Source organism: Hydractinia symbiolongicarpus, chromosome 5 (assembly GCF_029227915.1).
Source record: "Hydractinia symbiolongicarpus strain clone_291-10 chromosome 5, HSymV2.1, whole genome shotgun sequence".
Taxonomy (NCBI): domain Eukaryota; kingdom Metazoa; phylum Cnidaria; class Hydrozoa; order Anthoathecata; family Hydractiniidae; genus Hydractinia; species Hydractinia symbiolongicarpus.
This window is the reverse complement of record NC_079879.1, coordinates 27,219,872-27,337,158: the sequence shown is the minus strand read 5'-3', so window position 1 is coordinate 27,337,158 and position 117,287 is coordinate 27,219,872. Positions and strand designations below refer to the sequence as shown.

The 117,287-nt window shown below is 33.7% G+C and overlaps 9 protein-coding genes across 9 annotated transcripts; 4 read left to right on the top strand and 5 right to left on the bottom strand.

Moving 5' to 3' along the window:
• Positions 1 to 25,083: 25,083 nt before the first annotated feature.
• LOC130645779 (uncharacterized) lies at positions 25,084 to 30,509 on the bottom strand. Its single transcript, XM_057451873.1, has 2 exons — positions 30,160 to 30,509; positions 25,084 to 27,964 (listed from the first exon to the last, which is right to left on the bottom strand). The coding sequence occupies exons 1-2, from the start codon at positions 30,169 to 30,171 to the stop codon at positions 26,438 to 26,440; spliced, it is 1,539 nt and encodes a 512-aa protein (XP_057307856.1). The 5' UTR covers positions 30,172 to 30,509; the 3' UTR covers positions 25,084 to 26,437.
• A 1,686-nt stretch (positions 30,510 to 32,195) lies between these two features.
• LOC130645767 (DNA-directed RNA polymerase II subunit RPB2) lies at positions 32,196 to 46,356 on the top strand. The gene is made up of 21 exons (XM_057451857.1): positions 32,196 to 32,356; positions 37,907 to 38,136; positions 39,378 to 39,490; positions 39,577 to 40,120; positions 40,781 to 40,977; positions 41,062 to 41,181; positions 41,264 to 41,594; positions 41,673 to 41,812; positions 41,892 to 42,003; positions 42,101 to 42,255; positions 42,358 to 42,556; positions 42,777 to 42,945; positions 43,044 to 43,140; positions 43,246 to 43,340; positions 43,634 to 43,884; positions 44,140 to 44,229; positions 45,030 to 45,137; positions 45,223 to 45,336; positions 45,411 to 45,571; positions 45,657 to 45,852; positions 46,094 to 46,356. Exons 1-21 carry the CDS (start codon positions 32,335 to 32,337, stop codon positions 46,193 to 46,195), a joined length of 3,546 nt encoding a protein of 1,181 aa, XP_057307840.1. The 5' UTR covers positions 32,196 to 32,334; the 3' UTR covers positions 46,196 to 46,356.
• Positions 46,357 to 47,671: 1,315 nt separating this feature from the next.
• Positions 47,672 to 61,360, bottom strand: LOC130645766 (uncharacterized). Its single transcript, XM_057451856.1, has 8 exons — positions 61,338 to 61,360; positions 60,532 to 60,580; positions 53,682 to 53,768; positions 50,200 to 53,498; positions 49,600 to 49,757; positions 49,047 to 49,122; positions 48,237 to 48,333; positions 47,672 to 47,984 (listed from the first exon to the last, which is right to left on the bottom strand). Exons 2-8 carry the CDS (start codon positions 60,547 to 60,549, stop codon positions 47,913 to 47,915), a joined length of 3,807 nt encoding a protein of 1,268 aa, XP_057307839.1. The 5' UTR covers positions 60,550 to 60,580; positions 61,338 to 61,360; the 3' UTR covers positions 47,672 to 47,912.
• A 114-nt stretch (positions 61,361 to 61,474) lies between these two features.
• LOC130645777 (probable small nuclear ribonucleoprotein G) lies at positions 61,475 to 67,336 on the top strand. Its single transcript, XM_057451872.1, has 4 exons — positions 61,475 to 61,628; positions 65,093 to 65,115; positions 66,362 to 66,486; positions 67,113 to 67,336. The coding sequence occupies exons 1-4, from the start codon at positions 61,597 to 61,599 to the stop codon at positions 67,161 to 67,163; spliced, it is 231 nt and encodes a 76-aa protein (XP_057307855.1). The 5' UTR covers positions 61,475 to 61,596; the 3' UTR covers positions 67,164 to 67,336.
• Positions 67,337 to 69,584: 2,248 nt separating this feature from the next.
• On the top strand, positions 69,585 to 72,879 carry LOC130645774 (urotensin-2 receptor-like). Its single transcript, XM_057451868.1, has 2 exons — positions 69,585 to 69,611; positions 71,016 to 72,879. Exons 1-2 carry the CDS (start codon positions 69,585 to 69,587, stop codon positions 72,000 to 72,002), a joined length of 1,014 nt encoding a protein of 337 aa, XP_057307851.1. The 3' UTR covers positions 72,003 to 72,879.
• LOC130645769 (ubiquitin thioesterase ZRANB1-like) lies at positions 72,863 to 78,316 on the bottom strand. The gene is made up of 6 exons (XM_057451863.1): positions 76,915 to 78,316; positions 76,538 to 76,609; positions 75,918 to 76,113; positions 75,310 to 75,554; positions 74,459 to 74,694; positions 72,863 to 73,657 (listed from the first exon to the last, which is right to left on the bottom strand). Exons 1-6 carry the CDS (start codon positions 78,041 to 78,043, stop codon positions 73,469 to 73,471), a joined length of 2,067 nt encoding a protein of 688 aa, XP_057307846.1. The 5' UTR covers positions 78,044 to 78,316; the 3' UTR covers positions 72,863 to 73,468.
• Positions 78,317 to 80,939: 2,623 nt separating this feature from the next.
• LOC130645770 (inositol polyphosphate-5-phosphatase A-like) lies at positions 80,940 to 93,596 on the top strand. Its single transcript, XM_057451864.1, has 16 exons — positions 80,940 to 81,161; positions 86,583 to 86,627; positions 87,454 to 87,554; positions 88,302 to 88,386; positions 88,536 to 88,602; positions 88,968 to 89,071; positions 89,152 to 89,210; positions 89,446 to 89,509; positions 90,061 to 90,116; positions 90,353 to 90,431; positions 90,681 to 90,776; positions 91,062 to 91,207; positions 91,279 to 91,332; positions 91,729 to 91,789; positions 91,897 to 91,956; positions 92,027 to 93,596. The coding sequence occupies exons 1-16, from the start codon at positions 81,078 to 81,080 to the stop codon at positions 92,060 to 92,062; spliced, it is 1,197 nt and encodes a 398-aa protein (XP_057307847.1). The 5' UTR covers positions 80,940 to 81,077; the 3' UTR covers positions 92,063 to 93,596.
• A 1,141-nt stretch (positions 93,597 to 94,737) lies between these two features.
• On the bottom strand, positions 94,738 to 98,508 carry LOC130646100 (ubiquinone/menaquinone biosynthesis C-methyltransferase UbiE-like). The gene is made up of 4 exons (XM_057452239.1): positions 98,450 to 98,508; positions 97,215 to 97,236; positions 95,880 to 96,020; positions 94,738 to 95,463 (listed from the first exon to the last, which is right to left on the bottom strand). Exons 1-4 carry the CDS (start codon positions 98,506 to 98,508, stop codon positions 94,738 to 94,740), a joined length of 948 nt encoding a protein of 315 aa, XP_057308222.1.
• A 5,154-nt stretch (positions 98,509 to 103,662) lies between these two features.
• Positions 103,663 to 106,050, bottom strand: LOC130645776 (transcription initiation factor TFIID subunit 11-like). Its single transcript, XM_057451871.1, has 4 exons — positions 105,654 to 106,050; positions 105,111 to 105,198; positions 104,721 to 104,820; positions 103,663 to 104,072 (listed from the first exon to the last, which is right to left on the bottom strand). Exons 1-4 carry the CDS (start codon positions 105,839 to 105,841, stop codon positions 103,945 to 103,947), a joined length of 504 nt encoding a protein of 167 aa, XP_057307854.1. The 5' UTR covers positions 105,842 to 106,050; the 3' UTR covers positions 103,663 to 103,944.
• Positions 106,051 to 117,287: the final 11,237 nt, after the last annotated feature.

Genomic DNA, 117,287 nt, shown 5'->3' with positions numbered 1-117,287 from the left:
CATGAAGATATGCTAGGACTGGTCCTAGAGGCGAGCCCATTGCTACACCATCTACCTGAATATAAGTTGGTTGTTAAAACTGAAATGTACATGTTTTGTACATGAGATTAATAGATGTTTCATTTCCTCTCGCTTGTTCCAACGGAAGGTTGGTGAATAAACTAGTGACGTCAAAAGGTACTAGTTTGTAATTATGAGGTATCTTTTCTCCTTTCAATGATAATATAAAATCTAAAGAGCTTTCAGTAGTATATGTTGACTTTGTCAGCGGTGTTAAAGATTTCGCGAGGTAGTTTGATGTGTTGTAAGTAGCAGATCCGATATTCGATATGATGGGTCGTGATGGTAAATCGTCAGCTACTGTAGAATTAGGTGGTATCTTGTGAACCTTGGCGGTACCATAAAACTGAGCAGGGCTGGAACCTTGTGGATACAACTTTTTGTATTCGTTTTCTGTGCTCTCTGAACTTGATTAATTTGTTTTCTTATTGACATTTGGTGTTATATACATAGTGGTTGTATTATAAGATGGAGCGTAAATATCTACGCAAATGTTTATCGTCGTCTTGTGTTTAATCCCCTTCTAAACTGCCTTATCCCAAAAGAGCCAAAGCTCTTTTGTTAAAATTATTCTTCTATTTGATTTTTAATATTAATTGTTAATCAACCGCATTTGATGTGGTACTTTAATATCAGATTTTTATTTCCTTAAAGGGCGGAAGAAATTTACATCTGTAAGGCTTTAACAAAAAAGTTAGGAAAGAATTGGCAAGTCAGGAGCAATCCATACACATAAAGTTGGCTAACATTTGCGAAATTGCCTTCACAAAATATTCAGGTGAGAATTCCCGATTTTAAAAGCAATCCATACATAACACATTCGGTTATGTTGGTAAATCGAGCCTCTGATAAGTAAGAGATACAGTTATTTCCGCAAATTAGACCTTTGATAATCATTCAGGAAAGAGCTCCTGTTTCTAGAAGCAATCCATACATCACAGATTCAGTTGTTTCGGTGGATTCATTGTTAAGCATTCACGAAAAAGCTTCTGTTTCTAGAAGCAATTCATACATCACAGATTCGGTTATTTCGGTAAATTGAGCCATTGGTAAACATTCAGAAAAAGGATCCTGTTTCTAAAAGGAATCCGTACATAATAGATTTGATTGTTTCGGTGAGCTAGGTCGTTGAAAAAAAATTTAGGAAAATGGTCCTGTTTCTAGAAGCAATCCATACATAGCAGGTTCCGTTGTTTTGGTGAATTGGGCCTTTCATAACACCGAAGTCGGCACTTGTCTATGGCATTATCAGTTAAGCCCTGCAGATTTCTCTCGTTTCGCTTAATTTTGGCCGGAAATGAATTGTGTCTAATGTATTATCACATATACGAACTCTACTTGTCTTGTTTCGATGAATTGAGGCCTGAATACTTTTGTATATAGCGATTATCTCTTGGTTGAACGAAACCTTTTTTTGTTTCACAACATTAAAACTTGTTAACATATACTGGAATGAACTTTAGGCAAACGTGTATCACATCGTCTTCGTTAAGGATTAATCTGTTATGCTTTCGAATATAGAAGAATCCGTTTTTTTTGTGAAACAATTGTTAATATATATTGAACGATTGTAGTTTGTAGTTGTAGTTTCTTGATGAAATGTGTTTGTGTATTTCATAGACTGAAGTTATGAATTATACTTTCAGGTTTATTGAATGGTTTTATGATGGTTCTCATAATGTATATAAATGTACTGACAGTAACTCAATTTTTCTTTGTAGTTTCCTCAAATAATTATTTTTTTCAAAAAATATGCTCATGCACTACGAAAGTCAAAACCATTAGCATCTGTGGCATCACAGAATGTTTCACAAGAAGATTACTACTTCTTTATATATTGCTTTTTGTTAATATAGAAAGTTTTTTATGTGATTACTTCAAAAAAAATATGATCAAGCTTGTGGCCATCCTTTTTAATATATTACATAGCATGCCTGGAATGATATTTTGAAACATTCACTTTCTGTTTGATAGCCCATTGTGATTGATTTCAATTTATTTCCACAAATGAATATATATAATACAGTGCCACGTATGAGGTGAGCTAGTTTTACGTATACTATACATCTTGTATTATTATAAGAAGCAAATAAGTACTTGTTAAAAAAATATATTCTACAAATAGTTGAAATAGTATACAGCTAATAGTTTTGATTGAAGTAGAATGAAATGAATGCGGGCTAAAAGACTTTGGAACAAACTCAATTTCTTTATTCCCTTTATAGTTCAGAAACATATTTTAATGACTTGACACAAGTTGATAATATAAATTGATTACAAACAATAGAACATGCTGCGTGGAGTGAGTGAGGAGGAGAAGAAGAAAACTGTTTTGAACATAAACGATGAAGATCCGTCTCGGAGATGGAGACCCGTCACGTCACATTAATTTTAATTGGGTTTTTATAGTTTTTTCGCGCACTTTCACATTGTCTTCTAATCTCCGTACGAATAGGACAAGCGTGTGGTAAAAGTGAGAATCGAAAATATCGTAGTTCTTGATTGAAATCTTAACGTAAAGAGTTTCTTCAAGCAGCAAAAAGGAAGCAAGTAGCTAGACATTTCTTTTTTGAGTATGCCGACTTCTTCTTCACATCTTTTCAACAGCTCTAATTCAATCAGAACAACTCTTTTAAATTTCATCGACAATCCTTTAAAAAATACGATGTAGTATATATTGGGAGATATTTTTGTGTAACAATATTTTCGTTGTTGCCACTATTTTTTGAGCCCTACAGTACCTCTATCCGAATGTTTTCACAATAAATGTAAAATCGTGATATACGAAGTGTCAAGAAATGTAACAAAATTCTACTTACCATCAATTCCGGTATTTTCCATCCATTGGGATGACACTTCATGAAGTCTACCCATAGTTGAGAACTGTTTTGTGATGGCGGCATTGTAGCCAATAAATCCAATGCTAATTGAATGTGTTCCTTCAAATATGAAAAAGTAGAAAATAAAGTATGATGACACAACATGTATCAACAAAAATGTATTGGAGTTTGTTTCACTATCCAAAATTCAAAACAACAGACAAAATGTTTTTGAATATCAAGCCAAAAAAATCTGTATATTTTGAGATAAAAATATAGTATGTTCCCTAATTCTAATAACCATATCCTAATACTGTATATATTTAGAAATAAAAACACATTGAGCAAAATATTTCAGCATCAAGCATTCGTTGTAAAATTTAAAAACTTTAAAAATTTTAAAATTTAAACCCTCTACTTCTATTTTATACATAAACAGTATTGGCTCTCAAGTTTTACTACCATACAATATAATTTTCAACATTTATAATTTTTATCAGAGTCTCCACAGATTTACATACTATGTAATTCAATTCTCCTTTTATTATCTGCCTTCTTTGTTTCTTGTTTGTCCTTATATGCATTGCTTCTGCCCATGAAATAAGGTGTCGTTGTCCTTTTCGCTAGCTGTTGTTATTTTTAAATTTTTCACGGAGCAACTTTCCCATTTTGCTAGATCTTTTTCAGAGAGAAGATATATTCAGATGATAGAATATATCTTACCTACTTTAATCATAGAAACTTTGCAAGATTGAATTGAATTGAAGAAGAATTTCGAAAAGTGAAATTAAATTTCGTGAGATAAATTTTCGCCATGGCACCATTATGCGATCGTTTCATGAAAAGTACATACACATTTTCAATGTGTTTATTGAAATTTCAACACGTTCTTGTTTCAATTATTCCTTTTGAAATTCACTATATTGGTCAGGAAGGAATCATTTTTAGCTCGAAATATAATTTTTCTGCACTTCACTCACAAGCTACCTAGATATACAACCACCTTCAATCTACATTCGCTCGGCGTTCATTTTTTTAAATAATGAAACAATATTCAGCAACCTTTCCCAACAAACTATCTGATGTTGATTAATTAAGTCTCAAATGATCCTCCATTATAGAAAACTTCATAGATTGTTATTAAACAATTGATATTTTATACTCTTAGCCTTTTACTTTGTGTTTAGTACTCTACTGTGAGTTCCTGTGTTATGATAGTTATCCTTTTTGAGCAATTTAGTTTGGTGCGGTTGTCTATACCATGGCAAACAACTCTGTTTGTGAGTGACCACGGTAAAATATACAGTATGAATTAATGGCCCCTTAACTCACCGCTGGAGGCAAAAAAGAAGGTGAGATAACTCTTGTACACGCCTAACTGGCTGGCCATCTCCAAAGGCTTTCAGTCTGTCTAGCCATAAATTTGGCCAGGAGACCCAGCGTTGTCCCTTCAAACCACCCTTATAATCATTTTTTCTTTCTCTAAAAGAAAGATTAAATAACTAGGCCAGCCATAAATTATAATATGAAATGTGGTGGAAGGTTGAGCTGGGTATCCTGGCTACAGCCTCTGCTGTCTAGTGTAAGTGGCGGCTTCTCAAGTTTGTAGATACCGATGATGGCGTAAATAAATAAATCTTAGTGTTATATTTCCTTGTCTAAAAACAGAGTAGAGGGTGGGGAACAAGGATGCAGTAGTCCGTAAACCGCGGAGCGCCCTGCAGTGCAGCGGATAGACGCAGAAGCGATGCGCTCCGTCCTGACATGGTCACCAGGTTTCTACATTATATGGAATCTTGGATCTCCTGAAAAAATCATCATTATATCCATTTTTTATACATATGGTCAATATATCAATATTTAGAAGCCCGTTCATTTTAGTGCATATGGACATAATATCCATTCTACATTATCGATATATTGTCCGTTTTTTATAGTGAGGATGTTGTAAAAACAAAGCCCTTAGAAGTCAAAAAAGTCATAACGAGGACATTTTTAAACCTTGTCAAAACCCAACCCAACAACTTTACTATTTAAATCTGACTGTTCAAATCTTCGTTGTCGAACCATTAACTTTTGATTAATCACGATAGAAAATTCGAAGAGCTTAAATTTCTGATTTGTTTCCATTTTAAAAAAGCTGCAAAAGATAAATAAGAATTTCATCCATATCGTTACTTATCGGTACTGGCATGGATAGAACTTGATGATGTGGTTACAAAAGATTGCGTAACAAAGCGTACGGCGGTTCTTATTATTAATGGCAATTAAAAATAATTAAAATACCCCGATATCAAATTGAACCTTCGATTTTTTTGTAGATTAATGGAGCTTATTCTGTTCACCGCAATTTTGCACACAAAGAGACGGAAAAAGGGTATAACTGTATGAATTTTAAATTTTGAATTGATTTGGATTATTGTTTGTTGCAGTATGAAACTAATTACTGCACACCATGTTGTTCTTCCATTTGAACTACCACCTTCAAAGATGGATTGGATTCGAACCAATAACTTTCATGGTTTTACAACAATAGACATTTGCTTGGAATTCACAAAATTCAATGTCACTTCAAATAAAAACACATCATAAAGCTTGTTGTTACAAAATTAATTGTGAGTTAAAAACCCTAGCTAAGTATCACAGGTTTATTGAAACTGTTGTCTCCTTGAATTAACAAACTTTAGACTTCGCCAAAGTTTTTATTAAAGTAAAGGGTGTAGCCAGCTATTTGAAAACTTTTGTTGCAGCCAACTGGTATTCGGCTATTTTTGCTTTTTAGGCAAATTTTTTAAAAAATTCACGTTAATTTAAATACAACCTAGACCCGGTGTAGCAGAAAATAAGTACTCCCTGAAAAAAAGTACTCCCGGAGTACTTATTTCCCGGAAATAAATACTCCCGGAGTACTTTTATCCTGGGAAAAAAGTACTCCCTCTAGGAAATAAGTACTCCCCCGATTAAAGCTACGGAGTACTTTTTTCCTAGGAAAAAAGCACTCCCAGAAGAAGACTCTCCATTGCATGTGTATGAAAAAATTCGAATGTTTATGTTATTCAAGCTTCTTAATTTTAATCAACATGTCGACGAATAAGCATGTGAAATTGCAAGATATTGAGAATTATATTAGAAATGGGCAGTACCCTGCTCATATAAAAAAAAGGAGACAAAAGTAACTTTAGGAAATCGAGTAAAAACTTTTCAATTGTTGATGGTCATCTGACGTTTAAAGGGACCAGAAGAGTTATTTTTGAAAATCAAAGAAAGAATGCCATCATTCACGACATACACGAGGGCATCAATGAAACTGTCGAGTCAGTGGCAATGAGTGGTCATAGAGGACGCGACTCGACCTACCAAAAAGTATCCGAGAGATTTTATTGGCATGGTATGGTCGATGATGTTAAAAACTATATTCGAAATTGTCAAAAATGCCAAAAACAATGGAAAATAGTCAAGAAGATCTCACCTGAACTTCAAAGTATCCATGTCGATTCAAATGTTATGCAACAAGTTGGGGTGGATATATGCAATATACCCGAAATGAATGGCTACAAACACTTGATTGTATTGATTGACTATTTTTCAAAATGGTCAGAAGCCAACCCTGTTCAAGACAAAACTGCCCCAACTGTAGCAAGATTTTTGTACGAAATGATCTGTCGTCATGGCTGTTTTAAGACACAAATTAACGACCAAGGGAGAGAATTTGTGAACCAAGTATCTGATGCCTTGCTTAAACTGACAGTGACACCTCAGCTTACCACCCTCAGGCCAATGGATTGTGCGAACGGCAGAATCGGACTATTAAAGATACGTTAATTAAAGTCTTGGAAGAAAATCCAGCAAAATGGGTAGATGTTATCGATGGTGTTCTTTTTGCACACCGCGCAAGTATTCACTTTTCGACAAAATTTTCGCCTTTCTTTTTACTGTATAATCGACACCCTACTTTACCCATTGACGTAAAGTACGACTTGATCAAGGAACCTGCAGAACTTGGCAAATGTGATGATCCTTTCGACTTTGAGTCATTCAAAGATATCCTAAATTCGAGCTTGAAGCTACGAGAAGTATCACACTGTATTGCAGGGGAAAACATCGAAAAGGCCCAGAAGAAGCAACAAAGAGATTACAATAGACGCCACAGTCAGCCTGAATCAACCATACCCATTGTCTCACAAGTACTCCTTCAAGATCTGAAACGACAAGATCGATATCTAACATCGATATCAAAAAGAGGCTTATGTGAACTCAGTAATGCAAAAGGGGTTACATTGAAAAAAAAGTATAATGTTTCCCTGGTAAAACCTTTTTATGCAAGTGAACCGCAAGAGTTTGAAGATACCAGTAAACCGCAAGAGTCTGGAGACGAAGGTGAACCGCAAGAGTCTGGAGACGAGGGTGAACCGCACGAAGGTGGACCGCAAGAGTCTGGAGACGAAGGTGAACCGCAAGAGTCTGGAGACGAAGGTGAACCGCAAGAGTCTGGAGACGAGGGTGAACCGCACGAAGGTGGACCGCAAGAGTCTGGAGACGAAGGTAAATCGTTCGGAGGTGAACCAGAAGCTGAAACAACCCACACCAATCTCAGTTCACGTAAAAAACAGAAAAATTATTTTGATCTTCTTCCCACTGAGATCGTCGTCTTGATTTTATAATATTCAATTAAACATGATTTTGGTGCTTTCAAATCCATTGCAAATACTTGTTCCAGTTTCGAACAATCATCCAACCAAGAAGAAGTAGCCTCTTGCCATCCGTCTACCTGGATTTTTACAGTGATTTTCTGGAAAAGCTACCATTCTATGGAAACAAAGTGAAAGTGAGTGTAATCAAACTTTCTCGACATTTTGGTTCAGGAAGTGGCACGATCGATGATGTCTGTAAAGCAATCTCACACAAAAATTGGAAATCGGCTTGGTTGATTCTTGAGAAGCAAAAGCACAGCTGGTTTCTAATTGATCGTGTCTTTTGGAGAAAATCGTTTCTCAAAACAAGCCAGTTATCCGAAACCGAATCAAACGAGTGGCTTCGTAACCGTCTCTATATCTTGAAACAAAAAGATAAGGATATCTTGATCTCTAAAGATAGTTGGTTGAACGACAACCTAATGGATGCGGCTCAAAAGCTGATTTGTCAAGAACTCGGAACCCCTCTGACGTTCCAGACAGTCCTGAATTCCCAAAAGAAAGATGTTGAGCCATATGAAGCCGTTAACCAAGAGCACATCCAACTACTTCATGATGGTCGCAATCACTGGATCCTCAGCTTTTGCTCTAATGGTCGCGTTCAAGTTTGCGACAGCTTGAATCAATTTCTAACGCGCTCCTCGAAAAAATCAATCAAATCCTTATACAAAAATTTCTTCACTGGAAAAGAGATTATTTCTTTCGTTGAAGTACAAAAGCAACCTGATGCCTATAATTGTGGCCTTTTCGCGATAGCGTTTGCAGCTGAACTTCTGGACGGAAAGTCACCCTCTGACGCTGTATTTGTTGTTGATAGAATGCGAGCACATTTGATATCATGTCTGGAAGAACAAAAACTGAGACCCTTCCCTAAGGTGTCCGAAATTTGATTTACTTTTGAATGACATTAGTTTTATCTTTGATAATTTTTTATATTTGTTGATTATTTTTCTTGATTGAATTTTTTCTTTTCTTCATTACCTTTTATAGTTTTATAGTTTTATAGTTTTATAGCTAGAGAGACTTTTATTTGGTTTTGGTTTATTGCAAGTCTTTGAGAACAGGAACTACACATTTTCGAATTGATTAACAAAACAAAAAATAATTTCTATTTCGTTTTTCTATTTTAAACGATAAGGCTAATCATATATAAATTACGGTACGTTTCATTCGCTAGATTTGTTGTATTATTTTATATGTTTTTTACTTACCTTAACTTACCATTTTTGATTGAAATGAAGGCTAAAATGCCAAAATTTACTTACGCTTTTAGATACCGAAAAACACCCCTTTTTGAGCTAAAGAGCAACAATTGAAAAAGAGTAAGATTTGATTGTAAATTTCCCTTTTTTATCTGACTTTAGTTTTGATTTTTTTCGCAACTTGTTTGATTTTTACACTGCGAAATTTTAACAATTATTATGCATTAAAGTAGTTTTTATTTCGTTTTTCTTTTATTCTTTATCTTTATTATGTTGAGTTTTTGTGATGTCGGATAACACTATTCATTCTTCACAGAAAACATTTTTCTCTTTTTTCATTCTTTCATTTCCCATAATGATTTTGCCATCAATTAAATACTTTCGTCACAAACAAGTTTATGGCAAAAAAAAAACAAGACGACTGAAAAGTCGAAAATTTCGCTAGAAATTAATAATGACGGCTTATATTCGATCAAAAGTTATCGCAAATTGTTCTCCCAGTACCAAAACTTCCCCAAATCGTGACGTCATCAAAAAAATTTCGAATTTTTTTTACATCACGTGTTCATAACAAGGATCCTTTGTGCAAAATTTCATGCGAATTGCTTCATCCGATCCAAAGTTATCGCGAATTGTTCTCCCAGTACCAAAAATTCCCCAAATCGCGACGTCATCAAAAAAATTTCAAAATATTTTTACATCACGTGATAGCTTTCATAACAATTCATAATTATTGTCAAAACTATACTTCAAGGCTCAGTTTACCCTCGTACTTAGGGATCGTTCACATATGACGGCAGCCTTCATAGGGGAGGGGGGTCTAAAAGTCTGACTTAAGAGGGGGAATCCATTTTCGCGGTCAAAAAATAAAATCAGAAAAATTGCATTTTGCGTGAGCTAATTTTCCTGGTTTTGACCTATTGGGGACGAGTTTCTTTTATTTTCCTAGGGGTTTGTGAAGAATTTTCAAGAACTTTTCGAAATAATATACTTCGCTGGTTCAAATCTTGGCAAAGAAAACCCGCAAATAAGCGAAAATTAATTCCCTCAATTTCTATTTCATGTCTTAAGCGTGCTTATTTCCTAGGAAATTTATACTCCCGGAAGTACTTATTTCCCGAAGGAGTCTTTATTTCCTAGGATAAGAGTACTCCCAGGAGTATCAATTTCCTGGAAAATATATACTTGGGAGTACCTTTTTCCCGGAAATAGATACTGGGGAGTACTTTTTTAGGGGAGTACTTATTTTCCGCGACACCGGGACGACGTTGTACTTATGAAACATAATACAAGTTAACCTGGGAAGAGGTCAGGGAAGGGCAACAAAAAGTTAGTATGTATCACCATGCTCGACAGCATGACTACATGTATTAATGTAACTGTTTCTCTTTTATTACTTGCAGAGTAATGAATTACCCAATGGGTTATAGCATATGCTTGCCATTTATAAAACAACGCCTCCATCCATGATCGTACGCATTTAATATTTTGCAACGTGAAATTCATCCTTGAACAAAATTTAAAATTTTAGGCCTACTAAATATCTTGAATTAACATTTAAGGTCGATTTTGATCACATGAAACGTGTACAACTGTTCTAAATTTTAACGAGCTTGTTCGAAAACGCATGCTGTACAAAAAAGCAAGGGGAAACTTCATTCTAGTCAATACACAAGCAAGCGAACTGAATTAAGTAATAGGGGAAGATGTCCTACTAGGGTAAATATTTAGGCAAGTAGACAGGCCCATCCATACCTACACTTACAATACTAAAAACAAAATTTAGGAAACTATTCCCGCAATAAATACGATATTGAATGTATTGTGAAGCTAAACAAGGAAAAGCTTATTCTGATTAAAAAACAATTAGACAAGTAGCGAAACCTATCAATTCATCATTAAAAAAGTATTTTGGGGAATAACCTTACGCAATATAAAGAAAGAACAGAATAAAAAAACGTCAAACGATCACTTTTTTCTATTCAAAAATCGAAAGGGCGAGTAGCACACGCGTGCGTATATCATTGCATGTGCATACATCAAAGATTTTGTTAAAGCTCTCTCGCACCAAATGAAATGTTCAATGTTCTAGTAAGCAAATAAAAAAACCTTTCTTCTACTCTGTAAACAGGCAAGGGAGCAAAAGATCCTGCAATACAACCTAACAAAGAGATCTGATAAAAACGACATCGCGAAAGGTGAAGTATTAAATCTCTTGGTCGGCCAATTCGAGACTTTATTTCACTCAGAAAACAGGCACGAGAGTGTGAGACCCATCCACACATCATTTAAAATGAGAATTTTGGAAGTTGCTTTTCACGCTGAATAAAAAGTTAGATATCCATCCATACACTACTAAAAAGGAGATTTAGATAATATCAGATGTCCTAACATGTGAATTCACAGGAAGACTTTATCCCACTCAGTAAGAAGCAGGAACGGGGGAGACTGATTCATACCACCATACAATATTAAAAGGATATTTTGCAAAACCTTCCTTCAGGCGGAAAAAACATACAGCATGTCGTAGCAGACCTGTGTATACAACATTAGTTCTCCTCAGTAAACAACCAAGAAAATGAGAGATCCATCCATACCTTATAAAAATAGAGATTCTATCGATATACATGCATCATTTAAAAAACGCATTTTTTTAATTTACCCTTCTCGCGAATTAAAATATTCAGCACGCCAACCTGGTAGAAAACTTTATGCTAGACACTAAAGAAGGAGTGATGTTTGATGCCCATCCATACACCACTAAGGAGATTTTGGAAAAAAGTCGCAAATACGCTTGTACGAAATAATAAATTAGATGTTCTAACAGCTCAATTCATGGAATACTTTATTTTTGAATTTCCGCGCCCGAAGGCGTAGGAAATTCTTTAAAACCGTCGTTTTTTCTTTTGGAGCATTTTTTGAGAAAAAATCGACCCTGGGATTTCACGTTCCTCTGATTTTTTGTTACCTAAATGTCATTTTAGGCCAAAATTGGTTCAAAAATTAAAACTACTTTATTTTCCACAAAATTTGGCACAGTTAACAAAAAAAGTATGCTGAACATGATGGTGACATCAAAATTTCAAATTTTTGGCCACCTTAAATGTCATTTTAGGCCAAAATTGGTCCAAAAATTAAAACTACTTTGTTTTCCACAAAATTTGGCACAGTTAACAAAAAAAGTATGCTGAACATGATGGTGGCTTCAAAATTTTGATTTTTTGCCACCTGAAATGTCATTTTAGGCCAAAATTGGCCCAAAAATTTAAACTACTTTATTTTCGACAAAATTTGGCCCAGTTAATAAAAAAGTATGCTGAACATGATGGTGGCATCAAAATTTCTTTTTTCTCAACTAAATGCCGTTTAAGACCATAAACGTTTCAATCGGAAGACTTTCAACCATGAATGATAGGCTATAATTTTTGTTCGCAGTTTCTTTCAAAGTGTGAGTATATTATAACACGTTTCGTTTTGTTTGCGTTTGTTGTAAGATGTAATGTCACTTGTCAATTAGCAGGTTGTCATCAAATATTTTGGTAGCGAGCGGAAATTCTTATAGCACCCAGGGCTTCTTGTTTATCTTAACACAGTAAGTTTGCTGAAATGTGGGACACCTATACATACATTTATCAAAGGAGAGATATTAAAACAAACAGTAGATTTGGATAACTATCCATACACAAATAAAAACGATATTTTAGAAAAATAATTGTGTGTCATGTTTTTTTTGCTGTTTATAGGAAGCAGTGTAATTTGATTTTGAACTTTTAATATTTTTAAAACTAAAACCTCATGACAACAATGATAAAAAAGTATATGGACTTTTTTTGTTCGTAGCTGTTAGAAAAACTAATATTGCTAATATTTATAGGACACATTTTAATAGCAGAGAATGTTTTATACTGTATAAATATTCATTATAAATAAATGAATGAATAAAAAATGAATAAATAAATAAATAAACTATTCGGAGGAATCTTTCACGTTTTACCGGCAATGTTAATTGTCTACATTTATAACGACGATATGGTTGCTACGAAGTTAAGTTATATTGCGCTGTACAAGGCCCGTTCTTAAAGCTCTCTAGCCATTGAACGCTACGACTTTCTCATAACCGGTTGAAAATAGCTATTAGTTAATAATAGGGTAAATAGAATTTGATTTAGCTAATATTGCGCGTATTTCGACTCCTAAAAAGAAATAGTACTGTAGCATTTTTTTTTGCAAAACAGGAAAATTTGTTGAGTTATTTCTAAAAGGTTTTTTAGTAACACTAATTGACCAAGGCAGTTCACAAGATAGCGTATAGCTCTGAATAAACCATTTCGGAGATTATGCGCCATTATGAATTTGCGGAACTCGGTGGTGCAAGTTGAACTTTGGACTTCACGTTTATTCAGTCATTTGCCTTGCGAAACTGCTGGCGGCAGGACAGTTTTGATTTTTGATATCTGTTTTAATTTTATGATATATATTTTGAAAAAAACTTTTATTAGGCACTTATTTGTACTTTTAATTTCTTTTTGTACAATAAAGGCAACTTAATATATCCTAAAAGCCTTTAAACTAGCTAGCTAGCTAGAGGTCTCCCAAAAATGCTTTTAGGACACTGTACTGTAGCTAGCTATAAGGCTGTAATTAGTAATTAATGCTTGGTTAAAGGTAACTTCATTTTATATTTAGATATTTAAAATTGTGTAGCTACTTTGTGCATTATAAACATATTGGCATTGGATTTTAAACTTGGATTATACTTTACTTTAGAGAGAAATTTTTGATTTTGGAAATACCTTAATGGATTTGGACTTGAACTATGTTTTTGGATTTGTAAAGAAATGTTTAGGTTGTAATATTTGTAAAGATCTAGAGAGTTATAATCCATTGTCAAAATACTTGTCAAAACTCTATAGTGTTATTTATTCCTAAAGTGAAACTTAAGCTCGCAAAATAATCTGGCTTCTTTTCTATAACGGATGTAAAAATTTTCACACTGCCCATAGAGATACGGTAACAGGTTCAGTCGCAGATTTTAGGAATAGAGTCATGAGTCATTTTAATTGCAAATAATTTTTATTATTTTGATATTTTTATAATTTTGTTTCTCGGTGTATGTTTGACCCTTGATTCGTCTACTTAAACACTCCTATCTTTGAGTCTTTCAAGAGTGGTATTAGAAAGAATACCTGTCTTTCTTCCCTGCTTTCGCTATTGCCCTATAATTTTTTTGTACGCTTCTCTTATTAAAAAATATCATAAAGGGAGAAATGAGTTTAGTTTACAGACTAAAGTGTTATTCAATTTTTTGTTTTTCTATGTTATTTGTTTCAGTCACAATGTATATTTTACATGATTTTTTGTTATATATACGTATGTCTTTGTCGGCTTCTTTATCAGAACACGCAATTATAGCAGTAACTTATTACTAAAGTGTAAATCTTTATGATAAATAAATAAATTACTCTGTGAAGCTTGTTTGAATTATTGGCATAATAAGTTCCATAGCAGAAAAAGCTATTAATTATTAATATGAGGGGTGGTAATAAATTGAAATGGGTCATAAAATTTTTCGAAATTTGGTGTTGCTTGTTCAATTTTTCAACACAAGTCAATAATAAAAAAAGGTAGGAAATTAGCTCACTGAAGAGAGAGGGGTATTTCAACTGGCAATATTACCTGTACATATAATGTGACCCTCCTGAAAGTCAATATACTGAATAAAAATTTGACTACTTATTTGAATAATTATGGTATCAAGTTAGCAATATCTCTACACTGTCTCAACTTAACAAGGATTGTCCAGATTTCAGACATTTCTAGCCTACTTAACTAAGTTTTCTTCGAGATATTAAAATTGAGTTTCTTATTTAATAATTTTCCAGTGCAAAACCGAATTAAAATCAACCAATAAACATAAAGCCAGCATGACCACATCTAACATTAAAGATTTCTCAATACTGATCACGTGAGCAAAAAACAATAGAATTTCTTGCCTTAAAGTATTCACAAATTTCTTTCATACAAGACAAAAAATATCTTCTGAGCAATTGTATTTCAATTGGCATAACTGGTATTTTATTTAATAAAGCATGTTAACATCAAAGATAAATGTATCATAAATGTAAAAAACAACTTTTTAAGACAAAGCATTCTTACTACTAAGTGAGCACACTATTCTTCTTGCTTTAAAAAATAAGATTAAAATAATTCGTTAACAAAATTCAATCTAGCTCAGGCTACAAAAAGTTAATTATATGCTTAACTCAGATATCTTTGAAAAGATGCCATACACTGCCTCTTTTTTCAACAATAAATGCAAATGCACTAGCTCTTTTGGAACATGTATTCAGTATGGAATTAGCTACCTTTCATGTTGATAGAAAATATATTTAAAAAAAGTATTCTGTTTAAATAAAAAATCAACTCTGGCCTACTTTTCACCACATCAGATTTTAAAAACTAACGTTTTTCTCAAAAAAATATTTTAATTTTTTTATAAAATTATTATTCAACAGATAACCGAAAAAAACATATCAATTTAAACTTTTTAATAGCAAATTTCCAGAGTTAATGTATACTATTAATAGCATGGCTTTATTACGTATTATGACGTTTAACAGTTAAAAATTTATTGTTGCCAGAAATTGTATCCTGGAAGAATCAATTTTTATATGAAAATTATACCAATAATCATAATTTTCCTCAAAAAGTTACTTTTTGGTCTTATAACAGCAGATCACTGAGAATTTACACAACTAAAAATCTTGTGGTAACATTTTTAAAATTAAAAATCTTGATTTTGTAAACATTATATGCACAAATTCTAAAAAATTATAAAAAAAAATTAAAAGTAATTGGAAATATCATCTTTTTTAAAACATCTATGGACACGCTGCGTACAAAAAAAGAATTGTATGGAGCAAAAGATCGAAATGGAACTGAAGTTTAAAAAAAATGTCTTTTAGTAAAAACACAATCGTTACGGAGAAAATATCACTTGCCGTAAAAATATAGTCTGCGGCCATGTGGAGGGGCGGATGGACATAGCAAACAAAATAGTAGATGATCGCAGTGAATACAACATGGTATGACATAGCCCTCCCTTTGTCATGTATTCCTGCAGTATATATTTGCTATAGGTTACTTCTAACGACAAAGCAATGTGTTTCGTTAATATATTAACACTTTTAAACCACTCCATAAGTGAATAATAAAAAATAAAAAATTGCATACGCAAATTAACAAATATAGGTTCATTCGTGTTGTTTTTTTCATGGAATTCCTGGTACAATGTGCATATGTTATACAGTGACAGTCTTATCTCTAGTTCTGATTCACTGGTGGGACTGTCAAGATTGAGGCCCTAGACGCCTCTTTAGTTTTGATCTTTAATAAATCCCAGTTAAATGAGATGTTCCAAGGGTACAATCTTAACGGCCCCATCACTGCTTCTCTGCTATCGTAATAACTCCAGTTTAAAATGGTGCCAGGAGTAATTCTTGTAAGTAGATGTTTTTTATCTTCTCTTTTTTTCTCATTTTCTGTGATCGCTTTTACTTTCGATTTTTTGTCGATTTATTATTTGTTACTTTTTCTGTTTAAAGTGTAAATGATACAGTTTCCCTGTAGTGTGTGTGGAAAACCAGTTAAAAACAACAGACATGCAATTTTAAGCAATTATTGTGATAAGTGGTCCCACTGTAATTGCAATGAAATCTATACTTTTGAATACCTATTTCATTAAACAAGGTCCAATGATCCTTGGCTATGCCTAAGTTATGTAAATCATGCCATGCCCTTTTTTTATTCCTCAGATACAAATGTTGTAAAAATATGGACAATGCTCCCACTTCCGTAATAACTAAAACAGGTAACGACTAGTCTCCGCAGAACCACCACAGAACAAGCAGCGAACCACCAGTCTCCGTAGAACAACCAGAGAACCAGCAGCGAACCGGCAGTACTATGACAGAACGAGTAGTCTTGGTTGAGAACCACCAGAAAATGTTGATGAGAAAAAACAATAGTTGACGGAATCATCAGAATAGCGATCGCTGTAAATGCTCCATGCCTTATAAAAAAAAAAAAAAAAAAAAAAAAAACTGCAAAATTTCGGTAGAATTTACTATCCCGCCCTTATTTCCGGGAATATTGAGAATAAATTAGTAGTATATGTCATTATGTTCATTATATCTTTTAGGTTTATATGTACGGCTTTATGCCATAATTAAGAATAAAGATCTATTCACATTCTGGTAGCAGAGGCTAGTTAAGAAGATGGCAACTGGAACAATCATGATGGCACAAAAGTATGGATTGCCCCAATTTTCTGAAGATGGGGATTTTATTGGAAGTAGTTACAGAACTTCCAAAGAAGAAACAAGGACCAGTTGTTTATTTGAGTTTAAATTCAGAAGTACGTCAGCCTTAACGAAAGAAGAATTGAATGAAGAAGATGGTTTAAATAAACTTGTTAATAAAATAAAAGAACTATATGGCATTACTGAAGATCAAGCAATGTTCAATGCTTACGAAAAATTTGAGACCTTTCACCGTTCCAAGACAATGTCGATTGGTGATTATGTAAATGAATTTGAACAGTTGAATCAAAAACTTAAGAGTTACATACGACTATGAAAAAACAGATAAAAGCTATTTATGATCAATGTGCTCAAAGTGAAAGTAGTAGAGACAGTAATGATATTGGTGTTGAGCAAGAAGTATTATATGGTCAAAAGTTTGACAGACGACGTTTTAACAATTGGAACACTCGTGGACGTGGCAGAGGTGGTAAATATTTCAGTGCTAAAAGAAGCCAGTACAACCCTAATGGTCCTGATGGACATCCATTGCAATGTCACCATTGCAAATCTATAATGCATTTCATGAATGACTGTCCTGATAAGAATAAAGGAAGCAAAGGGCAGGATAAAGTACATGTGCAGTTTTTCGCAAAGGGTGTGGAACAATGCTTTATGGAGCAAGTTGTGTCTGAGTCTTTGAATTGTGCTTTACTAAACTCAGGATGTTCATCGACAGTTTGTGGTAAAAATTGGCTTGACTGTTACATAGACACTATGCCAGAAGGGACAGCTTTAGCTGAAAGTAAGAGTAACAAGTCCTTTAAATTTGGGCCAGGTGGAAGCTTCCCCTCAGTTAAAAAAGTTAACATCCCTGTTAATATGGCTGGAATGCAAGCCCATATTCTTACTGATGTTGTCGATTGTGAATTACCATTATTGTTATAAAAAAAGAGTCTGAAAGCAGCTAATAGCCAACTTGATTTTGTTAATGATAAAGTCACTATGTTTGGAAGAGACATTCCTTTACAACACACGTCAAATGGCCATTACTGTATACCTCTTACACCTAAGCAAGTTGCTGTTAACAAAACATCTCCGGGTGTAAATGCCACCAGAGTTATATTCACAGTCAACGATCTCACTGTAAAATCACCTGAAGAAAAATGCAAAATAGCTACAAAGCTTCACAAACAGTTTGGACATCCCATAGACAGCAGCAAACTGAAAACTCTTCTCCAAGATGAAAATGTTGAAGATAAAGAGTTATTTCAGCAAATTGACAATGTTACAAACTCTTGTGACACATGCAGTAGATATATATGAAGGCTCGATCAAGGGCCAATTGTCTCACTACCAATGGCCTCAGATGTCAATGAATGCCTTGCCATGGACCTAAAATTCCTGACAGTTAATCATAAAAAGTTAACCATACTTCATATGATTGATGTGTTCTGTAGATACAGTGCATCAACAATTATCAAATCCAAGAATAAGGAAATTATCGTAGACACAATTCTCAAGCACTGGGTTGCTATTTTTGGCACACCAAACTCGATTTTTTCAGACAACGGAGGGGAGTTCAACAATGAGCTCTTAAAGGGGCACTCCAGTGAAAAAAAATATTTGTAAAAAATGTTATTTTAAGAAGACAATACATAAATATGTCAGAATAAACCTTTTACAATCGTTAAAAATCTTTATTTATACCTTAATGGGGTCTGTAAACATCTTCAATTTTAAATAAATTTGCAAGGTTGCGTAAAGTTGAGAGGACTAGGTCCGAATAAATAGGCATACGTCACATCGTGCAGACAGTCCGTGAGCTCAGCAGCACACCTTCTAAAAGTTTGTTTACTTAGTGTTTACATTGTTCGTTGATAAAACGTCTTGTAGTAATGACGAAGATTTTAACTTAGAAAACATAGAATAGGATAATTAGGATAAACATAGAATAAGATAATCTCTTCATGAAAAAGACTTTACAAAGCTACAGCCACACGACTTCGAACCTCTTGTGTCTCACAAGGGAGAAATTAATAATGATGCAAAGTGACGAGGTGACTTCTACTAACTCAAAACAACATTCTGAGCAAAATATTTTTTAAAGAAATAGAAAATATATTTAATTGGCTTTTTTTTAACATTCTTTTCATCACAAAAACTTTATCATTTGTTTCAGTAAAAAAACTTTCTTACTTTACAAGCCAATTTATTTTTATTTCACAATTCAGCAATATTTTTCATCCGCACGTGCTTTTTTGCACACAAATGCAAACAAATTTTATGTAACGTTGAAATTTTCACCATGATGGAGGACCATTCAAATGCGTGATCGAAAGATCGAATAATGTTCGGGTCGTGATAAGTTGGTAAAACATGAGTATTAATATTGTACAAATAAAAATCATTCTTATGATTATGGTAGGTCATAAATGCGTTGCAGAAGCTACTGACTTATAAGTAGTTGTTTTGACAAAGCTGTTTTAGAAACTGCATTATCAGCATCACATGCAGCCTTAAACATTACAAAGATTGAAGAAAATGAGTACATTTACCCCCTAAAAATATTTGGCAAACAAAGAATAGAAACTTGATCGCTACGAAAGATGTGTAACTACTTTCTGAGTACGTATATAGCAAAAAAGAAAAAAGTGATTTTTACTGGAGTTCCCCTTTAAAAGATGTAGCAGAACTGTTAAACACAAGAGTGTATACAACAGCAGCAGAAGCTCCATGGTCAAATGGTGTATGTGAGCATCATAATTTCATCCTGGAAAATATGATTATGAAAATTGTTGACAACACTAGTTGTTCTGTTGAAAATGCACTTACATGGGCCAATTGTGCCAAGAATGCGTTGCATAATAACTGTGGATTCAGTCTCAATCAGCTTGTATTTGGACGCAATCCAAATCTCCCATCTGTGCTTACAGCCAAGCCTCATGTTCTTCGAACAGTTACACCCAGTCAATTAATTGCGAATCATCTGAATGCCCTGCATGTTGCTCGCAAAGCATTCATTGAAAGTGAATCTTAAAACAGCACTCAGTCATCAAACACGGACATCTACCAGCAAAGATTTTTATAATGGTGAATTGGTATACTATAAGCGACGTGGAGAGAAAGAGTGGAGAGGACCTGGTGTAGTCCTTGGCATTGATAAACAGGTCCTTGTTAAACATGGAGGAACTTACGTTCGAGTGTCACTTGCAATCAGTGAAGGGACACCGTAGTTGTCAGGAAAGCACAAGTGGAAACCCTCAAGTGAAAAAACTACAACCAAAGAAGAAGATTGCTTTGATGAGATTTCAAACAGCGTAGCGAATGGGTTGCTTGAAAGCGTAAACGATTTTGATATCAACACATCGTCAGAAGTTGTACTTGATGACATTCCTAGTGATCATGCCGTAAATACAAATGATATCCCTGCTATTTCCCATGCTCAGGTTGAAACAACACATCAATCAAGTATTGAGCAAGAAGTTTCTAACACACCTCGCAATGAACAGTCATTGACAGTGACCCTTCCAAAAGTCAGGGAGAGGGTTAGGTTTATTGATCCTGATACTAATAAACTTGCTGAATTTATGGTTGTTAGTTGTGCTGGTAAAGTAGGAAAATCTGGAGTTGGAGCATATAAGAATTGGTTGAATGTCAAAGATGTTAAAACCAAAGCCATGAAATCAATTGACTTTGAAAACATTTTGGATTGGGAAAAGGTAAACACAGAGTCAGTATATAATGTAGAAACGTCATGTGATGTTAGTGAAGCTCAACATAAAGAATTAACTAAATGGCGTGATTACAATGTTTATGATGAAGTTGAAGACAAAGGGCAAGACATAACCACAACCCACTGGGCGATATCTGAGAAAAGTCATGATGGTAAAACAGAAATTAAAGCACGATTAGTGGCACAAGGTTTTGAGGAGGACACTATTGGTATACGAACAGACTCGCCAACTGTAAACAAGGAGAACTTTCGTCTTGTGTGTAATATTGGTGCAACCCATGGATGGAAAATTTTACAGTCTTGATATTAAAGCTGGGTTTCTTCAAGGTGCCAAGATTGATAGAGTCGTACATCTTCTTCCACCACCAGAAGCTAACACAGAAAAGTTGTGGAAACTAAAAACACCTGTTTATGGCTTGTGCGACGCTTCACGCGCTTGGTATGAGACATTATCTAACGAATTCGATAAAGTTGGAGCTACAAGAAGCATTTATGACAATGCATTATTTTTCTGGAGAAAAGAAACTCTCAAAGGTGTAATTTGCTGTCATGTTGACGATTGCTTCTTCGTTGGAAGTGATTTGTTTCATGACACTATCATTGCACATTTACGTAAGACATTCTCACTTAGTAAAGAGAATTCAAAGTCGTTTAACTTTTTGGGATTAGAAATTGAACAAGAGTGTGGTGCAGTAATTATTCATCAGCATAATTACATTAGTAACATTTCACCAATTAATTTGACCAATAGTACGTCTACAATTCCACTTACAAAATATGAGGCACGTCAAATTCAATGGGCAGCAAAACAAACTAGACCTGATGCTGCTTACGTTGCCTGTGATTTAAGCACTCGCATAAGACATGGAACAGTTGCTGATACTCGTAGAGCTAACAAGCAGCTGAAACATCTGCAGCAAACTGAAGTAAAGATTGTTATTTCAAACACTGGAGATGTTAAAGCATCATCGCTCATACTTTTCAGTGATGCATCACATGGAAATTTAATTAATGGCGGCTCACAAGGTGGATTTGTTCTGCTACTGCATGGTGAAAGCAAAATTCCGCCAATTATTTGATCTCACAAGTTAAAATGGGCTGTTAAAAGCGCCATGGGTGCGGAAACCATGGCTCTCTTAGAAGGTGCGGAACATGCTATGTTGATCAGATCCCTAATTAAAGAGATTTTTTCAGTTGATATACCAATTATCTGTATATCAGAAAATAAATCACTTGCGGAAGCAGTCAAAAATACCAACGTCATAGAAGATAAACGATTGTATATTGATATTTGTGCACTTCGTGAGATGGTCGAAAAAGGAGAAATGGGGGAACTCATTCTTACGAAATCAAGTGATCAGATTGCTGACTGTCTTACGAAAGGCACTGCTTCAGCTGAAAACCTGCTACGTATACTATCCGGTAGAGAACAGTTGAAATACCGTTAAGTTTTGGTTAATTAAAACAAATATAACAGTATGCCAAATGACACTTTAAAAGCATTCTTACATTGTGTTCCTGCGTCTTGCAGTTTCTTTTCTTGAACATACTTTATGATTTTGTTTTATTGAGAGAGAATGTAGTGGCAAGATTGTCATTATGTTCATTATATCTTTTAGGTTTAGATGTATGGCTTTATGCCATAATAAAGAATACAGATCTATTCACAGTATACACTATATTAGTGAAATATTATCCAAATTATACCGTTCTGGGATTAAAAAATCAAGACTCATTCTGTTTCCTTGCAATTTACTCTTCAACGCAATAAATAACAAACCAACATTTCAATCTTTTTCAGTAATTTCAATCAGGAATGCTAATGATTACCATGATAACAACAATAGCTAGAACATAGAACTCGGTAATACGACGACCATCTTTTTTTAACGAGCGTCTAAAATACATATGTTACCTCCAGCAAAACAACACTTTTCTTGCTGATTCAAATCGTGAATTTTTATGAAATGAATAACAAAAGATCGACTTTTTGTATTGTGATTATTTTTTTTACGTAGAATGAAGTTTATAACACTTTGAGAGTCATTTTTAAAATTCACCTGCACGAGGACCGTTAGTTTGTGTACGAGGGACACGAAATAGCCAGTGGAAAGTAGGGTCTTCGACTGTTATGTATTTAATTAGCTTCGTTGCGCTCACTTTGGCGTGGAAGTTTAATATTGGAACTATTTATTCATTGGTGGTTCTGTGATGATACTGCTGGTTCGCTGTTGGTTTTCTGGTCGTTCTACAGGGACTGCTGGTTCTGTGGAGACTGGTAGTTACCTGTTTTAGTTATTACATCCCACTTTAACTAATTTACAAACCTTTGTTCAACCGATTTGGAGAGGTGAACGCAAAATGCCCTTTCTCGAAACGAAAAAAAACAGGTCACGGTCCTGGACGCGAGATGAAGAGGGATTGCGAGGATGATGTTGAAGGAAGCAATGAGGCACTATGCATGTACTGTAAAAGGTCATCTATGCATTAACCAACGTGCTGGATCACTAGCCATGTGCAAGCAATGGAGTTGGTCAAATGCGTAGACAGCAAAAAAACTTATATTGATTGGCAAACTAAGTTACAAAGTGTTGTATGTAATCATTTCCTTGCAAAGATGCAGAAAAAAGACAACACATTATGTGTGACTTATTTGTGGTCATTCTTATAAGGGAGACATTGTGACCACTGCCACTGTTTTTACATTCAGGTCATACTCACCTATATCATCCATCAAAATACGCAAGGCTAAAAGAGCATTAAGCATAGGAGAAGAAGCAGGTCAAAGTTAACATACTAGCACTTCTTAATTATTTCCACGTCCCTTTTGGGCACAGGATGGGTAGGCGGAATAAAGGGAAAAAAGTGCGCAAAGCATCAACATTGCCATTACAGCAAAACCGAAAGAAGAATGGCAGCTGAAGTTGTGTCAGTAACAGTTGAGGGCAATATTTGTGTTCTTGTGGCCGAAATACAATCAGAGTTTCCTAATTGAGCCCTAAGGGGCCTTCCAAAATATTTTGGGGCCCTGTTAGCGGGATATTGGCGCTAAGGGAGGGAGGGGGGTTCAAGTTTAAAAAAAGAATCCGCGAACGATTGAGAAATTTCAAAAATTTGTTTGTGGCCTGAAAATTCTTCGTTCGCGAGCATAATGTCTCATGTCATCAATTCCGATAACTTTTATCTACAAAACACGCCCCTGAGCCTTCTAAGATTTATCCAAATGTATGTATTTCACGGACAGAAATCTGCTAAAAGAGGGGGGAGGGGGTCCAAATCTTAGCGGCGATATCCCGCTAACGGGGACCAAAAAATTTTTTGAAGGCCCCTAATTTTGTCTCTAGGGAATTGCACTGGATTGCTTTTAAATCCAACTTTATCAAAATTTAAGGTTACAGAATAATAATAATAATAATAATAATAATAATAATAAATATTTAAAGTGGCTAGCCCAGAAAATCACAAAAACCTATAGTTAGTGGATTGTTTCCACTGGGGGCCACTAGAACAAAAAAGAAACAAAAAATGATAAACCTTAGACTGCCTCAGCTCAATCAAACATAGTAACATTTATAATCTGTGAAAATTGAAAAGAAAAAGAATAAAAAACAAAAATTAAAAAATTAAAAAGTGATCTCCATTAGAATTTGCCAAATACATTAGAGATGGAAGTCTTAAACGAAAGCAGACTTCCATCACAGGTCACTTGGTCTGGAAGATTATTCCACACTTTTGCAGCTCTAAATGGGAAGGCTTTTTTGCCAAATTCCGTGTTGACCAAGGGAAGTGTGAACCTGTTTTTTGAAGCTCCTCTTGTTTGATGATTATGACAGTTTTTTGTCAAAAGGAATTTTGAGCGCATGTAATCAGGAGCAATGTGATTCATGGCTTTGAAAACTAATATGGCATGTTTTTGATGAGTAAATTATTCATTGAATATTCCCTCTCTTTCCCAAGAAAGGTACGGACACATTTTAATCGTTTTTCTAGTTTTCCCAATCTACCTTGGGTGGCACAAGCCCATGCCGAGGAGCAGTAGTTGAAATATGGCATGACAAGTGCATTAATTAAAAGGTTTTTTGTGTGAGGTGTTAAACAGGATGCAATGGTTCTAATTTTAGAATATTTAATTAGTATTTTTCTATTTATGTCATTAATGTGCTTCAGGGTGGCCACTCAAAATTAAAAAAAAATCCAAGAACTAATCAAGAACAATTCAAGAACAATTCAAGAACAAAATATTGGTTTTCAAGGACAAAAATAATTTTTAACAACTTCAACAAAAGCTAATATCTTGATCAATTCACTGACTTTATACATCAATATAGCATAATCTGTGATAATTTGAACAAAATAAAAGAGTGTAGACATGTAGAAACCTTGATAATAAAGTTGATATCGTTCCAGAAATCATTCTTTTAGGAGTACATAGCTACTTTGTGTACAAGTTTATAAATACTTATCAGAAAGCTAGAATTATATAGTAACAAAAGTGTAAAACTAAAAATAACAGAATATAAAAGTCACAAAAATAACAAAGTTCAATAAATAGTGTTCTTCTCTTCTTGTTTCTAAAATCTATTTATCCAGTATTATGGAAACGGTCCAAAGGATTCTATTTCTTGTGTTTTATAAAACTTTAATTCTCAATTAAAAATAGAACATATATTGTATTGTATAAGAAGATCTTCAAATTAGAAAATGAACCAGACAAAATGACGCTAATATGAAGCTAATAAATAATCCATATATCTTGAAATAAACTAATGTCAACAAACTACGAGTATTATAGAGGTTATTAGTTTTTGAGATCTTCCTCCAGTTTTTTAATAGCCTCATCTAAATCCACCATTGTCACTTTTTTCTCTGTAATGGCTTTTCTGAATGCATTTGCTTTCAGAAACATAGCAATGTCATGGCTAACCTCGCCCTCATCAAGACAGTTGTTCATATCTTTGTTCAATGATCGAATACATGTATCTACCTCCATTCGTTTGCGTTTCACACTATCAATCTCATATGCTATTATCTTTCTCTTGTTATTCGCTGCTTCATTTTCTTTTGATTTTTTTACTTCTTCAAGGGCAAATACATACCTAGAACGGGCTGTTTTACATGATGTAACCATTTTGGCAGTGATTTCAATATCATGCACATCTTTCTTGCAACACTTTAAGGCATCATATACCAACCGCTGAGCACATAGTGACTTGTTTTTAAGATTTTCGATAGTGACTTCTTTGTTGATGCTGAATCCTCTCTCGATCTGGCTTTGTCCATGTGAAATAGTGAAGACCATCACCATGACTTTCCATAAATCTTTGTATTTATCAGAACCGTTTAAATACTCGCGGTAAAAATGATCCAAACGATTATCAGAAAGGCTAAAGCCAAGAAACTTATCTTTATGAGTCTTAGCTGTGCGTGAGATGAACTCCTCCAACTGCAACTTGGCATTATCTGCTTCTTTTGAATTGATGTGATTTGTTGTGTAAAACTTGTCCACGACCTTTTCAAACTTAAGTAGACAGTTTTTACTTTCAATCATATTCTTTGGAACAAGACTAGACAAAGATCGAACAAAAAGGTGTTTCAATGGCGATCGTTCTTGTAGCTTTTCAATAATACCTTAAATAAGTGCAGCACATTCTCCTTTAAACTTCAACTTCTTTGTCAAACTGGCTTGAAGGGACGAAAGCAAGGTTTTGGTGGCAGTTGGTAACTTGACTAATTCCGGTGGTAAATGATTCTCTCGTTTCTGCAAATCAATTTTAATTAAAGAATAAGCTGAATCAGCTTCATCAATAACGGTTTTCCGAATGAAAATCTTCATTAACCGACGGATAATATTTTCTAATATTTCCAAAACAAATGGCATCATTGGATTATCCGTCTGGAATTGCTTCAGATACGAAGACATCATGCTGGCTACATCAACAAAGAATTGTAACTTTACTTGCATAAACATGTCAGTGTGGTGGGTGACCAAGGTGTCATACGAACTGTTTTTGCTTGGTTGTTTTGATTTGCATAAGGTTTGATAATGCTTTATGACATTCACAACATTTTCCCAAACTTCCTTTGCTCGGATGGCAACAGGTTCATCCTCAACCCAGCGTGTCTGGCAAAACATTATTGGAAAAACATCTGATTTGCTTAACTGAATATATAGATCTCTTCGAGCTGGGGAATCATTGAACAGCTTCCACATGGCCTTTAAAACCTTTTCCAATTTCCAGCCAGTTGCTTTTACGCCAGTCTGAAAGGCTCCGTGCACCACGTGTAATCCACACGAACCAACATCAATAATTTGGGGATATTCTTTCTCAGTACGATGCGATTTTAAATTTTCATAAACTTTCCAATTAGTGTTTGGTCCGTCCATGGAAAGCATGACCATTGATTTCTGGGGTAACGCATCAGTTGCTTGAAGAATCTCGTGCAAGATGTTATCTGCATTTGGGCGCCTGAAAAACCTTGAGGTTAGGTAACGTGTCTGGACTTCATAGAGATTTTCATTCCAGAAACGAATCTGAACGTCCATTTGTTCTTCCTGTTTATAATGATTCAAACTTTCGTCAAAAAGTGTGGAATAGGTTGGCGAATTTTTAATTTCTTGGAGCAAGATTTCCATGAAATATGGGGCTAATCCATGTACGATGTAGTACGCACATTTCGTTTTTGATAACTGGAATGACTTTGCTATGTCACTGTCAGGGAACATCACACAAAATAGCTGGTTCAAATTCAAGCAAGAACGAAATGAATGATGTGATGTTAGTACTTTCAGAGCCCAACGAATTTCAGCATGGGAAACTGCTAATGTACTCATCATTAAATCAATCTTGTTAGTGGCGGGGGAGGCGTCTTTGCTTGATGATGGCTTTGGAGGGTTACTTTTGAAGAACAGACCAGAAACTGGACTATAGTTTTTCACATTCACTTGATGCTTGTTGCCCTTAGAATGCGATGCTAAAGCACTTTTTCCCATTATAGTTATGTCTATCACTGTGTTACAAAGTCTACACAATGCTTTGTGTTTATCTGGTCCCCTTTTCAACCATATTTTAAACTGTTCATCGCTGAACCAACTTTCATTAAAAATACTTTTTCCATGCATTCTGGTACTTTTTTTACTAGACATTTTTTTACTATTCTAAAAAGATTTTTCATAGAATTGTAAAAACTCAAGAACATTCAAGAACCAAGGGTGGAAAACATACTATTTCAAGAACAATTCAAGACCAAATAAAATTCAAGAACATTCAAGAACATTCAAGGTTTTCAAGGACGAGTGGCCACCCTGTTTTCCCATTGCATTTTTTGATCAAATGTTACCCCAAGATATTTAACTTTTTCGCTCCTCTTCAAAGGAATACCCATATAGTTGATAGTTTTGTTCTCAACTTTTTTTAACTGGCTGTGGTTGCCGAAAAAGATTGTTTCAGTTTTGTCCGTATTAATAGTCATTTTGTTATTATTCAGCCAGAGGTCGACTTGCGAAAGTTCTAACTCGACCTGGGAGACAAGGGTATCCAAGTTTTTATGAGAAGAAATAATTATTGTATCATCCGCATATAGATGGTGGTAGTTTGAATTGATGACAGATTTTAAGTCATCAATATACAAAAGAAAGAGCAGGGGCCCCAACACAGATCCCTGCGGCACCCCAAAAGCGTCTTCATGAAGCAGATCTGATCCTGTGTCGTTTACAAGAGTCAGCTGCATTCGGTCCGTTAAGTAGGACTCGAACCAGTCAAAGGCAGCATCTCTGATGCCAAAACACCATAGTTTTTTTAACAAAATTTTATGATCAACAGTGTCAAAAGCTTTTTTAAGGTCAATGAGCACAGCACAAACAAAGTTATGTTGGTCGAGCTCAGTAAGAATAAAATCAGAGACATCGACTACTGCAGTTTCTGTGGAAAAGAGTTTTCGAAATCCGGACTGTCTGTCATTCAGGAAGTTGTGCTCAGAAATAAAATGAGACATTTGCTCATGCACTAACTTTTCAAAAATTTTCATAGGAATTGGCAAAATGGAGATAGGCCGATAATTAGTAGGATCTGTTTTATTGCCACTTTTAAAAATAGGCGAGACCCTTTTAGTCTTCCAACATTTAGGTACATAACCAGTAAATAAAGATTTGTTGAAAAGACTTGATAAATAAATACTTAAAACTGACGAACCTGCTTTTAGCAGTCGTGAACCAATTCCGTCCAAGCCTGTAGCTTTATTAAGTTTTAGTGATCTAATTATTTTTTCGACACTTTTGGTCTCAATACGAGCCCACCGAAAATCGTGTCCGCTAACAGGTGGATTAACATTAGTAGTGTCAGAAGAAAATTTAGAGGCTAGTTTGGCACCAACACTGACAAAAAATGAATTGAATGTGTTGGAAATTTCTTTTGGGTGAGAAGTTTCTGTACCATCGTTTTGGACTACTCGTTTTATCGAGGTAGTATTGCCTGACTTATCAGGAATCAGTTTTTTTAGGGTTTTCCAAAGTTGTTTTGGCCGTTTTTGAAAGTCCTGCAAAACGTCATTATAGTACTCGTTTTTGAGTCGATTTTTGAGACCTATTACCTGGTTCCTTTTTTGTTTGAAAGCTTCCCGGTCTATGATGGATTTTGTTTTTGATGCTTTCCGTTTCAAGAAGTCTCTTTCTTTGATGGCTATTATTAATTCATCAGTGACCCATGCCTCAACACGGCCAGAAAATCTATGTGTTTTGAAAGGGGCATGTTTGTCAGCCACTGTTTTAACATTTTTATTCAGTTTCTCACATGCTTTATCAAGGTCATCATAATTATTAAAATATGACCAGTCTAAATTCCTGAGGTCCTTCAGAAAAGCCTCTTCACTGAAGTTCTTGTAGCTACGAACCTTGCATGTTTTAGGTTCAAATTTTGGCCTTTTGAATTTTCTGATCACATAAACTAAATTGTGATCAGAAAATTCAAAAGGACTTAGCTTTACTCTTTCTCGCAGCCAAAGTTTTGTTTTAAAGGAACATTTTTTAAGCTTTTTTGTTGTAGTTGTCAGAGGGATTTTCTCCTCCTGGAGGTCAAAGTTATTGCACATGCTCCAAGGTCTGACAAATGGCTTTGTATTATACAGGGCAGGATCAAAACCAGTCAGTAGCCATTTTATTACCTGGATTCTATTCTCGTCTTAAAGCAATAATCAAATTTTGCACATGATAGAATACCAATGACAAATTTCCCTCCACAACTACTTAAATTAGAATATACAGTTCGAATTTCGAAGGAAAAAAAAACATTCGAAATTACATAAGAAACGAACCAACCAAATAAGGGTATTTGTTTCATTTATTTTAAACCGACTTACCCTTCCAAACATTCCAAGTCAGCGCATCGTCTGATTCAAATATCTTTTCGCATGTTACGCAGAAGCAAATTGTATATTCAGCAGTGGCTTTTACTTCTACTTTTTGCTCATGAGCAATCAGAGCTCTTGCAGTATTGAAGTTTGTACAAATTTTTTTGCATAGGGTCCTACTCGCATCTTTTAACTGGCCTTCGGGCTGTTTTGAGAGGTCCCCTGCTGGTTGTGATAGTTTGTTAATACTTCCTTGTATTTATTCAGTTCAATTTTTGTAAACTTTCATTCCCAGAAAAGATTATCTGTATCTGTATCTATATCTGTATCTGCAGCCAACGTTCCATGTGATATGTGAACCAGCCCACTATGGGAAGAAAAAATACCCAGAATGCTTTGCGCAACCGTCAAAGATCTATTACATGTATTACAGTATATTACTAAGTATTACAGTGTATTACCAAATACTACAAAATATTACAGTTAGATGTTACAAGTACTACAGTGTATTACCGAATACTACAAGGTATTACAGTGTATTACTGAATACTACAAGGTATTACAGTGTATTACTGAATACTACAAGGTATTACAGTGTATTACTGAATACTACAAAGTATTACAGTGTATTACTGAATACTACAAAGTATTACAGTGTATTACTGAATACTACAAGGTATTACAGTGTATTACTAAATACTACAAGGTATTACAGTATACTACCGAATATTACAAGGTATTACAGTGTACTACAAGGTATTACAGTGTATTACCGAATACTACAAGGTATTACAGTGTATTACTGAATACTACAAAGTATTACAGTGTATTACTGAATACTACAAGGTATTACAGTGTATTACTGTATAGTACACAATATTACAGTATATTACTAAGTACTACAGTGTATTACTGAATACTACAAGGTATTACAGTGTATTACCGAATACTACAAGGCATTACAGTATATTACCGAATACTACAAGGTATTACAGTGTATTACTGAATACTACAAGGTATTACAGTGTATTACTGAATACTACAAGGTATTACAGTGTATTACCGAATACTACAAGGTATTACAGTGTATTACTGAATACTACAAGGTATTACAGTGTATTACCGAATACTACAAGGTATTACAGTATATTACCGAATACTACAAAGTATTACAGTATATTACTGAATACTACAAGGCATTACAGTATATTACCGAATACTACAAGGTATTACAGTGTATTACTGAATACTACAAGGTATTACAGTGTATTACCGAATACTACAAGGTATTACAGTGTATTACTGAATACTACAAGGCATTACAGTATATTAACGAATACTACAAGGTATTACAGTATATTACCGAATACTACAAAGTATTACAGTATATTACTGAATACTACAAGGCATTACAGTATATTACCGAATACTACAAGGTATTACAGTGTATTACCGAATACTACAAGGCATTACAGTATATTACCGAATACTACAAGGTATTACAGTATATTACCGAATACTACAAAGTATTACAGTATATTACTGAATACTACAAGGCATTACAGTATATTACCGAATACTACAAGGTATTACAGTGTATTACTGAATACTACAAGGTATTACAGTGTATTACCGAATACTACAAGGTATTACAGTGTATTACTGAATACTACAAGGTATTACAGTATATTACCGAATACTACAAAGTATTACAGTATATTACTGAATACTACAAGGTATTACAGTGTATTTCTGAATATACTACAAAGTAATACAGTGTAAAATACGGGATATTACTATGTACTACACTGTATTACTGTATATTACAAAGATATTATGCTAGGCACTAGTATGTATACTAGGCAGTATTATGTGTTAACAACATTACGACGTTGATAAATTGCTTAACGTCGTGTGTCGGATGTCGTTGGAAGAATACGACAATGTCGGATACGACATATTCACAGACTAAATGGATCCTTCCATGAAGTGCTTCCCATTGAATAAAGGTATCCAGCCTGTGGAGAATGTTACTATTTCGATACCGGCAACATAAGCTTGGTATAAATGGCCTAGCTTTACTCGCATTGTCCACTCCACACGGCTCTGGAGAGAATCCCCCAAATCTGAACATTATCACCTCACTAACTTATCAAATCAAAGTTTGATTCCAGTTCTGAAAGAATGTACGACCCTATAGACGAAGGTAATATATCTGAGTGTATTCTATGCCAATTGAATTTTGGAAAACCATGCAAGCTGCTTTGCTTTTAGAAACGTTTGTTCACACGGGATTCCTTCTGATAGCAAGTCGGACTCTGTATAATGGGATTAGCTACTGACTCTTATTAGAATACAACTAAATCAGCGTTATATTGGCACATTAATTGGGCCTTGATCAGCTTATCTGTGTCTTGCTACAACTAAAATAAAAGACATCCCTTACTTTTCCAGCTACAAATCCATAGTGGACATTAGCATGAAGCATTAAAAAACAACACTAATCTATATTTTGGATGCTTACCATATGACTGTCTGCCTGTGTATGTGTAAAATAATAGGCGGCCCAGGGAAATTTGCTAACACAAAAGAGATATGCAACCATATCTCTGCATATCTCTTCTGGCCCATCTTCTAAAACGCATCCTGTTTGTAAAAGGGACAGCCCAACTCTTAACAGTGGTCCCATCTTTCAACAGTGTGACATGTTTGCCAACACTCTGTCTTAACTATCAATGCTTTGGCGTTAGTAGCAAATAAAATGATCAATTACATCAAGTCAAGTTCTAATTTTTACAAAAACATAAAAATGTTATAATTGATTTTTTAACTTTTTATCTTTAAGATTTAAATCATTTTTAAAATATAAATCGGAATGGCCTTAGTACTATTTTCAGTTGAGGAGGAAAACATGGATGTTTCATCATGCTTTTTCAGGAGAGGCACGCGCACGCCTTGGCACACGCCTAAATCGTTTTGGGCGTCCGATTAATGGCACGCCTGAAAAATAAATATTGAGTTTTGAAAATTAACCTGTGAAATCCATTTTATAGCGTGCGATGACAGCCCTCGAAATAATTTTTGGAGACTCGTCAGACAAAATTCCCGCCACATTTCCAGTTTGGTCGGACATGTCCGTAGCTCGTTTTGACTTTGTTGGACAATAAGGTCCAATAAATTTCCGTTTTGGTTGGACACTTTTAAATCTCAAAATTATTGAATAGTCCTGGTCAAGTCAGCCAACCTGAGCATCCTAGCTAATTCACCGACTCCTGACTTATATAATTAAAAGAACTACATAGAAATCTCTTTTGCCTGACCCTTCCTTCGTTGGTAACCAGGTCTTACACAAGAAATTCAGCCATGCGGTTCTTAACTAATGCAGAGGTGAACGCCGAAGGAGCATGGATAAAGCAAGTTTGCAAAGCTGCACTTACAGGCAGAACAGACATTTTATCATGGATTTAATTGTAGATAATTTCTTCATTTGACAAAACAATTGAAAACCATAGCAGGTCCGAATTTAATTGAGTTTTTTCTTTATGTCGTAAGTGTTATATTTATTCAAACAATTTTAAAAACAAAACCCAACCACATCATATTTTTGCTTATTTGCTTGTGATGACCTGAAAAATAAACAATAAATTTATGAAAATAACTGTATAGTCATGCATACTATTTCGGACATGTAGAAAAGGAAGCTAAGATTGAGAGAGTCGCTATACATAGATGCTCAATCATTGTTTTTGGGGTTCACGATTCAAAACGGCCTCCACTTTTCTACCGCAAAATGAATGCGTAACAAAGATCAACCTCAGAGCCGATATCGCACGCGTAACATCCTTTGCATGTGCGTTTTACATCGCACAAGTTACTTGATTTGCACGTGTGAATCATTGCACACCTACACAAATATTCCTGAAAAAGACTGTTTCATGGTCAACCTCTCACAAAAGAAACTTCAATTAAAAAAAAATTATAAGTAAATAGATTAGACTAAGACTCACCCAAAACTATACAATATTTTGAGTTGAATTTAGAAAACAAAGATTCTGTGAAAAATTCAGCCCCTATTTATGAAGAGGTGACTGCATGAACCACATGTTTCCCCCCAAGTCATAATGGCTAAACTGGGAAATACAGACCTGTAAAGAATCACATGGAATATGCCGACTGGGAGAATATATAAGATTTAAGTCAATAAGGGATCGTCTCCACGATCGTTTCAAATTTGATTGTTTCAATTCATATCATTTCTTTTTTGAAATGATCTCTATACGAATTTGAAACGATTAAAACCAACAGTAATTTGTATCGCATTCGTATCAACATTTATAAATTTGCTTTAAAATCGTTTCATTTCAGTTAGAATCGTTTCGCAATCGTATCGTAATCGCTTCATACAAATTCGTTTCAACCTCTGTTTTAAAATCATTTTAAACTTTTTTTTGCAAACGCTTCATTTCATTGCCTGTATATCGTTTCAAAATCGTTTGTAATTTATTTCATTGCAATTATCATGTGTACTATTTGTAGCCGATTTCTATAGAACCAGTTACTAAGTAAATTCTAAAGTTTTTAAATAATTACGCATAGTTTTAACTACGTAGCGCGCTGCAGGATAAGTCGCAATCTGATAACAAAATATGGCTTTTTTAGACTTGGTTTTTTTATAACGAAATAATAAAGTTTAAAAAATCTTTTTAAAAGGGGAAAGAGAAATCAAATATGTTTAGTAATAATCCAAAAAATTGTATATCGTATTAAAAAGAAGTCCAGAAGTTCTGTCTCCCCCACGACACAGCAGGCAATAAGTCAGCCCTGCCCTCGGTTTTGTGAGAAGAGATGTTCTGCGAATACTCTAACAATTGAGTCTCCTGTACAGTTTCGTTTCATGTTAAGCTGTGCCAGTGACAAGCATTTTCGAAGCATGCCACCGGCGACTTCTGTGATATACAACCTAATGATGCCCTAACCTAATGAATTCATCTTGAAACATAAAAAGCCAGTAACATTCGAAAAGAACAACAGGTGTTATTACGCAATGCAACGAATTCAATTTCTAAAAATAATTCATTTTTAAACGCGCATGTTTTTCATTCAAATTCCAAACTAAGTCATTTTTTTCTTTGATTTTTTTAACATATGAATACTCTTTCGTAAGAAACCTGAACAAGTTATTCAGAAAGCTAATGTAAATAATTAATTATTCATATTTGTCAGATTAAAAAAGTCTATAAATAACAAGAACATATTTTTCAAAACAATGGAATTTATGGTGGCAGTTAGAAACAATGCAAAGGTGCGTAAAATGATATCACGAAAAAACAATAAATAGTACGTAGATATAAAAGAAGTTTAAGCTTGTAAATGACGCCTTCTGTAGGATCGACACCTGCTTTAAAATAATTTTTAAGAATTGATTTGACGTTCTAACGGTATCATTCCGTTTGAATTACAACGGTTGCGTCACGTATTCGTTACAATATGTATTTAGCAATATCTTTCTGATATTACTAGGTTGCATCGCTTTTAACAGTAAAACGATTGACTATGGGACGTAATTGAACTGATTTTGGACTTTGACCTTATAAATGTGATAAATGAGACAATTGGACTCCAAGAAATAACGTTCTTCTTAATTTGACATGATCGCTGGAAGTCAGCAATTACACTGGCCGCTGTGGTAGCGCTTTACTTAAAGATTTAGATAAATAAGTCATTTTATACTGTGGGACCAATCCTAGCCGTTAGTACGCGCTGAAGAAATAGAGACAGTTTCAAAAATTACATTTTATTGACTTTCTAACGGTATCAGTCCGTTTGAGTTACAACTGTTGCGTCACATTTCGTACCAACATGTATTTAGCGATATGTTTCAGATTTTACTAGGTTGCATCGCTTTTAACAGTAAAACGATTGACTGTGGGACTTAAATGAAATGATTCTGGACTTTGACCTGATGAATGTGATGTGACAATAATTCAAATTCCTTTTCTAACTAAAAAATATGTTCAATCCGCGCCAGTGTTAAAATTTTGAATATAGGGATATTTTTTCAAAATAATTACTATGGCTAAACATTCAAAAAAAGGTTAAGGAATTTCTTAGCATGTACTAAGGAGAAAATAGAAAATAAACACCACAGTTTTTCATTTTGAAAATTTGTATAAAAACAAGCATTAATAGTTGTGATGGGTGGCTCATGTTCCGTAATGTAACAGTTTTTTTATTCCAGTTAGGTTGTCCAATCTTTCAACGCACTGTACTTATATCTCTTGAGTGTCTCGTTTACAAGACGGCTTGAATTGATAGTTGAGCCAGTGTTGAAAAATGAGACAGAACATACTACGATTTACTTGAAAAATCAGAAACAGGGTCGTTGGTCAGCACTTTACAGTGCTGGACTTTGATTTGTTAAGTATAATACTCTATGTTAAATATCTTTATTCAGGCAAAAAATGATATTTGCTATACTGTACCACTTCCTTGTCAAGAAATTTATTTTCTGGTTTATACCATCCAAAGAGTATATTTGATGAAATTATTTCAGTTAAGTCTGCAGGTACAGCGTTTAGCAGTTTTTCCTGACTGACAGTTGTACAATTCCACCATAGGTACAATTTCATCTATGACAATTTTGTCACCTGGAAATAAATTCTGTTTACACCACCATAAGGCCTTTAAAGTTACTATCAACGATGTATGCCTTTTTTATGGATCCATCTAAAATTAATGTTTGCATAAACAAGGCAAATTTTTGTGGACTCCTGTTTTTTTTTAATTTTTATTTTCCTGACAAGAATGGCAACTTTACTAGAAAGTTTCTTCCAGAACTGAAGTAATTGAATCTCAATTTGTCTAAAATACAAATATCTGATTAGTATTTTGGACAAATCTAAAGCTTTCAGTACAGAAAAAGTGCTGACACAATCAAAAATTTATTACTGCTATTTTATTTCTTTTATGAAATTCTTAAAATGCGCCATTTTTTTTTTCATTTGAAATAGCCCGACCAGCTTTACTTTTCTCTCCTACTTCTTTTTACTGATCATGGAAGAAAAAACAGTCTAGTATACCCTATATAAAAGGGTTCAAATTAGAAAAGGAAAGTCGGTTTGCAAAAATTTCGGCACTCTGTAACAAAGTAAACCACCATCTCGATGTGGCCTGGGAACACCTTAGATCAATTACCATTTTTCTATTGCCGTTCTTTAAAATGTGATCTAAAAAAGCATTTTATTGCCCCTTTTTGTTCTTAAACTTTTAAAACGCAATCTAAAAAAGCATTTCTATCGCCGTTCTTCGTTCTAAAACTTTTTAATTCGAAACCTGTAAAAACAATTTTTAAATTTTGCACATAAATTTTGATTATTTTAACCAATCAGAGCCACAAATCAATATTATGGATTTAAATTGAGCTTAACTTAAATTACCTGACAGTCCCCCTGTAGACCTTTTTTTCGTTTCTTTTCTTAGAGGGGTCCGAACCGTCAAGCTGAATAGATTTCAGATACCTGGGACTGAATAGGGTTTAAAAGTTGCAAAATTATTTTGGGATTTTAATCACATTGCTAAAACTAGGTGGTCTCACTTCAAATTGTAAAGTAATGTTATACTGTGTTTTGATTGAATCATTTGCACCAAATTTACACCTTTCTCTCAACTTCATCAGTGCGCTTTCAATGAAATATACATGCTGTAGTTTTGAAAGGTACTATAAAAAAATTAATTGCACCACTAAAATTTTTTTTAGAGGATCAATATGATGATCAGGAAGAAGATGATGAGATCACTTCTGACTTGTGGCAGGAGGCCTGCTGGACAGTTATTAGTTCATATTTTGAAGAAAAGGGTCTTGTGCGACAACAACTTGACTCTTTTGATGAGTTTATTCAGATGTCTGTACAAAGAATAGTAGAGGAGTCACCACCTATTGAATTGCAAGCAGAAGTTCAGTACACTGAAGCAGATATTGAGGAGCCGGTAAGAATACAGTATTTCACAGTTCTGTAATCATTTATTTCATAAAATGTTTATCTATAGAAAAAGCAGTTGTGTCATGATAGCTTATACAATATTGTGGTTAAATCATATATATACATCATTAAAAATCTCAATAATTCCACATAAAGATTGTGATTTATTCTTCAACATAATTTGCTGCATGTATAATAATTAAACCTCAGTTCTTTTTGCAGTACCAAAGTAATGTATGTGTTATATTCACAAGGAAATTATTATGAATATCCCAAGCCTATCAGTAAGAAAATAACACCTGAGCAATAAATTGCTCGTCCAAGGCTACAATAATTTAGACTGGGCGAGCAATCTGAATAAATAGAATAAGTTTATAAATGCAAATTTATCACAAAGTATTTTTTATCTATTTTTTTATTTTTTTGGTTATTTTTTACTGTAAATAATAAAAAAGATAACCTTGATTTCCATGTGAGATAAATTGATATTGCTCAGCCAGACAAACTTTTTGTGGAATTGAGGGATCAATTAAGGTAGTTTCTTATTTTTCAGAATTGGGCGAGTCTTTTTGCGTGAGCTATAGCAATTGCTCTCCCCCCTTGATAGCCATACAATTTTTTGATAATGTGCAGGTAAATTTACAAAAATATGCAGTAAACAGCAAATGGAGGAGATGCTGCTAAAAAGTTATGAGAAATTGTATATATGTCGCTATATTAAACATTTAATTATTGTCTTCACAATGTGTATGTAGCACGCAAAATATTTACCTGCTTATATTTATCTCTACTTATTATCATTTGTGATTACACTGTGAATTGGTATAATTGAAACATACAGTACATGCAAGAAATTAAAAAAAAAACAAAGTTAAAAATTTAAAGGTGGATTTCAAAACTAGGGGGGTAAATTTGCAGCAAATCCTACAAAACATTTCATGGTGTGAAACTCAAAAAGAAAACAGTGTAATATAATTAGCAAATACACATCTTCGAGCTAGGCTTAAAGAGGTGTGATATATTCAGAACACGAATGTGCATTATGTACATTTTGGTTTTTATATATATATTTTAATGGCATTGTTTTATAAAAACAAAACAAAACAAACTAATGAATAGGACATAAATAAATTTTAATAATAAGAAAATTGTGTTTCTTTCTAATTTCTAAAACATAGAAAAATTAACTAAACGCTAAGGTATTTCCATATTTAAAGGTTCCAATTTTTCTTTATGTTCAATGTTTAGACACGTTATCAACTTAAATTTGAACAGATTTATTTGTCAAAACCAACTCATTGGGAAAAAGATGGTGCACCAAAGCCTATGATGCCTAATGAAGCAAGACTTCGAAACTTAACGTTTGTGTTGCACTTTTTATTTTTATTTCAAATAATAATTTGGTTTTCTTCGTTTTATTTTCATGCTACCTACCTATTTCTTTTAGTTATTCATCACCACTTTATGTCGACGTTTCCAAAACAGTCACAAGAAGCGGACAAGAGCCAGAAACTGAAGAACATGGAAAAATATATATCGGAAAAATACCTATTATGTTGCGATCCACATATTGCGTCTTAAATGGATTGCTAGATCGTGACTTAACTGAATTGAATGAATGCCCACTTGACCCTGGTGGTTACTTTATTATCAATGGCTCTGAAAAAGTTTTAATTGCACAAGAAAAAATGGCAACAAATACTGTTTATGTATTTCAGAAAAAAGACTCAAAATACGCTTATACATGTGAAATACGTTCCTGTCTTGAACAGTCATCAAGACCAACAAGTACAATGTTTATTTCTATGTTAGCTAGAGGTGGTGGTGGTGCTAAAAAAGGAGCCATTGGTCAAAGAATTATAGCAACCATTCCTTATATACGTCAAGAAATACCCATCATGATTGTTTTCAGAGCCTTAGGTTTTGTGTCAGATCGTGACATTTTAGAACATATTATTTACGACTTTGATGATCAGGAGATGATGGAAATGGTAAGGAACATTTTTGTCTGACTTTAATGACAGTGTGTTGGACAGACATTCTAAATTTCCACTAGTAAGTCCAAACTGGGAGTTTCTTTTGTATAATAAAAAAAAGGATCTATTGTAAAGAAACATTTTTAAAGGCGTAATAAATTTCTTCAAAACTTTCAAAACATGTCTTAAAAGTCGTTAATATCATGAGGCTTCTAGCCCTATCATTCATAATTTAAAAGTTATGCCACTTAAATGACCTCCTTGTGAGTATTGAAAACGTATTTATTGAACAAACACTAGCAGGATTGCATATCTATATTATAATGCCCGTATATGTCTGTCTGTCTGTCTGTCACGCAAAATGATAGCTTAGCTGCGCAATAGCGAGAAGCACGCAATGCGGTATAAAAAAAGGACGGGCGAACCCGTGGATTTTCCACGGGCTAACGACTAGTTTATTAATAATTTTTGTACTTCTCTCTGTTGATAAGTTTGAAGGAACTTTATGTTGATAAGGATATGTTAAAGATGTTTGTTCAGAAATTAAAAAAGTATTTTTTGTCATGTTTATTTATTTAAAACATTAAATCCAGTACCATTATATTATGTGTATTTTTCTGAAATATCCTTCTAATTCATGGGAAAAAATTTAAATTATTTTAAATAACCTTGTAGGTCAAGCCTTCCTTGGATGAAGCTTTTGTTGTGCAAGAGCAAAATGTTGCTTTAAATTTTATTGGTACTCGTGGTGCTAAACCTGGTGTAACCAAAGAGAAGAGAATTAAATATGCAAGAGAGATTTTGCAGAAAGAGATGTTACCTCATGTTGGTACCAGTGATTTTTGTGAAACAAAGAAAGCTTATTTTCTGGGGTAAACTTTCAATATAAAATAATTGTTTGTATTTAAGTTAAACTTTTTCATATCCTGTTTCGATCTTAATGTTTGTCGTATTAGATATATGGTTCACAGAATTCTTCTGGCTGCTCTGGGGCGCCGTGAACTTGATGATCGTGATCACTATGGCAACAAACGTCTAGATCTTGCAGGGCCATTGCTGGCGTTTTTGTTTAGAGGGTGAGTAACGATTTATAGTTTTCTATGTACAGTATATATTTTTCTTACAGCTGGAGTCCATTATTATTAATTCTTGTTTTAGATTGTTTAAGAATCTCATGAAAGAAGTAAGGTTATATGCACAAAAATTCATCGACAAAGGAAAAGATTTCAAAATTGAACTTGCCATAAAAACTAAAACAATAACAGATGGTTTGCGTTATTCGTTAGCTACAGGTAATTGGGGTGACCAGAAGAAAGCGCATCAAGCAAGAGCAGGTGTATCACAAGTGTTGAACCGATTGACGTTCGCTTCTACGTTATCACATCTACGACGTTTAAATTCACCTATTGGAAGAGATGGCAAGTTGGCACGGCCAAGACAGCTTCATAACACTCATTGGGGAATGATCTGTCCTGCTGAGACACCTGAGGTATAGTGTATGAAAAATAAAACAGCATTTTACTTTTAACACTGCTAAAGATAATTTTTGACACTTTTCTGTATCTAGGGGCAAGCTGTTGGTCTTGTAAAGAATCTTGCATTAATGGCATACATTTCTGTCGGTTCCCAACCAAGTCCAATTTTAGAGTTTTTAGAAGAATGGGCTATGGAGAACTTGGAAGAAATTAGTCCATCTGCTATCAAAGAGTATGCAATTTGGTTTGTTATTCAGTGATGTTTTTTATTTTTTATGTCTGTGCTTAAGAAATTATCTTTTTTCATTTAGTTCAACGAAAATTTTTGTCAACGGTTGTTGGGTGGGCATACATCGAGATCCCGAGCAGTTGATATTAACATTGCGAAGGTTGAGAAGATTGATGGATATTATTGTATCAGAGGTGGATTATGTTATTGCTTCTTTGACATGGACACAAAATCATGATTTAACCATTATTTACTTTGCTTTTAATTTTTTTCTATTTTATACCTGAATAGGTCTCAATGGTCCGTGATATTCGTGACAAAGAAATTCGAATTTACACTGATGCTGGAAGAGTTTGTCGTCCACTTCTAATTGTGGAAAATCAAAAATTATTGCTCAAGAAAAGCCATATCGATCAATTAAAAGAGAGAGAATACAATGACTTCGGGTTTGTTTTTTGTGTTTGTTTTTGTGTTTGCTTTTTTGTAATGTAGCTGGCATTGAAACCTCTTTCCTGGATCATCATCAATGAAAAAAATGTTTATTTTAGTTGGCAAGATCTAGTAGGCAACGGTGTTGTTGAATATGTTGATGTAAATGAAGAGGAGACGTCGATGATTGCCATGAATCCTGAAGATTTAGAGGATCGAGAACAGTCGTATTGTTCCACCTACACGCATTGTGAGATTCACCCTGCTATGATTCTTGGAGTGTGTGCGTCTATTATCCCTTTTCCAGATCACAACCAGGTAGATTTCTGTTGTTTAGTTCAATTCTCCAGATTATGTCTTTAAGGAGATCAGATTGTGTTGTGTGTCAGAGGCAATGGAAACTTTTTGCTTTTTGCTACCATGTTTGCTATCTCTTTTCACATGAACCTTGTGTAACAGAACAATGTTGTTATTTGACTAATGGAGAATGATTTTGCCATACAGGTGTGCGGTAACTTTCTTTTCACTTCTTTTTTAGTCTCCTCGTAATACATATCAATCTGCTATGGGTAAGCAAGCCATGGGTGTGTACATCACCAACTTTCATGTACGTATGGATACTTTAGCACATGTGTTGTATTATCCACAGAAGCCACTGGTAACCACACGATCGATGGACTTCTTGAAATTTCGTGAATTGCCGGCAGGTATGTTTTTCTATACGATGTTCAATGTAAATGTACGATGTTGATGGATAACTTGATATTGTACAATATTTTTAATTGAACTTTTTATACTTTCTAAGGAATCAATTCAATCGTTGCTATCGCTTCGTATACTGGTTATAATCAGGAAGATTCTGTGTTGTTGAATGCTTCAGCGATAAACAGAGGCTTATATCGGTATGTTGCAAACAGGTTTTATATTTCTAAGTTGGATAGTAAGATTTTGTGCTTTGAATCAAGGAAATTCGAAAATCAAGAGAAAAAAATTTCTGTTTTTTCTAGGTCTGTGTTTTACCGGTCGTATCGTGATGAAGAGTCTAGGAAAGGGCTGGACCAAGAAGAAAGATTTGAAAGACCGCGTCGAGATGAATGCACAGGTTTGTCAGTATTTGAAAATTATATAACAATTTCTTCGCAACCGGCTTTTTATAAATCGGAACACATAAACGTAATGTATAGAATGGGTTTGAATACCCCTAGTTATTTGAACGTAAAACTATTTTGTGTTGTGAAGCTATACGAAGAAGTTCAGTAGATTGGTTTCTCACTAAAAAGAATTTTTATACACCGCATTACTATTTACATGTGTTTTATTTGAGCTTTGAAAAGGTTTTCTTTCAACATCTTCCGTGTAACTATTGCATGATTACCGTCCAACTTCTCTTTTTAGGTATGCGTAACGCTATATACGACAAACTGGATGAAGACGGATTGATTCCTCCTGGTTCTCGAGTAAGTGGTGACGACGTAATTATCGGTAAAACCGTCACTGTTCCTGACGACGATGACGAACTTGAGGGACAGACGCGTCACTACACGAAACGTGACTCAAGCACGTTCTTAAGAGCAAGTGAAACTGGTATTGTTGATCAGGTCATGTTGACTATCAACGAAGAAGGATATAAATTCTGCAAGATTAAGGTAAGACAAAAAATATGTTAATGTGTATGAGACACTAAAAGTTGCTTTTAGATAAAACGTAAGACACTTAAACTACTGGCACACTTGATATAATTTATTATTTTTAACGCTATGACAAGCAATAGCTAAGATTCAAAGCCGTTAGTAAAATCTTTTAGAAAACATTAAGCATTTTTTACGACAGCCACGGTAAAAGCTCTAATTTTTCCCAACACTTCAAAACTTTAGTTTAACTATACAATTTTCGTTCCGTAGGTACGTTCTGTACGGATCCCACAAATTGGTGATAAATTTGCCAGTCGTCATGGTCAGAAAGGTACATGCGGAATCACATATCGACAAGAGGTAGGTTTTTCTTCTGTACTCAGGGTGGAGATAGGGAAGTAAGACGTTTGTACTGATCTCATGTTGGATCAATTACAATTTACGTATAAGAATTTTTTTTTACTGTTTCTTTAATGTAAAATAAACCAGCCGTTTCGGCAGGAAGTTCTACTGTGTATTACTGATTTAAAATTCCTCTACGGAGGGAGTATTCCAATTGTGCAGAAAAAGTGATCACACGTTATTAATAATTAATTATTTTCAACTGGCACAGCAAAAGACGAAAGAAAAATATGAAGTAGAAAAATGGGTTCAATTTTGTAAACACCGCTTTTTTGAAAACTAGATGAAACTCAATAAAAACAACTATTTTTGATTTATTTCGGTTTTTAAAAAGAATTTTAGTCTGTTGAAACTCCTTGTAAGCAAATACAAATCTGGCTTCATAAATTTTCCGATCACAAAAAAAAAATTAACAAACGACCGTTGTAGCTCGGTGAAACTGGCGAAACCAACTGAACATATAATAATAATTCTATAATAATAATTCAAAATGATTTATTTGTAAATATAATAGGTTTTTATACCTTTTATATCGTTCAACCTTGGAGGAACAAGGTTCAACAGGGTAGTTTTCAAAGTCTGATGATTCACGTACCGCTACACTAGACTGCTACCCTTCCGTTCCTCACTAGTCTCGATAGTAAAAACGGCGACAAAAAAGAAGCCCATTTTAAAGTTCTGCCGGCTAAGGCCGTAGAACAAAAATATGGTTCAAAAATATTGTTATTTAGAAAAATAAGTTCTTTATTATTTTCTAGGACATGCCTTTCACATGCGAAGGGATTTCACCAGATATTGTTATTAATCCTCATGCCATCCCGTCTCGTATGACAATTGGTCATTTAATCGAATGCTTGCAAGGGAAGGTAGGATATATTGCAATGTTTTTTACTAACCGTTGCGCTATCAAACCGGAATTATCATTTTTTATGGCACAAGTTTGTTTTCTAGGTTTCTGCAAACAAAGGCGAAATTGGCGATGCCACGCCCTTCAATGACGCAGTGAATGTGCAGAAGGTTTCTAGTTTGTTACAAGAATATGGCTATCATTTAAGAGGGAATGAGGTAAATAAATATCGCTCTATAAAACCTTCCCAGTGCATCAACTTCTTTTTAATAATATTAAAAAAAAATTATAGGTTTTATTTAATGGATTTACTGGTCGTAAGTTAAACGCTCAAGTATTTCTTGGTCCCACATACTATCAACGCTTAAAACATATGGTCGACGATAAAATCCATTCACGTGCTCGAGGTCCCGTCCAGATTTTAACCAGACAACCTATGGAGGGCCGATCTAGGTGACTATTTTGACCTTTAAAAATTTTAACATTAGAAAATGGGGAATAAATAGTGTGTATGAACATTAACTGCTTTTCGTTTCAGGGACGGTGGTCTTCGATTTGGTGAAATGGAACGTGATTGCCAAATCTCTCATGGCGCAGCGCAATTTTTAAATGAGCGTTTATTCGAAGCGTCAGACGCGTACAGAGTTCATGTGTGCAACATCTGTGGTTTAATCGCGATCGCAAACCTCCGCAACAACACGTTCGAATGCCGTGGCTGTAAGAATAAAACACAGGTATAACTTTAGTCAGTTTCGCAATAATTTTACACGTGAAATTTAGTAGGTTTTGTACACTTGATTTTCCTGGTAAAACATTTTTGACGCCTTTATTTATGCATCTAAAAAAACAACTAAGCAATTTTTCTACAAATTCTGTCTAAAGTGTCAAGAGTAACGATAAATTACTGTAATGTGACTCGCGCTAGATTCGTGTGATGTTTACACCGTGTTCTTTACTTTGATTTGCTTTGTTTAGATTTCACAAATTCGCATACCTTACGCATGTAAATTACTTTTCCAAGAATTAATGTCAATGAGCATAGCGCCAAGATTAATGGTAGATGCTCCTAAAGTTTAGTTACGAAGAATAACTGGCATGATGGAGAGTGCTCTCCGCCGTTTATAAAAAAATCGCTCAACGAACCTCATAACAAAAGGACAACGAGGAATTGTTATAATATTTCTTAACCTTTTTAATTTGATTGCTAAAAAACAGAAACAAAAAGGTTGTAAATAGTGGACTAATTGTCTTCTGTGTCTGTTTTTGCTTTTTCCCACATCTTGCGAACATGAAGCGAGATTTGCACTGGAAATTTAACCCTATCCATGGTTGGACTTTTTGGAGCCCTTTCTCTAGGGTGTGTAAAATCAATCTGCTCTCGATATCTTATCACCCAGTTGACCTAAGCAAAGCATGCACTATGTTAAAACAGTCTTTTTAAAGTTGTTTTGTCACCAAACTGAAAACCTTGTTTTTATGGCTTGAAACAAAGGATTCAATGTGGCGGGTGTCCTGAGAGGTGATAACAGGATCAGCCTAAAATTCCGCCTAATTTTTTTCTCGTTTTACAATTTTTTTTATTTTGGTACATTAACAAAGTCTAGCAAAGTCAGCTATATAAAAAAAAACGTTCTACTCGTTTATAAACAACTATAACTTCAGTAAAATTGTAGTGGTGATTTTTTAGAGTAGTTTAATGAAACTAAACCAGAGAATCTCATCCCACAAAAAGCCCCAACAACTCTGAAAAATTTGCCATAATTTTTTATAAAATTCTGTTTCGGTATACCCTTAAAAGAATAGAACCAAAATTTCGGTTTACACGGGCTAATTTTCAACCTACAGCGACTTTTTTTAACTAGAGACCAGGTTGATTTTACGCGCCGGACACGCCTCTTCAAAACTTCTTTATTATGCAGTCTCAAACCTCTAAAAGTGGGTTATGCCATCATGTTCTCTACAAATTTCAATTTTACAATCTGGCAAATGTTTTTAGTTTTAGAATGCATAGAAACGCTTTATTTGTACAACATCAATTTGTTCTTCACTATCGGTAAAGTTAGTACGCTCACTCTGACTTATGTCCACAACAGTACACCAAAGCGACGATATGGCAAAAAATGACATTTCTTTATTTTTAAATATAAGCTGAGCATAATTGTTTCAAGGACCGACCAGATGCTAACAAGTGAGCGAAATCATCAAAGCAGTGTGATTCTGACCAATAAAAATAATCACGCAGCGATTTTTATCCGCATTTAAGCATACTGTTGTTTATCATCATAAAAGCAAAAGATCAATATGACAAATACATGCCATGTGTGGGCGCCTACTAGGATTATAAAAAAGAAAGCGTTACATAGATCAAGGAAAGTTAGCACCCTGTGAAGGAAAGAAGAGGTTGCACTCTAGAAAAACCCTGAACAATTCATGGCCCATATCAAACTCGTACTCAGGTTTTTTTTGCATATTCTGCTTACAAGCAATGCAGCATCTCCTGGATTTAGATCTTGGAAACGACACTGGGCTAATGCATAGAAGTCTCAAAAGAAGTAATGAGCGAAATAAATACTTAGTTCAATATTTACAAATATACAATTTAAAATTGCTAAAAACTTGCGCGACTATCTACAAAACTACTATGTCTACTCTAAAACAGAATCAGCATAACCATCTTACAATCCAGTGTTAGGCGAGTTAAAGCGTATTTTAAATTCACACGTGTTAATTTAGCAAACATTTCAAGTTGATCACTAACATGGATTTTGGAACAGTTCGCTTCACAGAACAATGTTTAATGTCTTTCAGCAAAATACACGCCGCTTCGTTTTGTTGGCCGATGATGTAGAAACAATTGACGATTATTCTAAAAAATAAACACACATTACTCTCTTATTATGAAAAAATGGTCATGAAATCATTGATACATTTAATTGAGCAAGTCCTATCGCGATTTAAAAAAAAATGCTGATTGAATTGGCTGATTCCGCCCCACCTGACGGTTTTTTTAATAACTTCTTATTGCTTTATTATATGGCTATGATATTTACTGAGTTTCAATATTTATCTATTAGACACTTTTCGTGGCCCCTTAAAAAAAGTTTGTCGGCCAACTTACCAAATCATACTGTTTCATTTTCAATCTGTTCTTACGAAGCATGGCATGATGTTCTTCTTCTTGTCGTTGAAAAAACGTTGGACGTTTTTCCATCATTCTAAAACAGAAAACAAGCTAACGTGTCTATGAAGTTAAATTGCCTTTCTTTGTTGTTAGGCTAGTTTCACAACCAACTTATTTACTTGGCAGCCTAACTTAAAAATTCACCAGGGTGGTGTTTTTAAATTTTGCTTTCGGTGAATATAAAAGTAGCGCTGAAAAAACATCCATTTTTAACAAAAAGGTTCAATAAAATACAAAAAATTGGTGTTCTTCACAAGGAACTTATCAAAAAGAAGATCAAATATGAACTTTTGACGTGAAAAGTTTTTTGGAAAAATTTATTAATGAATTTATTGATGGCCCCCTGTACCAACACAAAACGTAAAAGTCGAAATAAACCTCTCTATTGAGCGCTACATTTTTTCTTAATTTTTACGCCCGGAGGCGTATTTACAATAGGTGCTGAAGAGACGAGTTTTAACCTTTGTTTTATATACATTTAGGAGTCACCCTAGACGCTAAGCCTTTTACGAAACGTTACAACATTTACATTCATTAGTTAACATTAACAAGCTTGTCCTGGGATGTGTATATATTCATTAGTTAACATTAACAAGCTTGTCCTGGGATGTGTATATATTCATTAGTTAACATTAACAAGCTTGTCCTGGGATGTGTATATATTCATTAGTTAACATTAACAAGCTTGTCCTGGGATGTGTATATATTCACTAGTTATAAATGTTTGTGAAGTATAAGGACCCGTACATTTTCCGGCGCCATGCTGAATCAGATCGTTTTATGTTGCTCCGCTTTTGTTGTTGTGATTTCTGCCGATTGACTCCTAAAAGAACAAAGAAACCAATCTTAACAAAGAAAACACTACGATTTTCCTAATAACCAGACCTCAACATTAAGATGTAACAAAGTGTTGTAGGAAGCTGGGACGCTTAAACCTTGAAAATGAAACATAAAAATAATATCGTTTTCTCGCCCCTTTAAAACCAATTTATTGAATTTCAATGCGTTTTTAGGTTATGTAGAGTTGTTAAATTTCTGGGGTCGTAGTTTCCTAGTGGGTAGGGCGGGGGAGTACACGGACCTCTCAAAACCTTTTTCAATCGTTGTTAACATGGAAGACTTGCACAGAGGATGCGTTTTACACTATCTAACAGGTTAGAATTTCTGCCTGAACTTACAAAAAATAATAATAATAATAATAAAAATACGTGTCTTCGGCCACGATCTCAAAAACGTCAAGCTCCCAAAAACAAACATGCTTTCTATAACACTGAGCTCTATAATCGAAGAACATACGTACCACGTTCATTGTAGACGTCTCTACTCACTCGCATTTTTCTGCCATGTTTGATATCTAATCGTGCATCTTTAACATTCTGCACACGTTGTTTTGAACGATGGATAAAATTTTGTTTGTACACTTTAAAAGCGTCTTGCAAACTGAGGGTGTTTTCAGTCCTAATAAAATAAAAAGGTGAAAATCAATTAGAACTCTTGCAAATAAATGACAATTTTATCGTAACTAATATCGTAAAATACCGTAATCAAGCGCACCCGGTTATAAGCGCATCCATAGTTAAGCGCATCCATAGTTAAGCGCACCAAATCCTTATCAAAACTTTCTCGTTTTTTAGATATGCACGTTAAGATAAAGGACAAAGCCGAAAATAAGGAGAGATATTTTAGAGCATACAGAGCAATTTTACTTTATAATTTATAAACTTTATAAGAGCAATACACATCATTAAAAAAATTATTTAGTTATTCTTTCGTTTTTCCGCATTAAAGTCTTCTATAACCACTGACAAGCGCTGCGCTCGATTACGGCATTTTACGGTACTCTGAAGGTTTTGTTTCTGAACTCATGACATGTGTTTATTTAAACGACTCAAGTTCTTACCCATTACTTAAGATAGCATCTCTTTGTTTCACATCCGACGTGCTTTTGATGTATAACTTTGGAACTTCACTTAGAGGCAAAATATCTGAAACATCGGAACGCATCGATTGAAACCAGGCCGTGTAATTTACTTCGCCTTGTTTGTGTTTTTTTTTGCTTTGTTTGTAAGTCGCATCGCTTTCACCAGTATCACTTTGTCCAATAAAAGTCCTTTGTGCTGAATCACTTAACATAGATCTCACTGCGGATGATTTATCGGGCGATCGGATAATATAAGTATCTTTTCGTTGTAGTTTTCCACTTATTTTACCACCAGTATTTTCAATATTTTGATTATTTTCTTTGTCGACTTTAAACCAGGTGCTCCGCTTTGGTTTATGAAGCATATTCCTACTAGCACTTTTAGAAGTGTTTATTTCATATGTCTGCGACTTTTGTTTATAGTGACCAGAAAGCGAGAAGGACGGTGTTGTCTGTGTCCAGGTTTGAAGCATCAACGGCCTGTCAGCCTCCACATCAGACGTACATGGAGTCGGACAATTTGTACCAACTTCCCTTTTTTGACAATACGGACAAGCGCTAGGTCTTTTTCCATTTGAAATCCTCTTAACATTTTCTGTTGGAGGAATCCTCCTCCGTGGTTGCTTTCGATTATGCGGAATTTCAAATGGGGTGGAAGTTACGGACGAAGAAGAGTCACTTGTGATCGACTTACTGATTCTCGTCGATCTGTTTTTCTTTTGCTCGCTTAAAATTTGAGAAAACAACTCCAGCTTTTTTATAACGGGACTTTCTTCATCGCTTCCCCTTTTAAATGTTGAATTAAAATCCTCCCACAATCGGTTCAAGCTCTTTCCTGTCTTGTTGTTTTCCTCACTGGGTGTACGTTGGTTAGCTGTAGGGAATCCGCTTCGGTTTTCGTACACTGACGGTACTCTTATTTTTGAGGAATGTGATGAAATTGCTCTGTCTTGAGAATTTGAAGGTTTAACAGTTGAAGTTGGACGAATAGAAAGTGATTTTTTTTCACGTTTAGTGTTTGACCAGTTGTTATCAACAGGTGTTACAGCATTTGACGAAGAATCAGCGAAAAAGGTACTATCAGAAGCCAACAAGCCATCTGTATATTCCGTTGGAGTCGAACTGGGGTCGTCAGTTGATTTAGATTGGGCTAATAAGTTTTTGTGGGAGTCAGGCAATGGCTGCGATGTTCCATGCAATGGGTGCAATGTTTCACCCAATGGCTGCGATATTTTATGCAATGGCTGCGAAGTTCCATGCAATGAGCGCGATGTTACATGCAATGGCTGCGATGTTTCATGCGATGGTCGCGATGTTTCACAGACGTCAGTATTCGATTTATAATCATAAAGAACTCGATCAGCTATTTCTTTTATTCGAGAATCCGCAACGTATTTCAGACTGTTGTCCTCACTGCTGGTTAAATTGAGCATATTGCGTGATGTTCCAGAGGAGAGAACATTCGGCTCAGCTTCTACATAAGGCTGGTATTGTGAAGAATTTGACAGAGCCGATTCTGTTAGTTTCGAATCTTCCGACACATACACTAGCAACGGATCGCTAGTTGAACTGTTCGGTTTACATTTAAACGGTTTACCTGATAAGATTCTTTTTCTATTAGAGCTTCCTGGGCTTGTAGAATTTCTAATGTCGTAAATACCTCTACTCGGTTTCGAGGAAGGTTGGACATCGCCGGTAGGTGGACGATGTACAAATTGATCACGGTTGTTTTTCGTTAAGTGGCTTTCATTGTGTAGTCTAGGGGATTGTCTTTTATAATCTGGTGATAAAACCTCTTGAATGGGTTCCAAGTTATTTTGCCTGACTGTTGAGCTCGATGAAGTTTTACTTTTGGCAGTCTGGGATGTGCTACTTAAATTTGAGATATCTCGTAAAGGATCTGTTAATTCACTTAACGAAAGCTCCCCCTCGGAGTCTCTTTTTCCATAAGAAGATTTGGATACGCTACTGTCCAATTCAGAGATTAATTGAGACGAGTCTTTGTTTTGTTGTTTAAAGTTGATTGGCAGCTTGTTAAAATTTAAGCCGTCAATTGAAGCCGACGTAATGTCTTGCTCGATTAAAGCATTTTTGTTTCCCAAAGATTCCGAAACATCTTCATTGTGAGCTGGTAGATCTGCGTAACGGAGTTGACTCTCTCCCATTTGGCAAGATTCACTTCTAGAGGGCGTACCAGTCATAGTAAATGAAATTCCATCGTCTAAAGTCGACATATTAACATTATCACTTTCATAGGTTAGTTTTACATTCTTTAAATCTTTCAAGAATTGTTGTGTTTGTTTGTATGTAGAACCTAAAAGCTTCGTGACCGGCGTTTCGTGTTGGTTACGGCTTTTTGGCGAGACTTCTTTGTAGCTAGGCATGGTAAGCGACGAAGATAGAGAAGAAAAATTAACTTCTTCAGAATTAATATCGTGAGAAACAACTTGATGAGAATTCACATCATGAGAAGGTGAAGTTTGCTTCACTATATCATTCTCACTACTACTTAATTCTGAAGTTAAATTTTTTTGAAGGTTATCAAGTTTACCAACATTTCTATAAAGTTCTTTAGCATTACCATTTGAATAGTTTAATGAATTTTCAGATATATTTAAACTCGCTGTTTCCTTAGTGATATTAGCCGAGGCAGGCATGACACTGGAACTTAAAGGGGAGGTTATGGAACTACTTATGGAAGTCGTAAAATTGTTTAATCCCGTATCGTTTCTTGCAAAGCCTAAAGGTTCAGGCCTGCTTATGTCTTGTATGTTGTTGCTGTTTTGTAAGTTAATCCACTGAGAGTCTTTTTCGCGGGTAGAGTTCTGATTCGATAAAAACGATGACCAGTTAGCATTTTGTGCTCTTTGCAACAATGAGCTGGTGTTATTAGCTTCATTCGCTGATGGCAAATTTGATGATAACACTGAATGAGTTGAATTAATGCTAGAACTATGATGAGATTCTGAAATTTCTCCATCAATGCTTTCTTGAAGATTTAAACGTAATCCACTAAGACTAGTTTCTGAACTTTTTTCGTTATCTACACCAAGACCATGTTTATCGTTTTCCGTAGAGTTTTTATCTGTTATACTAGCAATAAGTAGGTTTGTATCTAGTTGGTTGGTGTCAAACATGGTAGCTTGAGATGCCATTGAAATAAAGGAGTTAGTAATGGAATTACTTATTAAAGGAACATTTCCTGAAGAACTGGCTTGTACATTTGAATCGTCACTTTGTTGAGTGGCAAATTCACCCTCCAAGGAGTACCAGTTATCCTAAAAAAATATGTAAAGTTTAAGCAAGTAATATAAATGCCATGACAAATTTGTTACCAGTCCCACTAAAAATCCTACTTTTAGTAACCATGTACATATCATTAATTTCCTTAAAATAAATCATATGATAAATATTCAGGCAAAATAAATTCACTGTTTCATGGACAAATAAAATTGACTAACATTTTGTACAGTACCAGCAACAGGTTGATCGTCTTTTACAGTTTCTGGTGGTTTCACAGTGGCTTTCATTCCCTCCAAAACAAACCACTACAATGTAAACAAAGATCATTAGTATTAATGACTAATGATGTTATTCAGATTATGTCATTAAAGGCAAGGGGTTCATCTGAATGTGGTGAAACAACTTATAACTATCCAGCTAATGCGTTTGATAAGTTTTATTTGAGCTGAGGGAAATTACATCCCACTTTTTTGTCCCAGACGCATTCTTTGAAAACACATACAGGAAGATTTCATTATTTCTATTACTAACTAAAATTTGCAGGGGAAAAGGAACAAACGATTAATCATAATTCTTGTCTTTATATTCTTCAGTCACTAATTGGATTAGAGTGCAACACAGGTTCTAGTACCTCCGTGTGACCAAGTGCACGAATGTACAAAGCCTAAACAGTCTTTTGTTCCCAAAGCCTCTCTTTACTGTTTGTTATGGCAAACAAGGTCATTCACCAAAATCAGAAACACACAAATCATTCTGACCATGTCCTTTGTTGAGTGTTTCACTATAGAACAGTACTCATCATCATCATCATCATCATCATCATCATTCTCGGCTTAACGTCCGTTTTCCATGCTAGCATGGGTTGGTCGGGGTATATTAATGACCCTCTTTCAATCTGATCTAGACTGTGTTAGATCTAAACTCAACTTCCTCTCTATCAAGTCTGTCCTTATAACCTCCTGCCAAGTCTTTCTCGGTCTGCCTCTGGGCTTTGCCCCAGGAACTATCAAGTCTCTACACTTTCTTGCCCAATTATCCTCCTCCATTCTTTCCAAGTGCCCCAGCCAATTCAATCTTCTTATCTGGATAACATCTTTAATTCTACAGAGACTTAGCCTGCTTCTTAGCTCATCTGAACTCTTTCTGTCTCTCAGACTGGCATTACACATCCACCTAACCATTCTCATATCATTCCTTTCTAAACGGTCAAGATCTTCCTCCTTCACTGCCCATGTCTCACTACCGTACAACATAACACTTCTTACACAGGCCTCATACAACCTACCTTTTACCTCAATTGAAAGGACTCTGCTAGTCAATAAAGGAAGTAACTCTCTAAACTTTTTCTAAGCAGAACCTATCCTGCAAGTAACACTTCTTCCAACACCCCCTTCACTGCCCAACATATCACCTAAGTAACAGAAGTTCTTAACTATCTCTAACGAGCCACTGTTGTACATCATTAAAGCTGGAAATACTTCATTCTCTATAATCTCACCTTTGCAACGCTTGCATACAAACTGTATGCCAGCTCTTAACCTTCCACTAATACTACTGCACTTCTTATGTACCCAATGCTTGCAAGTCTGACAAAAAATTGAGTTACTACCAACCCCTTTCCTGCAAACTCCACAAGGCCACTTTCCAACTACAAGGTCACACTTGGCTGCAATGCTACTTATCATGACTTTAGACTTTGCTGTGTTTACCTTCAGCCCTTTCTCTTCTAGTCCTTTCTTCCACTTCTCAAACTTTTCAACTAATTCTTCCATCGACTCTGCTATGAGAACCAAATCATCTGCATACAATAACTCCCATGGGCAACCTGTTCTGAACTCCATCGACAGCGCTTCTAAGACTAGAATAAACAACAAAGGACTAAGTACAGAACCCTGATGTACACCAAACATTTACACTAAATTCATCACTAAGTGAATCGTTAATCCTGACACGACTTCTAGCATTGCTGTACATAGACTGAACCATCGTAACTAGCCACTCATCCACACCTAATTTTCTCATAGCCCACCAAATAACTTTACGTGGCACTCTATCAAAAGCTTTCTCTAAATCTACAAAGGCAATATAGAGATTCTTTCTCTTTCCTAAATACTTTTCCTAAAGCTGTCTGAGTAAAAATATTGCATCTGTAGTGCCACGCCCTGGAACAAAACCAAATTGCATCTTATCTATATCAATTCTTTCTCTAAGTAACTTATCAATCACTCTTTCAATAACTTTCATTACTTGATCAACCACCTTCAAACCTCTATAGTTACCCCTTTCTAATGCATCACCCTTGCCCTTGAAACAATTCACTATTACACTTGACTGCCACTCACTCGGAATAGCACCATCCTTTATAATCTGGTTAGCAAGACTTGTAATAAGCTCAACTCCAATATATCCAGATGCTTTTACCATCTCTGCAACAATACCTGATACTCCTGCAGCCTTGCCAATCTTCATTTTCCTAATAGCCTCCACTACCCATTCTGTCTTGATCTGCATGGCTGGCCCTTCTACGACATCATCATGAGACAAATTATCCTCGTCCCAATCAAACTTAGTGTTAAGCAACCTCTGATAATGATTCTTCCAAGCTACCCTTTTCTCCTCCTCTGTGCTAGCCAAAACACCTTCATCATTACGTATACACTTCTCACCTACAATATCTTGATTAGTCTTCTTCATTTGCTTTGCTATCTTGAATACCTCATTGCGCTGGTCTTCCCTTCTTAACACATCTGCAAATCTGTTTCTCTCTGCTTCTGATTTTGCCTTATACACTGCTGTACGAGCCCGACGCTTAGCTTCTAAGTAAATATTTTTACTACCACCTGACTTCCACTCTTTCCAAAGTTTCCTCTTTTCCTTTATACACTGGTCAACCTCATTATTCCACCACCAGGTCTGTCTATGTCTAGCTGGTCCTTTCGTCCACCCACAGGTATCATCAGAAGCTTCTAAAAGACAATTCTTCAAAGTAGTCCAAGTACTTTCAACATTGTCACTATCACATTGACTATTGTAGGCTAACTGCTGAACTTTTGCACTAAATTGTCTTGCTACAATCTCTTCCTTCAGCTTCCAGACTTTTCGACGGGGCCTGTACTTTCCCTTGGCTTCTCTGACACTCTTCAAGATAATATCACAAACCAGCAACCTATGCTGGGAAACACACTCTTCCCCCGATATAACTTTCACGTCCTTCACCACTTTCTTGTCTGACTTTCTAACCAAAAAGTAATCTATCTGTGTCTTACAACCACCTGACTCATATGTTATCAGCCTACTCTGTCTCTTACTGAATGATGTGTTGCAAACCACCATGTCCGTTGCCATTCCAAACTCAAGCAATCTCTCCCCTTCCTTATTTCTGCTCCCAAATCCATAGCCTCCATGCACACCTCTATAACCTTCAGATGACTTCCCAACATGACCATTAAAGTCGCCGCCCACTCTGATAATTTAGACAGAAAAGAGCTTCTGTGTTGTGTGAAGGAAATAATGAAAATAGTTGCTAAATGATTTATTAGAATTAAAAAGCAGATTTTTATACAAATGAAGATTTTGAAAATACTGATCATTTTGTTTGTGCTCAAACAGAAGTTACCAGTGGAAGAAAAACTGGTGCGTTTTCCCTTGATCTGTGCGATGCACACAATCCAACATGCTGTCGTGATAATAACATCTTTGAGCATCATGAACACTGCAATCTATCACAATCTTGGTGAAAGTTGCATTGTAACCTCAAAAACCTTACAATTGTGACCTTCACAATCTTTATTACATTGCATATTTTATTAATTAAATAAACTGATTTTTTTTTTTAAATCAAGAGAAAAATGTTGTCTTTATTATTCATGGGTTTACTTGCGGTCTTATATATTAACATAAATTATTCTTGTACAATTATGTAGAGTTAGTTACACATATATAGTAAACAAAATTCCAACAACAGTGACAGGAACAATGTGTCAGGAAAAAAATTTCTGAGTAAATCACATATATATAAATAAAACATTTTTTAATGAAAAGGTCATCATAAAAAACTGATTTGAAAACAGAAGAAAGTTAATTTCAAACCATTTAAACGAAATCATAGAAAGGGAAAACATTGTTGTATATTGTTTAAAAGCTATCAAAATGATAACGTAGAAAGCAAACTCAACGCTTAATTGTCAAATAAGATTTAACAGAGTGAAAACACTTTAAAAAACACATTTTATTAAACACAAATTATGAATGCATAAAAGGGAGAGTCTATTTAAACTTTATAAGCACACCCATTTTACCAATACTACAAAGTATATCATAAAAAAAGTGTAAACATCAGCATATAAGAAATTTGAGACCCAGGACCCAATACCCTGACATCAATACCCAAGACCCAATACCCTGGCGCCGATACCCCATACCAGAGATCCATCTTTACCTCCACGAATTTTAACTTTCAATGTGGTAACAAGATTTTTAATTTTTATCAAATCTTAATGTGATGGTGGAATTTTAAAGATTTTGTTGTCTGAATTGAGATTAGGAATTGAATTTGTAACAGATTGAAGTAAAATAGTCAAATCAAGCTTGTACTGTATTTTATTATTAATAATACTTTACATTATAAAATGCACTTCTCGCTTTTAAAATTCGATCTGTTTGGACTACAATAAAACTAGGATAAAAAAATTGGTTCTGTCTGGACAAAAAACCAAGTTGAAATGATAATCTACGTTTTTAAATTTGTTTATAAAGTTTGTTTCTTTGTTTTAGAATCTTTGATTTTCTAGTTTTTGAAACCACAATCTTGGATCAGATGGAATACCAGTGAGTAATTTTCTTCCATAATTACATTATTTACATTTTGATGCATGTAATTTAGGAGATACAATATCTATCCTTTGTCTGCTGGTGCTTGTGGTGCTGGTGTATTATGGACAATGGTGTATTGTCACACCATTGTCCATTGTGTGCGTGACATAGCTGTGCCAGAGGCTGTTGTGGTGATGAAGCAAATAGCAGAGTGGTGGGTATAATTGATTGTGCAGATGCTGTCTGTGGAAGTTGGTTAAAGTGAACATTGTGCTTAGCCTCTCAAGGTATTTGGTGAAATATAGGTTGGGTTAATTAACAAGATTTTTTATGGTTTGTAGATCCTTTTCTTCTCTGTGTTGCCTTAACCTTTTTTCTGCCAGCATTTCTTTTTTGCAGAAGTCTACTATTTTTTTTATATTGGTTCCTTTTTGCTTGTAATTCTGTGATGCACACAATTCAGTGATGCACACAATATGCACTCATAACTGTGGCAGCGTAGTTTAGTAGTTATCACCTTTGTGTGGGAGACCGGCGTTGGGTTCCCCTTGGCGGCGATTCAATATGGGCAATTAAATATTACCATAGCTTTGGGTTAACCCAAGCCATGTAAGAAAAAATTGGGAGATTGAGCGCCGTTGGATGTTGCAGGGAGTTGTCTGGCAGATCGATGTCCCTAATTAAGTTTGCGTAGCTCAAAAAAAGCATTAAATACTCCAGGACTCCCCATCAAACGCCATGGCCCCTCCTGGAAATAATAGAGGGGGTATATCCCTGGATATTTGTGAGGCTAGCCACGTAAAATATGCACATCTATCTATCTGTATATCTATAACTGAAAGTCTTAAAACGAAAACAATGTTCAGAGCATGTTAGGATGTTTTTCAATTTGTTGACAAAACTGAAAAAATATTCTTAACTCATATTCTCAACTTAAAATATCACCAAATCCTTCCATGCTTACTCGTTAAAAAAACTCTAGCATCATTCAGATCATTATTTTCTTGCAGGATTTGGATTAAAACTGCCATTGCAGCCACATCTTTCTTTTTTACAAGTTCTTTTAAATTGTAAAAATTTATTTTTGTCGATAAAAATAACTGCTGATGGCCTATTTTTATTTTTGGAAGCCCTAATAAATAAGAAGGTATATACTTAGTTATTTGATCCACTTTTGACATATATTTAACAATTCCTTAATTATGTCAGTGTCATCATCAGTATGCTCCATAAATGTCTAAATTGTTTAGAAGTTTATCTCGGCAATTCAATGAGGGTATTAAATAACCGTATCACAATTAATCCTTAGGAGAAATGACATTTTGTTGTTTTTTTTGTCAGCAAAATTTACTAACTATTTAAAAAAGAAAATAAAAATCGGCGAAACGCACCTTGATTTTTCCATCGTACTCGTTTAACTTACTTGTTGAAATACAATACAACTTTATCAAAATTATACAACACATGTAAATTCTTCTTGCTATGCTTGCTCAAAATCAAGTCATATAGAAAGTGGGTTGATCTTTTGTTGTTTCGAACCCTTTCTTATTTATTTTGAATTCAAAATTTTTGATTGAGACCAGATTTTAACGATTTTAAGTAATGTTTCTAAGACCACAATGTAACATTTAAGATAGATCACAACAGATCCCGATGTTCATGATGCTAAAAATCTGATGAATGTAACAGCATTGCGAATCGTGTGAATTAAGCATGATACATGGTCCAAGATGTTAGGTGTCCTGATTCCTGTACTGCATCAAGTGTTATGTGGAATATGACATTTGCCTTGGTAGTGGTTGCTAGAAACCCTTATTTTGAAAGTGGCAAACTTACCTTTCTGGCAAACTTATATAACCTGTTGCTAGGTAGCTATATATATTAACTTTAGCGGCGCCGTAGATTAGTGGTTATAGCTCTCGTACTCTGTGCGGGAGACTGGGGTTCGATTCCTCTTGATGGCAATTAAACATGGGTGAGTGAATGTTACCATAGCCCTGGGTTAACCCAAGCCATGTGAGGGAAATTGGGAAGATGGCACACTGTGTGGGCCGTTGGATGTTGCCGAGAGTTGTCTAGTAGAGCATGGGCCCTAATTAGGTCCGCATAGCTCAAAATGAGCCTTAAATACTCTTGGACTCTCCATCTAAGCCATAACCCCTCCTGGAAATAATACACAGGGTATATCACTCAATATTTGTCAGGCTAGCCATGTAAAATATGCACATCTATCTATTTATCCAACTAAAAACAAACCTTATTATCATCATCCATGTTTTTGAAGATGATTTTCTTCGAAAGTTGGCTGAAAAGAAGAAAAAAACTTGTATACATATGTCAGATGTAGCTAGCTCACTATAGTCATAGAACACTTTCAATGAAACATATTATGATTTTGCATTGAGAACTCATTCTCATATTAAAATATAAACATTAGACCACCACAGATAGCTAGACAGAGGTCAAATCCATTTCAAAAAACAAATATGCACCTAAAATTAGTAAAAACATTTTTAAGAAATAAATATATCCAGCTAGCTATAGATAAAAAGTCTGTGTTGCTAAAAAAACTCTAGATATAAATTTCTCATTAATTGGGGATTTTACCCTTTATTCTTCTGGTTGACAAATGTAACATGACACACTGCTGTCACTTCTTCGTAAATAAAGTCTGATTTTTAGTTTTCTAGTTTAGCTTTAGTTTAATTTAGATACTAGATGCAAAGACAGCATTTTGTTTTGTCTTGTGTGGGGAGGAAAATAGTTTTTTTAGCCCTTGTAATTGGGAACTTGAGAACAAAACCAGTAAACAACCTTTCCGATTTTCGTAGTTATAGTACCCTGAATAAAAAAATAGAAATGAAAGTATATATATACTTACATATATTATAAATTGTAGAAAATTATCGTAAAATATAAAAACAACACTGAAATTCAAACAACGGCGCCATTTTTACTCTGGGTTATCTGGTGTAAAAAAATCATGAAAGCAAGGGATCTCACCAGCAACACAGAACTGAAAATTTACAAATTAAAACGAAAAAATAAATGAAATTCTTTACTCCTTAGAATAATTTCCCTTTATTTTTCTCAAACTCTCAATTTTTAAAATCTTAATAAAAGTATTGTCAAACAGGGATCTAGACTATTGTCTAAGTTTGAAAATAGACTCTGCGGTGAAGAGCGATTTTTCGGCCGATCTGTTAGTTGCCAGCTGTCTAAAAACGAAAGTAGATCGTAAACAGCTGCCGTTGGTCAAGTGTATTACTATCCTACTTTATCACAGTAATCATACTATTTATTTTTTAACCTTGTAAAGTTATGTCTAAAACTAATCCTCCTGAGCTAAAGAAGTAGGTTATTTTGTCCTTATTATTTTTTACTTTCTCTGACGATATCAAAAAATCTAGTCATTATTTTTTGTTATTTTTGTATGACGGTTAATATTGATTCCCTGAAAATAGTAAGTGCCTATCCATAATTAAATGGTCAAGATAATTTACCGAAGTAATTATCAGTTAGAGAGAAGGGATTTTACGCTGTTTTCTGTGCATTAAAAATGAGTTTCAAGCCATTCCAGCATGATTATATTTGTTTACTTTTCAGCGGTAAGCTTTTACATTTGCGGTAAGCTTTTACATTTGCGTGGCAGGAAAAAAAGATGCTTTCAGTGAAGAGAGGTCTTTTACTGCGGATTTCTTTTCACACAAACATTGTTGAGGTTAGAAACTATTATCGAGTTTCACACAAATGACAAAGCCAAAAGACCTTACACTGAAAATGCGCAACAGAATTCATTTATAGATGACTTGCCAATGTTTAGAAACGTTAAAAAGTTTGCGACAGACCAAAGTAATCAAAGAAATTCATCCAAAAAAACAAATATTTGCCTAAAATTAGTGAATTTTTTTAAGAAGAATTAGAAGTATATAGTTAAAATTTAATTCCTGTTTCTCTTCGGTCTTATGCTACCTGAAAAATCTTTTAATCTTTAATAATAGCCATTTTACCCTGTATAAGTCCTGCTTTTTTACCCACACAAAAGTGCGTATGTGCCTATTGTTCTTAAAAAGAAATCAAAAAACTATGTCACGCAGAAAATTGTCTTTTGACACAACTTTTAGGGGCAGCATCTATTAGCCACAAGAAACATTATTTATATGTTTCTTTCACAATTCAACCGACCCACACCACAAGCATCAATATATTGTATATAACTGAAAAACACCTTTGAGGATCTGAAAGTGATACAAAAGCATTAACAATTTAATCTACATCCTTGGCTAGCCTCTCGTTTGTGTTTTCTGCGTGCCCATGTTGTGTCCAGCCCGATAAATATGCAGAACAGGGGGTTCAATCATAAAAAAAATAGATTGTGGTAATATTTTTTTTTATTGTAACTAACCCTGTATGACACATAAAAATATATCCGAAAACAAAAATTCAGAATGAGATTATGAGATTAAACAGTTCTTAAATGGAAAAAATCCTTCAGCTTGAAAACCCACCCAGCCACAAACACCAATTAACAATTCTTGTGGTAACTTGAAGATAGATGCTGGCCCTAACATTTTAGCAGCTTTTAAAAAAGGGAGTGGGCAAAATATATTTTTCTAGACATTAAGTAAAAATGCAAATCTAGGATAGTTATTAAGAATGCTGCTGATACTGTTTTTGAGTTTTTGTGTCTAAGTCCATAAACCTTTGTTCCTAGAATATCAGGTTAACTTGATGGAAGACAACAATTTAAGAAATCAGCAACTCAATGGCCATACAGTGCTTTAAAAAACAGCTAGTCACTGACTGCCAAAATTTAACATTTACTGCCAGAATACAGATGCAAGCTGTCAATTGACTGACGACTATAATCGTATCTTTCATAAGCAAAAAGATGCTCTCGAAATTCATGCATTGAAAATAACAGATTGTTTATCTTATCAAGAATGTAGCTATATGGCAAAGAATAAAGTCAGTAACCACCAATAACTTTGAGTGATAACAAATAATATTTATATTGAGCTTCGACTGCATCATTTAAAGCAGTTTCCTATTACTTTGGGTAAATTAAATTGTGGAAAAACTGCAATTTCTATCCATTAACTATTTGTTTTGTTTTTAATAAATGTCTTTACAAGGTAATGTAGTTATTTATTAGAAATGTGTGATAAAAAGTCAGAATATCAAACAAACTTTGAAATAAACTATTTCATGTTCTTGATTTTGTTAGGGGTAAAATTCAGAAAAATTTAAAACTATTAGATATGGGATTTCATATATTCAATACATTTGTCCCATAAGTAGTTAGAAAGTTTAATTAAAGACTATGATCTTTAATTGCTATGATTTCGCTCTGTGTTTAACAATGGAGGAGGATAATTGGGTAAAAAATATAGAAACTTGATAGTTTCTAGGGCAAAGCCAAGAGATTGACCAAAAACAATGTGGCAGGAGATAATAAGGACAGACTTGATGCAAAGAAATTTGAGATTAGAACTAACAATCTAGATCTTCTTGAAAGAAGGTCATTAATACACCCTGTTTAAACCATGCTAGCATGAAAAAGGATGCTAAGTTGATGATGTTTTTGATGGTTCCTTAGGAAAAGAATTTTATATAGCAGCTTCTTTTAGAGAGTATAAGATTGTAAGTTGCGACCCTGCCAATATGTATGATGATGTGCTTACTTCACATGGTTAGCATCATAAATATCGAAGGATGTACCCTGTCTACTATTTGCATTAGGGGCCATGACTTACATTGGGAGTCCAGATGCCTTTATGCTTATTATATGCTATGCGGACCCATTAAGGATCTGTGTCATATCAGATAAAATCCTGTAACACCCAACAACCCACAGAGTGTGCCATCTCCCCTATTTCCTGCAAATAGCAAGAGTTGACCTGGGGCTATGGTAAAATTTGCTTGCCCATATTGAATGGACACCAAGGGGAATCAAACCCTCCTGCACAAAATTGGTCAGTTGTAACTAAAGCTATAGCACCATGCAGATACAATTCCTCAACATAGCATAGTGTTCACCTAAAAAAGCTTGCATATATTATTTTGAAAATTACATCTTTGTTGCAGACTTTTCTAACAGAAAGGCACTTTACACAAAAACTAATCCCGACAGTTGTCTAAAACATATATTGATCATATATGTGCATATTTAAAAGCACTGCACATATATGTATGCTTGTCTATGTAAAGTGCTAACATGCCTTTACAGCAGCAATTTTTTTAGCCCCTGGGATTTTAAAGACATACGGTTTCTTACCAAAACATTTTTTATCAAAACAAGATATAAGAAATTTATAATATTCCTCTCCAATATTGAAATAATTCTTCTGTAAAAAAATTGTGCGCAAATATATTTGTGCATGTGCATGTGATATTAAATTTCTTGGTGTTAGCTACTGTACCTTCAAAAACAGAAAAGTGAAATAATTAATTGAAGTTTGTTTTATAATTATATTAAATGTCATTGACTTTCTCCTATATATTTCAAAAAAAAAAATTATATTCATAATAAATAAAAAAATATAATATGCATTAAAAAACATTTCAAGGGGGTATATAATTATTAATGCTCAACGAAAATTTAACCACAGGTTGGAAAAAAATATTTTTAAATGCATGGCTACTAAAGTTTTTATCTGAAATTTTATTTTACTATGACATTGTATTGTTGGGCTTGTGAGCAATTTCCATCTTGGTTCTGTGAATTTTTGTTCTATTATTTATTTTTTTATTTTTTCTTCTGCCAATTTATCTTGATTTTTATTTGATAGGTCAACTATTTTCTTTTTTATTTTAGGTACATGGACAAGCGATTGTGTTGTAAGTTGATTATAAACTGACATAAATTTTACGGCATAATAATAAAGCAAATGATGTTATATATATATAAAGTTCCCACAGCTCCTTGAATCTCTTTATAAAACTTGAAAATTAGTGATTCCCTCCTCGAATCTCCTCAAATTTTATTTCAAAGTGCGCAAAATATTTTCATGATCAGAGAGGCTAAAATTGCAAGTACAAATTCAAATTGATCCATTAAACAAGAAAAAACATTAGTTATAAAATAAGCATTCCTTGTTATTTTCTATTTTTTTCTGTTTTTAATAACAATTCAAAGATTTTTCTAATTCCCATCATCATAAGTTTAATATTATGTAGATATTGTATTTGCCTTCTTTTAAATGATTAACTTCCCTGGGATTTAAATGTTGAGCACTGTTATAAGAACTATGTATGAGCGTTTTTTGTTTGTTTGTATAAAGTATAATATACATGACAAAATAGCGAAAGAACTATTTTTCATTGACCTAAAATACTCCTCGATTCTCCTTGCTTATTTTTAAAATAAACCTCAATTGTGACTTTCAAAATGCTGTGGAAACCCTGATATAGTTAAAATTTGGTGAACTCAAATTGCACTTTTGTTACATTCAGCTTCTCAAAGCGTTTTTAATTGATCTTAACAGACAAAAACAAGAAAGGGTTAATTTTTGGTTGTTTCGAGATGAATGCAATTAAAACTTCTTTAAACTAATTTGAGTGCAATTATTTTTTTTTAAATAAATAATTTTTGGAGATTATTTACACTAAATTTAGATGTGTAAACTCGCGGGGATTAAAAAAGCCATCACGTTTAAAAATGTTTTCTGTGTTTTATTTTGGCATTTCGAAACAGCACTGCAAAACTGGTACTTTTAGAGGCCTACATATTCAGGTGAATAGGGTTAAAACGACCTTAGCATTCTAATAGAAAATAGAATAGTTCTAATAGAAAAAGAGTTAATATTATTTTGTGGTTAGTCCTTCTTTCTCGTAATATTTTGTACATGGAAAAAAATATCATTAAAAATGTTTGATTCATATTGTGCTAGCTAATATTCTGGATCTCTTTAAATATTACATAAATTGTAGCTAAAGGGTGCTAATATTACTTCTACGATGTTTGCTGATGTCCCATGTGATTAAAAGATAATGGTTTTGGTCTCGTTTCACTCTTAATAACAATGCTTGACAACGGGCTGTTTAAACCATTCCACAATTAATTGCTTTTTTCTTTTATTTTTAGTGAAGTTAAATGGTAATCGCTCTGTGACTGGTGTTTTACGTGGTTTCGACCCGTTTATGAATTTGGTGATTGATGAAGCAACAGAAGAAGTCAATGCTCAACAGAAAAATGACATCGGAATGGTAGTAAGTAAATGTTTTTATATTGATCAATGAAATAAGATGATATGTACAGGGTGTCAAAAAATAATGCCAAAATCTGTTCTGTTTCATTAAATTTGATGGGTAAATATATTACAATATTCTCCAATGTCTTCTGGTGTACAGTTTGTTTAGTATTTATTATGCTGTTAAAGTGTGTTTGCTATTCATGTCCAGAACAGCAGGGTGCTTTAAACAGAAATCATGTGTACTTGCATTATCAACGTCTCCCTAAAAATACAAGACACGTTTTCAACACAACTTCAAGGGAAGTCTACGAAATTACAACTTTTTTCTGTGTCAGGGTTGTCAGAAAGCTTAGAGAGATTAACATTACAAACTGTCTTGATACACATTTTTCCCTACAGGATTTTATGGAAAACGTTACCGCGAATGGCAGATCTTCATATAGATACGCGTAAATGATGACTCTACAGGCTCGATATTTGATATTTCATTCCTAAGAAGCCTTACAGAAAGCTTAAGCACTACAAGCATGAAATAATTAAAAAAAACACAAACTATAGGTTCTTCGCAAGACCTTTGGTCGGTTTCTGATGTTTCTGGTTCGTGGAAAATTCATGATGATTCATAAATGATTCTCTCTCTAGGTTATCAGAGGAAACAGTGTTGTATTGATGGAAGCGCTAGATAGGATATGATCGAATACAATAGACGAAAGTCAGCCTACATGAAATGTAAAGATTAGAGAAAAACGAACCATCTCATAAATTAACGTTTATATATATTAATATTTAACAGCTCTGGAAAACTTTTTTTTTACATATAAACTTTTGCATTTGTATATTGGTGATATAGTTTGTATCAACATCAACCTTGTGTTTTTCATATATCAGCCACACTTTTCGTGTTCCTCCCGCAGATGCTGGAGCTCATTTTATGCCTTAAAAATGATTTATAGCGGTGACCCTGTTTCTTTTTAACTTACCGTCGATCTTCTAATTTAACACGTCCACTAATTAGCGCGGATAGCTTTTAATTCTAAAAATGGAACAATTTTTTCCCAATTTTAGTGCGGGGAAGTTTTACATTACACAATGAAATTGGGTCGTCTTGAAGACGTGCTAGTCATCTTGGAGATAAAGTGCCATTTTAGACTTTGCTTTTGTCCGATCAAAGGATCGTTTTACGTTAGCAATGTCGGATGAAATTACCTTGTAATCCTTCTCCGCCCAATCAATCATTAGTTTTTCCCCTCTAATTAAGCGCAGTACTGATCAAATTTTGGGATGATGATATGACGGTAATTTATCTCCTCCAGTTATTGGTGCGGCATGCCCAAATTAATTATTTTTTTGGACACGCTGAATTAGAAGAATTGCGGTATCAAGTTTCAATCATCAACATATTCACATATTTTCTGTGCAATAAAATGCACTTATTGCACAGACTTTCCTCACCCGAATCACTTCCTTCGTCCAAGCCATTCCATGTCGTCATTACATCCTGGGTCTCCCCATGCACTTTTATCATCACTTGCCATATCTCATGTTACTTCGTCTGAACAGCACTTACTTGTGTCCAACGCTTGCTGTAAATCATACTCTTCTGTTTCCCTTTCCAATGGGTTGATGTCATTAGACGGATCGGGTATTTAATTTAGCAATTTTAAGATTTTGAAATTTTTCGCAGGTATTTAATTTTCGCAAAAATTACGGAATTAAATACCGCGAAATTTAATACCTTTAAGGTAGCCTCTTTAGTTTCTATTGGTACTGCTATCAACGAGGGTCCTGCAAAGGAAGTCTTAGTGCATTTAAAGCTCCCATTTGAGCTACAAAAGCCGTGCAAGCACAGCAACCGCTCAACTAGACAACCGTCTAAGATATCAATCCTATTCTTATGCTGAACGCTAACCAGAAAGGATAGATTCACACTTTTGTAGTCTAATTTAGTCAGGGTTTTCACCTTCCGCACTGGAAGAGAACGCTCTACCACAAGGCTACCAGTCTGCGGTTCAGAAAAAAATAGCTAAAAAGGAAAAATTCTGAGGCCCAATTTTTGTGAAAATGTTTCCTCAAGAAACCCGTTAATATATTCGCCCACATTTTTTAATAATTCTCGTGTGAAATTTTATGAGGTGACGTGTAGAATTTCAAACAATATATATTATTTCGAATAAAAGGCAAAAATTCTTTATGCCTTTACTTTTTTAAACAGCGAAACAAAGCCACTAAAATAAGGACGGGTTTTTATACAGTGTGGGCTTTACTGCCAAAAAAGATAAAAAAATATTGTTGAAAAACGAAGTTCATGTAATAAGATGTTACTGTTTTCTTTCGTAGGCGCATTCTTTTATCGATTGTTTTTTTTAACTACGTGTACGGCTTTATGATCTACACCAGGTGAAAAGTATATGCATGAAAAAGATCTTTTCTTTTCTCCTTTTTACATATATTGCCAAGAGAAAAGACAAAGAAAACACGTTTCAAATCCCATCGAAAATGTTTTCTTGTGAGTTTTAAAGGTTTTGGACACTGTGTTAGTTTTGGTGAAACAAGTTTTTATCCTGGTAGTTAGTTAGTTCAGTTATGGAGAAATATTCAGACTGAATGTGATTTTTAAAGAGTCTCCGTGTGATATTTTTTGCTACTTATTGGGATTTAAATATTTTCATCTTGCAATTTTAACACGTAATGGAAATCGATTTAACAAAATATCCCTACTACCCTAGTTTTTACACATTAAAAGAAATATTTAGTGTGATTTTGTGTCGTTTACCTATGGAAAAATTTAAAGTCTGGGTACAAACTTATGAAAACTTATTTTTTTGGTATCGTTTTAAAGTTACCAGGTTTGAGGTTTTTAGGTTTCTATGCCTTGCTCCCCTGGTGTATTGATACTAGAAAACAAAAACAAAAGGAGTTAGGAAGGATGGATTTTAATAGCGCAACAAATATAGAAATAATAAATATAGAATCAGAATTAATTACAATAACGACTACTGTTGCCGCTAATATATATATATATATTATTCAATTAATTTTACGCTTTCATTTTATATATCCCAACGGTAGCAACTCCCTTTTTAATATCACAATCAGCAATTTAAAAATTTCGAAATGTGTAGTGTTCAGCGTGTTTATCAGGTAAGTTATAAAAATAAAAATATAAAAATAAAAATATGAATTATGGCTAACAAAAACATGATAGTTTAGCGCAATTGTGAATTCGATTCATCATGTCTTGAAGGCAAAACATCTGTTGTTAATATACAAGTTGATGCAAATTTTTCTTTAATTTATAAAAATCATGGCAGAGACGTTGTCGTTAATAATGTTGATGAAGTTTTATTGGTGCTGTTGTTGTTGTTGTTTTTATTGTTGTTGTTGGTAAAATGTATTATTCTGGTATTTAAAATTACTATTATAAGCTGCACACGGCTAGCACCACCAATTTAACGAGATAAGTGACATATAAAAATTGCTCGCAAATAAATACAAAAGTCAGCAAGAAAAAATGTTTATCCACCCTAGGGGTTTTAGCCCATCTAAAAAACGATAAATTTGAAGTGTTTTAAAGTTGTTTGAAGTTGTTGATTGTGGTGTTCTTTTATATTTTAAGAATTCTTTGCCTAAGGGTTAAAAACACCTTAAGACCAATCTTAACTTGAACTAATTTTTTATGGTATAAATATATTCCAGTGACGTTATTTATTTTGCTACTACGTTTTTTTATAAGAAAGCTGGCGAAGAGCCTAGTTCTAAAAGTTTCTTATTTGTAGACTGAAATTTCATCAAATAACGCTTTCTGAATATAATTTTGTCGTGTTAGTACAAAGTGTTAATATTTCGGTTGCTATTTTTCCCAGAAGTTACATTAATCCTTTTTGTGATTAGAAATCAGAATAAGAATCACAATAGCTGACCGTGCCCTGGGACGAATATAATCTGTGCGACGTTGAATGATCAGTTTCCGTGTTCTTGTCTCGGTGTTGATGAGATTGTAATGAGCGAGCAAACTAGTTGTTTGTTTTGTAGAGATAATTGTGCATAGCATTATGGTAGTTTCAGTGGAATCTGTCGACAGCATAAAAAAAGTCCGCTTAACCTGTTCTTAAAGTAGAGTTATTTGTATAGAGATGTTTGCTTCAGACCGTGTTTGCTTTAGAGGCCACTAGTTCTAAAAATAGGACCGAAAACCTCCAACTTCCGAAAAGATACTTACACGCGTTTTTTATAAACACGCAAAATTTTACAAACTCATTTCTATTTCTTACCTGTTGTATAAGTTTATATTTACCTGTCTGCTTTCTCAGTTAGTGTGTCATAACAACATCAAACTTCTAATCACAGTTAAAGGACAAGTTATGTCTCGGAAACTCTTTCTGTTTTTCCTGTTTTTTCTTCTTTTCATATTTTCTTACTTCAGACTGGTTTCTTACAAGTTGTTTTTAAGATGTTGTTTATGTAAAAATACGTGTATTTACTTTAGGAATTCAAAAACGACTTTCTTTTTTTATGAATTTGATTTATTTAGTTTTCAACTTTCAGATTCATGTAATGTATAACAATTCCAGCTTCTTCGCGGCAAATATAGAACCAGACACGTTATCAAAAGTTGTCGCCGGCATCTCCATAGCAACTGGCACTACTAGTGTTATCGGCAACGGTCTAGTTATCCTCGTAATGCGTCAAAAATGTGGAAAACATTCTCTATTTAAATGCCTGCTAGTTCATCTAGCGATATGTGACTTGCTATTCGCGATTCTGCAATTTGCTGATGTTCCAACATGGCTGGAAATGAAATGGGTGTACGGGCGTGTCCTGTGTAAAATTATTCCGCCATCACAGTTGCTAGTTAGCTTAGCAGCAGAAGGAACTATCGTTGTTATAGCCATTGAAAGGTTTAAAGGAATTTCAAATCCACTGAATTGCGAGTGGACGAAGAAAAAAATGATTTTGGGTCTTATTATTTCGTGGTTATTAGCAGGTATATCTGTGATACCTTATCTTGTTGTGATAAAAGTCATATATATTTACAACGATCCACAATGTGTTGAAGACTGGGGCGAGGAAGCGATTTACGACAAGGAGAAACCACTTATTTATAGTCTGTATTTGTTTATTTGCAGTTTCGTATTTCCAATGTTCATCTTGGCCTTCTTGTACGGTAAAATAATACTGATATTACGGAAGCCGAAACTTAATAACCAGGAAATTTCTGGATTATTAGAAAAACGCCGAAAGAAAGATATTCGTGTCACGAAGTTGCTGGTAGCTGTAGTGCTTGCATTCGTTGTGTGTGTCTTACCGAACCATGTTGGACATATTATTTCACTTACTGTGGACAACCTAACCATGACAGGAGCGAAAATAGTACATTACGTCACTTTAATACCATATCCATTTCATTGCACGATTAATCCGTTCATATACTCCATCGTAGATGTTAAATTTAGAAACGATGTGAAAAGATTTCTTCAAAGAAAGAGAACAATGAAATCGTCCTCTAGTCGTCGCACTGCATCGCTTTTATAAATCGCGAGTTGGCACACTCTTCGAAAATAAAAGACTTAGACGTTTATTATTATCTTTACAGTATTTCTACAACTTTCAACTGCGCTACCAGGGCTTTTCTATTGTCTACGACGCTGAGTTGATGAGGTATTTTTTTTTAAAAAAGAAATGCCTTTAACGCCTCCAGAAGCGTTAAGTCCTAGTATCAACGTTGTGTAATGTGTCAATACTTTTTGGATGTTTTTTTTGTCACAATTATATTGTAAAATCTTACTTATGTATAGCAAAAGCGACTCCCTAATTTACATTGACAATTAAAACTCTTTTCTTCCATGCAAGCACGAAACTCAAAGAATTAAATCACTAGCGGGATATTAAGTTCGCTATGCTTATTTGTCTGCACGAAGTAACATCGTGGAAAAAAACTCAACATAAACCGCCTTTGCAGACAATCGTATGGTTTAAAACGCAGAATATCTATCGGGAAAAGTTCAAACCAACATACATCAACCGGTGAGGCAGCGCTGGGAAGAAGCTCTGATCAAGAACAAAGAAAGGAGCAGTATATGGAATACAATTCTGTTTTTTGTTTGATAGAATGAATATAAAATAAGTAGGACTTCTACCAAAACGTTAAAAAACCATATCGAAAGTAAATGAAAGAAAACATGACACAGCTAACGAAAATTCCTTCAATAACCAAACAATTCTGATTCTTTATGTACAAGTCAAGTTAAAGAAAAGCTGCCGGCAGCCGAGAAATGATTCACAATTTCGTTCTGGCGCTGATTAACTCATGAAATAAGTTCCTATACTCTGTTATATACATAACGTTATAGAAATAAATTTGTAAATATAATAAGACTACTATATACAATGTATAACACATATAAACAAACGCTACTACCTATTCTAACAGTAACAAAAATTACGACAACCGATTTAATTCTCATACCATAGGAAGGGTCAAAGTCGCCACCAAAGAATTCTGGGGTTTTAAAGAAATTCATTTGCAAAATGCATTGCCATTGATACAATCCAAGAGATCCTAGTCGATGAAAATCTGTTAATAACGATAAATGTTTTTTTTGAAATCTTTATAAAATATTTAACGAAAAAGTAGCGAACTCTCTGTGCTTCCTTGCAGTAACTATACAAAGGAAAACACATCCATCCTGTACTTAGCAAGACTGTCATAAGCGGGAAAGTACTATGTACAGGTGCGCATGTGTACAACACGCAATAAGACTATACACCACATGCTGAAGTTTTTAACACAAAAAAAGTAAAAATATAAATCTGTTGAAATAATAATAAAAAAAAACCTAAACACGAGTCAAAACGATTTTCAATACCAAAACAATGATATCTCAAAAGCTTAAATGTACCATGTACATATTTGAAACGATGAACGGAACGATAACGTTTTTTGAGCTATCTAATGCACAATAACACATGCTAAATCACACATACTAAATAGCTAAAGGCTATTGTTTAAATGCTCCTTTGGTTTCTAAAATTTCGACTTGCAGCTTGCGATATCTATTCATCCATTCGTCTATCATCTGGTTCACTGAGGCAGGCCGCGATGTGATGATTTGCTTCGCCGCAAGAATACCTCCGTCAGTCAAGCAACAATCTAGCCTTTTCTGTAGCAGTTGCTCCTCTTGTCCAACCTATTAACGATTGCACAAGATAAAAACATATTTTCGCGAACTAAATTCACAAATCACATAACACACAGTTGCACGTACTGCGTTGATACGCGTGTACCACGAAACATTTTCCCTGAAACTCTTAGCATCTTAAAACAGAGACATTTTTGTTACAGGGCGCCGCTCAAAAATTACTGTTCTACGTTCCTTTATCATAACCAATTTCCCTCAAAAGTAAAAAAATCTCGAACAATTGCTAAACAATTTGTCCAGGTGACTAAATTGTATAAAAAAAATAAATACTTAAATACACAATACTTAGATACACAATTCGCACTAAAACTTACCAAGGTAAAAAAATGTTTGAAGGTAAACTATTTTAATGCTAAAAATCAGTTGTTTAAAAAAAAGTATCGTCTGAACATTTGCATTGATGAATAAAAAAAAAAAAAAATACGAACGATGTGATCCAGCTCACTCATTCGGTGACAAGAAAATACGATGCAATATTTTAACTCCTCTTGTAAACCCTAGTTGATCAAATCACATTTGAAGTTCAAATATCTAAAAACTTGCCACTGAAAAAGTAATTTGCAGGTAAACATACACGGGTTAGAGCTTTAGAACGCGAATTTAGCATTTTCTAAATTGTAGAAAAAATTTAACCTTTGCGAAAGTCAAGTCCCCTAAAGTAGTCCCTGTGAGCAGCAATTATAGAGTTACGCATTCTTGATGCTTAGAGTTGAAAGTGGCAAAGCAGATAAATATGTATATAGTAAATATAATGAAAGAGCATATAGCTAAGTCAAGGAGGCTGTGTACCTCATCCATGGTGAGAAAGTGAATAGGTAACAAATGTCCCTCATGATCGATGAGGGGTAAATACGACACGTGTGCATCGTCCTCATTCCATTCCACGTGCGCACCAGCACCTGCATAACTAGAGTATTTTGGACGTTCCATGGGAACTAAAGCGGAGAAATGACCTCTAGTGTAACCTAATGCAATCGGGTTTTTCCAACAGAAGTCTTCGTTCCATAACAGGGGCAGATAAACACCTAAAAAGAGGGAACAATTTATTAGACCCAACTTGTTTACTTGTTTTATACATTTTTTAGCTTACGTATTTCTCAATCAATTAAAAGTTTAAAAAAATTCGACGCAAATCCTTGACTTAAGTTAGTGATATTATTCAAAGATATAGTCACCAATGAGATTAACTCGCGTTATGAAAAAAACCTGGTGCGAACGTGTGCGAACGTGTCCACCATAAATTTAGATTTTATTCTTGAAAGACTTATAAAGGATTAACAGAGATTATTTTTCCCATGGCCTTAATAATTTACCAATGTTATCATGACACATATTCAAATTACCCTTTTGACATGATGTTGTTGTTTTTTTAAAACATTTTCTTGGAAACAAAAGAAAAGGAGTAGAAAGTAAACAATGACGAAACAAGAAATTGGCATGTCAAATCAGAATTAATTCGTCAGGCCTCTACTACAATCAAATTCTAATCACGGACTTGCAAAATTTCAAGCCATTCATTAAATTACCTCACGCCTATCGGATAATAAAATAAACATTTTGAAACATAAAGAATATTGCAATAGTAATCGATATGTTCCTAGAATAAATATCTAAACTAAAAATTGGAGGTCAAGGCTCACCTTCAAACCGAGCGAGATCTATCGTTTCACCACGTAAGCTTTTCACATACTTTACAGCGTAAATAATAATCGGTCGCCGTAATATATGGGCAAGCGCAAACACGTGCGCTTGTTCTAAACTATTTCCTGCTGTTGCAGCGAGTCCAACAATACTTGACCAATCGTTCTTCCATTGTTCTTCTTCTAACGAATAATTCATCTCACTAGCTTGCATTTGTTCTGCTTCCTTCCATCTTGGGAAAAATCTGGACAAAAAAAATCTCTTAATAAACAAAGACAAAATGAATAGGTGACTTTAGCTATGCTTTTATTTGAATTGCACACTTACAAGGTTGCTACCGTTACTCAGGAAAAAATTCCTAATTAATCCTTCCTTTTCCTTGACTTTTCAGTGTATTCAAAATTTCCTGATTTTGTGACAATCCTGAATTAGCTTGAGCAAGTTACTATTGTTTTTCAACAAGCGAAAATGTATTGTTTAATTAACAATCAATATAACACATTCAATACACAGCTCGCCTTTTCGAACCTACGATTTTGTGAAACGTTCTGTTGTAGAAACCAACTGCTACTGCCATGTTAAAATAATTTTTTCTATTATCACTTACCTATGATGTGCTTCAGATAACCCCTCATAAAGTTTTTTCCGCAAAGTATTGTCTCTGTCAAATACACCCCAGGTAGCTTGTAGGACACTGTCTAGTAAACAGTCGCCAGCAGCACGATTCCATAATGGATACAAACAGCTTCCGTATTGATTTACTAGCTCGTTACTCCAATTAATGAGTGACTCCTCTTCAAGTACTAGAAAAAATAAACATGCAAATGAACAAGCTCCTTGGTTGTTGTTGGATCTTCTGTCAATAGAGTTCTATATGTTTCACATTAGGTTATGTAATCACTATCATTCAATTGTTTTCATAGACTTGTTTTTTTGGTAAATAATACATATTAACAGTACAGGCTTCTAAAAGGTCAAAAATATACAAGCTAGACACAAAAAATTCAGCCGAAGACAGAAAGAAAAAGATTTTTCTTATAAATAATAAGGGGACCTGCACTACAACTAACGTTTACAAAGTCAGGATTTGTGTTACACAAATTCAACAAGTTAGTAATAAATCTTAACAATTTATCTGCTTCACTCGTTCAAAAGACTGACATTAACACGTAATTTCAGGCCATAAAAAATGCAAATTCACATAAAATCCAGGATAACTTTATGTACCTTTGCGAACTTCAATATCCAAGATGTCTGTAAACAGTTGATGTTGTATTTGTGGATCGAATTCCAAGGTTTCTACAAACAAATTCTCCTAGTTGAAATTTGTTAAGCTAAAATTTCATTAGTACAGTTTCTTGTAAGAATTTGCTCACAAATTCAAATGTATGCTAAACAAAAATTGACACTAAACATTGAATTGATTAATACATTTTACATTTCTTCCAAACCCTCCCTACCCTAAACGTTGAGTACAAGTTTGTCCCTGTTGTATACTGCAGTTTGTAAATGATAAATGAAAAAGTAGTAGCGATTGGAAATTACTCCAGCTTATTACTTAATCATGTTTCATGGGTTTTTACAATAAGCAAAACAATACTCACCCCCTGGTAATGAAAACGTGACTATTTCAGTGAAAAATGGGCAAGGAAATTCTCCTTTTCTAGTTCGAATTGTATGTGATAATTGCTTTCTTATTGTTAATGAAAGTTCTGGACAAATGTGAGACGGTAACTTTCTTGTAGACCGGTGGGGTGCTTCAGGAATTAAAAGCATTCTTAAAATGTCCTCTCGTTGATATTTAATTGATAAATGAACTAAAGTGTGACCAGCTTCAAATCGACCAGGTTCATTGAGAACAACAATGTCATCCAATGTTAACTGTCTAGTGCGATCTCCTCCAAGTGCTAAATAACTGGACACAGCAGAGAGATCATGGTCGGCAACTCCCTTGCATGCTGCAAGCCAAATCCAGTCTTTTTGAGACAGTCTGTTACGTATTTGATTCATGCGCTGATTGTCACTGCCTGCATGAAGTCGTTCCATTGCTGAAGCTAAATCAATGATCTTTTCATCTTCTTGTTTCGTAATATCAAAGATATTGCCATTAAAATTTCTCGAGTTTGTGTTTGGTGAGCGAGGCGGAGAGCGGCGAGGAGAAGATGCTTTCTTTAGCCTTACATTCTTTTCATTGTTAGGGCTTACTTTCTCATTCATTCTACCGTTATCGTCTTTATATGATTTATTTTTTGGATAATGACATATTACACATTTCAAAGATTTATTCCAGTTTTCATAAGTACATTTACTGCATATCCACTTTGAACCTTTTAAAAGTGACATTATCTTGGACCTATCTTTATTCTTTGTTTCACCATTGTTTTCTATATTTCTTAATGATTCCACTAATTTAAATTCATTTGGTTTCATAGAACGACACATAATACACAATTCAGCTTTCATCCAATTGAAGTAAGAACACAATGGGCATGTCCATTTCAGACCTTTATCACTACCTCCACACACAGCGTTCTTATCGTTTGTGCATATGATTTCTTCACTCAATGTCTCATTATCGATACTCCTATCGATTGTGTCAGTCAAATCCAGTGTTGTACTACTTCTACTACTTTGGGGAATATAATTGCACATAACACATCTTGATGAAGATGGCCAATTTCCATAGGTACATTTTCTACAAATCCATTTTAACTCTGCTTCATTCTTAGGCATGATTAAACAAAATTGCTTTATTCAATTTTTGAAAACAAATAATTTTCATTCCTAAAACAAAAACAAAAATAGAAAGTAGAAAATTCAACATCAAAATATTAATTAGGTACAAACCCTGACCACTTTGTTAAGCATGAAAGGCAACTTTTAGTAAACCATGCATATTTTTGGAGAATGCAAATATATATGTGTCATAAACACAAAATTCCAAATAGGATACGCATCCTCTTCTTGGAAGAAGTTTCATTGGTACAAGATTTCTTAACAAAGTGGTCATAGTTTGTTACTGATTCACCACAAAATTTTACTGTGGTTTCTCCACAAGCAAAGTCTTCACTTCAATTGAAGTTTTAACTTTAGAAATTGTACTTTAATCAGAGTTTTTTATTTTATATTTCCTAATTTGGAGAATTGTATCTTGATTAGAGATAATACCATACCAGTTATAATTCCCAAACGCTAAAAGAGCACTAACTATACACTCTTAAAACACTTTTTACAAGCACACTTTGTAATACAGACATTCTCTGATTTTGTTAGAGTGCCATTCTACAAATAAAAAAGCTTTTTTCACCCCTCTGAAATTCAAAACTAAATAGGTAAAAGAAAAAGTCTAAGATCACAAATTTATTTAAAACTAAAACCTTGACACTGTTCAATGCTAATGCTTGTCATTAAGCGACTTTCTTTTCGCTGCTACTATTTGTCACTTGTTCTTGAAAAAATGCTATATTTAGGACCCAAAACCAACACTCAACAATTTTGTTGCACGGCATAAAAAATCATTATTTTCCCCCTATAACTCACCCCCTACAAATTTGTCTTCGAAAGCATTCTCCTGAAACTTAAATTCTTGATGCAGATTCACAAAATGTTACACTAAGGTCAATCAACTTCTGACAATAAATTCTTTAAAATTTAAATCTCACACTGTGAAACACCCATTTCATAGATAGTAGAAAGTATTTCAAAAAAATAAGTCATTTACATGCTTCAAAGGACCATGTGTGATTGTGACTTTACTGTAACCACTTTTTACTTTATATACCTTTGGACCACAAGTAAAGTAATAGACCCCATGAAGGACTAAAATATAGATTATTAAAGTGTGTACACCAGAAGTCCACCTTATTTGATGGCAAAAAGGAATTATAATCTTAACAATTTTTTTAGAATCAAAATACAATTAATAAACCTTTAATTGTTAAAATCAACTTTTCAGTAAAACCAGGATTTGAATTAGCAGGATGTGGCCTGCTAATTCAAATTTTGATTTGCGATTTGCGAATCGAAATGCTTCTTTACTACTGCTATTTCACTACAAAGCAAATATTAAGATTGTGTATTAAACATTTCCATCATTTGTTTCTTTCCCTCTTTATTTACACCAGTAAAAGTTAAGTGGTGGCATCATTCCTTCTTTTCATCATCATTCTCAGCTTAACGTCCGTTTTCCATTAATAATTTTCATTAATTTAACTCCTTGGCTATGCTTGATTATTTCATATTGGTTGATGAAATAATACATCCTCTTTTTTTTATTAGCGCATTTCAGTTATATATATTTAATAAAGCTTACAGTTGTGCAAGAGACAGGGGGGGTTGATTCCCCCTGACAGTGAGTGAATGTTAACATACCCCGGCCATGTCAGGGAAATGGGGGAGATGGCACACTGCGTGGGCCTAAGTTGCAGGCAGTTGTCTGGCAGAGCGAAGACCCTAATTGGTCTGCATAGCTCAAAATGTGTATTAAATACTCTAAGACTCTCCATCTAAAGCCAAGGTCCTTTCTGGAAATATTAGACAGGTATATCCCTCAATATTTGTGAGCTTAGTCATACATGTATAAAATATGCACATTTTTTCTGTAGTTATGTAAGGAATCTTTCTTGTTTCCTTTATAAACAAATACATAACTTGCAATCAGTATTAACTTCTGGATGATATCAATATGGAAAGCTAGTTGCTTCATTGTTTTTTTTTTCAATGTTTCCATTATTTTGAAACAAAAAGAAGTGACAACCAAACGAAAGATATTAAGCAACAAAATTTTACTAAAAGACTTGTTTGACACATAATGTATCACGATTTGCTTAGTTGATTAATATGTTGAGTGAAGAATAAAGGTATGCTCTGATAGTCAAAAAATGCAAAAAAAAGGCAAAAGCAACACAATTTGGTAAAACAAGGAGAGAAAAGTTTAGGGCATTTTGAAAAGGAAAACTTAGTTTGTTATAAAAAAATAGGGGTTTAAGCTTAGCTATCAAACACAACGGTATCTTGACTAAAAATATCATTCATTAATCCAGCACTACAGTAGAACAAACTGTGTGATAAAGTGACTTTGGATTGTCTTTCTCCGATCTGACCATCTTGTTGTCTGTCTGCGCAACTGATGAGGAATGTTTTTTCACTAGACTGGATTTTTTTTTCTTAAAACCAAAGGTTATGACTGCTTTCATTTGCCTTCTTTCGTTTTGTACGTCAAATTGTATGACTTTTACTTATTTACTAATTATACGATGGTTATAAGAATAAATTATATAACATATAATAGTTACAGAAGCAGTAAATACTCATCGTCTGGTGCCGTATCCCCGGCTAAAATTGCAAAACAAGAAAAAAAAACTTTTTCGGACGTGCTCAAAGTATCGCTGATAGATATAAAGACTGTATGTAAACTATAAGATAAACATTCCTAGATTTGATATAAATAAAAAAACTATGTCAAAGTATGCATTTATTGTAGAAGTAGAGCTAAATTCTTAATAAAATGCAAGGTGACTAACATAACATTTCCTCTGTTTTTATACTTTCAGTATGTCCTTCTTTCGATTCACTAGGTCGAGGATCCGATAAAAACTTTCGCTTGAAAGAGAGGCCGAATCAATAAAACAACGCAACCAAAACAAACTTTAGAGAAAGAGAAAGGCTTTCCACACGGAAGCAGTAGCGTAGCTAGCTAAGTTAAAGTAAAACATGAGTTTAAAGTAGTGATGGACACTGGTTGGATATTACCATTATATTTTAAACGATGCCTAATGAACGAAAAGAAATGGACACTGACAATATCAAAGTTTTGGTAATCACGGCTAATGTTGGCTCTCTTTTTGAAGAGGTTGGTTCCCTTACTACACTCTTATTCTTAAGCTCACTGGCATTTTATAAGCCAGCTTTTACTATAGTAGCTTTAGAGCTAGCTTAAAAATTTTTATTAGCTTCAAGTATTTATGATATTATTGTTTGAATGAATTAGCGATGAAGCAATGCAAGTTTTAGTTTGATAAAGTAATTTAACAGATCAGGAGAAGCATGTAAACAAACCAGCTCTACATAATATTAGCATATTAAAATTGCCAAACTTCATAGGCAAATGTACCAAACTGTAAAAAAGCCAGTGCTTTTTTATTTAAATTTATAGAAATAGCACAAAATCTTCTGATAGATATGGCTTGGCAATATGTTTATGAGAGTTTGCAGACTTTGAGTTTGCAGAATGTTGCAGAAGAGAATAATTAGAGTGTAATTAGTATGCTACCTTTAAATTAAACTTCTAATGGAGCTTAAATAAGCGAATCACAGTAACTATGCTGTATTATATTTTAAATGCTAACATACAGCTTTTATTTCCTGATTGTTTTATATTTTGTATTTAAATAGAAGGAGTATATAAGTCAAATTTATTTTTCTTAAAAAAACATATTTATTTAGAGAAGGGTTTATAAAATTTTATGCTTTCAGCTAAGACATAGTTTAATTTGTCTGCAAACAGCCATATATTATAATGTATAGCTGCAATTAAAATAAGAGGGTAAAACATTGATTCAGTGTTGTTTTAGCAGCATATTATTTAGGTGAGGGAGTCACAATTAAGCATTTAAACGTTTAAAACACATGTTCCCTTCATAAACTTTTTATTGGTTTGAAATAATTGGAATTGGTCACATACATGCTTTTAGCACTAAAAAAGATGTGAATTTTGGCTTAAGTGCATAAATTTTGGAATATTTTGCTTTTATTATATATAGTGTATTATAAACGATTTGCCGCTTTAGTAGGATGTAATTACGCCTAAATAGGAGTAGTTTATTTATACTATGACAGCATTTAAATTTTTTTTCTGATGAACTGGTCTGTTGTTTTTATTTTCTTCTGAAATATGTCCACATTGTTCATTATTTTCAACACAATGTCAAAACATTATGTTGCAAGAAAATTTGTGCATGTTTGCAAAAGTTGACTTTTTAAATTTTAGCTGGCTGGTGTCATTATCCCTGACACAAATTTTATAAAAAACATTAAAATCTGACATGAGACTGGAAATTATTATTTTTGACCCTTTGTTCTTAATAGTAAGAACACAACTTCTTTTTTGCGAATTGTATAAAAAATGGGTGTTGGAAAAACTTAAACATAATTTTATCTTTATTGTTCAGCAAAATTTTAGGTTTGTGTTTTTTTTAAATTGTTATTTATAAACAAAAAGCATGTAACTATTATGGTACTTTTGCCATAATATTGTTTTTTTAGGTCTTTTTTAAAATTTTATAAAAACATTTAAACCTGCACATTACCCTACCAAGAAATTTACAGCTTTATATTATTGTTTTGTTTGTAAGAGTGTGTTTGTGTGTTCTGTGATGCACCTACTTAGTTGATGCTAAGAGTAATTCGAGATTCATAGGTTAATGATTTCTCCTTTTTTTCAATATTTTGCAACTTTCTTATTTATTGCAGAGTAAATGCTAAATCCATCTTGCAAACACTTCACCTATCTGAAAAAAAATATTTTAAAATAGCATAATCAGGTCGATATAAATAAAATTAGGTCAAGTAATGTTGTTTGAAAACATGCATATTTTATGCACTTCTTAAAATGTACCATTGAAGTACCCTGTATATATTCGTTTATTTACACTTCCAATGAATGCCCAGATTAGTTTCTTTAATAAATATTGATTTTATGTGTCAAATACAAAAAAAACTGTGATTCCAACATTGTTCTGAATTTTTTTCACTCAATATTTCTTACTTGGCAACAACATTAATTTTTTATATTTTTTCAAAAATAAGGTTACTTTTTAAAAGAATGAAACATACATGGAAGATAAACATGTTGTTATAAGATATAAATTTTTAATCTCAGTTTCTTTGTTTTGAATAAATAAATAATAAAAAAACTGAATTAATTTTTTTATTGCTTTGTCTCTGTGAAAAATAATTATTTGAATTTTTAAATAATATCCTACTTTTTCTTTTAAACCCAATCATTATTTTAGAATTGGACAGAATAAAAAATAGCAAGCAAACAAGGATTATATTAAATACATGTTGTATACTTTACAAGAAAATGAAAAAGAAAGTTGTGAAAATGAAACAGTTTTTATCTTCTCCTTTTACTAGTAATTAAAATATTGCGTTATTTCAAATTTGAAACTTTGTGTTGTATATTTTTTTCATATTTTGACTATTAACACACAGTGTGTGAGTGTGTGATTATGCAATAAATGAAATATTGTAAGTGTGGTCAAAAAAATAATTATGCTATGTTTTTACTCTTGTTTCAAATCTTTCAAATCTGCTCAGTAAAAATTCACCCTCCTGGACACTCCTTACTATGTCAGCAATCCTCCTTGACAGTCCTTGTGTCAGCAATAAAAAACAAAAAAAAATAAAACAATGTAGCTGAGCAGCTGTTTTAGGTCTGTATTTAACTGGTCCTGAATTTTTTGGAGCTGTTTTTTCTGTAAATTTACTTTAATAACTGTAATTAAAGTTTTAAGGCCCAAGAAGCTAATTCAAAGGCTCCCAATAATGTTGTTAAGATAGATCAAGTGTTTAATTTGATATATAGATGCACTGTTATAGTTGCAGGTTTAGAAAGTGGTTATCTCAAGGATATAAGGATAAACTTTCAGGCCTTACATATTAGGTTCACTTCATAGCCTGGAAAGTTGCTCCATTAGCAAATGTCAGGAAAGTTAGACATTTTTAAAATATGTCAGGCATGTCAAAAAGATAAAGCGTTAATATTAATAAGTCAACGCAATGATAGCTTTCCTATGCTGTAAATATTCTGTGAAGCAATAACAGATTTAATACAAAAAATATAAGAGCAGACTTAATGTGTATCTAACAGCATGTGAAAGTTTTTGTATATCCAACAAGATCTTCTGTTTTTTTAAAGTAGTGGGTTTTTTTATTTTAATCCTATTAAGCTAATTTAGGTAATCCCCAGGTACTAAAGTTTACCATAAACATAGATGAAGTAAAACAGAACACAAAGCACACTGTATAATGACACAACCTAAGCTTAAGTAGAATAATCATTGTACACTTTACCTGAAATTGAGAATTGAATATACATTGTTTTATAAGTTGACTTATTTTCCATACTGAATCAATTGCACCCTTTAGTTTAATTCCAGATGAACAATAAGTAAGCTTCCTGAAGTGTGTATTAGCTTGTTAACTGAACAAAAGCCTAACAATATGCAAAAATATAACGCAAACCTATGATTTCCAAATTCAGTGAGAGCTATAGAAATAAACAACAAAAAAAGGAATGTAGCATAGGGGATATTTGTTGGATAACATAGGAAGAAAATTAAATCGATATAATACTTTGCTGAAAAACACCCCCAAAATAACACACCAAAAAAACACCTCAAAAGTGTGAATTAATTCAGGACAAGAAATTGGTCCAAATATACAAACTTTCTATACTAATGCTGTAGCAGGCCTGGAGTAAAATCACCTATATCTGTGGCATATCACTCATTGGTGATGATGTGCAATGATCACACATTCAAGTTATGTTATAGGGGACAAAAATTCAATAGTTACAAAAATTTTATTAATATCTAATCTTTCTTTATATGTACCAGTTTAACTACGTAAAGTAAATGTAATAACGTGTTTGAATTGACAGCAAGTCCTTGCGTTGCCATTTTATTTTGGCTTAACTTTCTGAAAATGCCAGCATTTGTAATTTGTGTCAGTACTCAACATTTGCTGATGCCATTGATGACATTTTTAAATTAGATACGCTCACATCTGCAATTATAAAATGACACGCAAGAAGTCTGCTATCACACACACTTAAAAGAAATATAACAACAAAATAGAAATTGTTTTTAAAGAAGTTATTTTCGTTAGAGTGTAGTTATGTTGCCTCGTATGGTAATGGATGAAGCATTGTGACTATTAAAAACTCTAAATTTATGGGGATACATTATAACAAATTTCATATAATTGAAACAAAAAATTAAAGACTACATTTAAATCTTTACATAAAGTTAAAATTGTTGTTATAAAACCTGTAAAAGCATAAATTCATCACTATCATCATCATTCTCGGCTTAACGTCCGTTTTCCATGCTAGCATGGGTTGGACTGGGTATATTAATGACCCTCTTCCAATCTGATCTAGACTGTGTTAGATCTATAAACTCTTCTTCCTTTGTATCAAGTCTGTCCTTATAACCTCCTGCCAAGTCTTTCTCGGTCTGCCTCTGGGCTTTGCCCCAGGAACTATCAAGTCTCTCCACTTTCTTAGCCAATTATCCCCCTCCATTCTTTCCAAGTGCCCCAGCCAATTCAATCTTCTTATCTGGATAACATCTTTAATTCCACGGATACTTAGCCTGCTTCTTAGCTCATCTGAACTCTTTCTGTCTCTCAGACTGGCGTTACACATCCACCTAACCATTCTCATAGCATTCCTTTCTAAACGGTCAAGATCTTCCTGCTTCACTGCCCATGTCTCACTACCGTACAACATAACACTTCTTACGCAGGCCTCATACAACCTTGCTGATGAAAGTAGTGAGTTTGCTGATTATGTCATTAAACTTTTGACGAACTCACTTTTTATAACACGCCATCAACAGAGCTGAGGCTAGCAAAATAAATTTAGGACACACTAAAATTAATTTAGGACTGTGTAGAGGCGTCCATGTGTAATCACACACCATTCCTGACCAGGCCTGTGTAGTAATGCCTGTTAACCCCCAAAATGTGTAATATATGTCGTAATACAGTAACTTTGTGTTTATTTTTCTTCAAAGTTACTAAAAAATGCATGTCTCAAATGTTAATAGACAAAATTAAAAACATCACTACGTCAATAGCCTTGTCAATAACATTATTTAACACCAATAGCTGAGTTTAAATTAATGAAGCCATTCCAATATACTTAACTAGTTAATCATAATAAAAAAAATAAGGAACAAATTAAAAAACCATAAGAAAGGATGTGAACATCCAAACATGTTTAAATATAACATCCAAACATGTTTAAATATAAAATTCTTTTATTAATTTTCATGAAACTGTAAAAAGTGTGAGAATAAAGTAACAAATCTGATTACAGAAAAGCTTTGAGACGATTAGTATTTACAAAACTAGTGCAAAATCAGTACTTTCCTTCTATTTCATGTTGAAAAAATGTACTGTTTTCAAGTTTTGCTTTCATTTCTGAACAATGCATAATTAATAAGAATTATTTATAAAATTGTATCTTTATGTTTCTTTATAGTATGGTGCCATTCTTCGAGAAAATTGGATGCTAGAATTTCACAAGGTATGGACTAATATTTAAAACAAAGAATATATATTTTTGAGTTATGGGTTGTTAACAAGTATACATGCAAAACGTTATCGCAAACCTAATTTAAATCTCCCAAGTGATAAGGTCATCACCAAACATTTAGGAACCCTGGGGAGAGCAAACAAGTGCCATTTTGGCATTATTTTTACATCATTTAACCTCTAAACACTATATAACCTCTAAACGAAATATGACTGTGTAATTTTTGCAACAAAATTTAATTTGGAAATCTTTAAATGGAAATATCATGGGAACAATTATAATGCAAAGGATTGTCTCACCAAACAATCATGTCCTGTAACTTTTGTTAGCTTTTTACGAAAAAAAAACGTAAAATATATATTATATAAGTTGTTGCATCCATTTTGGAAAGGATTTTACTGTAGGCAATAATATTGTAGTTTCCATATGTTTGGATTAGTTGACAGGGTTGCAACGCCTTTCAAAACTCCTCAATTTTCATGGATTTTGAAAAGTCTTCTCAAAACTTCTACATTTCCTCCAAAAGTAAATTTTTAACAACTTTCTTCTCAAGTCAAATTTTTGTGAGTATATAGTGCCTATACAAACTTATGCAGAAAATCTTATTGCAAACCGAATTGCAGATGCGAGTTAATGGGTCATTGAAAAAAAATTAAGAGGCCTGGGACACGAACAAACGAGTTGTCAGTAGTTACAGCCGGAGGAGAGAAAGATCTAGTTGTTAGAATAGACTCCACAAGCAGTTAAAATTCTAAATTCTGCTAATCAGTTTACTTCTGTTACCACAATAATACAATCAAACCTTTGTATCTTTTAGTTGGTCCAGACTCATCAGCCAACATTTATTGGGCTTCATTTACAAGAAGTTGGTGGTAAAACCCTTGTTGTTAATACTGAACAAGTTGTAACATTCTTCAAGTTAGTTCTTTTCTTTACCACTTATTATAACAAGTATTACTAACCTACACTGATATATAAATATTATAAACTGCTTAATCAATACGATACTAATGTTTTAATGAATGGTATAAAATATTTCGACTTAGCAAGTGTAGCATCAATCAAAATTGGTCTGACTATTGCTTCGATTATCTTCTCTAATGTCTCCATTATGTTTAATGAAAACTTCTACCTACTTAGGATTAAGGAGGTACTATTTTTGCTATGTAAACTGATTTTCATTTCTTTTCGCATAAACCAGCCTTAATTTCACAATAAATATGTATGCATTATATAAAGTATACAAAAAGAAATGTTTCCTTGAATAGTAGAACATTTGATAAATGTCACAGGTGTTTTATCTAAGCGTTTATGATATTTTGTCTTGCACATAAAAATTTATACTTGTTAGTTTTGATTTGTGAATGCATTACCTTTCTCTTAGTTTTCTTTTTGCACTGATATTGTTTATTCTCCTATGATACTTATTGTTTTTCCAATTTTACAAAAGCAACTGTGTGCATTACTTTTTCTAGCAAAAACATCTTTCACAGATTTTGCAAACATTTTGTTGTCATAGGGCCTTTTTTATTTACCTTTATTGTCATGAAATCAGTGCCGTAGTCCTGGTGTTTTTGACATATGTTATTACTAGTATTGTCGGAATGTGTAGTAAGGTGAAAAAAGTTATATTTGCAGTGTAAATGTAGCGTTATAATGCTTTAGAGAATTATATAATGCTGAAAGATTTGAAGAATACATCTCTGTACATAGTTTTATTGACGAAGAATATACGCAAGAAAAGTATACAGTAAGTGTCTCATCAAGGACTATACTCCTGTTTTTTTCATTAATTTCTCCACAATTGAAGTTCGTTGCAGCAATCCTTTTTACGCCAATCTGTAAAGTCAAGAGCCACATATGAAATGAACTCCTCTAATGGTATCAATAACGTTTTAGGCACTTGGAAGCTCCTATTTCATTCATAAATCTTTGCATGATCGCATAGAGATGTGGAACTTTGATGGTAATGTTTTTTTTTCCTGTCGAGAAAGTTGTAATTTGCAGCTTTGTGTTGTTCTTTGCAAGCTCAAATTTAGGAATCAATAATTATATTATGCCATATATCAATGTAAGCGATATAATCCAAAAATGTTTGAGACAAAAGACATTGCAGTTGTTTGCTTTATAGCTAAATGCTATAGTACGCTGGTATTAGTAAGATATTCACAAAAGTAGAAACCTCTAATATGTAGGATAAGGTTTTGGCAACACTAACCTGTTATTTTGTACGGCTTTTAATGATTTTAAACTTTCAAAACAATTGCACATACTTAAACATGCTATGTTTGATGGTGCTTTTTTTAACAGTGTTTATTGCACTTATTTTAGATCAGTCATTTAAGATTGTTCCAAAAGGCAGAATTCTGCATTCAGCATCTGATGCTTCATGTTACGTGAAAAAACATAAATTTCCTCTGTCCTGTTACTCAAAGGTAAAATGAAGTTAAAAAAATAACTGATGGAAACTTCTTTTGTAATACATTCTACAACCATGACATGTTTTATTGTTTAGAAGTTAATCAGATGGCCACGTAAAGGCTTTACTTGGACGAGGTGGCGAATAAATAACAGGTAAGGGAAATCTTCTACAAATGTCTTTACATGTTTTGTGTGAGTAAAGATGTCGTGTAGATGCAGTAAAAGTTATCGACATATTACAATGATTTATGTGTAGATAATAGGGAACCTTTTTTATGCATTTATCATGTTTAAGAGATAAAAGATTTGATTTGTCTCTAGCATTGCAGCCAAATAAGATACTTCTGATAAACTTCTTCCTACCCTCTTTGTTTTTGTGATACCATAGGGTATTAGATATGTTGAATGTGCATTTAACACATGATGCTTGCAACTTAAAAGCTGCTCTTAAGGTAAGCTTTGGTCTCGTACTATGCTATCTGTTCATGCCTAATTTGTGTATGAACTTCAACTACACATTAATACGATTAAACACCAAAAGAAGAAAACACCAAAAAAAAGAATTATTTCCATATACCAGAACATTTGTTTTCAATCTGAAAAAGTCAAGTGACCAAAACATACTGAAAAAAACATTAGTCAGAATTTAAATTTAAAGTGCATTATTTACAATATTTCAGGGTACTTGTACAATGGCTTCTTCCTGAAGATTTTCAAAATTAATAAAATTTGAGTTAATATCTGCTAAAACGATTTGAATAATGTCTGTTATGAAATTTTAGTCAAATTGTCTGAAAAATTAAATTCTATTAAGAAAATAGATGTGCAAATTAAGCAATTTACGAATCAACGAATGTTCTGAATGAAAGTCCTGATGGAGACGAAATGTTACATCGAGTGTTTTTTTTTTTAATGTAAAGTTCTACTTTTAAGATGTTCATCAGTGCTATATTTCTTAAGATTAAACGTGCACTCTCCCTCATTGTGATTATTTTCGTTCTAGTCACCTACAAAGTTCGCCAAACATCGAAGGCGATCTTTACAATATTTAATCGACAGGTAATCTCATTTGTGCATGCATAAAAAATTATAAAATTATAATTTCTATTTTATAATTTTAAAATAGAGCTAACAGTATTTTTTTTTAAAAAAACAGATTATTTCATACATCGGTAAGCTGCAAAGCGATACCCAATATTCTAAGTTAAAACGGGGCATGACTTATCGAGCAAAGTCGATTTACACTTTGTGCTATACTTGCTAAATCACTTAAATTAATCGTAATGTTTTTTTAGGCTGAATGAAGCGCCATCAGATCACCAAATATTGTATGGTGATTTTAATGTGAGGCCAGATACGAAAGGTTTGATTGATGTAAGTTGGACATCTTCTTCTCTGCCTTTTTTACTTGTTTTGGATTGTATTTTTATTTACAATCATTTTTACCTTAAACTTTCAAGCCATCCTTAAGTGCCTTTTATTAATTCACTTTAAATTATACGACAGCTTTTTTTTACATCTCATTCTGAAAATCAACTCTATAAAAAAGTCTAAATTTTCCGCAATAAAGTTTATTCCTTATAAGCCGGGATGGCTTATCGTTTTTCTTACCTCTTCGTTTAGCATTTAATGGGTGATATAGCTAGTCATCATTTAACAAAAGACAGTGATGGTCATCCGCAGTCACTTGTGTACAGAGCTGTAAATGGTTCAACAAAGGTAAGATTGTGAAAGTGAGAATTATACAAAAGGGGGTATTACAACATTCGGATGATTTAATAATAATAATTTTGCCAACCAAGCTAAACTAAGCATTATTAGTTATGAATTAAAATATGAGTTGCCGTGCGTAGCAGTATATAAGTTTTTGTTCGTCTGTAGTTATAAATTAAAATATGAGTTGCCGTGCGTAGCAGTATATATGAGTTACCGTCCGTAGCATTATATATGTTTTTGTTCTTCTGTCAACATCTTTAGTAAAGTAACAGAAATTTTTTTTTTAAGGATTTATTGAAGATAGGTGGCCGATTATTTGAAATGAGCAGTTACGAAGCCTTCGACCATGTCTCTGACCTACTTCAGTTTGATAGAGAACTGGAATGGGTATACGAAGATTTGTTTTCAGAGATGCCAGTCTCTTTTAAGCCAACGTAAGTATCTACATTTGTTAGATGCTATCTGTTTTTCAGTGTTTTTTTAATTTTGTTTGTTCGTATTTCAGTTACCCACACAAAGAAAATCCCGAGGACAATGGAGTTTCATTTTCTAATGTCAGGTAAAATTATGTTTTTATTTATTGATTGATTTATTTATCGGTTTTCATTTTTTCCCTGTCATTCTATTGTTTATAAATGACGAAAAGTCAAAATATTTATCTCACAGTAAAGATATCAGTCAAATGAAAAAGAAAACGCAACAAAAACATGGCATTAAAAGTGAATCTGTGAATGTTCTGTTGAAAAAATATTTTTAAGTCATTCGCGAAAATTAATGTCCGTAAAAATTAATGCCCGCGAAAATAACCATTAAAGTACATCTTGTCATCCTGACGAGCTTTGTCTCAAATTTAAGTTTTGCACTTTTGTGTTATCTGTTACACGCAAGAGACGAACAGGATGAACAAGACAATAATGCAGCGTTCCCGTATGTTAATTCATGTATTTCTTATTAGGTGTCCATCTTGGTGCGACCGCGTAATAGTGGACAAAAAATTGTTTCAGGAAGCTGTTCAGGTTTGACAATTAACTCTATGTTCTTTTTTATCGCTTTATTTCGATAATTCGCGAATCACTGTTAATTTATGATATGATGATTGCACTCCTTCGCATGTTTTTTTTAGCCAGATGAAGGTAGCGTATACGGCAGCTATGGTAAAAACGTTCACATTGGAGACCACAAGGTATGCTCAGCTAATACTTTCTCATTCTATAACACAGCAGAAAAGGCTGATTTCCGCGTTTATATTTTAGCCTGTATTCATGGTATTCAACTTTCCGAACCGTTAGCCTGGATCTCCAAATGAAGAAACATTAAACCACGTAGTCGAACCTCTTGCACTGTTATACAATTAAACGCACGAATGCGCTGCGTACTGAATAACATATCACTGATGCACCTACTGTCACCAACATCGTGTGACGTAACACCATATATAACACCACTAACCTGTCAATCGTCACTGGGTTTAACATTTGATAAAATGACGTGGGGGAGAATAAATATATATATATATGCGTTTTTAATTTTTATTTTCATATGTTTGATGAAGAGCGGTGAAGGTGGGTTTCTACATGGGGCATTTTGCGCTGGGCTAATAAAATCGCTTGCTAGATTTTTCAGTACATGCACATAGAAGAAATGCGATACTGTTTCATAGCCCAACTCTAAAATGCTGCACTAGATATCCATCCTGGCGTGTCTTCAAATCTTATTCACCACTGGCAAGGCTTCAGATTATAAAACGTCATGACAAATGAAAAAGACGTAATCATACATATGGAGCGGTTTTGCACGTCGGTAAATGATTAGGTGCTTACGAACCTAACATCCAATCTCATGAATTGCACACGACGCCAACTCGTTCTAATGGTCTTTTTTATTTAAAGTATACCCAAAGACACTGGAAACGAATTTCAGGGAACGCACATAGAGTATATATGTTAATAAATATATATGATTGATACTAACTATATTTTTGGTATAATATATTTTTAAATAATTCTTTGGCTGGACACTGGAATTATTAAGAACATTATTATCTCCTCAATGAGAGAATTTTATTATCTCCTCTATGAGAGACTGATTTCATTTATTTATTTATTATCTTGAGATGAACGAAAAAAATCTTGTCAAAAAAAGGCGTTTTGTGATATTTTAACTATCAATTTTTACATTTTAATCTTTTATTTTATTCTTTATTTACTAACTAAGATATAAATCGTCTGTGTTATTCTGGCGTGTTAGATAGCCCTGAATATGATCTTAAAACGAAAACTGAGAAGCCTCGAATATGATTTCAAAACAAAAAAGACATTCATTAAACCTTTTTTTACTATTGCGTACAGGACCGATTGATCGTGTAATAACTCTTGCTTTTATCGCTATGTATTCTTGACAACCTTCACGCCGTGTGTTTTCTAAAATTATTTAGTAAAGAGTGACCTTTGGGTAGGGTACTTTTTCAGCTGATAAATGTAAGTATTAATATTTATTTAGCTTTTATTGTACTGTTTATCAAAGTGTATTCTATTAATGGAGCCTTTATATTTTACCGTGTGGTATATTTAATATTTTGCTTATCCTTGTCCCAGATAATCTTGAATGCAACTAAACCATAAAAACCACTTCTTCTAGCGCTTCTGCTGACAAAGAAAAGTTTCGCAACAGTTTTTTAACAACACAAAAAGTTTTACTGAGATTTAAGCAATTTATTTTATTTTTTACAAAATAAAACACGAGAGTCTGGGTACAAGGATGATAAATGATATGCGTGTTATATATTTCTTAAATTGTTAAAATAGATGCGCACGTGTAGTTGAACTTTGTTGTTTTTTCTCAATCAAATTCTTTACCAAATTAAATCCATGACCAGTAAAATAGCCCTTTGTACAGCTTTATACCTAAAAAATTTTTTTCCAATTTTGTTTAGTTTAGTTGTAATGGGCCTCGTGTGAAGTACGGACAGACGGAAGGACCCTAATTCATAGGTCACTTTGCTAGTTAAGATTAGAATAATTTTTTCTTTGTCTGGAAAGCAATAAGAAGCTTGTAACGCACAAAGTCCATCGCATAATAACCTTGCTATAAAACAACTTGTGCTTCACACAGGGATATGTTCTTTTTCAAAACCCATTTATTTAGAAAAAAGTTTCAAATAATAAAAAAACATTTCAAAAAAATGTGAGAGGGAAAAAACTTTTGCACAACTTTCACGAATCCAGTTTTAGTGCTATTTTGGAGGAGACTATCATGAATTCGTATTGCTAGTCGAAGGTCCGTGAATCAATCCACAAGTTCACCCGTCCTTTATTTACCACATTTCGTGTGTCCCACTATTTGCGGTTAGCATTTTGCGTGACAGCTAGCCAGACGTATACGGTCATTATAATACTAGTCGGTGACCCGGGGATAAATTCACGGGTTCGCTCCAACCTCGTTCCTACGACATTTTGTCTTGCTGATGAAGTTGTTCCGTAATAATGGCTCAGGGGCCAGAAGACCCTGGGGACGAGGTAAGGATTCGTCCATTCGCCATTTACTACATTTTTGAGCAGAGACGACAAACGACGGCTATTATTATAAAGATGGCTTTTTGCTAACTACTGTGACGTCAGTTCGACGTACTTCATTGAGGGTTAATAAAAGTAGTAAGAACAAAACCAAGAAAACGTAAAGTTAGCTGAACATGGATTGCGCAAAATAATGCTAAAAATTAAACTGAAAAATATTTTAAATTTCATATTAAAAACTACTCGCGCCATTGAATTGAGCTCATAAAGACTTTAAACATGTCAATTTTAATTGTTGCATTTTTATGACTATTATCTATCCAGGGTAGCCTTTTTAGTTTTTATTGATGCTGTTATCAGTAAGGGGAATGGGGGTCCTGCGCAGGGAAATCATGCAAACACAGTAGCTTGACAGATATTTTAGTTTGGTGCAAATTTTTGACAAAAATTAGTTACAACTTCTGAGCAAATAACATAGTATGTTCACCAACTTTCCTATTCAATTGATAAAAATCGTGCGCAAAATGAATTAACGTCGCTTCATCTTTATGTTTCTGTAACAGCTTCAATAAGGAATCTAGTTCTCCACTTTCCTCCAATATTTGCCAAAGACAATCGCTTTTTCGCCAGTTTGGATTTAAAAGATTTTCTATTTCTAAATAACCTTTATTTGAATACGAGCCTGGTTGGCTTACGTAGGAAATGTTCCCAAAGCCTTTCTTCCTCAGCACGTGAATAAGATCCTCTTCATCCATATAGACCTGTCTCAAATACGCATTTGCTTTTGGTGCTAGAGATGGAGAAAAAAAAGCATCGATATTTTGCCGAAAAAAATGATCAATTACTAAAACACCACCCGGCTTTAACACTCTGTAAGCTTCTACTATCGCTTTTTCTGCATTATTGTAGTTAGAAACATTTTTTTCCTCCTTTGAAACATCCAAATGATGCAATACTTGTATAAAAGTACAAGCATCAAATGTGTCATCAGCAAACGGAATGTGAGGCAGATGATGTTGTTTCACTTCCACAACTCTGTCTTTATACTTGGACAGTTTTGACTTTGCTTTTTCAAGCATTCCAGAACTTGCATCTAACAAGGTTAATTTTCCAATGCCATTTTCAATTAATGCAAGACTATAATTTCCTGTTCCACATCCTGCTTCCAACATATGGATCTAAGCGAAAGAAACGTTACAACGTTAAATAAAAGTGAAATATTAAACAGTACAATATTTGTACAAACTGGTAGCCTTATGGTAGAGCGTTCGCTTCAAGTGCGTGAGGTTTGGGTTCAAACCCAGGCCGAGTCATACCAGAGACTATGAAAGTGTGAATCATCCTTTTTGCTTAGCACTCAGCATGAAAATAGGATTGATATCTTAGACAGTTGTCGAGTTAAGCGGCTGCTGTACTTGCACGCCTTTCGTAGCTCAAATCGTAGCTATAAATGCACTAGGACCCTTTTTGCAGGACCCTTGGTGATAGCAACACTATAGGAACTGAAAAGGCTATCCTGGGTAAATAATTTTAGTGCAAGCCTAAAAGTTACAGTAAAGTTATATGGCATAAAAATTGTTTACAAAATATTTACCTTTGAAGGATCCATCTTCAGCATTCCTTTTACCATATATGACATTACATCTGCTCCATCAGCAAATCTGACATTGTCATATGTCTTGCAATGTTCATCATAATCTCTCAAATTGCTCATGATGTTTTGTCCATTTACTCCCTAAAATAATAAAACCTCTACGGAATAACATAATTCTACTTTTTGCCTTATAGAGATGCCCTAAATACACAAGCTGAAATACGATAAATCAATAAAATATATTCTTAAAAAAAAAAGGTGTTAATAATATAAACATTTTCATGTCAGAAAAAATCGAGTTTATTCTAAGCTACGTTTCGACAGCTCTCATCGACGGGCAATGTTCATATTTGGCTATTTAGATCGTTGAAGGATCGAAATCAACCGATCACAACAGCTTTTTGCGGATCTGGATGGTTTTTTTGTCACGTTTGTTGCTGTATATGTTCTGCCCAGATTATGAACGCTGCCGAGGTTATGTACGGCAGCTTGCCCCGTTTATAAACAGGGCAGAAAATACATAATCAGGACACGGCTATGTACAACAGTTAAAAAATATTATTTGGCACATATAGAACGACCATAATCAGAAAAGGCTTGTTTATATGTACGGCAGTCTAATATTATTTGTTACTTAAAAACGGACATAATCAGCGCAGGCCAGCCTATGTACAACACTTTTATATTATTTCTCACTTATAGAACGGATATAATTGAGGCCGGCGGGCTTTTATATCATTCGTCACAAGCAAATAGCCCTGGTGGGAAAGTTGTTGTTCTCAAATGAAACGAAATTTCGTGGAAACTAAATTTTGGGATTGGCAAGTTTAGTAATTTAGGTCATCCTCAGAATTCAATTCCCGCGAAAAATAAAAATGATCCTACTCATCTGCAAAATCTAGTTCCGTTAAATTTAGTTACTTTCAAAGTATAATATGTTAAAATGTACTCACAAGAGAAGTTTATACTAAGAATTACGTCAAGACTATTTTGTGGTATGCCTTGTTAGTTTTCATTGGTGTTTTATCTGACCAGCTATTATATCAGCGTTCATAATCCGGTCACCACGACATAGTCCTAGCAAAAAAAACAAAATCGGGCCATGCGTACATAATCCGGTCGTCCTGTTTATAAACAGGCCGTTTTCGCAATCTGAGCAGAACATATAGTGTAACCGGAAAGAAGCACTCGAAATTAACCTAGACTGCAATTTTTAAGTAAGTATTCTAATTTATAATTAATACATGACAGCATTTTTTGTAGCCTCAAAAAAAATTGTCACTTTCGTCCGCCATATTTTTGACAAATGCTAGGCAATCATAAACGCAAACATACCTTCTCACCTTGATCTTTGTAACTAAAACAACAGAATGCAAACAAAGTTTCTTTATCCCTTTTAACTGTTTTGTTTGTTTATTTGTTTGTTTATTTGTTTGTTTGCGGCTTTAGTTATTTAATTTTCTTCTGCAATAGATTGTACGTTTTATCATTTTTACTGACATTGTTATGACATTAAAACCACTATATAACATAAATAAACCACTAAATGTGACATCAAGTTCCTCTTTGAACAATTAACCGGTTACAAATATTTTTACTGAAAAATAACTTTATTTAAGCGACAATTCCTTAGGTTGATGAACTTTTGCAATGATAAATACACAACTTTTACAAAATTTTATCAATTCTTACTAAAATTTCCATTTGCAAAAATTTCTGAAAAACTTATTTGGAATCTTTTAGTTGTCACAACACATCTTCGCAAAAGTATTGACAAGCAAAATAATGTTTTCGTGTTTTCCCCTTTTTTAATTACGTGCTGTTTATTTAGGCCGATAGAGGTCCTTCGCTTATTTTTAGTACTAGTCGGTGACCCGTGGAAATATGCACGAGGTCGCCCGTCCTTTATATATTGCATATTTCGTAGCACAATGTTTTTTTTCTCGCGCAAACAGACAGACCAAATACGGCTATTATTATAGAGACTAGTCGGTTACCCGTGGAAGATTCCACAGGGTCGCCCATTCTTTATATAACGCATTTCGAGTTTCCGTAGCATGTTGTTGTTCTCGCAGACAGACAGACAGACAGATAGACAGACAGACAGACAGACAGACAGAATACGGCTATTATTAAAGAGATAAGAGCTGGGGGAACTGGGGTTGAAATGCCGGGTTAAGCCACAAGTAACTGTGGGACCACGAGAGAAACGCCTAGTGGAGCCTAATAGCCGCAGATTGTGCCACACATCCAGGTAGAGCGCTGTAAGTACAGATATGCAGTATGTCGTTAATCGATGAAGCGCGCATTTGAGTTCAAACCCAGGCCGAGTCATGCCAGAGACTATAAAAGTGTGAATCATCCTTTTTGCTTAGCGCCCAGTTAAAAAAAGATTAAAAGCATGACCAGGATGAGCGCTTAGTACAGGTTAACTTGTGTTGCACATCCGCATAGTGATTATATCAATTTCCAAAAACAAGCGCCTAGGTCGACGGTCTTCGCGATTGTAGTAGACTTCCGCCTTTTATAAAGCTGGGTTTCCTGGTTATTCTCTTGTTTTTTTAGCTCACTTATGTCTGAAATTTGATATTTTCTGTAAACTTACTTCTTCTGTGTTTCGGTACGGCATGATTTGAGATTTAAAATCTTAAGCTTTCTTTAAATCGAAGATTTTAAAACTGCGTACTCTTTCTATTTCTCGGATTGGTAAGAAAAATTACATTGGCTGTGGAAAAACTCTTCCCAAACCATTTCAGTTTTGGACCAAAGTCGTCACATAAACATTGTGGAATACATTTGAAAATTACAGCGGTTCAAGCTGAACGCTGTAATCAATAAATCAGTAAAAAATGCTGTTTAGTATGTGTCCTAGTTAACTATAATTTTGTCGAAACCTTTGGTAAAACATAATGTAAATAAAAATGAGTCAGAGACAACGTCATTGGCGCCATCAAAAGCAAAACAATTATATTCAATATCGTATTTGACGTTTTTTTGCAAACTTTGCGCCGTTCTGGTGACCATCTTGACTTCTGAATTCTAAAACATGTAAACTTTGTCGCTGAAATTTGGCGCGTAGAGAGGTTGGAAAAGAAAACTATTAAAACACAAAGAGCACATCATATTTTTAAGAACAAATGCATACACAAGACATAAAAACGAACAAAATAAAAAGATGAGATATTCCACTAAATTAATTTTCGTTTAAACTATTTTTTAACGTCAGGGCATTTATCGTAAAATCAAAACCAAAAATTAATTCCAAATTTATGAACAAACCGACAATGACATTAAAATATTTATTATAAATATTTATATTTATTATATTTTTATCTATTTGTAAATCATCTTAAAGATACGGTAACCCCCTTCAGGGTCATTTTTTTAAAAAAAAGTTTTATTTTTAATTTTGATTCTTTGGCATAATTTCCTGAAATTTTTTAAAAAAGAATTAAAAATATTTATTGTTATAAGTGATAAAATGAAGAAAAATCTTCTTTATCTTTTAGTGCTTTCAATAGTGTACTCAAAGTTTAAAATTCCTTAATTATATTTAATCTGTATAATAATTAAAGAGAGTTATGCAGAACGAATAAAAAATTTCATCCCTACATATAACATAGGAAACATTTGCACTTTAATAATTTATAAAAATATATCATTATTTATCATCTATACCTTTTTAATTTATTTCTTTATTTTTTTTCGTTTTTATCCTGCATGTCATGTTATCCTGTTGTCTGTTTAACAATAACTAGACCCAAAGTTCTGCGAAAACACTTTGCCTTTAATTTTAAATAAAATATTCATGACTTATTAATTATTCATAACGTTTAAGTGGGTGTAACCATGATTCTTGCAGGTGAAAGCAAAGATCTTTGATTTGCTTTTTCTTTTACTCGAAATAAAATTTTCAGTCGTAACGTTATATATTTTTGTCGAACACTCCCCTCCATCTTGTCGAAATTGGACGAAAACAAGTTTGTTGTGACAATTATATCTTTGGCTACAAAACTTTGCTTTTTTAACGCAGAAAGTGAGGAAATATCGAGTTATTGATCTATCATGCTTAAAAATAGATAAATCTGTCATAACACAGCTATTGTGACACAAAATATGCTATATTTTTGGAACCACGTGTTGTTTTGAGTAAAAAAAGCAAAGTTTTTAAGAGCTGAATAAGAGCTTCGCAAAGATATTTTTTTCGACGAACAAAAACTTTACGGAGGGGAGTGTTCGACAAAATGAATTGGAAGGGTGAATTTTTGTATATAACTTTTTTTCTACTTTTTGGATTTTTTTTATGAAAATATTTTATCATCATTCTAAAGATAATTTATTTGGGTTTCAGAATATATATATTTGCTAGGGTTAATATAGCGAACAGAGGGGATATTTTAAATATACTGAGTATGTGTCTCAGGGGGTTACCGTATCCTTAACCTAAAATATAAAGTTAAATTATTAAATTCCCGTATACCATCAACGTAACACACCTAACCTAATTAAAAAGTCAAAAGTAAGAAATTTTTAAAAAAATATAATTTTATTGTTAGAGTTCTATTCTTATATTTATCTTTTGTATTTAAAATTGGCTTAATTGTTTTTTTTTGCAATGCCTGCAAGGTCGTGAAATGACACACAGATCGATTTGTTTTTGCTAGAATTTCCATGCCATCGTCAAAGAATAATGGTTGCATGCTTTGATGTGAGCTCCAATGAGACCATTTCTTTGATGTTCCTTAATTCGGGTAGTCAGATGACGGGCTGTTTGCCCGACATACACGCATCACAGTGTCAACAATTGCTTTTGTAAACTACCTTACTCTTTGGGGATTTATCAACTGGAGCTTTCAATGACGGCAGTACGGATTTCACTTTTCTTATTGTATTTACTACAACACACGGCGCATTTATTCGTTTGAGTGATTGCTGAAATCGATATGTGATTTTCCCCCTGTACTGGAGAAAAATCATTTTCACATCCTCTTTTTCTGTTTCTGTTTCACGTTCAGATTGGTCAACCGTACTTTCCATTATCTTGTTAATGTTTTTTTCGATAATTGGCTCATAGAAATGCGAAGGATATTGATTGTTCTCTAACACTTTATTAGCTTTCTCCAGACTCTCATGAAAGTACTTCCATGAACTGCAAACTCGATAGATTCTATGTATACATTCCGTAACCACTGACCTTTTGTATTTCGTAGGAGCGATTGCGTGAAAATTTGTAGTTAACCCTGTATCCATGCTTTTCCTGTACCAGGTCTAACTAAGTTTTTTCATTTGTGCGGATAATTTTCATATTTAAAAACGGCAATGAATTCTCATTTTCTTTCTCCAGTGTGAATTTCAAAGAAGGGTGTAACGAATTAATCTCCGCAAATTTATTTTCAGCATTATTTCTAACAATACTCTGTAAGATGTACCTCGTGTACCTCGCAAATATTAATTGATTTGGTTTTACGCAGATGAATGAAGGGCTGTTTGGACCGTGTATGTACCAAACAAAAAATTAAAAAAATATATAGAAAAATAGTTTAAAAGTTTCTCCGTTTTCAAAAAAACACAGCGACTAAATTAACACTTTTGAAGACCTTGTAGGTTTGTTTTTTTTGCAAAGTAGCTGCAACATGTTGTTGTAATATTTAATAATATAAAATGCAATATATAAATACAGTAGACGTCCGTTAATTCGAATGCCGCTTAATTAGAACTTTCCGTTATTTTGAACAAATTGCCAAGTCTCTTGAGTTTGGCTTAATAAAGTCTTATATTGTGAGCTGCTTAATTCAGACACCGCTAATTCGAACATTTCGCTAATTCGAACAATTTTTTAGTCCCAAGGCTCCATTATGCTCGTTAATTCGAAATTTTGTGTATCGTTAAATAAAATCTAATGGAAAAATAAAAAAAACATTTTTATTTTTATTCATTTTTATTGCATCAATGGTGGCAAAATTTTCTTTCAATTTATCAATTAAATTGGCATTTCCAATAAAATGAAGTTTATATGGAATTTGGAGGCCTTGCCCATTGCCAAGCAAACAACGTTAAAAGATTTTTAAAAAAAGGTTGTAGTAAAGTTGTAGTAAAGTTATATTAGCATAAAACCTTTAAACGTTTATTAAAATTCTTGTTTTTTCTGAACTTCCGATAATCCGAACATTCGTTAATTCGAACAGATAATTTAGTCCCTAGCGTGTTCGAATTAACGGACGTCTACTGTATATTTAATTTTCACAGCAAGATACTAACTCGTCATGGCTGGACATAAAATAACTATGAAAAACGAAAACAAGAAATTGAAATAATATTTTAGACATGTTTTTTTCGGCGCGCTTCTCTTTTTTTTTCAGTCTTGTCCTGGACACGTGGATGTGTGCAGTCAAAACGGGATATAACATTGGATGTCTGAAACAAAAGAAACACGCAAACGTCAGCATATCAGAGTCTTTCTTTATAAACTCCACAATAGGACAACATTCAAAGAAAAGCATGAAAAGAAACAAACGCATGAGACGTCGCCCAACACTAAAATTGTTTTACCAATTCCACAGTTCCAGTAACCTTTTTTAACAACACACGGTGTCCTTGAGCTTTGCGGAACGTACTGTACTTAGGAACTCACAGAATTCATTTACATCTTGTTTGGTGAAATGGAATGTTATGACAGCCCACATCATTAAGGTTAGCCTTACAGGGGCTTGAAAATAAATCTTACAGGGATAGCAAGTAAACGAATAAGAGATTATTCATAAAAAGACAATGTATAAAAAAAAAACAACAACTGGAATTTCATTGCAAAAAAAGTTTACTTGGTGTACACACAAAGTTAGCAACAACACTCGATCGGTTAAAGCCTCCTTTGCATGACTTACGACAAACGGATTTGAAGACCTCCTTCACGCGCTGCTGACGAGAATTGAGTGCAAACGAGAAAAGACGTCTCGACAGTTTTACACGTCTTGTTATTGACGTCGTGACAAATAATTTTCATCAAATGTTCAGGATGTTTCCACAGAAGAATTTTGCGAGTTGTTTTTTTTTTAAAAAAAGACGATAAAAAAACCGTGCATAATATATGTTTATTTTAATCTCAGCAGCAGTTGATATTGCCTACATAAAAACATCTATAACCCACTTATTTTCACCCCATTCAGCCATGAAAATTCTATAAAAACGTTGCTAGGAAGATATATAGATACTTGTTGTAAAATAGAGTCGTTTATTTGTTATTATAGTATTTTTCTTAGTAGATTTTACGACTTAGAAATTTACATTTTTTCCCCTGACTAAAAATTATTATGCGTAGCAAAACATGTTGGAAATGAAAAAAAGTTCCACAGCAAAATCAAATCGATTTTGATTCTGCTGGAGAGTTTCTGCAACAATTTCTTGCTGCAAAAGTGTATTTGGCAACAATTTTGCGCCTGAAAAATGACTATTGATATATACAAAAAATTTCCCTATGAGTTCCCTATAAAAATTTCGATTATTTTACCAACGTCAAAATGACTTTGATGTTTGCCGCTTTACGCGAAAGCCTTTATTCAAGATGGCGATCAGATTTGCATGCAAGTAGCTTGTTTAACTTTTATTCTTAGTACTCTCTTATAAATGTAAATCAGGCAGAGAAGACATATTTTCCTAAATAGTAATGTTATGTGTTTTGAGATTAATTTGTTTTTAAAGTGGAAGCTAAGCTTGAAGTACTGCACTAACGAACAGTAAAGTCTAATCAGACTGAAAAAACAATAAATATGTAATTAAAACACTGATATTTTAATCATCTCATGTTAACGCAAACATAGTTAAATACATGTCGGTTGTGAAGTTGCAGTATTGTTTTGTCTTTATCGAACAATTGAGAAATATTAACATTAAAGCTCTCTCTACGCAAGGTGGGTGTCCTTCATCTGCGTCACTGGTCATTTTGGGTTTTATTCATTTGAAAAGATTTCTTCACCCCACAGAGATTTGACACTCTTTATTTTATGTTAGTGATTTAAATCACATAAAATCAGCACATGAAGGGAGCAGACCTCTAACTAATTTTCGCAGCTTAAAATTTCGGCTTTCGATGGTTGGAACTTGGTATAAGTGACTTCTTTTTTAATCTTCGAGCAGCTTCACGAAGATGACGTGGTTGGATTGGACCACTATCTCCCCAACTTTCCATTACATCAAGAGCTAAACACAATTTCATTATAAAATTTAAAAAATTTACATACCAACTCGCGGACATCTTACATATATGAAATTTCAGCGTATCGTATTAAGATCGATTATCCGTTAAATTTATATATCCCTGCAAAATCTTTCATTCTCAAAGTTAAAACTGTTATCACTTCATACACAACACAAACACAAACAAATTCTCTCTAAAAAAAACAAATCCTTTTGCCATCTGCGAAGTTAAATTTTCACGAAAATTATTTAAATTAAAAATTCCGTCCACAAAATTAAATTTCTTACTCCAGACGAAACTAAATACTCGCGAAAATTTCTCCATTTAGGTGAAGAAAACACAAGGAATTTCTTTTTAACTCAGCCTAATTTTATTTCGGTGAAGATTAGATTGATAAAATGAGTCGATGTACATAACGCAGACTTAAAACACATCCCGTTACAGTAGCAGAATAAAGAAAATGTGCAACAGTTTAGAAGCTGTGAAAAAAAAATTAAGAAATAGAAGTAATTTTTATTTACAAATATATTTTATCCAAAAACAAAAAATAAAATAAAGTTCAAGGGGGTGATGTACTATTGAATTTTAATTGACTACATATTTTACAGATAAAAAAAAGAACTCATACATGCTTTATAAAATAACACTACCTTCCTCACTGATTTCTCCAACAAACACTTTGGCAATTCCAGCCATAGCTATAACCACATTAGGAGGAACGGATGTACCACCAGTAACATTCTGCATAAACTGAAAAGAAGTCGATAAAATAGAAATACGCAAGTTGAAGTCTAAATTTAATGAAATTAAATTATTAACGTCAAAAGCTAAGATCTAGTTACCCTGTGGAATTCACGGGTTCATATTTCGTGTTTCCATAGCACAACTTTTTTCTCGCACGCAAACAGACACAATACGAATATTATTATTATTATTACTAATATAGAGATGAAACGTGTTAAAATAATTTGAAAGCCTTTTAACTGGCCTTAACCGTTCTTTTTAGAAACATCAGATTTTATAAAAAATATCCAGCTTACCCTTTTTATGGCTGCTTTTGGAAAAGATGCTCTTCTATACATCTCATACCTGTTTAACTGTTCCTCACTAAACGCTGATACAAGCATTCTAAAAAAGACAGTTTAAAACAAAAGTCAGAATTTAAAATTTAAAGTATAATTTATAATTTGAGGTACAATTAACAGGAGGTCTAATTACACAATTTGAAAAAAAAAAATTAATTACATTCTAGTGAGTCATTTTTGGCAGAAATCCACCAATTAAAACTTGCTAACTTTTTTTAACATTTTTTTAACATAATTAGATTTCTGCTCAAATTAAAAATTATTTTTGCTCTACATCAAATAATGTTCACCTAAACAAGTTTAATTTTACCTTTCGAATTTTGCAAAATAATAATAGATTGTACTCTTCTCAACCAATGAAAAACAGAGAAATTTGCATGTGCCCTTTTCGCTAGTGACTCCAAAAATATTTTTTTTAAAAGCTCTATTTGATTCATCAATCCATGATTTCTTATGACATAAAGTGAAGCATATAATGCAAAGTAATAAGCAGCCTACTGTAGCTTTCTCCTCTCAACTTCTTGTTCTTCATTAGCTATTTCTTTCAGTGTTTCACCACCACCTGTGCTTCCTTTAGAAGTGCTTGGTAAGTTACTAGCAGCCTGAGGCTTGACATCTCCTTTCTCTGTTGAAGATTTGGATACAACATCAAATGGTTTTTTAAATACTTTGTCATCTGTTGACATTTTGTCTAGATTTTTCAGAATAATAATTTCAAAAGACAAAGCTTCAGGGGTGGTTGGTAATTTATAAAGGTTATGCCTCACATATCAAAAAAGAATTAACCTTCTGTTTGAAACACATACAGGCCTGGTCGGGAGTAAAATCAGCAGAAGAATCACTCTCACAAATTGGCACTGGCTTGCGAATGTCATTGCACGCCCAAGTTATGTTAAGGCGTGCAGCAAAGTATGCACTTACAAAAATTACACTATATAATATTTATCTAATCTTTCTTTCTCTTTTTATTTATGTAAAGTATTTTAACTACTTATATAAAATAAATGTATGTAATAACGCAAGTTTGAACTAAAAACATGTCGATGCAGTGTCATCTTTATTTTGATTGGCTTAACTTTCTAAAAACGTCACTCAGCATTTAGCAATGTAATTGTCAACATATTTTTAAATTAAATAAACTTAGACTGATCCAATTATTCGACGACAGCAAAATTGCACAAAAGAACTTTGTAAGATTTGTTCGATCGCATCTATATATATATATATATATATATATATATATATATATATATATATATATATATATATATATATATATATATATATATATATATATATATATATATATATATATATATATATCTATATATATATATATATATATATATATATATATCTATATATATATATATATATATATATCTATATATATATATATATATATATATATCTATATATATATATCTATATATATATATATATATATATATATATATATATATATATATATATATATATATATATATATAGGCTTGTTAGCCGAAATACCAAAGTTGTCTGGATTCTCACGAATCCTTTTGCCGACAACGTAGCTCAGTGGATAAGAGCCCGCGGTGCATCTGATGCGACGATCCCGGTTTCGAGTCCCTGGGCTGCCGAGGCAAAGGGATTTCGCGATTATCCTGCAACTTTGTAATGGTATCCTGTTAATATGATATGCACTCACAATTGCTCTCCACATTGGAATATATATAGCTCGAGCTGCCCCAGAGTTCCTGCAGTGCTCAATACTGGCTCTGGTATCCGCTGACGAAGGCTTGTTAGCCGAAATACCAAAGTTGTCTGGATTCTCACGAATCCTTTTGCCGACGACGTAGCTCAGTGGATAAGAGCCCGCGGTGCATCTGATGCGACGATCCCGGGTTTGAGTCCCTGGGCTGCCGAGGCAAAGGGATTTCGCGATTATCCTGCAACTTTGTATATATATATATATATATATATATATATATATATATATATATATATATATATATATATATATATATATATATATATATATATATATATATATATATATATATATATATATATATATATATATATATATATATATATATATATATATATATATATATATATATATATATATATATATATATATATATATATATATATATATATATATATATATATATATATATATATATATATATATATATATATATATATATATATATATATATATATATATATTATTTTTATGTTTTGTTTTCAAGAAAAAACTACATTAATTTTGCTACTTAAAGTTTCATGCTTCTTAGCAATCTTCAGGCAAATGATACAAATTATACAAGTTGGTACTAACTAAAGTATAAACCTTTTAATTACGTGATAAAACGTAATAAAACAAATAAATACAAATAACTACATTGTTCGTTACAGTTCATTTCAACCATTTCAAAGTAAATTTGTTGCGATGGCGACATTTGTTGATAAGTTCTGTTCTTTTATTTAACAGTCCCTTCGGTTCAGCTCGTACAATTGCTATTTTTTCTGTTAGGCACAAGTCACACGTGCGCGCTCCTGTCTTATACGGCATTGCACGTTTTTCAATACTCCATAAGATTTCAAAGTCTGTGGACACTGGGACTTATCCAATGAATGGTGACTGTTTAGCTGCATGCATCATCTACAAAGCGGAAGTCAAATACGTAGACAAAAAGGAATTTTACTACGGATTATGCGAAGGCGAATTTAAAGAAAGGTTTAACAACCACAAAAAGTCCTTTCGACACGAGAAATACAGAAACGAAACCGAATTGTCGAAATTAATTTGGAGATTAAAAGACGACGGAACAGACTTTGAAATCTTATGGAGTATTGAAAAACGTGCAATGCCGTATAAGACAGGAGCGCGCACGTGTGACTTGTGCCTAACAGAAAAAATAGCAATTGTACGAGCTGAACCGAAGGGACTGTTAAATAAAAGAACAGAACTTATCAACAAATGTCGCCATCGCAACAAATTTACTTTGAAATGGTTGAAATGAACTGTAACGAACAATGTATTTATTTGTATTTATTTGTTTTATTACGTTTTATCACGTAATTAAAAGGTTTATACTTTAGTTAGTACCAACTTGTATAATTTGTATCATTTGCCTGAAGATTGCTAAGAAGCATGAAACTTTAAGTAGCAAAATTAATGTAGTTTTTTCTTGAAAACAAAACATAAAAATAATATAACTGCTCTGTTACACATTGAGCACTCTGTTGTAATTTGTGTTAAAATTACTTCGTGTTTATATATATATATATATATATATATATATATATATATATATATATATATATATATATATATATATATATATATATATATATATATATATATATATATATATATATATATATATATATATATATATATATATATATATATACTAATATATCTAGCAATATATATATATATATATATACTAATAATTGTTGAAAATACACAACACACCATGAAAGAACTAAGGCAAGCAAAATATAGCACACCAAAATTAATTCAGGTGTGTGCAGAGGCATGTGCAAACAATCGTACACTATTTCTGACCACTTCTGGTATATATGGCTATAATTATAAAATTCAATTAAACCATGTTGAGAAACCTGCTTTTATATACTATGTATATAATAAAATTAGGAACCAGCAATAACCAGAAATATTCTAAAGCACACATCAAAGAAACAGCAGAATTTTAAAGTCGTTACCAGTAAAAAGAACTTGTAAGTAACCACTAAACAATCCAACAGTTTTTTAAAAAACACTTTTACTTGTATTTTGACATTTCTCTCTTCCCAACATTTTTCTATTAGCTGAGACTTATATATCCAATATATATCCAATATATATCCAGACCAGTGGTCTGGATATATATTTCTCACATTTTATGAGGTTTATACAAGACAAATAAAGATCAGATTAGTTTCAATTTGACACTTGATTACCAAAAGTTTATTATTATGCCGTACTCATTATCTCTAATGTATACTATTTTTAACTTCATGCTACCTGAAACAAAAACCTTGCCCTGAGCAAAAATTTGTTCACTTTCAAAAGGGAAAGTGAGGCTAAAAATTCTGACTGTTAACCGTTTGTTAACGTTACGGCGTCACCTCAAGTTTGGATGGTTTTGGCTTTAACAAGTGCGTGGCAGGCAAAAAGATGTGGGCGCTAGGTGAAGTGAGGTCGTTTTAGTCTGTTTCTTTGCACTTTATATGAATATATGTCAATAAGAAGTTATCAATCTACACTCAATAATAAATTAAAGCCTCAAAAATGTTTCCGTATAAAGAAATGCGCCGAAAAAGACCTTTTTTTCAGCAAGTTTCCGCATCTTTCTGCCTGCCACGCTTGTAATCATGTGAGAGTCCAAACAAGCAAAATATCAAAAAAATGAATACCCTTGGTGGTCTCCTGGCAGTAATAACTTATATAGCTACATACCTGATATTTCTTTTTACATAGACTTTTACTTTATAGCTAGTTACACTGTGTAGTTTTATTGCTGTTAAATAAATAAATTTCCTTCCTTCCTTGTTGGAAATAAAATGTTTCACACTTAGAATAAGAGTTATCACAAAAAAGAAGAGAAGTGTTTTAACTTAAAATGTTTTAATGAACCTCAGCTTTGTGAAGTTGCAGGGAGTTATCTTGCAGAGCCGAGGACCCTAATTGGGTCTGTATAGCTCGAAATGAACATTAAATACTCTAGGATTCCCTATCTAAAGCCATGGCACCTCCTAAAGATAATAGACAGGGTATATCCCTCAATATTTGTGGGACTAGCCATGTAAAATATGCACATTTCATGCCACTGTCTTTTTCTTTAAAAACTCTAGCCCGCGTTTGTCGATGGTTCCACGCTCAGGCTAAAACTGACGCCAGTAGTACTGTGACGTACGGAGTGGGGTGTCTATACGGCGTATAGGAACACGGAGTGTGGGAACATTAGTTTGATTGCAGCAAACGGATTATGGCATACAGATTGTGAGATACCGAGAAGTATGTTATGCAGAATTTGCTATGCGGAGTATGCAGAATGTGCTTTGATTTACAATTCGTAAAGTCTCCCCATTTTTCAAAATTTATCTTTTTTGGTTCAGACAGGAAGTTTGTCTGGTGCTGAAAGTGTCCATTCATTGGGCCAAAAACTCGCGTGAACAATGACCCTGCCACGTGAAAAAACACTCTAGCAAGGTAAGCGTTGGAAACCAAAAAATCAATTTAACAATTCTTGTAGGGCTACGAAAAAACATCACGAAACACTGAAGCATCCACCCTGAAATTGCAGTTGACCATTATGTTTTGATGCTTTCGTAGAAAATTATCGTTTCGAGCAACCAAGCTACCAGTTTTTGTTCACAACTGACTAGTTGCTTTATAAAGGCTATCAGCTTAACACACTGAATTAAAGTAGTTCCAAAAATCTATATCGCACAGGATTGTCTTTTCTGAAGTTACTTGATGAGGATATCATAGTATGTGACTGTACGACAAAATTAAATCAAAAATTTAATTGATTAGTTGCCATAGTTACCCGCTGCTAAAAAATATATGCAAAATATGACATTTTGCTGCTCGACGCCTAACCAAGTAACTGAATAACATGCTCTATATTTCAAGTGCACTTTTGGCTGCGTATGTTCCTCAAGAGTCACGTGTAGTGATTTAGTGAAACGCATTTTCGTAAGGCTGACTCGTCTGCCAGACAACTGATGCGGTATTTCTTGGACGAAAGAAAGGCTAAAACAGGGCAATACCTCGACAAAATAACTGAAAGACAAAACTTCGATTTGAAAATCGGTTTCATTTAAACACTAGGTGGTACTGATGCCTACATCGACAGAAGAAATTGTAAAGTGTTCGGCTTCGATCTTGTTTTGCGTGGATTCCGAACTTAAAGGCAAAAAAGGCGCTTGCTTGCGAAAAGTGCCAGATTGCGCAATAAATTTGTCGTCTAAAAATAGGTAAGATAATTCTTAAAATTTAGACATTTTTTATAGGGGAATCACCTTAAAAGCAAAGATAAGTGCAAAAATGACCTCGATATATCAGCCTTGCCAGCAGAAATTTCATTTCTTCTCAAAGTTTTTGCTCATGAAAAGAATTCTTATTTTAAAGTAATAAAGAATAACATAGCCGTTTTGAGCGAAGCAAGGCACAATCGGAAGTAGGAGCGGGAAATGTTATTAAGTTGATTAATGAAGCTATTCCTTGTTTTTCAGTTTTAGTGTTGTTGGTGCAGCTACATTCGCTACTTCTGAACGAAAACTTCACTTCGATTTACAATGCCTTTGCCCTACTAGCTTTTTTATAAGGAATACACGTTTCCCGAATTATATGTTTTTTCAAAACTTTGGAATTAGTAAATTGTAATCAGTAAATTGGTTCATGTATAAATTTTAAACTTAATCCGACATTAGAAAGTGTTGTTTTGGTGGCATCATTGTTACGGTCAAAGCCTTCTTAATTTTCGACTTGTACTAAAAGCCTCATCTTCGAGCAAAGATTAAAGGCGAGGGCAAACATTTCATCCAACATGCAATTTTTGTGATGTTGGATGAAATATAGGACTGGTCATTTCAAAATTTTAAAAAATTTTAAAATTTTTAAAAGAGAAGAAAAAAATCGTGTTGGACGATGTTGGATGAAGTTTGATCGCCGTCAAACATTTCATCCAACATTTTCGGCAAGATCAAAGGAATTCTCTATCTGAGTTGCGTGAATTTTCATGTTGGATTGGTTTAGTGGTACTTTTCATCCAACATATAAAAATCCCGCGAATTTCGAACGTTGAATTTTTAAATGGAATGATTTTAATTTGATGCGTTTCAATAAACACATTACAAAGAGTAAGGCCGAGTCTTTCTTCTGCCAAGATTGGTCTGTGGCCACCACAGTTGCTCATCTGACCTGGTGATATCAGATAGGATATTTCATTAAGGAGGAAATATCGAAATCCCCCACGTCCATCCGAAACATTTCCCTAAATCCGAATCTGTCTTCGATCTTCAATTCTTTAATGATATTACTAAAATATCCATTGTGCTCCCTTCTCTTTATCCACTCTCTTGTTTTTCCGCCGGTTGGTTCTTCATCGTCTGAATCGACGAGTTCATTCAGCAAAATAAGCAGCACTGCAGAATTCCTTCCGTCCGCCATTTTATTTTTCATAAATGAATGAACTCTTTATCGTTCGAATATTTTTAAAAGCAGTCCCACAAACCTAAAATTTTGCTTCATCCAACATGCATTTTTTCATCCAACATTTCATCCAACATGGGAAAAAAATGTTGGATGAAATGTTGCCCCGCCTTAATTAGCACAAAATTAAAAAAAACTGTTGTAGCAGGTTGTTTGTTTGATGTATGAATATGAAAATTTCACGATTTATCAATTTTTATGTGAGGATTTCGAAAATTACATTCATTTTCTTTAAAAAAGTTGCGAAAGAGCTGCGGCACATCAAAGAAAATAAATTCGGGAAAGGTGTATTGAATGACAAAATTTCCTTTGTAAAAGGTTCTAATTACTTCGTTGCCTCATAACCATATGATGATGATGATTTTATTATTCCGAGATAAACTTATTTATTGAGCGCCTAAATATAATTAAAAAAGGTTTCTGGGGCTCTCGGAGGCAACCATGGTGGCACCTCGGGTTCACTCTAATTGGGCGTCTTTTAAGTGTTACCCACCACCTTCAAAAGCGTAGCGTAGGCCCTGTTGCTAACTATTCTTTTGTGGTTTCTACTTTTCCGTTTTTTTTCACAAGAAAAGTTGGAATGAACTTTCAGTTTGGATTGGAACGGATCGGAACGGAAAATGGTTAACAAACGTTCAAGTTATTCGGAGTTTTTTAAAGAAGGATTAACGATAGTTAAAGCTGGGTTATTCTAGATTTCTTAAACCCCAAAAGCCAGAAAAAACAAAAGCAATGCTACGTTTTAAGAAGCAAGGAAAACTCAGGCTCTATCTTTGCAATGTTTTTTTTTTAATTTTCTTTGTATTCTTCGCTGAAAAACGAATGCGCGTTTAACAGATTCACGATTTTCCTATTTATTATATGTTCTAAAAAGAAACCCTGGGGAGACCTGTGAACTGCTATAATAAAACCGCTAAAATTTCTTTTTCTTGATTACAACACACACAGTGAAGTATATTTTTTCATCCTTTGCTCCCAAATAAGCAAGAACTTTGGTGTCAAAGCTGTTGGTTATATGGGTTGACTAATAATAATGCTCGGTCTGGTAAGAAACAGGAATCGCAAGCCTCTCTCTCACACACATTACGTAAGCAGGTTCGGAAATAAAACGCCCATTACGTAATTGGAATGAAAATCGCGTACGGTAAGTACTCGAGTAATCGTTCAATATTCTTTAAGTTGGATAGCCTAGTTAACTAAGCTTTCTTCAAGAATATTTAATTCAGTTTCTCTCAAACAAAAGCTTAGACGCAAACAAATATTAGAGTAAATCGTTGAAATTTAAATCCACCTTACAGCAAACCCCGAATTATAGTGAACCAATGAGGACAACGCGGAGTGGTCACATGTCACCCTCCTAAATAATAAAAGAATTAATTATATTTGTTCATTTCTTAAACAAAAGATTCCCCTGTATTGACCACGTAAACAGAACATTAGAATTAACCAATCAAAAAACGCGGTCAGAATTCTGACTGCAGAAAAATCGTTTGCGTAATTTTTTCCACGTTTACTATTCTGGTTTCCTGGTGGGGATAGCTGGCAACCAAGCAAAAGGTTGTACGTATTTTAAAGCTGAAGAGATCAGAGTTACTTTGGGTGTAAGGAGGAAGAAGCGTAAACCTGGAGTGTTCCAGTCGTTTTTGAGTTCAGAGAGAAAGAAATTAAGAAAAAGGCAAGTCTCCAAAAAATCGTGTCACTGTCGAGGAAGAATCTTCTATTGAATTTGAAAACAGCTCAGAGGAAGACTATGAATGTGCTAATCCTAACGAGATTTTGCCATCTTAACCTAGTGAACTAGAAGTCCTCCAAGAAGAAAATGCAATGCTAAAACATAGGGTATCTCAGCTTTAGGAAACTTTGCGTTTAATACACAAGGAAAACGAACAGTTAAAATCTAAGCACATTTATTCTTACAAAAATATCCGTGATAATGAAAAACATTTTAAAAGTGCAACTGGCTTGGAACCTGATACATTTGTGAAACTTCTAACATACCTGAAAACGCACACCTTCAACAATGACACAAAGTTCAAACAAAGCAGTAAGAGAGTGCTTTCCAGCCATTTTTTTTTTAACTTGGAAAACTGAAAAACAAACTCAAAATCACTGTTCTGTTATTGTATTTTGTCAAACATTTTATTTCAGCCCTTCTATGATTTTGGGCAGCATATGGTTCTTGTAAAATTGATTTACTTTCTTGATAAGATCTGAAAAGTATTTTTCATCAAATGAAGTACGAATAATTATTACTCAAGAAAAAGTATAAACAACAAAGTCACAAAATGTTGCACCCGACAAACCCATTGTCATTGGTATTTGCGTAAAATAACCATAAGGGTGGTTTCTTTATAATTCTAGTTTACCATTTTTTTTTTAGAACATAGAAGCTATCGTTAAGAAGTAATTCTTGAAGTTTACTGTTCCTTTTCGACTTGTGTTAATTTCAAGAAGACCGACATGCGGTGCTTCTTTCGACTTGTCACATATCAGACCATCTGGACTAACAGGGAGCCAACACAAATTCGGTTGAACTACAACACCAGTTTTGCGAACTGTAACATCTTGTCTTAAATGGTAACTTTTCACGAGCTAGCAGTTCGTATATTTTACCGTGCTTCATGTCGTCTTGCACTATTTGTGAATGTTCACTTATTTGTTTTGGATTTAATAGTGAGTCTGAAAGAGTATGAAAGTTTCTCTTGCGTATAAGAACTTTGTGTGCATTACTTGAGGTAATCCTATTTTTTCTACTTGAAACCCAGAGGTCAGACTGTATTATGGTATCTTTTCTCCAATACAAGTCAAATAATATTAAAAAACTGTTCTTCTTGGAGTGTCACTATTCAATCTAGGGGGGGGGGGGGGGGATATGGGTGATCTTTATCGTAGACAGTCATGGGTAGTGGCTGATGTTCAGTGGCTTTCAGATCTGGCATGGGTTCAATGTTTGTAAGAATTTCTGTGCAAGAGACAACTGGCAACCTCGTCCCCAGGGTCTTGTGGCGCCTGACCCGTTATTACGGAGTAGCCAACCAACATATCAACAAGGCAAAATACCCTGGAAACGAGGTTGGTCAACTGGGTGCAAGTGGAAGGAAAGTGGACTCCTAAAAACAAATGTTCCATAAAGTGTGTAAACTTGCTCATGTTGTGATACATCTCTAGGTGGAATGGATCATGCAAAACCAATGTTTCGGTGTTTTTCTTTTACAAATGTTTGGTGTCTAATTTTTCCCAGTCGACTTGTTTATGGCTAGCTTCCCTAGGGTCATACAATGTAGATGATATTTCTTTTTGGTTAATTTGTTTTTGTATTCTTGTTTCCATTACAGGACTCTTCACTTGTAGAGGCACCCCCACTGTCGAAGTCTGCTAGTGCAAGCTACCTTTTCCGTCTTATATTGTCCGACTGTCCCACATTGTCGTAAAATCGGTTCCATCCTATAGTAATTGGAAGCTCTGTGTAAGACCGCTTACTTCGAAGCTCTAAATTAGTAGTTAATGTATATCGAAGTTAAATTGTCTAACTTTTGTTTCGTCTTTTAGGTGAATATTTATGCCGATAATAATGATGCAAAATGGAGCACTCCATCGGCGAGCCCAATTAACCCTAGGGAATCCTCAATGATGAAATACCGATGATATTTTCTTCATGCATTATAATTTTTATAAAGTGTTTTTGATATTGAATGTATGAAAAACATTAGTAAAGTAAGATTGAAGATTATTACGCTGCGGACAATATTAGGTTAGGTTCCCTTAATAGTTGTACGTCTATGGCTGGACAATATAAAGGTGCGGCTGGTTCCTATAGACCTTTCCCGAATTTCTTAATTATGCCAAACCCAATTAAAGAGGTTGATACTAAAAATGATTCTTATCCCTAAATTTCTTAGCAAAACGAAAAACAATAAGTACGTAGAAGTAGACTTCACTGGAAAGTAAAGTGCGGGTAAGGTAAAGAAAAAAATTGTATGCAGATATGCTATACTAAGTTGGCTCCAAATTGTTTTCTGTACAGGAAAATTAAAAAAGTTGCTACTTTGAAAGTGATGCAGTAGATCTTTTGTCTAACTGAGGTATAGACAGTGAATTTCTGATTAAGGAGTAGAATTAACATTTTCGCCAGTTGAAGAACACGCACGTTTTTATTCGTTACATGCTTTATAGTTAATGGAAGAGAGGAAATATGAAATTTTAGATTTACTAACGCGTATGCTGTTTCTTAATATTTATGTTAAGGGAAAAAATTTTCATGAATTTTATCTTGATTCGCGCAAGAATATCTCCTGTAAAAATTTCTTTACTTCAGGTATTTTGTAAATGGTAAAGTTAATTTGAATCTACAAGTCCAAATTTCTCAGACAGTAAAAATGCATATTTTCAGCTTCGCAGTGACATTACACTGCTAAGCATTGTTTTATTAATTTTTTTTTACTCTTTGTTAAAAAAGCATCAACATTTATTTTAAGAAATTGTACGGATGCAAAAGTAGAATTATTTATGGAAGCAAGTGAGGAGTTGGATAAAGGTGCAGTGAAAGCTTGTATAAATGTAATGGGTTTATGTCTGCAATATTTTCCGGAATAATTAAAAGCGAGCATCTAAAAGATTTATATATTGCGCTATACGGAAACACAGTAACGCCACAACTGGTAAGTTTTCTGATAAATAGAATGTGCTGGCATCGTGGGTCAAGTTGCTGCGTTTTTCCTAAATTCAGCGCAACTGATTTTGATAACCGGAGCTTAGAATTGATTTTGGATTCCAGTGTTGTTTTACGGCTTTACATGCGTACACTTTCGTTCTAGTGACGTGATTTAAAGCAGTAGGAGATGTTTTTCGGAAAGCATAAATTATTTATTCTTATTCCTTATGTCAGGTGTGATATTTGTAAAACTCATTCATTTTGC

Coding starts and splice junctions, on each gene's coding strand:
- LOC130645767 (XM_057451857.1), top strand. CDS start 32,335: ATGTACGACCCTATAGACGAAG. Junction 41,595..41,672: donor GTCCTGCTGAGACACCTGAG/GTATAGTGTATG, acceptor TTCTGTATCTAG/GGGCAAGCTGTTGGTCTTGT. Junction 42,557..42,776: donor CTTTTCCAGATCACAACCAG/GTAGATTTCTGT, acceptor CTTCTTTTTTAG/TCTCCTCGTAATACATATCA.
- LOC130645766 (XM_057451856.1), bottom strand. Junction 49,758..50,199: donor GATGCTATCTTAAGTAATGG/GTAAGAACTTGA, acceptor TTATTTTATTAG/GACTGAAAACACCCTCAGTT. Junction 49,123..49,599: donor AGACGTCTACAATGAACGTG/GTACGTATGTTC, acceptor TTGTTCTTTTAG/GAGTCAATCGGCAGAAATCA.
- LOC130645777 (XM_057451872.1), top strand. CDS start 61,597: ATGTCTAAAACTAATCCTCCTGAGCTAAAGAA. Junction 61,629..65,092: donor AATCCTCCTGAGCTAAAGAA/GTAGGTTATTTT, acceptor TTTTTATTTTAG/GTACATGGACAAGCGATTGT. Junction 65,116..66,361: donor CATGGACAAGCGATTGTGTT/GTAAGTTGATTA, acceptor TTTTATTTTTAG/TGAAGTTAAATGGTAATCGC.
- LOC130645774 (XM_057451868.1), top strand. CDS start 69,585: ATGTGTAGTGTTCAGCGTGTTTATCAG. Junction 69,612..71,015: donor GTGTTCAGCGTGTTTATCAG/GTAAGTTATAAA, acceptor TTCAACTTTCAG/ATTCATGTAATGTATAACAA.
- LOC130645769 (XM_057451863.1), bottom strand. CDS start 78,043: ATGCCTAAGAATGAAGCAGAGTTAAAATGGATTTGTAGAAAATGTACC. Junction 76,114..76,537: donor GGATATTGAAGTTCGCAAAG/GTACATAAAGTT, acceptor TATTTTTTCTAG/TACTTGAAGAGGAGTCACTC. Junction 75,555..75,917: donor TTATCTGAAGCACATCATAG/GTAAGTGATAAT, acceptor TTTTTTGTCCAG/ATTTTTCCCAAGATGGAAGG.
- LOC130645770 (XM_057451864.1), top strand. CDS start 81,078: ATGCCTAATGAACGAAAAGAAATGGACACTGACAATATCAAAGTTTTG. Junction 90,432..90,680: donor ATACGAAAGGTTTGATTGAT/GTAAGTTGGACA, acceptor CTCTTCGTTTAG/CATTTAATGGGTGATATAGC. Junction 90,777..91,061: donor CTGTAAATGGTTCAACAAAG/GTAAGATTGTGA, acceptor TTTTTTTTTAAG/GATTTATTGAAGATAGGTGG.
- LOC130646100 (XM_057452239.1), bottom strand. CDS start 98,508: ATGCCGTACCGAAACACAGAAGAAGTAAGTTTACAGAAAATATCAAAT. Junction 97,237..98,449: donor ATATCAAATTTCAGACATAA/GTGAGCTAAAAA, acceptor CTGTTGTTTTAG/TTACAAAGATCAAGGTGAGA. Junction 96,021..97,214: donor ACAAAGATCAAGGTGAGAAG/GTATGTTTGCGT, acceptor TTATTATTTTAG/GGAGTAAATGGACAAAACAT.
- LOC130645776 (XM_057451871.1), bottom strand. CDS start 105,841: ATGTCAACAGATGACAAAGTATTTAAAAAACCATTTGATGTTGTATCC. Junction 104,821..105,110: donor CAAAAGCAGCCATAAAAAGG/GTAAGCTGGATA, acceptor ACTTCTTTTCAG/TTTATGCAGAATGTTACTGG. Junction 104,073..104,720: donor TGGAGAAATCAGTGAGGAAG/GTAGTGTTATTT, acceptor AATTGTGTTTAG/CTCTTGATGTAATGGAAAGT.